Raw genomic sequence first — 144,179 nt, forward strand, 5'->3', positions numbered from 1 at the left:
CCTTTAGGCTGTGGAGGGAACCAGTGGTATAGCATAGGTAGGGGCAAGGGGCTGGATCCAGCCCGTGGGTTAAGTACCACTTGTCTTAGAACATCAATAAAGAAGACAAATACCATTTGCTCCTCCAAAATTGGTGCTTAATATCAAGCAGCTAAATCAGTGCAGCTTCATATTCTGAAAAGCTGAGTTTACTGAAAAAATCTGGAGGAAGTGTGTGCAGGATAACAAATTTCATAGCTACTATAAAGAACGTCTTGAAATTGATCTTGATGTATAAGTGGGCCAGCTGTCTTTGCAATTGGAAAGCATTGGTAATGTAGGTATCAGAAAATCTGGGAGACAGCATAAGCTTCACATAGTGAATACACATTTCTTCTCCAGGCCAACTGGTCACTGCTTGAACTGAGATTGGAATAAAGCCTCTACAGAGCATTCTAAACATTACCTAGACTGCTGTTGGTTCCAAGATACAATTCTGCTGTACTTCTGTTCTGAATGAAGGCACAGGACAATTTTGAATTTAGAGTCCTAAGCACAGCCAGAGGGATCTTTACTATAACTTGTATGCTTAACCAAAATTCTGGAGAGAAAACGTGTTCAGCAATTCGTGAGGTATTTGATAACAGGGGCTTATGACTGAACTGCTGCAGAATATACATAATGTCGTTTTCCAAAAATACGTAAATTATAACAATATGTTATTAATAGAATCCTCATAATAAAACAGGCCAAGAATTAGAAAACTTTTCACAAAAAATAATCCTCTTTCAGCAAACAGTCACAAAAGCAAGAATTCATTATGTATCCGTCAAAGTCCAGAATCTCATTCAGTATATATTTACATATTATCTATGTAAGAGCTACTGGAGAGTCCGTACAATTATTTTAGATTACCTATGGCTTTGTAAATACACAAAAGCTGTACCACTATAAATTTAAATATTAATGTTTTAATGAAGTTTTGAAAGTCCAAAAGGATGCTTGGTTCCTGGTTTTGATTTAGATGCATCTGTTTCCATTCATCTTGACCAAACTGAAATAAGCATGGCTTAAACTAAAATATAAGTTTCTACTTGGCCTTCTACATTTCAAATCAAACCCTAAATTAAAACAGTGCTATATTCTCATGTAGAAAAAAACCCTAAATTTTAAAGATTCATGAGAATAATAGTCATACTGCAATATAAACTACTGTAACTACTATAAAATACTGTAAATTGTAAAACATTAGTACTATGTTTAGCTTAGATTTTCAGTAACTTGAAAGGGACATTTCAGGGGATATATTAAAGAGTAGAAAACTATTTCAAACAAAAGTATTCCTTGGTATCTGTCCATATAAATCAAAGGAATTACATTAGCAATTAACATGGAAGATATGTTTTAAACTTACAGGATGCTTTAAATTGTGGTAATTACGAAAACCCATTTTTTCGCCAGAAATTTTAAGATCTCACTCTGCTAAGATGTGTGAAAACTATTCCCAAATTGGTTTTCTCATACTGCAAGTTATCCAAAGGGTACAGCCAGGATATTCACTAAAGACAGTAACAGGAAGTCATGCATAAAGAACTGTCTGTGTGTAGAGACTTCCACAGTGTTAAAATTCAACAGTAATACCAATTGAACAAAAATATTCCACAGTTTCAAAATAAAGTTCTTTATTTCAAAATAGTGTTTTAGAATAACATAGATCCAGTTAATATACAATAAAAAAACAAGTTACCAATTTTTTTTCCCTTTGAAATGGGGCCAGTTTCTCAGTTGTAAACTGTAACACTGAAACATGGTAATTATCCACCACAAATTTTATAAATTAGACAAGTACTGATTTTCTTATTTAAGCTACACTTTCACATTGTCTATTTCTAGTTCTGCTTGTTCTTAATGCAAAAGGTGCTTATAAGATTGCCTATAAAGTGGACATAAAGGAAAAATTTAAGAATATAAATATAAAAATTAAACTCCTTAAACTACATACTAATATATTCCCTGCTACAGAGATAAATATTACAAAAGTGCTAGTATTTCTATGACAAATAGTAGCAGAATGTGTTTAAAAGTAAAAAAATTACACAATCAACATTTTATTTTCAGATTTAAATCTAAAATAATCTGGTATTTCCCAGTCAATACAATGCTTTATAATCAAGACAGTATATTCATTTTCTACTATTTAAGAAATCAGATGGGCATAAAAGAAACATAAAAATTGGATGCATATAAATATTTTGATTTTAATTCTGAAAAAAAATAAACATATCTCTTGTATTTGGACATTAGGAAAGAAAAAGAAGTACATGTATTCCCCAGCTTATTTTTGAGTTCCAACCACCCAAAAGTGACAACATTTCCCAGTTTTTAAAGTGTTCAACAAGCAGAAAGGTCTGTATATAACAATCTACATGAATGAGCAAACTTTAAATCAGGGAAAAAGGAGTTTTCATAGGTCAGAATTGTCATTGTGCGTGCTAAAATAGCCTGTGGTCTGCTATTTTATTTCCAATAGAAATTGTGAATAATTCTTAAAATTCAATGTTTACTTAAAAGTCCCAAATGCAAATGCATAGTTTTCCAAAAACCTCAAAATCACATTGTGACTGCTCTGGCAAGAGTTCACCACAAGGAAGGTACACAGGAAGTCCTTCAACCCTACTACATAAGCACACACAAATACTAGACAGCCATAATTTAATTGTCTGTGCTACAAAATACAGAGGGCAGTACAGCTAGCATAGTCTTCAGTGCCACATGGCCCCAGAGAGCATGTCCTCACACCACTGTCATCCACTAGAGTTGCACTCAAAGTACTGTCTACACTTTTTCCAAGGTGCAGCAAATCGCAGTGTTCTCACATGGTGCCTCCAATTTCTCCAGAAGCATTATGCCTTTACAAAGGCAAAATGCCTCCAGGCACTGCCACTCAGCTAGTGGGCCTCTTCCTTTTTCCCAGGGTGGTTCAGACTCTTGTAGTTGTAACTGAGCCCCATGGGCCTGATTCTGAGCTTAGCAATTTTTATCACTTTGACCATGTAGCTCTTTATTATAGTGCCCATTACCATAATATCTGAGTGCTTCCTTAATGAAATTATAGCTGTGGAAGGTGCTGGAGATGCACCTGGCTTTTATTAGTATGAAATCAGAATCTGGCCCTATACATGTAGAGATAACTTCTGAATAAATCCACATTTAAACTGGAATATACCACAATGCTTGCTGGAGGTTTGAAAGTAGAAGGAAGCCCCTCCCTAGCTCAACAAAATCAATGAGAATAAAGCTACTTTATTATCAGTGATATCTTGCAGTAGTAAGCACTACTAGTCAGTGTTTGCCAGACCAGGCCCTAGATTAAGACTAGACAATGTGTTGACTTGGTCAATTTCACATTCCTGTGATTTTTCATTTGTCACATTTGTGTAAACTGTCTTCTATACAGTGAAAAGAATCACTTACTTTCAATTCAATATATGGAAATGTGCTATTGTCCATCAGGGACAGTTGTTATGTTACCAAAGTTAGCTGAACCAATAAACTATAAATAGGAAATCTGAAGCATACAAAGCAAAGTAAACATGTCAGATCAACATGTACAGGTGGTTCAGATAATTAGCTATGAGTACCAAGAAAAAACTAACAGATGCTAAGGTAAATGGGCACCATTATTTCCCAACATGTGGAAATTCTCTAATAGTTAGCTATGCTGGATCTTTTTTGCTCTCAATAACACAGAGAAAAAAATCAAGACTTACTGAAAAAACTGTATTTACAGGATGTTAAGATAAAACTGTGGCCATTGAATACGATGTTTTTAAAGCAATTATTTCATGTCTCCTAGTTTAAAAGGATACCAATGACCTAAAAATGTAACATTTTTGAAAACTTCCCACGCTGTTATTTGCAAGTAACACTTAAAAAAGTGACAATAATAATATACTATTGAAGTTTACCCTCAGCATTTGATGATTACACTTCGTGTTTAGTCAGGTTTACTATTTTGCTTATCAGCTATATCCTTCCTTTTGTATGGATCTTTCTTACAACAGTAGAAAGAGAAAATGTGGTTGTAAAACCACAAAAATTAGTAGGCAGATTCAAGTATAGGTTTAAAATCTGAAATATTTTTTGATGATCTCCATTTTATAGCTGTAGTTATTTTATCATCTAGTCCAACCAAGAAAAGATACATTTATCCTTACCTAAGCCTTCAAAATCTGGTGGTAAGAGTGAAGATTTCAAGTAACATTAAGAAAGATAATACAGGTCAGATATAAGAAGTTTCTTCTGTTTTGAGACATAGCAGGTGAAATCTTGCCCCTGTAAAATCACTAACTTCATATGGCAATTCTACATAAGTTAGATATGCAATAGCAAGCTTTTAATTTGATTTCAATAAACTCGTATATTTGCAAAGCCAAAAGAGGGCTGGAAAACAATTTAAATTTCACAAGCTGAATTGTAACATATTTGTTAAGAGTAGAGGTTTAATCTTTTTGTTTACACCAAGGGAGTTAAACAGTGCAAATACTAAGTTGCTGTGTGAGAATCTTACCTTGTCTTTCTTCAAAAGTATTTAAAGAAAAGCTCTCCAGTTTTTAATAGAATAAAATAAAAAGTGATAAATATTTCATGAGGGGAAACAAATCCCACAGCATTCCATACATATTTCTAAGCAATCTGATGATTCGCAGCAAGCGTCCATTATGCCACAATCCATATCACATGGGCAGTTACAGTCCTCCCCCATTTCATCCCCACAGCAACAACAGCAGGTCTCCGAAGTACAGATGCCGCAGGATGCTTGGCCCAAAACAATATTACAGAGGGTGAGAAATTCACAAAACAAGCATGCCAGGATACAGTGAACGCAGCAATCTTCGCAAGGGCCAATTTTGTAGCATGGCAAATATCAAAAAAGAAAAAGAGAAAAGAGGATCAGTTAATATGAAATGTTAAGTGCAAATATATCACATAATGATGACTAAGTAGTTGAAAGACTGCTTCATGGTGGATAAAAATCTCCTCTCCCCTAATGCAAAAACTTCTTATTTCATCTTCCAGGTCACACAAAATAATCCAACCCAAAAGCTAAACCAGTCTTGATTTTTATACTCCTGTCCCCAATGATGCCAACCTCAGTAGGATATCTCACTACTTTTGTCTTTTCTTACCTTCCTGCCATTATTGCCTTCTTTCATGCAGAACCTATGCCTCAAATGCCCACTAAAGTCCAATGTACCAATCTCTAAGTTTTTGCCTCAAACCACTTCTTCCATGAGTCCCGTATCTGATCATTTTTGTCAGTTATGAGAGAAACACAGTTATTTCCCTTGGGTCTCCCAGTGCATCTCAGACTTCAGAATCTGACTTCAAGATAGTAAGTTCCTTGTTTTTTTACAAGTGTGTTCTACATAACACCAGGAAAAGAGGTGATACTTGTCACATAGAACAAATAAAGCTAGAAGTTTGCTAGAATACTCGTTTGCAATATATTTTGCAAAAAATACCTTAATGCTCACAAAAAGACTGATCTATAACAAAAGACCTAAAGTATAAGACACTTTCTGAACTGCTTACTTTCACCGCTCTTACTATTCATGCTATAGTACTCTTAGTGTATAGTTGTCTGGAATTAACTAGCACTAACCCTACCTCAGACCATATTTCAAATCAAATCAAACTCAACTGTATTGAGAGTAACCCACTGCATGTCTTGAGGCACAATTTAAGAGAAGGGAAGTCTCAAGAGAAAGACAAAGACTAAACACTAAAAACTTTATGACATTTTGAACTGGTGAGAGTTTAGGACATCACTGGCTCCAGCAGCTGAAAATTTATGCATAAATTATGCATCTCTGTTTTGCTGCTATTTATGAACTTCTTCATGTGAGATTTTTGCTTTCTCTATGACAGACCAATATGCTGTACATACATTTTTCAACAATTAAGGGAAAAAATCTGTTCTGACTGCACATTTTATATTACTCTTCTATACAATTCTCTCAGTAGTCTTATATTTAATCAATCTTTCAAAATGTAAATTAGATGTACACCTGAACTGAAATATGCAGCTGTCAGAGGCACTAGTAAATCACACATGCTAATTGAGGAAATGGCCTAAAGTAGTACCCCACAAAATGTTAGCTGGACAGTAGGCACCCAAACAATGAATGTATGTAATTACCTCAAACACTTGCTATTGATATTTAGGTCTAATTCCACAATACAGGCTGGAGAAACACACAAACATTGAAAGTGTAACTAAACATAGAGCAATGAGAAGAAAATTATAGGACTGAGGAATATATTTAGTCGATCTTCTCAAAATCCACCCACAGCAAACCAAATTACAGGCAACGTGTTCTGAAATGATTGGCAGGAAACACACAAATAAAGTGTATCAGGTATATAAGATTTGTTGTGTGTTCATAATTAAGTAACAGATGTTATTTACTTTGAAAAAGAACCAGGAATACTTTAAATAATAAATACAAGTTTTAGACCTGCAGGATCTTTAAAACAATATGGATGCTGTAGAAGGATTCACAACGTTTATTGTAAGAAGTAAATAATTGTAGTGTTAACAGACTGATTTCTGTGGGCTGTCATTGGCGAAGTTTAAAAAGACCAAAAGCAAAATCAGATTAACAATAACATATTGAAAAAGAACCATAATAGTATTTTCATAATGGTATAACTGTACAATAGTTTTTCCTTTACCTTTTTCATTTGATTCCAAACTGTTAATTATTTATACACAGATGTAGTCAGGAAATTTTCCTACTAACCTGAAAGTAATAACCAGAGATAATGGAGTACCATTTTAGCAAACTGGTAAAATTTTATTCAGTATTAGGTGATTGATTCGAAAAAGTATGCCACAACTTGAAAGACTATGGAAAACTTTAACCAAACTACATTTATGAAGGCCAGATGCAATATAATAATAATAAATGAGCTCACCAATATAGTTACACTAAGCTCCAACTAAACTAATGTATTCGTTTGGCAGAAATCTTACTTGTTTCTGGTGATTAGGGGTGCACCGATAGAGATTTTTGGGGCCAATTTTTAAGAAGGCATATCAGCTGATACCAATCTCATTTCCAATACCAGCCTGGCAGCTTAGAGAGCTGCATGCCCTGGTAAGTCTGGTGTGGTGGGAGGGGAGGAAGAAGGAAGGGGCATGGGAGGGGGGGGCAGGTCAAGGGCCCTGTGGTGAGGGAGGAGTAGGGTTGGGGCTGAGGCAAGCACTGCCCAGTCAGGGTAGGGCGGGCACAGGATGGAGCCGCAACTCAGCCAGGGGGCACATGGAGGGGGCATGACTCCCGCTGCTGTGCGCCACTCATCTGTGAGGGCATAGGGGGGCGCCCTCGGATCTGCATGAGGTGGAGCAGGGAGGGCCAGGAAGAGCCCCACACAGCCCCGGCCCCAGCCTGCCCCACCCTGATCCAGGGGCATATGCCCCCCCCATACCCTTCCAGACAAGCATTGGGAGCCCCCCCGCATGCAGCTCTGTCCTGCGCCTGCTCCACCCCAGCTGGGCAGCGCTTGCCCCAACCCCTGCACCAGCCCCACTACTCCCCCTCACCACAGAGGCCTTGATCCGCCCCCCCCCACTCCTTCCCACCTCGCTCCCCTTGCACCACACTAGAGTTACCAGCTGCACATAGCTCTGCAAGCCGTCAGGCTGTGCTCCTCACTGTCTATGTGCTGCGCTGTGGCTGCATGCACACACAAGCATTTATCAGCCAAATTATCAGCCACATCAGGCTGATTTCCAATATGATCAATTTTCTTTATATCAGTGCCGATCCGATATCAGGCCGATATATCAGTGCACCACCTCTACTGGTTATGTCTTCACTATAGTATTAACTAGCTTGGGTGCTGGTACAAGTGTAGTTACAGTATGGAACAGGTAAGTAATTCAGATACTCAGTCTGCACAGAGATCCATGGAGCTACAGCTAGACTGTTACCAGTACACAAACTAGAAAGGCATATTTTAAGTATGTGTATATGTGCTAGTGATTGCAGCAAGCACATATCTCTGTCTACTTATTAATTTTAACTATGGTGAAGCAAAAGTAGTGATTATTTACACAAATATAATAGATTAAAAGTATAAGTGACAAACTTGGGTTTTGAGATTAATGAACAATTAGAATTTTTGGCACAAAACAGAAAATGTATCATTCTCATGTTTAAAACAGTGAATAAGGTAATTTTCAGTGAGCCAGCTAACACAGGGAAATATTGACAAGATGATCATCAGGAGCAGTAGGTAGGAACAGCGTCATCTGCATAGATAAATATCTTGGCTTAAGTAGAATACACAACCTAACGCATTTATTTATATCAATAATGGTCAGATATGGTCAAAAATAGATTATTAAAACCAGATGATTCTAGATTAAAACCAGAAAGACTGCAAGGATAACTCATTCAAAAACTCCACTGTTTTGCAGGGAAGGAGAAGTGGGAAAGGCTAGCACTGTGTATATTTACACATACTCCAGGGCTGGGGGTGAAGGGGTGGGACACTTTAATTAGAGCGGCTCTTGGGAGCCACTCTAATTAAAACACCTGCAACATCTCGTGCAATCTGCATCCCATGTTTCAAAACAGTAGTGGGAATCTTTTAGTTAAAGCTCGTTGAGCTCTCTTAACTAAATCTCTCCACCATTTTGAAGTGTGGGAACGCTGAATACATGTGACACCAAGGCTGCTGGAGCATACTAATTAGCACATTCCAGCAGACTCAATTAATTGGAGTCGGCTCCAATGCATTCTAATTAGAATGTGTCAGAGCAGGCATCAGTCACGTGTACTGATGCCCACTAAGAAGCTTCAGTTGCTTTGTAAAGAAAGTAGTGATTTGCATTAAAAAAGCTTCTATGTTATGACAAAAAACTACACCTGTATAAGTGAGCTTTACCCCAAGCTCAGAAAATATATGAAATGTATCTGGAGTGTCAGGTCACTGTAGATGACTAAAGCCACACTTATTGTAATTATTTAGCTTGCTGTCATGGAAATGTTCACAGGTGGATCTAGGATTCTGAACAGAGTGGATGCAGGTGGTGGATATTACATAACATAATATACATTTTTAATAAAGTTAAAAAGAACCTAGAAGCTTTACAAATAAGCTAGGGGCTTAGGGTTGTATTATTCAGTTTAAGATTGGAGCAAAAACAAATATAAATTTATCGGAATGTGCATCATAACAAATTAGGCAAAAATAAGCAAAATATGTTGTTTCATTAGTCCTGCAGTCATTAGAAATGAATGGACAAGTCTTTTTCAAATTTAAAACCAAAGCCTAGCCTTCTGGAGCACCTTGACAATGCAACCAATGCTCCACAGAAAGTTATTCCCACGCCTGAGTTAATGTTTTCAGAACAAATTAAAAATAGCCTCCAACTGTGAAATAGAAACTATATTACCAGGAGCAGCTAACAGGCAGCAGAATTGCAGAAGGAAGGTTAGCTTGATTAGTTGAACATCAAGACCATTAAAAAGGAGAGAGGGTGCTTAACACCGGTGTAATGAAGACTTTAGAAGGCCTCAGATAAAGTATAATGAAGCATGAAGTCAATTGGATGTGTCAGTGCTGCCTGATTAGAAGTGATGCTGCCATGCAAGCCATTTGGCTTTAAACTTTAGGTGGACCACAAATCAATCCAAGGTGCAACTGCACCTGCCTGGAAATAGTGTTCATTTTTATGTTCAAGTACAGTTTTCTCTGTTTTTTTATATGAAGGAGGTAGACAGAGTAATCAGTAGTTTGTTTTTTATTATTTAAGATGACCAGGGATCCTGGTTTTCTCTGACAAAAAAACAACCAATTTTTGGATTAAAAAAAGTAACCCAAAACCCAGTTTTCGGTGATTAAAATGAAATGCCTGAAATGCCATTCTATCTATGGTATCTCATTTTGATCATGGAAAAATGTGGATTTTTGATTACATTTTTTATCCAGAAATTGGGGTTTATTTTTTTTTTTTTTATCAGAGTAAACCAGGATCCCTGAAGATGACTTCACATTTCAGGAGTAAAGATATTTTTACAATTTTATCTCTAGGGAAGCAGCTGGACAGGAGTTAACAGTGCAAAACAACAGATGTGCAGACAAACCATTAACAAAGCCATTAATAATATTAAAATGCAGTTATTTTCAAGAAGGCCATAGAACATTTCACAAATATTATAAAGACTGATAAAGACTAAAGTACTGAAAATAAAAATACCCATCTTCATCACTGCCTCTTTTGATATGCAAATTTGCAAGTCAGAAATGAACAACCACACCAATCATAATACTAGAGTTATGCACTGATATGTGAGAGGAAGAATACACTTGTTTTAAATACAGGAGCTAGACTCATGGAAGCTACTTCTCAGTTTCCATCACAGTGAAATACCTCCCCTGAACCCTGCAATACTTTCCAGATATTTACTGAACAGACAGTCTATGTTGGTCTAAATAAAGCTACTTCACTCTTGGCTAATTATGAAAGACCAAAGCTATCCATGTATGCTCAATTACACAAAGAAATGATGCACTATTAATTTGGCTGCTGGTGCTATTATGGGCATCACTATGGATATGTTTTTCTTTCATCTCTTTTTAGCTGGAGTGTTGCAAGATCTTATGCATATACTGTTTCTTCTGATTTAAGCTATGCTTAATGCAAACATATATTTTCAATTAAAAAAAATTATATAGTATTTATTGTCTTCCATGAGATCTGCTTAACTATTCCATTCTACTATACAAAGACTTCAGAGAATGAAAGGGAATGTCCTGTGTTGCTCTCTTTAATCTTTCAGTGACCAATGACTTGTCTGTGTATTGTACAAAACCTCTGATCCATGTTTCAAGGAACAAAACTGAAACTTCAATGAATCTATTTTCTTCCTTTTATTGATTTTAAAACTGGGCTATGAATAGCTGTCTGGTTAAAAAATTATTCAACATGTTAAAATGTACACACTCTTACCATATCTACCTAGCTTTAATATTGTGTACGCTAATATGACATCTGTTATCTGAGGCATTTCTCCAGAACTTCAGTAGTTTGATTGGAGCCACAAGTACTACAGTCAAATGTAACACAGACAGGAAATTTAGATGGAATGGAACAGAATGGTAAAAGACTGGCCCCATCCATACACATCACCAAGACAGTATTTCTTAATTTCCTGTTTATGGCTGTCAGTCTTCATTTAAAAATAGAGGACATATTTCACAGTGGATTTTGTAACAGCAATAAGAAACTTCAAGGGTGTTTAACAACTTGGCAGAAACTACATACTCATCCTCCTGTGGTTCCCACAGTCAAACTTAAGCTCTTCAGTTCTAAACACATTCTACCAATGCTACATTCAAACACTGGGGCTAACAACCATCTCCCTCAGTTGTTAATGTTCTTTGAAAGACAGTCGTTTCAAAGACAGCAGCGCACAAATGACCAACATACCACATGGGATTCTCCCCGCCCCGAAAAAAAAACAAAACCAACCCCTCTTGGGTTCTTCAGTACCCTGTTGAGGACAGGTATGGTGATCTCTACTCTTTTCAGAAGATTCCCTAACAAATCTAAGGCTCTACACCCTCCTGGATCTTAAAGTTTTGTTTGTTTTTTACTTTAACTAAAACTGGATAAGCATAAGCAGTATAATAAAAATACAAGTTTGCATGGGAGATTGTTTCAAATGAAGCCCACTTGCTCTCTCCACTTGCACTGAAAATCCCAACAGGTGCTGAAGATGACTCAGCAGTGGAACATATTAACCCAACTATCTGGAACAAGAGTTTATTTTACAGCTTGGGAAAGATTTGGAAGAAGGGTGAATTCAGCAACCTTGAAGGCTTGGAGTGTCCTTTGTGCAACTTTTTAAATATTCTGCCTCTTTCTCTTGCAGGAACAGTCTTTTTCTGTATACTATAGCATAAAGTAGCCTCCAAATGTGTATAACCATCTCCAAAACTCAGCGCAGTGCATAAGGCATAAGGTAAAGCCAGATGCCAACTCTATCTAGACACCAACAGCTGTTTCATCCTTCTCCTCCCACCCCCCAAGTCAGTTGTTTTCTAACACACTGAGTGCATCTACACATGCAATTAAATATTGTTTATTGTGTAACAATTAAATGCAACACAATAAACTCCAGAGCAGATCAAGCCAGAGTCAACTAATCTTGGATGCAGCATCTACACATGCTCCTGGACAGCAACAATTTGAGCCAGAGCAGAGCAGGCTCCTGGCTGGCTGAGCTGACCAGGTGCTATGTATGCCCAGTCAGCATCTACATGTGTGTTTCAGCACACTGAAGTACTCCGTCAAAAGACAGTGCTGTCCTCGACAATACTATCCTATGGCGGAGTTAATTTAGTTTATTGCAGACTAATATCAGTGCATGTGTAGACTGTGATGCTCTACTGCGGAGCTAATTAATGCAGTAAAGTGCACATGCAGATGTATCCATTGTGTAACACAGTCACATTTCCCACTCGATTTATGTGTATAATCTATGGCTATATGTACCCCTTCCCCAAAAATCAGGGCCTGTTTGCCTTAAGGTTAATAGTGTAGCATCCGGGAAAAAAAATGTTTTCATAAATATTTGATGTGGTTGAAACCATCTCCATTAAAGACCTATTCTCTTTCCTATACTCCCCACTTACAGAACAAGCCAACCTCTGTTTCATCTTTCAGTCATACTTATGCACTGCTTCAGTGGTGCCCAAACTATTTACCCCACAGGCTGGATGGGAGGTTCCAGGTCCATCCATGGGCCAGATCCAGCTGGTCAGTTTAATTTAGGTACATGCAGCCAGCACAGCAATGCCCAATCCAGCCACTGGAAGATGTGCAGGCTAACCCTGATCCATCCACCGAGGGGAAGGCAGAAAGGGTGCACAGAGCGGCCCCAATCTGTACATGTGCAAGGGAGAAAGGATGGGGAGCAGCCCAGACTGATCCAGACTTGCAGGGGTGTAGGCTCGTCCTTTATACCACTGCATGGCGCTGGCCTACGTGGGGCTGCACCCAGGTGCACAGAGCTCCTCCGCTGCCAAATTTTCCAACCTACAGGGATCCCGTAGGCTGAATGCCATGACTCCATGGGCTGGATTTGGCCCATGGGCTGGAGTTTGGGCATCCCTGTACTATACAGTAGCATACTGGGAGCAATTTTCTTCATGAGCAATGTTTCAGTGGTTCTGATACGGTGGTTATCATAAAAGTGCTATATCCTGATATATGATTTTTGAGAACAGTTCCTGTTTTTGATATTTTTTTAAGACTAGAAGACTGGCAAATATACAATTTAAAAAATATTTGTGTTGTACATTACATCAAAGTGAAAACTTTGCCATTGTTCAGCACTTGTCAAGTAAAGTTCAACTTTAACTAGCCTTTCCAAAACACAATAGTTTGAAGAATCACAACCAAATCTGATTTATGAGAGGGTATCTAAAAAAAAAATAGAGTCCTTCATGCTGAATGAATTGTCTGAAGGTTTATTTTCTCATAAATCGTAAGTTTTACATAACATTATAAATACAAAATGCATGGTGGGGAAACAAACAAAAAATTGCAAATTTTTATAACTTGCTAACATACTATCCCATAACATCTGCTTGAGCTGAACCCTATTTTAAAGCTGTGGTTCTCAACCTTTTCAGAGTAAAGACACCCCTCAGAAAATGCTCTCTCTTAGCTTTCACTTATTTTTTACTATAGAAAAATAGTGGAGCAGTTCTGCTGTTGCAAAGAACCCAGAAACACCACAACATGTCAGAATGTTTCTGGCACTATGAATTCCTGTTTGAAATCTCTGGGTGCATCCTGTGAATTGTGTGTAGGTGTTTACATACTTAACAGATCTAACATTGCATGGCACCCTTAAAAGGATTCTTAATTAACCTGGTTGGAAATCATAGCCTTAGAAAAAGTCATCCAAACTTTATACAAGGACTTCCAAAGACAGAACAATAACCTCATCCCAAAAGTTTTCCTACTCTCTACATCCCCCACAATGGTTTATAGTCTCACTGCTAAAAATAAGTTTCCTGGTCTCTAAGCCTGATTTGTCTAGCATCGAGTTCCAGCTACTGGATCATGTTATGCCTTTGTCTGCTAGATTAAAGAGCACTCTACCATCAGAAATCTTCTCCTTAAGAAGGTACTTGTAGACCCTGATCAAAGTGACCTCTCAACCTTCTCTTGAAAAACTAAAAGCTCAATCTTATTTAGATTACTCACTGCAAGACATTTTTCAGTTTCCCAGACTTTGAATAATTCTTGTTCTTTTCTGAACCCTTTCCAATTTCTCTATTTTTTTAAAGTGCCGACACCAGAACAGTACAAAGTTTTCCAGTAATGGTCTCATTACTGCCATACACAAAGGTAATACCACCTTTCCACTTTTACTCAATATTTTTCTGCTTATACATCCAGGGACTATATTTTCTGTCCTTGCCACCAAATTGCATCAGAGATTCATATTCTCTTGGTTATCCACTATGATGCCTGCGTCCCTTAAAGGGCCACTGATCTCCAAAATAGTCACCAATCTTCTAAATGTGATTTAAATTATATATTTCTATATGTCTGAGCTTGCATTTGGCTGTCTCAAAATTGTGCATACAGAGCAGTCCAGCTCAATAACTGTTCTAGGTACAAGGTCTATACTAGTGGATTCAAAGGATCAACAGAGTCATCACAGTTGTTGGAACCTAATTCTGTAAATGTAGGAAAGACGAGAAGAAATGTAGAAGATAATGAAGCAAATTTAAAACATATAACATACAGGTACAGGGCTCTTTTAATGCATCTTTTAGCCAAAGATTTAAATACTCCAAGAATAAGGGAAAATGCTGTTGAAATTGCAAAGCGCTTCCATAACAACCGAACAACCAGTTTGCTCAGCTTCACTAAAGAATCAGCTAGGGAATCCAACCTAGTTCTCCCCCAAGATGTATGATGGAATTCAGTGGTTGACTGCTTTGAGCTATTTGAGACTAGAATAGGCTCCCAATGGGGGTGGTACAAGCACCTACCCTGCAGATCTTCAAAAGGAGACTGGACGCACACCTTGCTGTGGTTATTTGACCCCAGCAATCTTTCCTGCCTAGAGCAGGGGGGCTGGACCCGATGATCTCATAAGGTCCCTTCCAGCCCTAAAATTCTGTGAATCTGTGAATTTATTAAGAACTAGCCTATTCTGGTGACCATTTGTGAGGTAAAGAGTAAAAAAATTAATGGAAGTATCACAGCTGGAGTAGTCAGCATTGGACTAAAGAGAAATGTAGAAGATAGGGTGAATACAGAAAAACTTACTTCCATAACCTTGAACCAACCAATTAAACAAAGATCCATGGCTGTATTGCAGATACTGTTGAAATTTGGAATGAACTTGAAGAAACATTAAAACAATAAATACCCAACAGTAAAGTTAAATTGCATCCAGTAAAGATGTGGATGGATCAAGCATTTATTCCACCTCATTTTTTCACCAACATTCTCAACACAAAGTACCAGCATAGATACCTGTCACGGGGTGGAGTCCCTAGAGATGGCCAGGATGTCTTTAGGGCCCTATAGCCATGCCAGCTTCACCCTGCGGGCACCTTCTAGTCTCACCAGCCACATCTTGTTGTTTGACACTGTGTCAAAGGCTTTATTTACTTAGATTTTAAAAGGCCTTTGACACAGTGTCACACCCAATTCTCATAAATAAACTAAACAGTTGCAGTTTAGATTATTACACAATCCAGTGTGTAGAAAATTGGCTTATGGGATGCACCCAGAGAGTGGTAGTGGACAGGTTGGTTTCTACGTGGAGAAATATAGGCAGTGGAGTCCCCCAAGGCTCTGTCCTGGGACTGGTACTATTCAATATTTTCATTAGTGACTTGGACAAGGGAGTACAAAGCACCCTGTCCAAATTTGCTGATGACACCAAACTATGCGGGGAGGTACACAAACTAGACAGCAGGGAGTGAATCCAGGCTGATTTGGACAGGTGGGGGAAATGGGCCGAACAGAATAGGATGCACTTTAACGTGGATAAGTGTCATATGTTGCACCTGGGGAGGAAGAATCATCAATACTCCTACAGCCTGGGAGGTACCATTCTAAGTAGCACAACTGTGGAAAGGGATCTCGGAGTAGTAGTCAACACCAAAATGAACATGAGTCACCAGTGTGATGAGGTAATAAGTAAAGCTAGCCACATCCTTTCTTACATAAGTAGGTGCATCACAAACAGGTCGAGGAAGGTAATACTTCCCCTCTATGCAGCATTGGTCAGGCTGCAGGTGCAGTATTACATCCAGGCACCACACTTCAGAAGGGCTGTGGATGGTCTGGAGAGGGTTCAGAGGAGGGCCATTCATCTGGTTAAAGGCTTACAGAGAAAACCCTATGCGGACCAATTGGGAGACCAAAACCTCTTCAGCCTCCGCAAGAGGAGGCCAAGAGGTTCTCTCGTGGCCATCTACAAACTCATCGGGGGGGGGGGTCAGCAAGAAATAGGGGATACAATGTTTACCAGGGTGCCCAATGGGGTAACTAGAAATAATGGCCACAAACTGGAAGAGATCAAATTCAGATTGGACATCAGGAAAAAATTCTTTAAAGTGAGGGTTGCCAAAATATGGAATACACTTCCAAGGGAGGTGCTGCTGTCCCCTTCCTTGGAGGAATTTAAAAAGATATTGGATAGACACCTGGCTGGGGTCATCTGACCCCAGCACTCATTCCTGCCCAGGGCAGGAAGTCGGACTTGATGATCTAATAGGTCCCTTCTGATCCTAACATCTATGAAACTATGAAATAATAAGATGGGAAGCTTCCCACGAGATTGTGTGGCCATGGTCCTGCTGAACCCCACTAGATCCTGAGTCCCTTGGATCCCTTGCCGGGACTTACTCAAAGTCCATGCTTCTTAAGATACCCTGAGCCCTATGGGCTAGATGCATGGTTCCAAAACTTTCCCTTTACCACACCCCCATGCCTTGCAGATGGCAATTAAATGTTGTCACTTTTTATGAGGCCTCCATCTAGTTTGGCCTCCTGTTGTCACTAGGCACTGAGCTCTCCACAGCCCTGTCTGCACACCCTCACTGGCATTGGGGCTCTACACAGTAGCATGCCCCAGTGAGGCCTCCTCTTCCCAGACAGCCTCAGCCCAGTCCACTGGATTAAAAGCAACAACAAAAATATGAACCCCTGGGCTATAACAACAGCAACCATAACACTAGAGGTCACATTCTGCCCCTTTAAGATGGCCAGTTTCTCCCTCAACAATGTGTGCCTCCTAGCCCCAGATACTTTAGGAGCTCTTAAAGCTCATTAGTCTCACCAGAACAGGCACCCAGGTATCTTGGTGGAGCTTTTCCACACAAACTCCACTCCCCCTGGCAGCTACCAGGGCCCTAACTGCCTTCAGTTCCAGCCCTGGGGTTTATATATGCCCAGGGCCCTGCCTTCTTCTGGTCAGCTGACCAGGCACAGGTGCAGGCTAATTCCCTCATTATCCTGCTGCCATGGAAACCTGCACCTGTGGGGTGTTTCTGTCTGGTTCCTAGGGCCCTCTCTCTAGGCAGTTTCTACCCTTAAAGGAGCAGGCACCTTCATGCCCTGTGACAATACCTAACTGCCAAAGAGGAAAGTGCTGCTATGACATGGCATCTACTAATCAACTATTGATCATGCCAACCATACATCTGAGGGCTAGAGGTAATCTAATTCAAGCAATATATGTTTGCTGAGTATGTTTTACAGAAAGTGGTACAAGTCACTTAGCAAAACACCTGGAACCAGAGTCTGGTGAAGTGCTAAACCAGCTTTTATCAGCAGTATCCTCTTCTGCAGGCACAGAAAGAATATTTTCTTCATTTGGACTGGTTCGTTCAAAGCTGAGAAATCAATTGGGAGTTGAAAAGCAGGAAAGTTTGTTTTTCTCATTCAGTCTATGAATAAAAAGGGGGAGATGGATGAAATTTACGCATTTAAAAACTTGAAAGGAGGTAAACATTTTTTCAAAAGAACCAAGGTAAAAACACTGCTGACTGACTGACTGTCTCATTTCAAAGAGAATTAAGCAAGTAGGAACTTATGCTCAAATGACTTCCACCTGGGCATTTTAGAAAGTTTTCCCCACGGGGATCTGGAATAATTGGTTTAATTCACCAACTACAGTTCATGTTTCTAATACTATAGCAGTTAATACTAGCATTTAATAAATAAGTTAATTGTAATGTGCACTATGCTTTAATTTAAAAAAGTTTCTGTATCCAAAACATTCAAGTTTTGTTTAATAATACTGAAGTGTTGGTTTTCTGTGTTTTAATTAAATTCAAATTGCCATCTTAACGCAGCAAAAATATCATCTTGTGAATATGAAATATATATTTCACTATTTTATATCATACTAAAATGTAGGATTCTATAAAACAAATACCCAAATACGTTAAGCTAGATCTTTTTAAAATACATGTATCTAGTTTGTGTACCTGGGAAACACATGTACCAAATCTACTATAAAAACTGTATTTAGGTATAAATCAACATGTTTTAATTGTTCTATCAATCAAAGTAATTGTTAAATTGGTTGAGTACATAATCCACAGGGGATTGTTGAGCAACTCTTGCATTCTTCTAGATAAGGGTCTAAGACTTTGTTCAAAGCCAATCAATAGTTTCTTCATTTGCCTTAAGGAGTTATCACTAAATGATAAAAACCCAAGCTAAGGTAGGTCTACCTAGTTTTTGCCAAATGAGGGGCTACCCTCCCTTTTCTTTCCCTAACTTCTAGCAATCAAGAAGTGCTCAACTGAACAAAATGTCTCAGGCCAAGCAAAAAAATAACTTTAATAAATCTGGTTTAAAAGCAAGTTTCTCATAATTAGAAATACACTTTCTGAAACAAAGTATAACACATCCTTTTCCTTTTTTTTTTAAGACAGAGCTCCTTCCTAGTTTTCATACACGCCCCTCATATTCTGCATCTGGATGCTAACCCTTATTATTTGAAGAAAAAAAAATCATTAGCTACATTCAAAAGCCGAGGATCTAGGTTACAACTGGGAGCCTGAATGTCTTCACTAACATTTTACCAAATATTTTTGTGTTTTCCATTACATGTTAAATATTTCATCGTCAAAGTCACAAAAACACCATAAATAGTAACAATATTATAGCATTTTGTACCTTCACATGGTCTTCAATGTCCATATACTTAGTAAGCATTTAGTTTAATTCCCTTTATCACTCACTATTTTAACAACTGTATAGTTCTATTTAAGAAGATTTAAATAGGACTATCACATGACTACCTAAAAAGTACAAGATCAGCCAAAGTTAAACTCTATAATGTAAAAAAAACCCCACACATACAGCCTTATCTGTGCTTCTTTTGTAATATTTGACACTAACCTGTCACAAACTGACCCAACACACTTTCATACCAGGCAGGCAGGTCACATATGATAAAAGGTTTTCATGTCTGTAATGGTAAATAAGCTCACTTACAGAATGCTGACCTTGGTCAGCTTTTTAGCTAACTATATTCAGAGTTCAGACAACTCAAAACAAATCTCCAGGCACTCTGCTGTCTCACAGCAAGAATCAAAAAGGGCAAAACCACAATCAAAGTGGCAGTTGAGTTGCTCAGCAGGGGTTTACTCAAGGCCCATACAGAGAGATGAACAGAAGTCTCAGCAGGTGTTACAGGCCTCATGCAGAAAGGAGGAGCAAACCTGGAGAAGGCCAAGTAAGAACGTTGGGGCACTGACAGACCGCAGCACTCTGATACAAACAAGAGACAAGCTCAAGAGCAGCTGGCTGAGAAAAAGAGAGAGAGGGAGGGAAATAGATATGGAATACATTTGCAGTGGCCTAAAGAAGGTAACTGCCCAAGCCCCTGGTACCTATATAATTTATGTAATTGGTGTTCTACTTTTCCCCCCACCCCATGTCCTTCTTGGGGAAAAAATGTTATCACACAATAAAATGTGTGATTAGTAAAAACATTAAACACACAAAGAACAATCTGACCAGCCAAGAACTGGATCATGTTTAGCAAAACATGCAGCCAATGTAAAAATTGCAAAACAATGAGGCATGATATGTCTCTTCATCAGAAAATTAAAAAAAAACAACCAGTTATATAAAAAGCAAGCATATAATGTTGTACAGGAAATGGAAACTTTCATCAGGACCCAGAACATGAGCTCTTAAAATGGAATACATCTGATATAAAAGATGATCCAATTTTTAAATACAGTGGTGGTACAGAAAAGGTTGCCAGTATAAAATTGATGAGTGCCTCATTACCTGCACTATTCCTCCCCTTGCTCTCCATAGCAAATGCTACATATACTACAAACATTCTAGCAGCTATTACAAATCACAGACTCTAAACGTATGAAGCAATGATGTGGGCATACTCCTTGCGCAAGCACCAAACCCTACTGAGTCATTTGCAGAATACATTAAGTAGCTGTCAGGTTTATACGTAAATGCAAATATCACTGTATTAAAATCCACTACATGCCAGGAATCTCCCTTTTTAAAAATCATCATTTTGATTACATTTGGGCATTGCTTGGCTGCCAACAGCACTATGATACAGCCATTATTTAACAATGGAGCCTATTTAGCACTTCATGCTCAGGCAGTACTCCCATTGAAATCAAATTCTAAAAGATGACAATGGGAGTTTTGCCTCAGTGAGGACAGAGTTAGACAGTGCTGAATAGAGTTCTTAGGGCCTGACCAGTGGGTGGTGGGTCAGGCCCTTGAAGTCTAAAAAAAAGGGGAAAAAGCAATGACTCAAGTGACCTGCACTTTACTTGTGCAGCGCTGGGTTATACATTCTGTGTGTGCATTCTTTTTGAATGTCAGTCATTGAATCAGGGTGCCAATGCACACTCAGAGAAGCACATAAATAGCAACTGTTTTAGCAGTCACTACATTAAGTAAAAACCAAGTAAAGAATGTTTGTCCAGTACAAAAACAAACGTTGACTGGAAAATTTTGGTTTTCCAACTTATATGGAATAGTATAAAACATACTGAGCAAACACACATACTCCTGAAACACTGGATGTGTATTAGGGCTGTGCAAGCTTCAGGTGGTGATTTAATTCAGAGGTGGCCCAATTTGGTGGCCGAATCTCTGAATCCGAAGCAAATCAGGGGACCAATTAAAAGGTCCAAATCAATTCAAAGCTCTCCAAATCTTCGGAAAAGATTCAGAAAGCTTTGATGATTCAGGCAGTCCCCAGTGGCTGCAGCAGGGAGCTGCAGCTGAACTCCAAGCTCGTAAGTAGGAAACAGGCAAGCGGGGAGGGGACCATGGGGGCCCCCTACCAGCCCCCCCCATGGCTGCCCCACCTCCCCAGCTCCTAGTGCTTTAAAGAAAAGCCCTGGTGCTCACTGGGTGCTGCTGGGTGGGGGGGGGGGCTATCCCTATGGCCCCCCCACTGCCACAAGCCCCCCAACCCCCCCTCAATTGCCCCTCCTGGGCCAGCTCCGGGCCTTTAATAAAAAAAAAAAAAAAAAAAAAATGAGAAAAGCCCCAGGACTCTCCGCTGCTACCGCAGCCTCAGCACTTCAGGGGGCTCATGCAAAGCCCCACATGTGGTGCAGGGCAGCAGGGGACAGCAGGGATCATCCCCTGCCAGCAGGAATGGTGAGCCTGGGGCTTTTCTCGGGGGGGGGGGTTTCTTAAAGGGCTGGAGTTGGCTTGGGCAGGACACCCATAGGAGGGCTAGAGGAGCAGGGGGGGTTGGGGGGCTTGTGGCAGAGACCCCCATGCAGCGTGAGCCTGTGGAGGGGCAGCAGGGATCACCCCCCACACCTGGCAGCACCCAGTGAATTGGGACTTTTTTTTTTTTTTTAACAAGTGCCGAGAACTGGGGTGGGCAGGGCAGCCATTGCTGGGCTGGGAGAGCAGGCGGGGGATGGGCCTGGGTGTTTAGGAGACTCAGCAGCAGCTGAATCTCTGAATCAGATTCGGCCAAATCAATTCAGGACAGTGATTTGAATCACCGAATCAAATCACTGTCCCCTGAATCGTCCGAATCCAAATCCAAAGTGAATACTAGCTGCACTGCACAGGCCTAATGTATATATGTGCATGAATATATCATCCTTCTGATGTTTTAATGGTGTCAGTTTTCTGAATAAATAAATGCTAACCAAATTCAATGGATACAGTACACAGGTAATTTCATCATATTTGTCACAGGCAAAGTATTACATAGATGTCATTTTTTCCAATTACTTTATTGACTATAGCCAATAAATATATTTAAAAACTCTGCATGTTGTCCTGAATGAAGTCATTCTAGCACATACGGGAAAAGCAGTTTTTCGTATTTTACAAATTTCATCATAGGACAACATATTCTGTCAGTCATTCTGTTGCTATGGGTCACTCAAATAAGCCAGTTAATGTTACATGCCAAAACAGAAGAACTTTACATACTCATGAACTACTATAAAGTCTTGGTTAAACACAGCAGATGTGTAAACAAGATGCTAGAAGCACAGTAGACTAATTCTACTATGCATTAGTGTGTCACAGCAAAAGCCATGTTAATGCTTAGTAGAATTAGTCTACTGTGCATTAGCATCATGTAAAAAATGTGCGCTGATGCTACTGCATGGTAGCGCTGATTACAGCGCATTAAGTTATTACATGTTATTACAGACACTAAACTTAATGCGCCATAATTACAGTGCATTAATGCACATGTAGACATGCCCTGTAAATTTCACTTTTGTTTTTCTTCCAATTAAAGCACAGGCTGCATGCACTCATTCAAATAATCTGGGAGAATTTGTTCTCCTTATAAAGAAACTTACCCAGAGCCATGTGTACAGACATTCAAATGCTGAGGCCCTAAAGAGTAAAGAGGCTGTAGTACTGATAATGTGCTGCCCTATGCAAACACTGCAGTGTGCTCTGCAGATTTCTTTAGTCTGCCTGGCAACAGAAGTCAGAGCCAGACTGGCCATAGTCAGCCACTGTTTCCCAGAAGCACAATGTAGGGACTGTGAAGCGGATGTGATCTGTTCCCTGCTGGAGCAGAGTCGAAAGAACAACGCAGTTTCCCTTACAGGGGGTAGGATCTTGGAGGGCCGTGTTCTCTTCTGAGAAGGCACAGCATGTAGACATTCAGTCTTCCAGAAGAAACTTTCCTGAAAGTGATTTAACCCTGGTTATTCCAATGTTATTTTTATCCTGGAGCAGCCATTTCTACTGTGTGAGAAAATTGTCTGAACATCTGTACACTTATGGTTTTTCCTGGGAGAGCAGCAACTCTCCTAGGTGAAACTGAATGTCTCTAAAAGGCCACAGATTTTGAGGGAGTGGGTGGGGTTGGGTAGAAAGGTTACTGTGATAAATTAAAAATAAAAAATACATTTAAAAAAACCAAGAAAATGACTGTCATTCGGTTTAGTTTCAATATCCATGACGGATAATAAAATTAGGGGAGTTCAGTGAAAACAATTAATGAATTATCAAGTGCTGCTATTTAGGCACATCCTGGCTGAGATCTTTGTGCTGTAAGTATAGGTAGTACAACGAACAATTCACAGTCCAGGGGAAAGTGGGTAAGGTGATTTTGCACTGCCCTCCTTCCTACCCCCCACCCTCAGGTTGCTAAAGGGCCTCCAGAAGTCCTAGGCGTAACTTAGACAGTCCTGGGGACCAGTTTTAAGTTACAGCAGCCTTGTCAGGCTATCCTATGGGATACATCACTGTGAGAAATGGCTTCACCCAACTCCATCCTTCCTGCTCCCAATTTTACCATACCTAATGTCAGCCCTTGGCAAACATCTCTTAAAAGCAACTATAAGGGTCTCATCTACAATTCCAGACCAGATAACTTCTTCCCCTGCTCGGTACCCCTTTAAACTGCTTTGGTCCTTCCACCTGACCTATGGGAACTGGCACAGGAGCAAGACTCTTGTGCTACATATACAGACACACACAAAAGTATCCTTTCCCGTTCATTTTCAGATCAATAATTTTAATGATGCCATTTGCTCATAAAACAATGAAAAAGTGTTAGTTAAAATGTTGCTCTAAATCTTACTTAGCATATTATACTATTATTTCTTTGAGCAACCATAAAAAGGTACAGAAAATTCTGTAATGCTTCACTTCTCAGGGGCAAATTTACATCACTAAAAGTATGTTATTCATGTGTTTGAAAAACACAGAACAATTGTCACCATTGTAGCATGCCACTTAACCATGTCCTTTTTCAGCTAGGTTAGTTGCAACTTTCGAACAAGAAACGCTTAAACATCCCAGAATTACGTTTTAGAAAGAGAAAAATTGTCTTTCCATCTCAGAGTTTCTTTGTTTTTGTAGTAGATGGCAGGGAGCAATAACACTTCCTTCAGGGAATATATGGATTAATAATGAATACTGAGGAAATTACACTCATGTAAGCCTCGCTGGATATAAAAGTGTTTCTCAACAGTTTGTTTTTGGAATGCTGGGATCACTCAGAATATTCAGCACAGTTTTATCACACAGCAAGTTTTAAAGGTCTTCTAATATGATTACTGCAGCTTTTAATTAGATGATGCTGAAATATCTGAGAAGCGACTCCTAAAACCTACCTGGCCAGATTTAAGTCCATGCATTAAAACTGTATTTAGAGCAGTGAATCAAGGGACCACCTAGCATGAAAAAAAATCTAATATTTCATTTAATCTCATTTATTCAGAATCTAATATTTGGAATATTGTAGGCCTTGTGATCCAGCAATATTTGTTCTTTGTCTTTATATTTTAAAGAATGTTATTATAAAACTTTCAAGGAAAAAAAGGCTGCAAAGAATTTACAGTAACATTTAACTTTATTTACTCTATTGCTTTGGAAACATACGAGCCTATAAGACTAATTATACTCTTGTGATTTTTAGGGGGGAGGGGTGGGGGGGAACCTCACTTTCTTTTTCCCCATGTACTGTCAATACTTTGTCATGTAAAACCTTAATGGGACTTCCTTGGTAGTATATGGTCTTGAGTGCAGTTTCTCATTAGAAAATAAAGTGTTATGAAAGTCTAACTTTCAATTATTAGACTTATTTCCTGTCAGTTATCTCTGCATTCCTCTCAGTTGGTGGATTATTTGAATTTTTATCCAAAATTCACTTCATTTTCCCTTTTTGTTGGGATTCCACAGGCTCTTGGCTTTCTCAACTCACCTTTAGCCTTCCTCAATGCCTCTTCCATTCTAAACAGTTTTTAATTTCCCTTAATCTACCCTTGCTGAAACCAATTTCCTTTCCTTTCCACAGCCCTTCTGCATTTATAGGCTATGCTTGTCCTCTTTACTGAACCATTCTCTTTTCTGTATGCTCCACCAATCTCCATGCAATTCTTTTTGCTCACGTGCAGACATTTTTCTGGAGGCTGAAAAGGTATAACATGAACCATGTATTCAATGATACATTAGTGGTCACTTGGATTCACTTCAACAAAACCAGTTTTGTGGAGGCCTGAATACAAGAACAAACTGCCTAAGAAGTAGATCAGAATAAATAAAATCTTATTTTCATAGAGTTTTATTTTTATAACTTTACTTTTGAATGAGTACAATCTAGTCATTGAAGTGTCAAGAGTTCCTGGTTCTGCTCTTAGCTCTGCTACTGCACTGGCTTGTTGCTAACACGAGCAAGTAACTTTTAAGAGCCATTTATTTTTTACGCGTTCAAATTTGGTCTGCCCTAAATGATACAACTTGAAACTTAAAAAAAAAAAAAATATGAAGACCCCTATTCAAAGGAATTCCAGGTGCTCACCACCTCTGAAAATCATCCTGTGTCAAGCTGTGCAAGAAAAGACAGAGACATGGAGAATAAGATACTTGTAAATCATGATCTTAATCCATTGGCTTGAGTGCCACCATAGATGGTTCTTGCAACTTCATTGTTGCAAGGTGCTTTGAAATGTAGCACCGTGCAACTTCCATGGTAAATAGAAGCCCCAAAATGCAAGGGCCTTGGGTTTGTTGGTGCCCTGGGTAAGAGAGTCATTTGAGGCCCCTTATAAATTTAATATTGATACCTATAAGCAAGTCAGACATTTTTTTTTTCAATTTCACTTTGCCCTATCCATGAAAATGCAATGAAAGTATCTTAATACAATATTGATAATACAAATATTCAGTGTAACTAAATTTTATAAAGTGTGGGGCCCCGGGCAGTCACCTGGTTTGTCCTTCCCTAATGGCACTACTGCCTTGACCATGAGGAAAACAGCCCCCAGTGGCAGGAGGGCAAGTGAGGACTGATACAACCTCAGTTGCCTTGTGGCCACTTGCCCCTCCCAGCCCCCCCCCCCGGCCACTGCTGCAGCAAGTAGAACTTGCACTACTACTTCTGCTACTGGCCCTGCCACCACCCCTTACCAGAGCCACCACTCCTGCATGTCCTATGGTGGGGATGCTGCCCTGGGCCAGAGCTGGTGTGGAGTGTCTCGGACCAGAACAAATCTATGCCCTGTGGTGCATCAAACCCACAAGGGGCCCCAAAGTCCAGATCCAGCCTGAGGCATGAAGTGAGTTTAACATCCCTGGGTCACAGAGTGAGAATCCCTGTTCTGAGTACCCTTATGACCCATGTATCCCTTTCTGCCCAGGAGGTTCAGCTTTAACAGCCCATAGTCTAGTGTTTAGTGTAATTCCCTGGAAAGTGAGAGATCCAAGTTCAAACCCTTTGAAGGAGGGCCTAGAAACTGTATCTCCCAGTCCTCTGGTCAGAGCCTTAATCATCAGACTACTGGGAAAATAAAATGTGTGTACTTGATCTTAAGTCCAGAAAAAAATTAGAGGGTGGTGGGTACACACTATATTTTAAACCCAGAAGCTAAGTGAGTTAGGACAGGAAGCAGAAGATGTGTGTTCTAGGTCTCTCTCACCCAGACGGCATCTGAACCTGTACCTTTCCAACTTTCTAGCACATGGCTCTGCCACCACACCACATACCACCATTGTGTGCACTATCTAGCCCCTCTCCAGCACCTCTCGTGAAGCTGAGCCAGTGGTCCATGCATCTAGCAGTTATTAGCTAAAATGGACATAGGGTAGTGCAGTGAAGAAGGCTGTAACACACTGGCAGCAAGGGTCAAGGCTAGAGGTTTCAGGGCAGCTGCCATGTCACTAAGTTGCATACCTTCAAGCTTGTACAATTTCTTTTGTTCCTTTCTTGGCTGCTCAGGTGTAGAGAGAGCTATAAAATAAACAATGGAGAAGCATAGCACCTAGAACGGGGGTGGACAATTATTTCAGTTGGAGGGCCACTTAATGAGTTTTGGGGACCTGTCGAATGCCACATCCATCTTTCTTTCTCTCTCTTGCTCAGCATCTTTCTTCTCTTCTCTGTCTCTCTCCCCTGCTCCCTCTCCATCTGTTTCCCCTCCATCTCCATCTGTCTCTCCCCCTCCCTCCCTCCAGAACCTGGCCAGAGCTGTAGTTCTCCAGAAGCTCCAAAGCTCAGCTGTGGACCCAAACGGGGACTTCTGCTGCAGCAGGCAGGCGACAGCATCAGGTATGGACCCAGCCAGCAAGTTCCAGATCCCTATTGCAGAACCTGCCAGCGGTGTCACAGCTGATGCTGACTCCCGCCCAACAGTTCCTATAGTAAACAAGCAGAAGCAAAATCTTTCAAGTGTATTAGGGCTAATGAAAAGGCAGAGGATTGAAAATAAACTTAGAAACTCTGGGGCTATTAGAGTAACTGTGTCAAGTGGATGCACGTGCAGATGCGTGCACATAGCCAAACAAAAAAAAAAATTACTCTTGTTCATTTTAACTGTGCATATGGGGAGAGACAAAGAAAGAAGAATTATGCAAATTATTTATAGACTAAATATAGTGTAAGCCATGATAATCATTATGAGACAAGTTCAGATTTTAACTCCTGATAGTCACAGCACATGAAAATGTAGGAAATCTGCTAACAGCATATTTTCAGAAACAAATCTCAGCCTTGGAGAACTTCCCATTGCTGAAACGTAAGTATGTATTTACCAACCTTCTGAACCAATGCTCTTAATACTATTTGTGGTATATCTGTACTGATTTTGCCAACAGTCACTATACATTTAGAATAGCAACTGTTCAGTCTCAAAATATTATTAGACTGTGGTGGACAAAACGTTTGAAAGTAAGAAATCTCCTATTGCTTCGATTTCCTTCAAATACTTAATATTTTCCTTTGGGGAAGTAACTTGTGTTTTAGCATAATGATTTCTATTTGCTTCTGGAGCATGAGTCATGCTCTTCAATTACTTTTAGTTGATTGTATAATTATTGTGAAAAGGGTTTGGATAGTCTGTGCTCAGTACAGTTTTTAAGAATTTCAGCTTACCTTCTGGTGAAGAACCTGGTTTCTGAGAAAATGCAGAGCTTATTTTACTCTTCTTGCTGCTGTCACTGTTGACAGACAAGCTAGACTGAATTTTTCTGTGCATTTTTTGTGAAACAGGTGCTGAAAGTTTTCTGTTATCTGTAGATGCATGCTTCACCCCATTGTGAATTCCATTTCCATTACTCAGACCTGCGTGGCCATTTTGTATCTTGCCAGTTTCTTCTTCACTCTTTTCCAGTGATGAAGTATTTGGCTGAGGCAGGCGTTGAGGTTGTGCTTAAAATAAAAAAGAGAAAGCGTGAATTTAATTGTAAATTGGTATCTGAACAGACTGAGACTTGATTGAGAAGACAACTTTTTATTGCTTGTATTCAGTGACCAGAGACATGATGGAAAAAGAAAAGTTAATGAAAAACATCTCTAGACTAAAAATATTATATCAAACATTCATAAAATGCCATAAATGGGAAAGGCAAAGATTTCCTAGGGTATGTTTTATTGGACCAACTGTGTAGTTGGGATAACGTTAGACAGGTTTTTGAATGCAAGACGTTCTTGTGGCATTTACAAAGTCATGGAACGAGACATGCTGCCTGCCTTGAACAGCTAAGAATTTACCCTGAGTAAACAGGAGAAAGCAGGAAGGAGAACTAAAAAAGCAGAAACCACCTCTGGAACTGGAAAAAAACTAGGAAGGTGGAATACAGGATGAGCAAAGGAAAGAACAAAGAAATGGGAAAAGAGAAAGCGTTAGAATGAGAGCAACAGTAAAAAGATTAAGAAGAACATGGGGCAAAATGCATATACCAGGAAGGGTAGAAGTGGAGGGAAATGAGAAAAGAGACACGACCGCCAACAGAAATGAAATAGGAAAGTGGCACAGTTGGCCTGGAAAAAAAACAGCCCAAGTGACAAAGCAAAAGGAGGCCAAAGAGCCAAGACAAACCAATCAGGAAACAGAGGAGGATCTAACTGAGCTTACAAGAGTCTTATTTAATATTGAGAGTCATATTTTCTTGGAAAGATTGAGAGTCATATTTTCTTGGGAAAGATGTGGGATGAAGGCTTCATGGACTTGGTTGCAAGCAGCTGGTTCAACTTACAGTTGCAACATAATCAAAAAGCCATTAACTAACTGATGCAAAGAGAAAAGTAAAAAACCCATGCAAACTGAAATCTTTCAATCCATAGTCACAATTTAAAATCAGTTAAAATAAACAGATCAATAGGGTTCTAATACCTACAAGATTCAACATAGTGCATAAACTGTCCAGAATAGTATTCAGATTAAGACTGCATGGTTACTTCTCTTATCCTATTAATAGGAAATCTGCATAACTTAGTATTCTCTTGGAGTATAATATATAAAACAAACAAGAAAGGATTTTTTTTTTAAGAAATTAAAAAATGTGTTTTTCAAGGATTTTTAAATGTGTATTTCAGGAAAAATGGTTATGCTTCATATGCTCTTAATTTATAAATTGTTTTGAAACAAAAATATTGGCTTCCAATTCAGGCAACTTGTTTTACCTTGGAAAAAAAGGATCAATAAGATTTTAAAACAATATAACCCATGTTTACATTTACATAGTGATAATAGATCATATAAAATGCACTTGCTTAAGCACCTCCACTAATCTGGCATCAGACGTGGGAGTGAGATCATGTTTTGGGTAGTGAAGTCCTAAACCACTCAGAGATTTACAATATAAAAAAAAAATAAAAATCCTGAACTCCATCTGGTGATGGATCATGGAGCACCTGCAATACACACACACACGTAAGGTTCAGCCCTACCTTATAAACAAACCTTCTCACTTGCTCCAATTCCTATATAGTCTGCAAGTATAGATCTAAGATGAAGAATAAGATGTTAACCTCAATACAATAAATGGCACTGACACTTAAAGGAACAGCTGCAATTGAAGGAAAGGGCAAACTCTCGTCTCCCCAGGTGCAGAAGATGTGAACATTTGGCCTTATGTTCTGGGCATATAGGAACACTACAGCATCCAACAAGAAACCTACCTTTTAAAGACTGCCTAAGGATTTTTTTGAGTGATATCTTTTATTGGACCAGCTATATAGTTGAGATAAAGTTAGGCAAGCTTTCAAATGCAAAGATGAAAAGGGATGTTTTGCATTCAAAGTTTTTCTAACTTTATCCCAATAAAAAATATCCAATGAAAGATAATACCCCCAAAAATCCTTACCTCTCAGACAATTACTAGACCATCACAGCTACAATATCAATCTAACACTTCCAAATACTACCTAACAAACAGCAGACACGTCTCCTTTTGTCAAGAGCATGCCTATAGCCTGCCAACTGCCTTCCCTAAAATACAATAATTATCTAAATCTGGTCCTAAACTCTCATCCCAGTCACAGCTTCATTCTAGCATTAATTCACTACTTTCACATATCAGATCTAACTAAAAAGAAGTGTGTGTATATATGTGGGGGGTGGGGGGGTAATTACAGATACATGTGCACGCACACACGCACACAACAAGCAGTTTAACTGAGTCCATTTTAAAACATTTGTTCTACCTGCGTTTTGGCAAAACATACAAATTTAAAATTTGGGAATAGTGTAATGTGTACTTGAACCAGAGCCATCCTAACTGAACTGACAATGGGCAAATAAACACTTTGTAGGGATACAGAACACACATCATTTATAAACATTTTTCAGAATGCTTCTACTTATCTTGGACTTGTATGCCTCTCAATCTTTCAATGATATGAAGTGTTTTCTATTATTTCTTTCCCTCTTTGTTTCTTTAAAATTACCACACACTAAAAAGTACAAGCTGGAGGACTAGCCTCATTAATACAAAGCAGACAAAAATGCACAGGATGAAAGACAGATGGGTGCATGGTCTGGGGGGCGCTAGCCTGGTGAAAAACCTAACGTCCTGTAACCCTTGGCTCCAAGGTAATGTTAAAGTATTTTGTCTTTTTTTTAATCTTTTCTAGTGCCCTTCCAAACCTAGTAATGGGCAGTGTGTATCATACAGTGATTATGCCAGGCTCCTGGTCTGATGCAAAGGAAGGAAAGCATAGGTAGAAGAAATGACTCCACTACACTATTAGTGGTCACCCTGCCTTTATTCTTGGGTTCTTCTTCTCCTGAGGACTTAGAGTACCTGTTTCCATAGTTGACACTCAGGGTTTTGCCAAGCAATAGAAACACCATGAAACTGACATGACTCCTGATCATTTCATAGTTGCCTGCAGTCTTGAAATTAACCAGTCCTTTTAATTTTTGCTCTTCTGCTTGGCAAATCTATGAACAACAGCATAGGCACAAGAGGCTGTTCACAGATTCTGGAATTTATTTGTGTTGTTATACATTCTGCTGACATTTGTAAACAACTGTAAAGGGTCTATGCAATAATTTGCATACGTTTCACTGACATAACAGAAATTCATTGCACATTTAAAGAACATTGATTTGGGGTTCTCAAAGCATTTTCCAAAGGTGACCGTTCCACTTTACAGATGAACAGAGGGCAAGTTGGCCACAGTCATGCAAGAATCAGTAGCAGATTCAGGAAAAGAATTTGTGCATGTGGTGTGTGTGTGTGTGTGTGTGGTATCTCTCTTCCCCATCTCTAAATAAGATAAATTAAGAACATATTAGTAATCCTTTCCACATTTCAAAAGGTAACTTAAACATGCTTCACCCACTCATATTTCCAATAGATATGTATTTTTCCTAGGAGGCAAAACTACCAAATAATATAGCAGCACCAATCATCCAAACTTGCTTGGGAGGGGTTAATCTTCCACAATAAATAAAAGCAATAGAATATAGTAAGAATTCTGTGCGTCTAGTGACAAACTTGCTAAAATTGACAGTTATGACCTTTTCCAAGCCAGCTAAATTGGTGGTCGTGGCTTGCAATTGTTTGTGTATGTTTGGAGCTTTATTACAATACAATAACTTGACAAATTATCCAATCTTCAATCTTCAAAATTAGGTCTGTTTCTGTCAATTTGCAGGTGATCAGCAAGTCTTGGGGAAACTAAGCAATATTCAGTTATTTGTTTTAGCTTTCTTTTATTATTATTTTTACTAAGGATTTTTTTATAATAATTCTGTTCCCAAAGTACTCTTACTTCACCCTTTTAGTATTAACATACAACTTTTTAGCTGACTGGCTTTGCAGTATTCACATATGATATGTAGGTCAAATCAAAACTGAATAAAACCCCCAAATGGATTAGTTATCTCAATTTAAATTTATTTTAACTTTATTGATAATTTTTCACCAGGGAGACTTGAATCTTATGGTTAAAACACACTTGAAACCAATTAGGAACCATATGACTGCATTCTAGCATAGAGAACAAAAGCACTTGACAGTTCTAAGATTAAGCCGCAACCATGTGGTTTAAAACAGAAATATTTTTACCTTATTTTTAAAAGGTTGTGTATATCTTAAAAAAAAAAGGTGTAATATGGGAAACGACACAGTGCTTCTTAAAACACAGTGATACCCAGGGACTCTCACTCTGCCTTTAATGATCCACTGCTCTCATTCAGCTGTCTTTCTTTTTTCAAATCTTTACATATGTGACAGCTCTCAAAAGTAGACCATAGACCATCTGGCATTTTCAGAGGTGTAACTTGTGCAAATTCAGCTCTACTGGGAACACAATGCTATCTTCTGCCTGCGTTATAAAAGATACAATAGAATGTAGAACTTATGAGTTGTTTTGAATTATTCATTTTTGCCTGTATATTCAAGAAATTTTACAAACTCTGCATTTTGTACTACATAATCACATGCGTTAAAGGTACAAAGAAACTTTTTGACACCTCTTTTCTACAGAAAGATGGCATTTTGTTTGATATGTGAACATTCAGCGTCTGTTATATCATTCTAAACAGGCCGTGTGCTTCTACAAAAGACCCCATTTTACCGTCTATGTATGAGCAAAAATTTTATTCTTGATATTCAGTAACTAATGCAATACACATCAAAATTTCAAATACCAGTTGTATGAACATTCAGCATCTTCAAACTTACAATGGCATTGGTCATCTGCTCTATGTTAAAGATATTTTTCTGAAATCATTTCTTGCACAACATAGAAATATTGTAATTTTAAATATCCACAATGAATAGTTTCATATGTCCTAAGAAATACAGTGCTTTTTAGGTTAAAATGTTTTCAATCTGTAGCAAAACCAGTAGATTTAGGTCAATATTTTATACAGTGCTAACACTAGTGAGTTTTCAATAAGAATGATAAATATTGGATTAATGATTCAATAGAGTGAATCTCTTTTGATAGAAAACTAGCAGATAATGTAGCTCGTAATAACTATACATGAATCTGCTGCCTGTGGAAAAGTAATAAAAAAGGCAATATATTGCTATAGCATATAATCTATTAGCGTGTTTCACTGCTTCCCTGTCATTGGTCTCTTTACAAAGCGAGCTTTAATACAATAACTTCTGCTGTTATTTAACCAACTTTACACAGTAATTTAATTGTGAGGTGAATAAGTGGTGACAAAGTATTCCAGTATTTTAACATTTATCCAAAATGAGCACAATTTTAGTAAAGTAATTATGAACATCCATATGCAGACTTGAGTACACGGCAATAGTCAAAATCAGAAAAAAAAGAAGCTAGAATGTCTATGACAAGTCTCCAGCCATACTACTTATATCCATACATTCAGGCTACATTCATTTCACTGCCTAAAATAAGAATTCTGTGCTAATGTGCAGTTTTTTATACAACAGTGAGAATGCACATATATTGTACCTATTAATCATTCCAATAAGTGTATTTAAGGAGAAAACATGTCAGCATGGGAAACATCCTTTTTAACGTAAAAGGGTCAGAGTAAAGACATGTCAAACACATTAGCAAATATATATATGGGGTATATACATTTCTAAGGGTCAACAGTGAGCCAATAAAAAACAATAAAAACAAGCCACTACATGACTGCCAAAAGGACAAACACTAATTAGTAGCCTAACCACATTTCACAAACAATTTCAGGTCTGCTTAAACAAATGCCTGTAGAGTTTACCAGGCAGGCCAAGGTCGTCTCTAGAAAAGTATCTACCAGTTTACTGCCTACATAGTTTGATTATCTTTCACAAAGATGGAAGAACATAAAATGTTATTTAAAAGATTATATCATAAGCAGTCATTAGAGGACCATTTTGGTAGAAAAAAGTAAAAATATGAAAATTTAGAGACATAAAGGATTTGATTTTGTATATTTTATGCAGTCTTCTGAAAAACCCTGAGGAAATATGAAAGACTTCACTTTTAAAAATGGTTTTGCCATTTCTTTTTTTTTTCCATTTGAGTATTTGTGAGAATCAGCTTTTAAAAAACAATAACTTCTATGTCCATGCTCTGTTCTACGTTAACCTTGTGCAGTCACTTTGTTAGATTGTTAGCTGGTGTCTCCCACTTTGTGCAGGTTAAAAGGAAAAGACTAAATGCAAGGCAATGAAGTCAGACCCTTAATTTCTGGTCAGCGTACCTCTATAATACAAACCCAGATTTGGGGAAATGAAAGAACATTGCAACTAAATTGTGCACTATAGAACAAGACCTTTTCATTTTATCTATATCCTGGAGTAAAATTAACATTATAATATGTTACAAAGACATGCTACAAAGACATAATTCATAATGTATAAGTAGCAACATTTCAAAATGACTCTAGCAAATAGCTTTTATTTTTAAGTTACAAATTTTATGTACTCATATTTCCGTTAGCATATAATTTTAGTAAAGCTGGTAGACCTCAAAGATCTCAGCCGCTCTTGCCTCTCCCCTTCCCCTTTAAACTAAAACCGTGCCTACACATGAATCTTCAAACTACATCAATACTTACCTCTGCATTGCTATCTAGAATATTAACATTCAGTTTACAAGATGTACCTCTGAGTCAACCTGTGAAGTGGCTTTTGTCAGCAATTATTTTTGAATATTTTCTAGGAAATAAATAGCATATACTGCACGTTCTGTATCACAGAAAGCATACATTAACTAAATAACAAGGTACCATCAAGGTACAATCTATCTTTTAATATCAATTTTTTACACTGAATGTTTTATACCATGCTGACTTTACAAGGAAAACAAAGTACCAACTAACAGCATCAACCATCTTTTTAGAAATGTCCTCATGTTTTACAAGAGCCGTCTTCAAAACAGATACAATATATTTTTATGAAACGGGATTTCTTTGTAAAGAAAATAGAGAAATTGCTGATAGAAGTTTTGCAGGACCCACACTGAGAATAGTTTGCTAAAATGTGTCTCAAAACACATCCACAGAATGCCAAAGAAATTGCAGGCTGTGGAGAGGAGCACTTTATTTTATATCACCAGTTCTCAATCCAGAAAGGGAAGACCGACATTTGGCATCTGTATGTGTGAGTGGTGGAAGTGTCACAAGTACATAAGGATGTGCCAAGAATACTTTCAAATCTGTGCAAAGAAGCACTGTAGGACCCTGCAAATCCCTTGAAGGGCAGTGTGAAGTCATACAAAAGATTCCCGACATGACTAAAAAGAAGCAGTTATAACAACATGGCATGAAAAAAGAGCCACAAGTTTATGTAGTTAATGGGCATTCCCAATGAAATATGAAATTATGACATTTATGAATCCTGTGAAGTCCCAAATGCTGGTAGTCATAATCTAAAATGCCTAGTTAATTTTTCAATAAACACAATCGCATAGTTTAAGTTTTCCAGGACATTTTTTTAATGGCCATATCTTAATAGTGTAACTTAAAAAAAAAAGAAAAAAAGAGGATATCTCCTGCTCTTTCATTACATTCAGTTGGCCAAGATATTTCTTGGTCCTTCCTTGTCAAGTGCCAAACTTCCCATCATCAAGAACATTATGCAGCAGGGGACATCATTATCCAAGCCTTCCAATGCTCATAAGTTATGAATCCCTGGCATGTTGTTGTTTAATCAGTCTCTCTCTCTCTCTCTCTCTCTCTCTCAGTATTTGAAAGTCTCTCTACCTGGAAATGAGGAAATAACCACAGGGATTTATTCCTAGTCGATGCTTTTTTTTCCATGGGAGTCACCTATAATATGACCAACTATATCTTTTTGCAGACATTTGTACTGCCAAGGGCAAATCTGGGAGATGAGATGCAGTGGCACAGCTGTACAGCACCCTCCACATTTGGTTCCTGCTCCACCCAGAGTTTAAAACCAACTGCCTGATAGTGGCTGCAGAATTTCTATTCAGGCAACTGACTCCATGGTTCATTCTCAGGAATCTGGGTTTCTGTTTCACATGGAAAAATGCAGATTTTCTCCTTTAAAGGGGAAATTCACCATTTTTTTCTGTTTAAAGGAGAAAAATGGAGGAGCTACTTGGGGTTGGGGGGAATGAAGGAGGACAATTAGAAGCAAGGGGTGCTACATGCATGTGTACACATGCACACACACGGCCAGCGTATAGCCAAGCAGGGCAGTGGGAGCAGCCCTGGCAGCTCCATGCAAGTAAGTTGGGGAGAGGGCCAGGGCTTGGGAACCATCCGGGGGAACATAGGGAGGCATGTGTGGCAGGGGTGTGTGTGGAGGGGATGCATGCATGAAGGGGGGAGTGGAGGGGGGCAGTGTGTGCGGCTGGTGCCTGCTAGCACTGGGGGAAGGTGTCTGGGTACCGGGACTGCAGCAGGGCAGTGGGGGGTCTGAGGCAGTGCTTTGTGCCACTAGCCAATGAGGCACCTGCCGTTCCAGCAGGGAAAGGGAGTGGGGGGCCCTTGGTGGTTTCAGGGAGCTGCGTATCCAAGCTGACAGTTCCTGTGCTCTCAGGGGCAGGACAATGAGGAAATGCTGCCTGGAGAGGGGGCTGTAGCCAGGCCACCTGGCTCAGTGTGAGAGCCCCAGCTTGGGGTCAGGGGTGCCTCAGGCATCCCCTCCTCCTTCCTTGGGCTGATACTGGGGCAGAACTTGCTCTGCCGCTGCCTGCACATGGCAAAGCTGCCGTAGCCATCGTGTTCCAGCCCAGGCGGGACAGAGACCACCTGGAGCCCCTTGCCCTCCTCCAGCTGTCCATAGCACGGCCTGGGCCAGAGCCACACTTTGCTTTATGCTGCTGCTGTGAAGTGCAGTGCTGGTTGTCCACACCATGCTGCAGGCCCAGCCCCAGCCAGCAGGTGCAGGGCAGCGTATGGTGTCCCAGCTGTTGCCTGTGCTTCCACATGAGATGCGGCATGATGTGCATGCAGTGGAGGCCATCCTCACCATATCCCCACAGGCCACCATCCTGTGAGTCCATGTAGGGCTGGGTAGGGCAGGGAGCCACTGCAGGCCCCCTCTGGCAGAGCTGGGGGGGTTAGGGGAGCTGCAGGTTAGGAATGAGGGGTACCAACAGGGCTAGGAGGTGTTGGGGGCTGTAGGTTGAGAGCAAGAAGTACCAGCAGGGACAAGGGGCTGGTGTTTGGCAGTGAGAGGCACCAGCATGGCCAGAATAGGCAGGGGACTGTGGGTCAGAAGTAAGGGGCACCAGCAAAACCAGGAGGCTGGAGGTTGGGAGTGAAGGACAGTGACAGGAACAGGGGACTGTGGGTTGGGAAGGACAACAGCATGGGCATGGCACCAGCATTTAAGGGCTGCTGAACACCACAAAGCAGCAATAGATGGGGGGACAGCCACAGTTGGACCTGCATCCTGGTTAGTGAAAGGGGCAGGGGGAGCTCTGATTTTCCATGATAAAAAAAAACCAAAATCAAATACCAAAATATATATGTATTTAGAATTTATTTTACTATAATGATTGAGGCACTGGTAGGCTTCCAAACTGCTTTAAAATTGTAAATATATCAATAAAACATTGTGTTCAACTGCTACAATACTATCCATATAGTGGTGTTTCATTTTAACGGCTGAAAAAGGCCGATTCAGGGTTTTCAGACCAGAGAACCTGGGGGTTTTATGAGAGAATTTGTTATTTTTAAACAGAAAAACCAGGATCCCTGCTCACTATAATCTACCTGATTCCTTCTAAACTCTTCTTTCCACAGGTGTTAACATCCCTTTCTCCTTTTTAATTGATGTTCCATTAATCAGGCTAGCCTTTCTTTGACAATTCTGCTGTCTGTTAGCTGCTCCTTGTAACATATCTTTTCTCAGTTCTACAGGCTCTTTTTAACTCTAGCTAAAAACATTAATTTAGGTGTGGAAACATTAACTCAGGTGTGAACATAACATTCAGTGAAATACTGAATGCACTGTCAAGATGCTCAAGAAGGTTAGATTTTGGTTTATAAATCTGAAAAAATGTATATTTAATTCTAATGACTACAGGACTAAATGAAACGTCTTTTCATTTTTTTATTGATTTTTGCCTTTGTGTTTATGTTTGCCTTTGATATTGAGTTTATTAGACATACTATATGATATAGAAAGTTTATGCACATTCCAATAAAGATATATTTGCTTCCATCTTAAACCAAATAATATAGCCCTAGGCGCCTAGTATACTAGTAAAGTTTCTAGTTTCTTTTGAACTGGAGAAAACTGTGGTATGTTATATGTGATGATGCACCATACCTAATGCATCCCCTTTTTCAAAATCCTAGATCCATCTATGTGTAATGCCTTATTAATTTATGATCAGCATTCTAACATTTTGCACATTCATATTTCTAATAGAGATTTTATATATTACAGTATAACCTCATAAATCTGGTGTGCTCAGAACTGACCACATGCCAGAAATTTCAACATGCCAGATTTTTAAAACCAGTGCAGTGAAGGGGGCGGGTAGCAGCAGCCGGTCCCAAAGCAGTGGCTGCACACGGAGTGGTGGTGCAGGGTGGTGAACAGCAGCGGCAGCCGCAGCATGCAAGCTTCCCCCTCCGTGTCTGGGAGGGCCAGGTGGGGAAGCAGCGGCTGATCCTGTAGCAGCAGGAGGAAGTGCCAGATTTTTGGTATCTGGATTTATGAGGTTATACTGTATTAGTATTTTAACTTTTGGAGGTATTTTGTTTTCTGTCATTTGAATTTTTATGGGGGCCTGGTGCAAGGTTAAATAGTTTTTCTGAGCTGCTGACATAACAGTTATAACTTATGCAATATGTAATAACTTATATGTTACTTAAATTATTACATATTGCAATGTATAGTTACACCACTGCATAACTACATACCATGAAACAAAAACATACTAAATCTGGTACAATTTGTACAGTTCTGATAGATATAAATATTATATCTCCTGTTATCAACACAGGAAGAAGGGTTGAATAAGGTCACCAAAAACTGGGTACTGCTTGCTGGGAGTTGCCTGGCAAATTGTAGAATACAATGTACAAAGCAATACAAACAATTCTACCCCATTAAGACAGTGGAGTTATCATTTTCACCAGCAATTTCACTAGCTGGATTTGTGTAACTGCACACTCTTTTCCCCTAATTCCCAAAATGTTGAAAGATTAGCTGGGAAAAGCAGCTGCATGTTCCCCTACCATGAATAAATGTGGTGATGATAAAGGCAGTTGAACCATCAATCCAAAATTGTTAGTATCCCTCGCACTCACCACCACAATCTCTCTCAGAAAAAAAAAAGGTGAACAAAAGATTCAAGGGTCAGGCTTAATCAGAGCTAATCCTATGTATTCAGCTTTCATCTATGACAAGGCTTCAAGTTTGCAATGTTCAATTAAACCCACACATACAGAGACTTACTGCATTGGGTCTTAATAAAAATACAAAAGCCAACTACTTGAAACAATCAGGAAGTCAGAAGCGTCTTTAAAATTCACATCTGCCTTGATTTATAGAATCTCTCTCACTGTTGCTCCTACCAAACCCTGACCACCACTGATGTAAGCAACACAACTTCAGTAGGCTTTTAAAGAGTGGCACCATGGGGATAACTTTGGTCACATTTTTCTGTCTTTGATTGGTTCTATAAAGCTGAGTGGTACCAACATTAAACATCAAACACTTAACCATAAGAAACAGAAAGACCTAAATAGTATAAAAATGGATGGGTAAGATTAGAGGAAAGGAAATATCATCAGAAGACAGGCAAAACAGAAGCAGATCAGTGCAAAAACAGTATTATATCCTCCAATCTCTGTGTTTCTAGTACCTTTGCTACACCTATTTTCTTTCTCTTTTTCTGTCTCTTGCAGTTGATGTTATGTTCAGCATCATCTGAAAGCAAGTGGAGAACAGAAAAAGACACAGATAAAGCGCAGTGGCAAGGGAATGGAACAACAGGAGAAGCAAAGGGGTGGGAACCACAAGGAGCAAAGAAATACTTGGTATTTTGCATTATTCAGATAAGAGAACTTAGTCATAGAGGAGGCAAAAATGTCAGAAAAATAAGGATAGGCACTGACTAACCAGGAGAAAACAGCAGCAGAATAGAAAGTAGGTTGAACCACTGAGATTTTGAGGGTGGGTGGGGAAGAAGCTTTCTGATTATAGTTATGTGATTTTTCGGAATTTAAAATGCAGCAGAAGTAGCAAAGAATTAAAAGATGAAGTCCATAGATAGCACAATACTAAAATGCAAGGAAAAAAAACCAGTTTCTTAATGAACCAACACAGTGTTCTAGTATCAGTACAATATTTTCTCAGATTCAGGGGACAAAGATTGATTCTAGATCTTCAGGCAAGTCAGTCACCCTTAGTGCTAGTGAGCTGAAATAAAATGAGAGGCTAGAGCACAGCTAGGGTGAGATGGAAAGAGGAGAAAGGGTGCATTAAATTTGCACATCATGATCTTCCTCTGCTACAGGACTAATTGCTATTTTGTAAGCTGATAGGGTTGGTACCAAGAGGAAAAAAGAGTTGAAAATTGGAGAGAATGGTCTGTGAGATACCAATACGTTTTCCAGTGGTAAAAACTGGAAGTGTAAGGTGATAGAAAACAGCACATACCAGCTCCTGTTACACTGGCACACTATGGGGGATTCTCCTCATCTATGGCTCTCATGTGCCTTTAGTGCCTTTAGCTAGAAATCCTCCAAGGCAGAAACTATATATAATGGACATGCACTTGCCCCCTCACAAATCCCAATAAAGCAGATGTATCTAGGGGAATTTCCAAAGCACAGAGTGCTCTAGGTATTCTGGATTTTGAATTATTCACAGGGGCTAGGGACAGACATTCAAAAAGCCTGAGCCTGAATTGATGCAATCTTTGCAGGTTAGTCTAACCTGGCTAAGCTGAACCGGTTTCCAGCCATACAGACAATCCCTCTGGACTGAGGAAACTCAGGCACATGCCTACAGCAGCTCAGGCTGGAAGTTAGGGGGCACTAGAGCAGCCCTCCCTGCCCTTCCACAGAGCTAAGCCGAGGAGGTCGTGGCCAGGCCCCAGTAGGGCTCTGATTAGGAAGGGCTGTGAACCCCGACCCTGCCTGCTGTCTCAGGCTTTTCCCCACTCACTGCTCAAGGGGCAGGAGTGTTGCCAGCCTGCAGCCCCGGGCTAGCACCCTGAAGCAACCTGGGGGGGTGGGAGGTGTAGCGCATGCATCTGTTGCTGATACTGAGCTTTTCACTCTCCCTCCCTGCTTGTGTATACTGTCTGCAGCAAATGGAAAGGCAAACAAGGAGGGGGGAAGGGGGAAGTTGGTAACAGTGTTTATCACCCTTATCTCAGTGTTTACTGCCCCATTAAGAAAACAGAGACCTTACCAACTATCTGTTGATTCAGCACAGACCCAGCATGTGGTCTGCTGGCTAATATACAGACACCTCTCAGCAAGGCAGAGAGGGAGGGGGGAATTTCAGCTTAGCAGAGAGTGGTGAGGGGGAGGAAGGGGGAGCAAACAGCTCTTCTCAAACAGCATTTCCAATGAAGGACATTAAGTTACCTGTTGATTAGCTCCAAAAAGCCTTTGTCTCTCCCACATCAAGGACTGTAGCCAGCATGTGGTCTGCTAGCTAATGCCAAGGTGTATGTGTAAAGCAGAGGGGCAAGGGAAAATAATCCTTGCTTAGCCAGGAGAAATCAGGAAGAAGCAGAGGGGACAGGCCAGCCCTACTGTAGAGTAGAAAACCTTGCCCAGCCCAAGAGCTTGCTGGGATGCTGGAGGCCTCTGGTTTATTTTAAACCAGCAAGGCATCTAGGATAGACATTGCATAAACCGGTTTGAACTATATTCAGCCAGGTTTATCTCAAACCGGCTTCAGCCATTTTCAAACTGGTTTATGTGCACTGAACATCTGTTCTGTTACTGGTTTAAACCAATTTCTGATCGCTTAAACTAGTTTATGTCTAATGTCTGTCCCTAGCCAGGAAGTTCAGGTTGGACTGCCATGACTCAGAGCAGCTCCCTAGGTAAGCCCTATGCCAAGTGCCAAACTACCTCAATATCATGGTGGTCCAAAAGTGGCTTCCCCCTGTCATGGATGCATCCATTTGTGTCTAAATTCCTGCAGATATAGCATATGACCTCACTGAACATATTTACTTTGTGTACAAGAAGCCCAAATAAGTCACACACAAAAGACAGAATCTTAGCAGGAAAATTCCTCTCACCAGTCTTCAGAATCACTGCTCTGAAGTTTCCTACCTCTTCTCCTTGTCATCCATCATACTAGCTCTTAAAATTGCCCTATGGCAGAGAATGACAGGGACCTAGGATCCTATTGAACCTCTTAAGACATTTAAGTGGCACTTACATTGATTTTAGGCATCTATGGGCACGTCTATACATGCAATTAATGCAAAGCAATAAACTCCAGAGTTTAGTTCTGTTTGAACGTATGCCTAGGAATGCAGCATGTTGAGCTGGGTCAGAGCAGCCCTGGCTGGCAGCGGCCCAGGGTTCAGCATGCTAGCCTGGGACTGCTCCTCTCCCCCACCCCCCACAGTTCAATGTGCTGCATAGAGGCTCCCAGGGGCACAAGGATGCTTCAGCACAGAACTAGCCAGCAGGCAGACTCTACACTGAAGCACCCTTGTGCCCCAGCCAACTTGGGCAGCATCTACACATGTACTACTGCAGGGTTTTTACTGTGCAGCAGAACAGTACTTGTATTTACAAGTACTATCCTGCTTAAGGGTAAATTAGTTTACTCCAGCCTAATAGGGATGCACATGTAGAAACTAAGACATTTACTGTGTAGCTAATTACATTTCAGTGACATTTACTGCACAGCAAGCATCTCATGGAGATAAGCCCAGTCACCAAACATGATCCTATCCCACCCCAATCAGCAGCTGCAAAAACAGTTAGCTCCCTAATATCTTCAAACTGGCTGGGAAAGATTCCTGTGCAACTGGATGTGGCCTATCCCATATGCACAGAAATTATTCAGAATGACCACCTACACATGTACCTCTATCAAAGCCCTTCTGCAAAACAGTTTGACCTAGTAAGAATAGGAAGCCCACAAGTTTTTGGTGAAGAAAAACCACCAGGTGGAGCAACTATCTGACACTGAGATTGTCCCCCTTCCATCCTCATTTGCACGGTTATGACACTTGCCAGGACTTAGGAGACCTGGGTCCTAATACCCACAACACCCTAAACGGGTTTGAACCTATATATCCAACTGCCTGGGAAAGTGCCCTAATCATCAGGCTGACCATATCTTCCAACCCTCCTGTTTACATTTGACAGATGGGTGAAAAGACATACAAGCATCATGGTAGAGGGCAAGAAGAACAGGATGCAAGATGGAACCTGACTCTTTATCCTGATGAGGAGGGCACTACTTAGGACAAAAGAGAGGTTGGGTTCTGACTTCTGCTCCCAATACTATGTATGCATTTTATCCAATGACTAAACAGCATTGGAGAAGGGGTTACTGGGCAAAGGGTGGGCAGGCCCTTTTCTCTTCCTACTCAGGCCAACAGGATATTTTTTTGAGGGAAATGGATCAAGACAGACCCAGACATGATGGAACTGCATAAGGCTGCCCCACTGAAAGAATGAAAGAGCTATACCTCCCCAGGCAAGCCAGGATTACCCTCAGGATCTTCCTACTGCTAGAATGCATGCCCTCAGGATGAAGTAAGATTGACTTCACCCGGGGGGGGGGGGGGGGAGGGAGCACTCTACTGCCCATTGAGAGAATGGAAGACCTATGCATCTCTCATGGGGCTGCATTCCTCCGGCAAGATGTGTATATTTTTCAGGACTAGTGGCAACAAAGACAAAGGGAAAGTAGGATTGGGGTTTGGGTGTCTGCACAGATTTTATATAAATTTAACTATAATGGTTTTCAAAACGATGGAATTAAACAATACACGTTTCAAATGCCAAACACGGAAAAGTTAGCTTTTAGTACTTGAATATAAAAAATAATTTATCTGTCACATTTGGGATGTTCGTATGGAAGTGTTATATACAGGTAGATGATGAATCTCTGATATTCAGCACATCTGAAAGAAAGTTTTCTTGCTTCTGATTTGCTGTACTCTTCCAAAAGAAATGTAATGTTTTTGGAAGATGCCTTTTTTTAATGAACCATGGCAGTTCTTATCCATCCTGGCAAACCCTTCAAACACTATATTCTTGCATGAAGATTATACAAAAAACTGTTAACCCATTATTAAAGCAGGTTTGGGCTGTCAACCATGTACATGTTCTATACCTGACTGTAGAAGTGAGATTACTGACTGACCATGTCCTGGGGAGACTGACCTTCCTGTAAAAGTGACATACTCAGCTTCCTGAATGGAAGTAAAATGCAAGGTGCTTGACATTAATGCCAAATAATTACAAAGCAGCACTGGTATTTGAACAGCCTAACAGTTAAAACACCTTTGCTTCCAGAGCTAATGCAACAACAGTAGTGGCAATGAAGCAGAAAAACTGGGAGAAACAAAAATTACAGATTCACAGGGACAAAATGAAAACATTCACTGCAGTCAGGGGCAGACCATTACAATGGAATGAATTACCATACAACTTTTTTTTCCCCCGTGAGCAAGTTAAAATTCTGATCCTCCTCTCAGTTCATCGAACAAGATATAAATCTCTATAAATTATTATGCTCACACACTTTCAATAGAGCAGAAGCCAGTGGCATTCACAAATCCTTATCGTGTGGAACTAACTGAACAGCAGCCAAATCTTGTTTTTTTATATCTGTAACACACTAAAGGACTACAGTAGTTTCACTATATGTCAAAAAATATTCAGCAATAAAAATATTTAATTCATTATAAAAACTGATCTTTCTTTTAAAACTATATAATTTAGCCTTGCTTACTTAGTGAACCCAGTATCTAAAAATATTTCCATGCAACACCTGAAATCTGGCAACGTTCATTTTTTGAATAAACTTCAAGTGTTTTGGTTTTTTGTTTTGTTTTTGTAATAAGGATCTCTTTCTGGCAATTCTCTTTCCAGATTAAAAAAAAACAAAACAGATTTCCCATTTAAAAAAATCATTTGGTTCTTTTGCACTTTGACTGTGATTATTACATAACGTTCAGAATCAGCAATGAAATGATAGTGGTACTATGCATGTTAGAGTGTCATATTTTCCATTATAAAACTCCTATTAACAAGGCTTTATAATTCTACTGTAAGATTTCACAGCCAAAGAACACATTTTTAAGTTGAAGTGCTAAAGTTTATAGTTACACTGCATTTTTGTACTTGTCAAGTCCAAGAGGAGTTAAAAGCCACAATGGAAAAAAAAAAATTGCCTCTGACTTGTCCAACAGAACCAAGCTCCAGAGATTATTTACTCATAGCAAAGAGAGCAACTACATCACATGCATGCCGCCTTCCTACTCAGGTCTCCTACACAGGTCATCACCAGCCCAGCAGCACAACCAAACTACTGATTACCAAGCCAAATCTGTGCCTCCATCCCTTTGTCCCCAAAAGACAAAGCAGCTGCACAAGACATCTCAGCCTCTCTCCATGATTTGGCCCCAGCTACAAAAGCTCTCAGGAAACTACTCAAACTACTGCTAGAGAGCTAGAACTCTAGGGAAAGGCCTTCTGATCTTACCCTTTTCTCATCCACTATGCTTAAGCTTCAAATAGTCTGCTGTTTTGTTCCCACTGCTGTCATAGTCCAGCCACTTGTAATTAATTTCAGCGCCCGTTTTTCTAAGTATCCCATTACCACAAGCATTTAATAGCTGCCCCTTCCTTCAGTGGTACTTTGTTGTACAATATCATCTCCCTTTGCCACAGGCATTTCCCCTACTACAGTCCCTGACAAGTCTCCTTTAAATCTTTACTCCCTTTTAATCTCTCCTCCCACCCCCACCTCCATTTCCATCCCATTTCTTCCTTTGGCTGTCATCCTCACTTACGTTTATCCTCTGATCTTTTATCTTCAGCTTCACCCTTTACCACCATTCTCCCACCACTTCATCCATTCTACCAATTCTCAGTCTAGTACACATAAGCCCCTACCTCTAACTTGCTTTCTCTTCCAGCCTACCCTACTTCCTTTCCACAATTACCCTTCCTATTTTGCAATAAATCCAGGCACCTTACCATCCATTTCTACACCTTTAACCTCATCCCCTCCCAGTTCCACAATTATTTTTCCTTCCTTAACAACACCCCTAACAAGTCTGTCCTCATTCACCAAGCCATTAATCATGCATCAATCAGCATTTCTTCTGCTACTTGGATTCATATAAGCACCCCTCATATATAGCTGCACATTCCTGGGCCTCACTTAAAAAAAAAAAAGAATTGTGTTTTTGGCACTGCTGACTACATAAAATGCCGCAAAATACATAAGCCAACTGTAAACTGAAACAGTATTATAGAGGGTTTTTTGCCGGTGTTTGCAGACAAATATGAAATGATAGCTGTTGGAAACATGACATACTAATGTAATCTCAATATGGGACCCTCATAGACTCCCAAGTACGTAATTTAAGGTTGTTGGTTGTAGCCATGTTGGTCTATGAACATAGGCAGACAAGGTTCTTTGGATAGATGTGATATCTTTTATTAGAGCAACTAAATAGTTAGAAAAATTGTTCTTTGCAGGCTTTCAGGCACAAACACCCTTCCTCCAGGTATATGGAGAGTCTTCAAACAACTCAGTGAATATAGAGAGTCTCTATATGCCTGAAGAAAGGTGTCTGTGCCTGAAAGCTTGCAAAGAGCTATTTTCCAACTATTTAGTTAATCTAATAAAATATATCACACCTGCTCAAAGAATCTTGACTGCCTAAGTTCATAATTTGGAATTTTTCAAACATACCACAAAATTCATTTTGTTGAAGCCCAGCCCTGCACATTGAATGCCTATTTGTTCCATGCCCATACAACCAGGCTCTGGGGAGCAGTTTAACCTGTGCAGGTGTATAGGTCTCCTATGCTTTCAATGGGGAACGTACACCTCCTGAGGTGTATCCTCTTCCACCAGGGAGGGCTTCTCCATTCTTTCTGTGGGGAGGCTTAGCACAGACCAAAATGCCCTTGACATTACCACAAACCCATCTGTGGGGTATCTCTGGAGGCCCAAATTTCTCCCCACTCTCCTGCTGCTTGTCCCAAGAAAAGAGATGAAGGTTTGCCCTGGCTGGAAGAACTCCTAATCCCTTCAAGCCTCAGTTCCACTGCCCTTATACCAGAACTTAGAGCTGCAGGAGGCACTGTGACAGCTCCAGGTAGCTTCCATCGGCATTGTGAAAGAATTATAGGTAGCCTGTTCCATATAATGAGCTAACCTGCAATATCAGTCAGCCCAAGATCACACACTACCACAGCCAATCAGTAATGAGACAAAACAACAAAAGAACGTATTCTAACAGAGAAAAGAATCTTACAAGAAAAACTGACCATAAGATGGAATACAAAGAAAAGCAATCCACGTCCAGATGTGCATGGAGGTTTGATTTCCTGGGGACAACTAATGGCGGAGCACCTTGTGCCTCCATTAGTTGTTCACAGGGAATACCTGTGCACATGCTCTGATGTGTGGCATGTTCCCCTGGGTGGGGTAAGGGAGGCTGGGGCCAGCACTGGGATGGCCCTAGCAGCCTTACCTGGGGTCCTCCCGAGGTTGCAGCCATGTCGCTTCTGCCTTGTAGAGCCTGGCTGGGAGTGAAGTGTGGCTCTGGCTGGTCAGGCTCTGGCTTTGAGTGTTGCACACTGCTGCCAGGTGTCTCACTCTGCGTTTTATTTCAGCAGGGTTTTTTTTACCCTTGGTCAAAAAACCCTCTCTGTGTTGCTCCTTTGCATGCATACTGAATGTGCAGTATCTGGCACAGCAGACATGTCTGTGGTGCCACATACCACACGGCCATGCTTGTCTGGACACAGCCGTAAAGTTTTTACCCTCTCATCTAACTACAACTTTGTCCTTTAAGGAGCCCTGCCAGTATTTTCAGAGATCAGCCTTCCTGTTGATCCTGCCAGCACTGACTGTTGGGTCCTTGGACTCTCTCCAAGCTGGGGACAATTCAAAGACCAGGACCACCTCACCTAATAGACAGTCAAGCCAGTCCCCACCCATCAGCATTGTCCTAATTGCTCAAAATCCTCTCAAAATCTCTTTCCTGCCAGGGGCAACTGGAATTTCTCTAGCTCATGGCCCATTACTCTGAGATGTTTTTGTTCTTGAGGAGTTAAATTTTGCATTACAGGCAGACAAAACTTTGGATGCCTCTCCCATCATTAGCCCCTTCTGAATGTGGGAGTGGCATTTATTCCTGTCCTAGTAACACAAGGGAAAGAGATTAGCAATTTCACCAACTCCCTTTTCTTCAACTACGCAGCCCTCAATTCGTTTTACTAAACCAGGGGTTCTCAATCCCTGGACTGCGACCTGGTGCCAGACTGCAGTGGGTCGGCTGCTGGACCGGAAGTGGCCACGGACCGGCAAGCCACAGTCCCCGACAGCTGGGCAGAGAGCCCACGGCTCCTTCTGCAGGGTCTGCGGCAGTGCAGGGTTTGGCCCACCCGCCCACCCAGGAGGTGGGGGTATCCTTACCTGTCGTGGCCAGAATTTCCAGCTGGCAGGTCAGCTGTGACTGCTGGGCCACGGTTTGCTGGGCCACAGCATGAAAACTTGGGAACCCCTGGACTAAACCATGTCCAAAATCATAACAATACAGGCAGCCCTCAGACTTACAACACAATTGGTTCCTGAAAACCACGTCTTAAGTTGAAACGTAACTCAGAACCAATTTTTATCATAAGGAACAATGTTATAAATGGGAGATTGGTTCCTGATCCAAGGCCCGATACCCTATTTTCACCAAAAATACCCCAGAATTTTGAACTCAATCAATTATAGATGAGTAATATAGCTCCATTAATATATTTATATTGTTAATAGCAACCATATTGATTTGGAAGGACTTCTTTGAGGACTTTTTGAAGGTCTCTTGGTTGGACTTTTTGAAGGGTTCTTGGCTGGAGTCTTCTCACAAGTTTTGTCTGCTTTCTTAAAGAACGTGTCCAAGGAAGTTTGGACAGATGTTCTCCAGGGAGATGAGCAACACAGAGAACTTGTTCACTGGCATGGCACTGCATCGGATCAAGCGTTGTAAGTCAAAATTGGCGTTGTAAAGTTGAAACAGGGTGTCAATTTATAAATTATGTAAGTGTGAAACATTGCACCTCGAAACGTTGTAAGTTGAGGACTGCCTGTATATGCAGACAGCATAACAAAATCCACAGAGACAGAATTGACATCAATGAATACAGCGTAACATTGGCTTTTCAATGAAACAAAGACACCATATCAGTAAACCAAACATAAGAAATCTGGTTAACACCCCATGAGCATCACAAAATTTGGTGGGATGATAACAGTCACATTACAATATAGCTAGATCCTGAAAGCTAGAGGGAAATGTCCTATTGAGATTCAGAACCAGAGCTGTGAGATAGGCAGCAGCACTGACTTTAGGCAAAATTAAAGCCCTGCTCTCCTCATCCTCCTCCTCCAACAGAAACATTCATTTCTTCTGTTAAGGATTCTGGATGATGTCTGCAACAAGGATTATCACCAAAAAGCTTCCAAAGAAGCACAGTATGAACCTGTATTATAACCCCAATGGGAGGGATCTTTAAGCACCATGCAAAAAAGGCCATTTTCTGCTCCCAAATCAGTTTATGCATTATGACATAAATAACAATACTGGAACCAAGGGTTCCTTCCTTTCAGAGCACTGCTGACTTCACTGAGGCATAAAGTCAGGCACCCTCTTGCTTGCTCTCCTCCTGACTCCATGAATCCTCTTTTGCTGCCCAGCAAGCTAGCTTCAGCAGGAGAGGTAGAGCCTTGCCTAGCCTATGGCATGGCAGTTAGGGTTCTCCCCTGGCATAAGGGAGATGTAGATTTAAACTCCCTCAGTGGACGGATTTTCCATGTCCTGGGCAAGAGGCCTAACCACTGTGCTAATCGGTAAACCTGAGCCACATCAAACAGTCACTAGTCACGTTTTTGCTGCTGTTATCATTTTCCACCTAAGATTTCAAGAACTTTTGTAAGATTTATTCATCTCCCAAGATTAAATTAGTTCACAATGGAACATAAATGGATTTCAATATTTGAGTGGTCAGCTTGGATCGCTTCTGAGCATATACCCAAGTCCAGGTATAGAAGGACTTTTCAAATTAAGATGGAGATACAAAGAATATAAGCACCTTAATAAAATCCATACTGCTGGGCTTGTATTTAGTGACTTAGATGTACAGCTGTGTGCATTATTGTAAATACCAATGATTAAATAAAATCAACACTCAGGTACGTAAAAACTACAAGATGCAATAGTTAGCCATTTTACACTAATGTCAGCAAAAAGGTAGGACAAAGTGGCATTTTAGAAACTAACTCATTCAGAAATGCATGAGCTTTCCTGGGCAGCAGCCTACTCCATCAGATGTTATGAATTCAGAATATTTTTTTTCATAAATGTTTAAAAATAGATACATTTAAAATGTTTAATCCCAAATAATTAAACCAGTAGTTTTCAACCTGTGGTCTGTGGAGTCCTGGGGGGTCCACAAACTATGTCTAAGGTAGGGGTGGGCAATTATTTGGGCTGGAGGGCCACTTAAAAAGTTTTAGTGAACTGTTGTGGGCCAAAGTGGGGGGGGATACTGACCCAACCCAGGACCCCTGAGGGCAGGGCACACACAGCTAGGTGGATGGGATGAGGCTGCAGGCAGGCAGGGAACAGCATCCAGGAGTGGGACAGGCAGGCAGGGTCAGGATTGCAGGAAAGTGGCAGCACAGGGCCAGGACCAGGGTCTAGATCAGAGTTATGATCCACTTCTCACACATCCCTGGGATGGGCACCAATTCCACAGACAGGGATGTGCGGAGAACAGATTGCAGCTCTGCCTTGGGCCCCAGTACCCTGTTGTCATCACCCTGTGATCGCATTCCATGCCCCAGCTCTACCTGTCCATCCCAATCCCAGATGCCAGTCTCTACCTGCCTGCTGCCCCATCCCTTCTGCCCAGCCAAACATGCCCTGCCTGTGGAGGTCCTAGTTGGTCTCCATGGAGACCTCACCTGCCTACACACTCTGTCTGGTGTCCCCAGCAGTGGGTACAGGGCAGACAGATTGGGATACCTGGGAAGCAAGGCCAGGCCCAGCAGTGGCAGTGGAGACACTGGCAACACCACAGATGGGCAGCGAGCTGCTACCATGGAGAAGTTAAGTCTGGCTGTTGAGCTGCCGCCACCCCACAGTACACCTGTGGGCAGCGAGACTGGCCACATGCGCCACTGCCCAGGCCACTCCCCACACCTGGGGCCAGTGGACCGAATAGAATCCCTTGGAAGGCTAGATCTAGCCTGGGGGCCATATTTTGCCCAACCCTGGTTTCAGGGGTCCACAAAAGATGACTATAATCAATCAAAAGTATGTGAATACATACACTTATATAAATTCAAAGGGGTCTACAACTCCATTTGAAATGTAAGGGTCTGCAAATGAAAAAAAAAATGTTGAAAACCACTTGTCTAAACAATTCTTCTAACTCAGATCAACAATAAGACTTCCATGTTATTAGATTAGATTACTTTTCCTTGTTAATCTACAGAAGTGAAGTGGATCAATACAGCCTCTACTCATAAAAAGAAGACAGTTAAAAAGTAGAGTAGCAATAGCATGGGCTATGGACTAAAACGAACTAAAATTTGTCAAACTGGGATTAAGATTAATAATTCAATTGTATGAAAACTGTATTAACCACGTTACACTGGTTACACTGTTAAACTGCAACTCAGAGTCATACAGAGTCAGGTAGAAGCAGAAGTAGATAGAGTAAGATGGACTGAAAGGAAAGCTGAAGTGAGAGGGAGAGAGGAAAACTGATCATCATCATTTCCACTTTTATTTTTTCAGAATCTTATTTAAACAGAACTAGAATAATTATTTTGTGCTGCCTTTTTTCACATCTCATGAATTGGAAATACTTTCCTCTTAGTAGTAATCATTCTAAAAGTGTAAACACATGGTTTTCAAGTTTCCAAGTTTTGCTCAAGCATAACACACCTTACTAAAACTGGCCATAGTGAGGACTGTTGCTGTATATGAAAGAACCATATGGAAGGCTTGGTAATGATTTCAAACCTATGTGTACCTTGTGAAGTGAATGAACACAAGGCCCTTTTGGAAAGACTTTCAAAAATCTTTTCTGAAAAAGATGTAGAGACATATAGAAATGCTCATGTAATATAAAGCCAGCATTTACCAATTGTATCATAAAACTAAGCAGCAAATTATCTTTAAAAATTGTAAGAATATACTAGGAAGCCAGAAAATGCTAAACTGTTAAAAACTGCAAGTATGGAAGTTTATATTATAGTCATTTATATAGCTTAAAATCTGCACCATTTCACCACCATCGAATACAACCAGTATGCTACTCTGAGACTCCTACGGGGATCTCTGACTATTCATAAACTATTGTATTATTTTCATAAAGTAGTCCCTGGCTTTAAACAGCTATTTCATGACAGGTCTGGCATGATATAAAGATCTTTTATAGCTTGTCTGCTAATGTATGGGTTCACTTAATAGAACTATTTACATATTACAGAATTAGCAAAAACTTTAATAGCACCTTTTAAACACAATTTTATTTTATTCTTAATTAGGAAGGAACTGTTTGTTTTTTTTTTTTTTTACTGATTATGCTAAATATTTTTCAAAGATACTTACATAAAGTAACTTTATAAAACTCATCTTATTAAAATCTAGGCAGAGAAATTACAGATTGTATGTTACAAATTTGATATGGCACATTAGACTCTCAACATTTTTTGAGCTTCATCTTAAATAACTGAAGTCACTTACGATGTTATCCAAGATGCCCAAATTGATGAAAAAGTTATTTTAGTTTCTTACCAAAACCATTATCCACAGAATTCTACTTCCTATGCAAATCTGGTGAAAAATCAAACTACAAAAATGCTACTTCTCTGCCAGGTTTCATATTTTAGCTAACTGGAGTTCTTTGGGTAAGTAGCCATTTTAAATAATCGGAGAAGTATTTTGTCAGCCTTCAATAACATAGACATTTTAAATGTTCTTCTTTAATTTATCACAATTTTTATAAGGACTTAGAACCTGACATATTGTGTTTAAGTATACCCTTTTTCCCTGGGACCAATCACAGAAAATTTTATATGTAACCCTCAACGACACACTAGGCCAGGTGATCTGCTGGATTCCAGATCCTCAGGGTGCCAGTAGCTCTGGGAACCCCCCTCTCACGCAGATCTGCCTACTGAGGTGTCCCATGGATAGGTGTGTCCCTCACCCTCACTGCCCAAGAATTTATTTTAAGTCCAATAAACAAATGTGTTTCTTTATTATACACAACTATATACAGAAAAGAAATGATTAAATTGAAAGAAACTTTATACACACACACACACACACACACACACACACACACACACACACACACACACACACAGAAAGAGGAAGAGAGAGCTAATAATAGAACCAACAATGTGAATACTATCTACAAATGAAACATTAGGCAAATAATTCCATCATGCTGGGTGGTCCCACTTGGATCAAACAACCTCAATAATTACATTCACCTGGTTATAACCTTTTTAAACCAGTTTCCCTTAAGAATAAAAATCCACTCCCGTTGCGGTATATGTCAACACAGTTATTCCTATGATCCGCCAGTAGATGGTGGGAATGAGGTTCCTGTTGCTCCAGGGATTCTGAACTCCCATCTTCAGACTAATTACCATGACACTAGCCTCCAATGCGGTGATGTGGGCAAATGGCTCCCTCTTATTTCTCCTGAAATAAACTATGTTCAAACTCCATGGGGTTAGGTATCTCTTCACACCCCCATAAGGTTTGTGCTGCCTCAGCTGTTCCTCCTCTGAGACCATCTCCCCATCTGGCACTTACGGCCCAGCACAGGGGATTTCACCCCCTTCCCTCTCCCTCACCCAGCAGGTCTTGGTCCCTACAGCCCCAAGTCTTGCTACCTCTGACCCAGCTCTCTCCTGCAGGGTTCTGACCCAGCAGCTTCTCCCAGTTCCCAAACAGCCTACCAGCTTCAGCTAACTATCCCCTTTCCCACTTACTCTAGGGCACCTGTGTCCAGAAGCTGCGCAGCTCCATATCCAGTAGGGGGAAACCAGCTCCTTGTGGGGCAACACAGGCTCTTTCAGTTCCCATTCCAGTGGCGGGGGGCTGTGTCTCTATCCACTCTCTCTCCAGGCTGAAGTCAGATTCTCCTCCCCCTCTTTACCTGCTTTTTCAGCTATTTTATAGCAGAAGCACAGCCAGTCAGAGCCCTCAGTTTGCAGTGGAGGCTCGGGTCACAATGCTAATGGTCCAATAAAAAACATGCACAGTGCACAGCATACCTTCATGCTTGGAAAAGTCATGGTACCCGGTGCAAGCATTTTGCTGCCCTTTCTGCAAAGGTTCCTGAGCACTGCACACTCACTTAGCTTGCAGCCCAGCGAGCCATGCAGCTGTTACATATAGAATTTATGAATATGTTCAGTTATAGAATGCTCAGAAGGTTATGGCTAAAGGACAACAAACAGAGAATACACAAGACTGTTCTTCAGTTTTACCTATAATATCCCCTATCAAGCACACACTGCAATATAGACACACCCAGTTGACACAAATACACCAGAACTCCTTTTTTGTGCACTGTGCTTAAGTCTAGAGTGCTTCCAGTTGTAGAAGTTTGTATGGAATGCCATGTCACGTATCTGCAAGTTGGGCTAACATGGACAATTCAATAGAGCACAGTTCAAATTCATAAGCAACGTACATTTTGAGTTAAGAGTTAATCCTGGCATTGAAATTAAAATGTTATGCAAATGTCAAAGCTTTAATAATTTTACATTCTTTTATTGCTTTAACACCTTCCAAGACCATGTTTTCCTGAATTTGAAAATAACTTCTCTTTCCTTTTTCAGTAATTATACAGATACTAAATTAAAGAGACACTGTCAGGCTAAGAATTATTATTTAAAGCTGAATTCCCTAGTCATGTTTTCCTGACTCAAACTTCTTTATTGAACCCCAAAGACATTTTAAAATCTCATTTATTCATTACTTATGCTCTTTATTGTTCCAAGCTAACAAGAATTCAAAAGTAAAATGGAATAGTCAGTTTCCCTTTTGTTTATAAACTGTTTCCAGTCTATATGACTTCCACTCTGCTGCAAGGCTGGGTAGCAAACACTTTTTTTTAATTCACTGGATTTTCTTAATTACGGAAACATTTTTCTCGGTCTTGCATTTTATTAATTCACTTTTTCTATAAACTAATATCTGGACCAAATTAGATCAGCTAGCATATGTGTAATGACAGGCTTGGGGTTTGTTTGTTTTTTAACATGCCCTGGAGATAACTACAATCACTGTGAGAGGGGCAAGAATTTCTTAGGGTAATATCTTTTATTGGACCGACTATTTAGTTGGGATAAAGTTAGACAAGCTTTTGACCACAAGACATTCTTCATCAGGGCTCTGATCACAGGAGCCAGGCACAGCATAGTGAAACCACAGTGAAACCATCACCGCTCCAACATTACTCTTATACTACCATAACGTGGAAGATATCAAAATCCACCACTTAAAATGGAAAATCCACAACCCAAAGAAAAAAAAGCAGCCAAACTACACAACATCTTCTGTGTTTCACTATGCTGTGCCTGGTTTCCTGGAATCCATATTCAAGGATTTTCAGATGCACTGTTTTGGCTCAGCCCATCTCTATATTAATGTACATGGAGCAAATTTTTTTTTGGAGAACTAAAAAATGTGGAGCACTCAACTCCCATTTACTTTTTCTTTGTGCTTGAGGAATGCATCCTTAGGTTGCTCTGTTTGGGGCAGGTGCCTTTTTTTTCCTGTGTGTGGGCAGTCTCTCAGGCACTATTGGAAGACAAAGTAAATAGATAACTATTCAGGGACTCTTCTTTCTGCTCATCAGTCAGTATTCAAAAATTCACATAGTTACCCTTTGACTTCTGATTGGAGCTGGCTGCTGCCGCCTCTAAGGTGTTTTATGATTTATCATGAAGGATGGTATCTTTGTATTACACAAGAACAGACATGTTTATAAAAATCTAAGAAACTACTATTTTTTCCTCTCAGTTCCAATGACTAAATGAATTCTCATTCTACACATACATATACACACAATACATGAAAACTCTTCAGCTGTATAGATTTGCACATTCTTTGTCTATAAAATACAGAAGAAAAATGAATAAAATATAATTTTTTTTCTATAAAATACAGGAAAAAGATTAATAAAAGCTATAAGAGGGAAACTAACAATTTCCACATTGGTTAAAGTTATGGACATTTTTGCCAGGAAATAGTATTCTAAAAGAACAAACTTGCATGACTTTGTTTGTGGATACTATGTAATTTAGTGTTTTAAAAGGCTAAATATGGCAAATCGAATACCATTATCACTCAGAATAGCAGACTGAGGCCAGACCAACGCCACAATATCATTTCACTTAGATTATGGTCAGAGATTTAGTTCTCTTACATTTAAGGCACAAGTACATACTATATTTGTCCAACCCAGAGATCAGTCAAATTACAAAAAAAAAATTTTATCCTCCAATTCAGCAGACCAGTATTTCAAGTTAATTTTGACATAGTACAAATATAAAAGCAAGGGTAATCTGAAATTTAGATACAGAGATTTGTTCTGCTCAAAATGTAACAAACATGGTCATTATAAATGTACTTGAAAGATCCCACACATGTGGGGAAACTGCTGATTACTGCTATCCAAGCACCCTTCCCTCTAGTTATAAATTCAGGCCATTTGCCATGGAAGAAGTACAGGAAAACAGAAACAAAAGGCTTCTAATAATCTTGGCCACTAATACATTTAGTATACATATATAAAAACTTTAATTCCCCAATAAAGAGGTTTAAGTTCTTGAAGTCATGATTCCTACATACACAAGTAACAACAACAAAAGAAATGCCCGTTGTCACATTCTGTTGCTTAAGAACACACATTCCTTTTGTATAAAAAGCTAACCACTGTGATCTCTCACCTCCCAGTTAAAATTACTGCAACTCAATTTGTCTGGGTTTGACGATGAATGACAATGTAGAAACTCCATTTTAATAAGAAGCTGTTGCTTGCCAATAAGCAAAGGACTACTAAGAACACATCACTGACCACTCACTGACTTCCTGGCTTCCCATAGCAGGTTCACTTCAAAATTCTGGACCTAACTTTCAAGGACCTTAACTGGCAAGGATAAGAAAGAAACGTAACTCTCACAGCCCAGTGTGAAATTATCAGACATGAGAGAAGTAATATTCTGAACTGTGAAACTTCAGCCATGGAACTCCTTGCATCAAGATCTTAAAATCATTCCAAGATGTAAATTTTTCAGGCTCCTTCTATACATTACAGCTATTACATAATTAACTGGTTACTTGTGCAATAAACTGAGCCCAGCTACATGTATAAAGTACCTATCATGCCATAAAAAGATCCAACCAACTATAAAATTAGACATCAAAAATATGTACTAACTTCATAGATCCAGTTTTAAATTGCATGTATAGTACGGTCTGTCCCTGTGGCTGGGAGCTGTGATCTAGACAAATTGGAGGATTGAGCCAAAAGAAATCTCATGAGGTTCAACACAGAAAAGTCCAAAGTCCTTCACTTAGGACGGAACAATCCCATGCACCGGTACAGGCTGTGTTGAAAGGAACCTCAGGAGGTCATCTTAGAACCAGAAAAAAAATAAATCATACACTAAAAGTAAAACATCTACTTTAATATCTTTTAATTTTTTTTTACAAAAATATTTTTTAATTATTTTTATTTTCACAGTGTTTATAGAGGTGATTGCATAATAACTCAAAAAATAAAGTCTTAGTCATATATATACATATATATATATATATATTGTGTGTGTGGTGGGGGGACAGGGGTGTATGGACAGACACTTGCAGAGCAATAGAAAACCTGAGGTGACTAGAGGTGAACTTAGGCGTCTTTATGGGAACACCAGAAGCATGGGTAACGAACAGGAGGAACTGGCACTCCTTCTGGTAGATGAGGAATTTGTCTTAATTGGGTTGATGGAGACCTGGTGGGATGATACGTATGATTAGGCAGTGGATATTGAGGGCTATAGCCTCTATAGGAAGGATCAGGTTGGGAAGAAGGGAGGAGGTGTGGCCCTCTATGTGAAAGTGTGGTACCTCTCCCTGCAGGTCAACTTTGATAGCAGGGAGAGGTCCCTTGAGACCCTCTGGGTAAAGATACAAGGGGGTTCAGGAGGGAAAGACCTGACGGTGGGAGTCTACTACAGGCCTCTGTCCCAAGAAGAGGACAGTGATCAGGCATTCTCCAGAGATCTGACTGAGGCAGCCAGCACTAAAGACCTGATTGTCATGGGTGACTTCAACTACCCTGACATCTGTTGGGAAGACCATTCGGCCAGCTCCAGCAGGTCAGCCAACTTCCTGGCAGCTACTGATGACCTGACATAGGTTGTGGAAGGGCCACTAGGAGTAAAGCAACTCTGGACTTGGTGCTGACCAAAAGGGAAGACATGGTAGGCGACCTGAGAATTAGAGGTACTCTGGGTGACAATGATCATGACCCAATTAGGCTCACCATCCACCAAAAGGCTGGGAATTCAGTTAGTAGTGTGTGGGCCGGGAGCGGTCTGAGGCCCTCGGGGGTGCGCGGCGGGCTGTGGCCAGCAGCCCTGGCATGCGGGTCAGGGAATGCAGGCCGGCGGACTAGAATTAGGCACGGACGCTTAGCGGTTGATTAAAGATTATTTTACTTACACCGAAGATGGTCGCAGTGCAGGCAGGAAAACTTGCTTGAGTTGCAGTTACAGACAGGAAAGAAGAAAAGCGGACAAGAGTTCCTTCCACACGAACTCTAGCCCAATCCGGTTGAAGGCTCTAAAACCGCGAGCCCGTCGTGTCAACCGAAGAAAACAACTCGGAGAAGAGCTCTGGATACACTCACACGAAGTTTGCTAGGCTCCGTGGAACTTGCGCGCAGGGAAGGGGTTCGTCGAGGGATCGTTCGGCGACGGGGAGAGGCCAGAGGTTGATCAGACCCCTATAGACTTCTTAAGGTATGCGCTGGGTTCGATAGGCTCCGCAGCGCTTAGAGTTCTTCACGAGACGTGAAGACCTCCTCCTCCAGATGGTTGTGGAGTCCTCCCTTGCGGGGTTCTCCTCGGAGTTCTCCAACTTGGGCGGAAACCGCTCAAGCCTCTTATACGGCTAGCAAGCCAATCGCTAGCCGCCACGTGGGAATCATTTAGAACTGGCCAATAGTGGGACACAAATTTGCATGCGGGTGGCGGGAACTCCTTTGCACCGTGCATTTCTCTTTGCAACTGAGAAATGCACCCTGCAAAGAAAGCTCCGAGTGGCGGGAAATAATTTAGCAGTGCCGAAGCGCACACAAACAAAATCACACCCTTGGGTTGTGACAAGTAGAACAGAAGTCCTAGACTTCAGAAGGGCAGACTTTGACAAACTCAGAAGTCTAGTTAGAGAGACCCTCTGCAACCAGTGAGTGGACAATATGGGAGTTCAGGAACAGTGCTGCTTCTTCAAAGAGGCAATTCTCATTGCCCAAAAAGAGGCCATTTCCATGCAGTCAAAAACCAGGAAAAGAGCCAAAGGAGCTTGGCTCAGCAAGGATATTAGGGAACCATTGAAAAAGAAAAAGAAGCATAAAAGCAATGGAAAAATGGTTCAGCAACCAGAGAGAAGTACACTTATATAACCAAGGTCTGCAGTTATGAGATACAAAAAGCCAAGGCAGGCATGGAGATCAAGCTGGCAACCAAAATAAAGGACCACAAAAAGTCCTTCTATAGGTAGAAAGGGAGTAAGGGGGGGTGGCAGGGGTGGAGCGGGGGGGAGCGAGCTCCACTGTCAGACCCCTACTGAATATGGAGGGGTAGCCCACAGTTGTTCCCTGCAAAAAGGCAGAGCTCCTAAATACATACTTCATATCAGTATTCCTGATATCAGATGGGAGCTGTTCACCTGTCCAGAGCCCAAGGGAATATGGGGAAGACAAAAGACCACATTAAATCAGTCCCAAACAGGTGAGGGTACTCTTAGAACATTTGGACTTTTTCAAGTCTGCTGGGCCAGATGATCTGCATCTGAGATTCCTGAAAGAACTAGCTGAACTCATAGCCTCTGGTGAAGCTATTCGAAGAATTGTGGAACTCTGGAGTGGCCCCAAATGACTGGAAGAGAGCTAATATGGTACCTATCTTTAAGAATGGGAAAAGGGATGACCCTGCAAATTACAGACCAGTCAGTCTGACTTCGGTCCTGGGAAAAATCTTTGAAAAATTGGTAAGGAGGCCATCAATTATAAGCTTGTAACTGGTGGGGTATTAAGAAGCAACCAGCATGGCTTTGTCAAGGGTAGATCATGCCTGACAAACCTGGTGGCCTTTTATAACCAGGTGACTAACCAGCTGGACAAGGGACATGAGGTTGATATAATTTACTTAAACTTCAATAAAGCCTTTGACTCTGTTTCCTATGAGATTCTCTCAGTTAAATTGGAGGGTACTGGCTCCAGTCTACAGTGAGGTGGGTAGACAACTGGTCTAGGGGCCGATCCCAGAGAATTGTAATAGAAGGGATGGCCTCATCCTGGAGGGCCTTCTCCAGTGGTGTCCCCCAGGGATCGGTGCTTGGACCTGTGCTCTTTAACATATTTATCAATTACTTGGATGAGGGGGTAGAAAGCTGAATGATTAAGTTTGCAGATGATAGCAAGCTGTGGGGAAATGTGGACACATCAGAGGATAGGGTAAGGCTTCAGGATAACCTTGACAGACTGGGTCTATAGGCTGAACAGAATCAGATGAGGTTTAACAGGGAAAAGTGCCAAGTTCTTCATCTGGGTAAGAATAACCTTCACCATATCTACCCAATGGGTAGTAGACCACTGGCTGGCAAAACATCTGAACGAGACCTGGGGCTCACAGTCGACCAGAAGATGAACATGAGCCAACAGTGCAATGAAGGTGCCAGCAGGGCAAATAGAACTCTGGCATGCATCAGCCGATGTGTTGCCAATAGACCAGGGAAGTGCTTCTCCCTTTCTATTTGGCATTGGTGAGGCCACAGCTGGAGTACTGTGTTCAGTTCTGTGCATCACACTTCAGGAAGGATGTGGATAAGCTTGACCACCTGTATGATTAGGGGCCTGGAGGATAGGCCCTAAGAGAAGAGACTCTGGGAACTGGACCTGTTTAGTCCATGTAAGAGAAGACTGAGAGGTGACTTGATAGCCACCTACAAGTACATCAGGGGTGAGCACCAAGATCTAAAGGGAGCCACTCTTCAGGAAGGCACACCTTAAGAGGATGAGGACCAATGGGCACACGCTGATTGAGGGAAAAATTTAGGCTGGACCTAAAGAAAAACTTTTTTTCCATAAGGGTAACTAGAATCTGGAACACACTCCCAGCAAAGGTGTACTGTCACTATCCTTGGAGGTGTTCAAGAGGAAGCTGGATAAGCACCTCGTTAAACTCATTTGAACCCAATAACTTCCTGCCCATGGCAGGGGAATGGACTTGATCTTGCAGGTCCCTTCCAGTATTTTGATTCTATGATGGTGTGTGCGCGCGTGTGTATGGTGGGGTGTGAATATGCATGCGTGTGTATATGATGGGGTGTGGGTGTACGTATGGTGGGGGAGTGCATGTGTGTGCACGCGTGTGTGTATGGGGGTGTATAGTGGGCTGTGGGGGGTGTGGCTGTGCATGGGGGCACAATAAGCTATGGTGGGGAGGTGTGTATATGTGGGGGGGTTGTGGGTATGAGGCATTTGTGGGGTGTTAAGGAGGATGTGGGGGGTGTGGTGATCCACCCCCCACACTCCCCCATGGTGCACAAACCCTGCTGGCAGAAGCAGCAGGCAGGGACACTCAGGGTGCTCAGCACCATGCAGGTACCAGTGCCTGGCAGCACATAGCTCTGGCCAGCTCTGCACATGAAGGTGAAAAGTGCAGCCCAGCCCAGTTATCTCTATCACTGGGGCTACCTGCCATGTACATGCAACTCCCACACTTGTGCACCACTGGAGAGAAGCTCTGCACACTGGAGCAGGCTGCCTTCACTGCCACCTACTGCACAGGTCCCAGGACTCTGCAGGGAAGCAGGGGCCGGGGCTCCCCTCCATGTCCAGCAGAGTCCCAGGACCTGTGCGGCAGGGATCAGCGAAGGCAACCAGCTCCAGTGCATAGAGCTTCCCTTCAGTGGCCCATGAGTGCAGGAGTTGCATGTGTGCGGTGAGGAGCCCCGGCAATAGAGGCAGCCTGGCTAGGCTGCACAACTCACCCCGATGTGCAGCACTGGCTGGTGCCATGCACCACTGGGCACCAGCGCCTCGAGCGCCCCTGCCTGCTGCTGCTGCTACTGCACATCATTGAGGGAGTGTGGAGGTAGTGTGGGAGGGGTGTCCCCCCCGCCCTCCCTCACACCCATACCCTGCCCACCCAAGCTTCACACTGTCCCTTCTCCCCCCCTGGGTGTGGCTCCATACTACCACCAGCCCCAGCCCCATGCTGCATGCTCCCGTCCAACTGCAGTTTGCCCATCACCCCTGCCACTTGCCTATCTCCTTCCCAGAGCAAGTGGGACACCGGGGAAACCAAAGAGGTCCCACCCCCAGCAGCTGCAGCAGTGGCAGCAACAGCCCCACCCAAAAGCTGTATGCTAGGCAGGCCAGGCCTTTCCACCCACCAGGATGAGAGTGAGGCACAACAGGGTATGTTGCTGGGGGCAGGTATATAGTAGATGCCTCACTCTCACCCTCAGGGGCAGAAGGGCTGGGCAAGGTACAGTTAGTTGGTAGGTGCCACAGGCTGAATGAAAGTGCCTGGCAGACCAGATCCAGCCTACAGACTAGATTTTGTCTGCCCCTGTATAAAGCCTGATTCAGAACCAAGAACCTAATTTTCCACAGAATAAAAGGGAGGATATAACTACATAACCACAGGTCAGAGGTAGACAACCCCCAGCACACGTGCCAGAGCATGGCATGCGAAGGCATTTTGTTTGGCATGTACATTTCAGGGAAGGGGCCAGGGTTGCACTGCCACAACAAAGATGGGGCCCCTCACAGCTGTCCTGCCATCCATCTCTGGTGCTCCAACATCTTACAAGTCAAGATTGCGGGTGTTTTTGGCACTCTGCCCAAAAATGTTGTCTACCCCTGCCATAGGCAATTCATCAGAAGTAGGTAAACAGTGTCCATCATGTAGAAATTTGCAACTGAGTTATATGGGTACACGTCAAAAACTTGACAGATACAACAGAAATACTCAAAATGGTTGTGATTTCTTACTTTCATTTGACAGTTTATAAAAAGAGAACTTCCCCTCCACAGTCTCTTCTATCTTCATCCTCTAGGCTTGGTGCAGTTACAGCAGAACTAACCTCAAGAGGCTTGGAAAGGCTTTCAAGAGCCCATTCTTGAACATAAAATGCAAATAGCAATGCAATGACCTGCTTCCAAGCTGGTTAAGCCCTTGAAATGCTCATTAAATATCCAAATTCCCATAAGAGCTATGGTTATGTATAGTAGTACTACATGTAGTACAAGTTCTATATCTTTTCTAACTCTTTTACCAAATTTAATGCAGTAAAACAAAAAGTAATCTGTGTTTCCACAAAATAATCAAAATTAGTGTTTTGTACTTAATGGTGAAGACCTATCATGGTAAAAATCACATTATTCTTCTTGTTTGTAGTACTAAAAGAGCTACTTGATGCAAAAAATTTGAAATACAGTGCTTTAAAAATCTATGCTTTGTCAGCAATCATTATATTTGGCTGGTCAGCAGCCTTTTCAGTGCCAAACCCTTGCCTCCGCTTCTTTGCAATTGCTCAGTTAAACAAAGTATTAGAGATTTAATTTTAGATAAAGAATTAAACATAACTGGTTAGGAGGAACAAATTAAAATATACATGGTATTAGGTAAGTCAGTATTTTGGAGGAGACCTGAGAGGATTACTGCAAGTGAGAAAGAGAGAAAAGAAGCCTCGGACAATGACCAAAAGAAAGAAGTGAGAGAACTTCCACTGATGGGTGCAAAAGGTTAGGCTGATCTTTCTCAATGAGAAATTTCTTAGATGTCCAAGTGAATGGATAAGCTTTAAAAGGTACTCCTTAGCACAGCCCCTATTTTTGTTGTCTAGACAAATTTCCTCCAAGAACAGGTTACATAGGTCAGAGGGGATTAAACATTGAAGATCAAATGCTTTATTCACTTATTTGAATGTCTGAACTCTGTAACAAACAAAGCTGTATCTGTTTACATTCACATGCTTTTTGTCACATGCCCAATCATACACTCCATATGCCTATTTGGAATATAATATAATTATTTCTTTAAGAGAGAAAATGTACTTAGATTCTGTACTATTTTGAATCATTTCTGGGTGCGTCTATACAAGATGCTAAATGCGCAGTAGACTAATTCTACTGTGTATTAGTGCATCATGGCAAAAGCTGCGTAAATACATAGTAAAATTAGTCTACTGCACATTAGCTTCACTAAAAAGCTGTGTGCCAGCACTATTGCACACTAGCATCAGTTACTGCACATTGAGTTAGTACCTGTTAGTACAGGTACTAAACTTCGTGTGCAGTAAGTAGGGCACATTAATGTGTATATAGATGCGCCTTCCATTAATCTTTTTTTAAACTTTTAGACTTTGACAATAATTAGACCACAAAAAACTGCATGACACCTGCCAAATTGGAATCTTGAAACAGCTCATTTGAGTTGCCCAAGAACTAAAACATTAATTTCTAAACAGAGTGAATATTATCACTGTCAATCTCAAAATTAGAAATGGTGGCATACAGTGTAACAGTTCCAACAATTCATCTTTGGATTAAAACAAAGCTTAAGAGACAATTCTAAAAACTGCATACTATGCTGTTAGCTACAAAACAGTCAAAAACAAAAACAAAAAACCAACCAAAGAAACTGTATTGTCAGCATAGAGAGAGAGACTCCAGTAACTGATGTTTTAATTGACTAAATACCTGTAGAAAGTAAAACTTCTACAGAAACACAACCAATCAAAAAGATCATGAGTCTCCTAGTTCAACAAAGCACCACAACATAAATAGTTGTTTAAGCCCACTAAGAGGAGGTATCCTTTTCCCACAAGAAGAACCCTTATACAGGGGGCTGTTTCATGGATAAGAAAGAAGCAATGGAAACAGAGATGATGGATAGCACTGACCTTTCTACCTGAAAAACAGGAACATTTAGTAGGAGATTTAATCTTGAGAATTGGATTATTATTAATCAATTATTCATGGCCATTGAAATTTATGCTAGATGTTTTTTGTTTTCTTAAATATCACAAAGCTAAGGTCCTACTTGAGAAGCAGGAAGGAGATTAAATCCTCACAAGTAAATGATATTCAAAACACTAGAATGCACTCCTCTTCCCACACATTTTTCTCCTACATAAAATACATGTTACTCATAACTTTTTCTCTATGCAAGACTTAGGCCTAAATATTCTAAAAATTATCTGCATTATGATTTAAGTGTTATATTTATTGTACAATTGCTAGTCTTTATTGAATATTCTAAATGGCAGAGGACTCTGATAAGTTAACAGCACCCTACCCAGTGGTGACTGGGGAAGGGAAGCTTTGCAAGACTTTCAAGTGCTCCAAATTACACTCAAATTTGGAGAGCTTCAGGACACAGATGGACATGCAGTCTCCCACAACGACCTTACCCCCTGCCTCTAGAATGCTTCAAAAAATGCTTACTATGGCATGCAGCATCATGCTTTCCAGGCAGGGGATGCAGCATGGGCTTATAAATACACTGTAGAATATTTGGAGGAATTGCAATATTGTTACAAACTCAGACTCAAAAAATATTATCACTCACTCCTGCAGATTCACATACGTCCTCCCCACGGGAGTGTACTTGACCATCAGTCTCCCAGTTCTGGAGGTGGGGAGACATGCAAGGGATGGGGCTGGAGAGAACAATTCCTTGCATAGCTGTCTGGCTTAAAAGATTACCAAGGCTGGCTGGGTGTTACCTCAAAAGCTGTGAGCTTCCCCCAACCCCTGTCAACCAGATGCAAGAAACCCTGTGTCCCCCTGTTGAAACCAGAAGACTGAAGGCAAAGAAATAAAGTAGGAATTCTTGCTCTCTAGCTCCAAGCAGATCCAAGTGCACAAAATTGTGCTCAGTGATGGTACCCCATGCTTTCCTCCCCTCTTCCTCTACAGAGGAATACGGGGGTGCTCCTGGAACACCATGGGACACAAAGATGGAGCAATTCCCTATCACACCCTGTAGGGTATACGGACATAGATTTAAGTGCTATATACAAGAAGCACTTCTAAGAAGTTGCTGTCCCATCCATATTAATATGAGGGACATACAGGGGAGCATCTGGGCAACTGTAAATGGTTGGGTTTTTTCCCTGGCATCCAACCACTTTTTATTTTCTTCAGTGGCAAAATTTCCAGTCCCAGAGCTGTCATGTTCCATCAAGCATCTGTCCTTAAGTATGAAAGAAAGGATGCAGCACAAGTAGGGTCTCATGCAGGAGACCAAATTGCATTATGTTAAGAAACAGAAACTATCAGTTGTTATTTAAACAGACTGATGAAACCAAGAAGCCCTTCTGAAACCAATTTCTAATACAAATGCAACTTCCCAATTCATGAGGAATCCCAAAATGAAAGGAAGAGGAGAAAGTGAAGGACACTGAAATGTCTTCTAGGATTCTTCACAGCTACCAAGGGCTGCCCTTCATATGGTCCTGCCCCTAGCTGCTGATTGGCAGAAGGGAAGGAGTCACATAAATACAAGCTGATTACGATATATGATAGCTACCAGTCTGGAGAGTTCTTACATATGACCAAAAGGGTGCCAAAATTCTAAGATTCAAATATGAAAATGTGGTTGCAAAAGATTACCACATAAAGGATCACATTGAGGACTATGCCTCAAAACTAAAAATTTGGAAGGCAAGAACTATATCAATTTTATTTTTTTCTATTTGTCTATGCTAAACAATAAACTCATTTAATTCATGAACCTTATGAGCTAGCTTCCAGGACTCCAGCTGCCAAGAGCCAAATAGTCACTACACTAAAATAAAATGGACTGACTTCCATGAATGTATCCAGGCTTTTCTCCTTTTCACATACATTATAGTCTAAACTTAAACAGGCATAAAAAAGTTGCACTATTGAAATCACAGGTTTGCATCAGAACACAGCTAGAGTTAAACTAGTTCTTAAGACTCAAGCACTCTGCTTCCTGTTTAGCTAATTACTGTATTTTGATCTACTGGGATAAGTTTTGCAAATGCAACTATATCTGAGAGACTTCTTAAGGTGTATAGTTAGAGTAGGGGTGCACCGATAAAGATTTTCTTGGCTGATACCAATAGCCAGTGATTAACCAACCATATTGGCCGATGCCAATCCAATAACCAATATCCAGTAATAGTGCAAGGCATTTTAAACTACTGATATATATAAACCATTTTGTTTGTTTGTTTTGCACTTCACACACACACACACACACACACACACACACCCCTCTCCTGCATGCTGTGACCCTCAATGAGGAAGGTGGTGACCTCTGTATTCCCATGCAAGTCACCCCCTCACCCACAACTCGTGCCCACAACCTTGCTCCCTGCACAGCCTGTGCTGCCGTCCTGGGCAGGCAGGGCAGACCCTCATGCAAACAGCAACGCTGGGCATGTTTGGAGTCCCAGAACACACTACTGCCTCATTGCCAGCAGGCCCCATGCAGCTGAGCTCCCACGGCCGCTGGAGAGAAGTCACTTTTTCAAAGGTGTCAGGTGCCCAGCAGAGTGAGATGTCCCTCATGCAGTGACTTACCCCACCCACACACAGCCCAATGTCCCAGCAGCAGCCCCAGCGCTCAGGCCCCTGCTGTGCATGTGCTGTTGCCATAGCAATGTAATGGTCCCTTTCTTGCTGAGCAGTGCCCTGTGACAGCTCCCTGGCACCCCCATCTCATCCCACTACTCCCAGGACCTGTAGTCTGCCATGGGCTTAGGCCGGAGGCAGGGCACGGGGACTGGACTACACTTGCTAGAGTACTCTGGGCATGCGGCCGTAATTACCAGCTACAATGACCAAAGAAAGCCAATAGCCGATCCAATAGCCAACCGATATATCAGTGGACCCCTAAGTTAGGGATCTACTTAAAGTGCATGGAGGGGAAGTAAAAAATCACAGACTACTCACAGCACCTGGAACCATTTGCATAATCTTCTTGCAGTGAGCTCCCCTCCCCCCCCACCCCCACCAATTGGACAAGGGGCCCCAGTGGCCCTGCCCCTCACCACTGACTGTTGGAGAGGGCTGCCCTTCATGCAAACCCACCCCTCACTGCTGATTGGCAGAGAGGGGCAGGGTCACACAAAAGGCAGCCCTCTTTGCCAATCATTGGCAGGGGGAGGAGGGGGCAGCTGCCATCTTTGCTGCTCTCCTTTATGCTGGTGGCTTCCGACCCCCCACCCCAGGCAAGCTGCTAGGCCAGGCCACAGCAGCTGCTGACTCCCACTGGAGAGCCAACATTGTCTTTTTAGTAAGGTTTTTTCCCTCCCCAGTGATTCCACACAAAATTGCAGGGAAATTTTGAATGTAAATTGAATAGAACCCTAGTTGTAGGAACAGAGGAATCTGGCTAACCTTTACCCAGGGTCTATCCCCTAACTTTATATATATCCTTAAATATTGTTCATTCAAAAAGAGGATTAAAAATATTGTATATTTCTGTGCTGTAAAGACTGACTAAATACTGTATATAAACTAGATACAGAAATCTTTAATTTTCTTTAAAACTCTCATACTTGTATTTAAAAAAACTGTTCAAAAGTATGAGCAAAGCATGACAGATACAGAAGAAGATAAAACTTAAAGAATCAACTGTGGAAAATCATGTCATTCACTGTTTATCAAAGCTTCACACCCCTGGGCATCTGAGTGGCTCAGATAGGCCCACATGCCTCTTTCCAATATACAGGCCAGGGGTTTCAGACGTCTAAATCCCTTTTATGAGTACAGTTTGCATTTGCAGAATTTTCAGGCAAGTTAATATTTGTACCTGCAGTCCTTTGCTGTGCAAAAAGAGATGTGGCTAGCCAACTACCCCATTAGAAATATTAGACTACCCTATTGGTATTCACTTGTGACAACAAAACACACCCACAAAAGAGAGGCCAAGTTGATACCCTGTTTCAAACCGCTCACTCCCTGGTTATTTCCCTTAATATTTGAATATTTATCTTGATAAACTGAATAGTCTTTGGTGCAAGCACTCTGTCTTTCCATTCCCAGAAGGTATAACCCAAACAAACAAAGGGAATGCCAAACCTTCCCCTTTTTGTCAATTAAAGAGTTTTTGTCATCACTCACTACCTTCAATGCATACCAGTTAGATTCATTCTCTTGGGAATCAAAATTAAACTAATGAAACAATTCAAGAGAGAAAAAGTGCATAATGGAAAGTATTTTTTTCATTTACAAGATTAGCTAATCTTATCCAGGAAAATAAAACCTTCAAACAGGAACCATACGTAGATTATACAGCCAAGATGAACAACTGGAGTCTTTTACTATACTTTCAAATCTGTTGCTCGTTTTGTGGCTTTTAACTGAGCCCTCTTCAGTTTATCAACATTCTCAAACTGCAGACTGAAGACCTGGACACAATATTTCAGAGTAGTCTCAAATACAGAAGACTAATACAACTTCTCTTTTCTTGCTTGACACTCCCCTGTTTATCCATCCAAAGTCAGAATTAATGTTTTTAGAACAAATCAGGAATGCATCTTCTAGCATATCTAAACCAATGATAGTGGATACCAGAGAAGATATGATGGGAATGGATCATGCAAGATATGCCCATTCAAATACTCTCCCCCTCTATAGGCACAACTTGCCACTGTCAGAAACACAATACTGGGATAGATGGACCCATCGTCTGGCCTTGTATGGCACTTCTTATATTCTTATGTCTTCAGATGGTGATGGTGGATGGCTATCACATTCATTTGATTGTTTGTCAAACAGGGCTTACAAATGCAAGTAAGCAATGATAAGTAGTGAACTTACTACAGAGTCCCTACAACAGCATTTTGTTGCACAAAAGCCAGTAAAATTGGCTGATGAGTTTAGTTACATATACAGCAGAATAACAAACAGATATAAACAAGAAAAACCTGGGAAATTAACAGATGGAAATATTTATAGTGTGAAAAACTAATGGCTCCACATTACAAAAGGAACATGTATCAACCATGTGGGTGGACAAACAGGCCATATGGAAAAAAGAAATGGAATGATTGTAATAGTGGAAAATAGATGACAAATTTACGTCTTCTTTGTTTAAAATTAATTTAACACAGAAACTAATTATCTGAAGAAGCAGCTTATTAATTCTCCTTTTTAAAAAGTGACCTGTGTGCCCAAAACAATGTTTACTTCTAGTCTCTGACCTGTTTTTATATGCAATATTCTTTGAATTTTTGTCAAATGATGCAATATTCTCAGCTGAATCATTATCCTGCTGAGCTACACAACTTGCTATTTAGGATGATACATAAACAATGTGTTAAAGTGTTTCTTTATTCTACTTGTTCTGTTAAGTATCAATTATTGGGTAAAATAAAGCGCATAAAACGTTTTATATACTGCAAGACATATTTGTGTTTCAGCCAATTAAAAAAAAAAAGACTACTTTCCTTGTGTCCACAACTGGCAAACACTAAAAAAAGATGATTTAGTATCACTATTTTCAATTCCTTTTTTTTTTTTTTTTTGGGGGGGGGGGGGAAGTAGTCTGTGCAGCATTAAGAATATTAAAGAAAAATATCAGAGCAGACTAAAAACAAAAAAAAAAAATAGTATATATGGATTCAGTACTCATTTGTTTTATCATATGGCAGAACCTCAGTGCAATAGTGCAAAATGTGTGACCTGTCAGGGTAATATCAGTGGCCAAGCAACTTGGCAAGACTACACATGCACCTGGGTGGATACCTTTAAGAGCGTTATATATAAGTTGTTACACTGGCCGGAGGATCACACAAGGGAATCGGAGGGAACAGAAGATAAGTAGGCGAAGAAGGCTCTCTGAATAAACAAGCTTTATCATTCTATAAGTTTAACTCCTTGGTGTTTTGAGAGTAACACAGCACCTAGGCAGCCGTCCATTGTTAAATACAACTTGTAAGTAGCACTCAACACAGTTTGAGTTGTGCACCCTTCCCTTACAGGCATTTAGGCTTATTAAAAGCCAGTGGCAAAGTCTCCATTGACTTCAAATGGGAACTAGTTTAATCAATGGTAAATGCATATTTATCTTACGCCCTATCGTTTTTCCTATTTGTACAAAAGACAGAATACCCCTATTAGCAAGTTACAATAATGATGTCACTCTTACCGCCTCCCTGCAAAGCCTAAATCTTCTTCAAGAAAATAAATCCCATGCACTTTCTCCTACTCCAGGATTGCCTAAAACTCACTTCCTAAACACTATCCATGAGTTAAAACAGTTCTGAACTCCTGTGCCAGCCCTGTTCTCTGGATCTCCCAAGAAAGTCTGAGAGTGGTACTAAGGCTCTGGCCACTCAAAGCCTAATCAGAAGAATGAAAGCAGAGCAGGAATAAGTGAGCAGGGTGTATTTCTTCAGTGGCAATCTGGGGCCCAGCAAGGAGACAGTATAAACATGGCCTTCAACTCTGCTCACTTCCATGCACTTAAGTCCTATTGTTCATACCTATAAAAAGGAACCCTTCTCTTTTTCCTTACCTCTCTCTTCCTCCAAGCCAACTGTTAAGAACAAAGCCCATGCAGTAGTTTCTATATCTTTATTTTTGCAACATACTGCTATATTTTTCTCTCTCCATTCAGATCAGCCCATCTAAAATACTACCTGCAAAATACTTCTAGCTAGAGGCTCCTCTCCATCAACTGCTCTTACCCTACATACATACAACTCAAACTTATCTTCTCTTTCAAGCTATCCCTCAGCTTCTGGTAACAATTGTAACCTAGTCTCCCTCACTGTAACCACCTGTCCCCTTGCTCTCTCACACCTTTGTCAACTTGCTTGCCACCTATTATACTAAAAACATCACTCCTTCCCCAAATGCCTTAACATGAACCTCTCCCAAAGAACTTTTCAGTTATGCCTACTCTGCTTTTATGTTATATTTTGAACTGTACTACCTAACGCCCTTAGACAGCTTTAGTTTAAGCAACCTATTAATTGTGGCACAGCTCTTCTATTATAATCGCATAACATAAACTTATAACCATTTACAAATAACTCTTTCAAATATTTATGGATTTATCTTTAGGTAATTTAAGTTTTCGTATAAAGCACCTAAATCACCAGTACAATGAATCCAGAATATGGCAAATACTTCCTGAGAGCCAATTGTCATCTAAAAGGCAGAAGGTGAGATTTAGAGAGAGACAGTTACTCAACTGCTCACACAGAGGAAGAAAGACTTTCTTGCAGATGGGACAACACAAGTAAAGCTTAACACAAGCAAAGCTTAATGGCTCTGTACAAGTAGAACATGCAGAAACCAACTCTTAGGCTCAAGTAGAACATGCAGAAACCAACTCTTAGGCTGACCAGTTAGTCTATTCAACTTGGGTTGAAAGTTGAAACAGCTCTTCGCAGCTTGCATATTCTGCCAGGGAATACAACCTATAATTAGAGAACAGTTTCCCATGCTATCATTCTATCATGCTGTCTAAAGCTCAAATATTTGCAGTATTAAAGTAAAAGCAGTATTTGTGCTGGCAGCTGAAATAAAAACTATTTTTTAATCTTCAGGAATGTGCAACTGTGAATGAACCACTTGTTATACATCATCCATCAACTAAACATAGAAAATATGTAGTATTTTGTGTCTTTTTTGACAAATCCAACTTAATAAGGTGTGCTTGCAAAATGTTCTGAAGTTTAATCCAAGAGCAACCCTTCTTCAAAGATAAGTCTTGCAGCATTCTTCTAATTTTGTATTAGTTGTGATTATTTTGTTACACAAGGCCTTCCTGCAACAGTACTACTTTAGAGCTTGACTTTTCTTATAAATTGGTAGCATGTCAGTGTTAAATGCATCTGAATGGAAGGCCATATCCTACAAAAGCTCCTCTGAGCCTAGTTTATTCTGCCACTTATATGTATAACTTGAGAAACCAGAGGTGACAGTACACTGCAACTAGAGTATCTACCACATAAACTGTCCCCATCATGAACTTACAAGACAAATTACTTTGTATCATATATGATGTTATGTCTTTAAACGGTAAATTGTACCCAGGTTCTTTAACATTCTGCAATAAGGAGGCATTCAAATCACCAAAACATCTTGTTTATATCTTGGTTTCAACCCCTTGCTGATAAATACTGACAGGAATCATTCCAGAAAATAAATTCTGTTGACATGCATTATAGTTGCAACACAATTGCATTTGACACACATTTAACTGAGTCAACAGGCAGTAACCCATTACACTACTAAAGCAAGTCTAAATGACAGCAATTTGTTCTGGAAATACTTACTTCTGACGAGGTCACCATCAGTGCGATTTCCCCAGACAGACTGGTCTTGTATCTCTGGTTGTATGCTTCGGCTATTGGAAGGCTGTATTATGTCTCTCTCTCCTACAGCTATATTCGCTTTCCCAGATTTTTCTAAATCAAAGAAAAATGTTTTAATTTCAAGTCACTAATACAGGTAGAAATTTTACAAGTTACTTACTTACTTGATTTTTAAGTAAGACTTGCCTGTTGAAGATAAAATCTAACATTTGAATAATAAGACATTTGTATTTTCCTTTAAAATAATTCCTAATGTCAATTGTTGACCAGCTTTACCATCATTTTTCCTCCCCTAATCAAAAGAGTTCTTTAAATAAAATCTTCCAGTAGCCTGACACTTGGTATGTCCATATGAAAAAATCCTTAAAATATTGCCTTTTCATGGTAAACTGCAGTTGTTTGGCAAAGTTTAATTGCCTTCCAAACAAAAGCATTCTAAATGAAAATTTTAATTGAACTGACACACAAAATCTGGTAGTTTTGCCCATGCAGATGTGCTTCTCACATATAAACAACTTACTCTGTGGGAATTTCACAAAAGCTACAGGAATTCTGCCAAGTGTCTGTTTCAAATTGTTTATGATTCAACACATGACTAAGGACTAATACTGACAAGTAGCCAAAACTGACTGAAACAAAAATCTAGGTTAACAGCACTTTAAAATAAAAATGACCTGCTAACCAAGTTTAGAAAATGCTTTTACTTCTATAAATATGCTCCAAATGTAAAAAACCTTGCTTCAGTGTTGTCCACAAAGTCCATAAAAGTTCTAAATTATTCAATTGCAAATGTTTACATAGTTTCCCCCTATGAACAAATACTGATCTCATTCTTCACTCACAAAGTTGGTAAGTGACAGCTTTCACCAGTATGTTCTATAGGAACATCATTAGTATTTACATATTAGAAGTGATTTTTTTTCCCCCATAGCAAACTTCATCTTCTTGATTGGCTGAAAGTTGTCCCAACTACTACTGAAGATAATGTTTTCTATACCTGGCCTTATTTTTAAATTTCATTAATAGAAGAAAGCATTTTTTTTAGATTTGAAGTTAAAAAAATTTCCAACTACATAAAATATTTTTGAATGTTTCTATTATGTATACTATTTTAAACATATCATAAAGATAAGGTGAAATACCAACTGTTGAAAGGTTTGAGGGAAAACTAAGTAAAAAAAACAGGCTAGAATATAAAATGTATTTAGACTGCCTCAAAATCATACAATAACTGTGAGATGAGAACATGTTAAGGCAAAGAGTTGTGCTCAAACTCAAATACAGGTAAGTCATTAATTGTTTGTAGTTTAAAACTACACAAACAGCAGCAAGCTATTTTGTTCAAATTCAAATAACTTTCTAACTTTACTTCTCACCTGTTTTCTCTCTACATTAAACTGAAGCCATAGATCACACAGACCATGGGTGTTGAATTTCTAAACAGCTGGGGGCCTCATGCCCTGCAAGCTGCACAGACATCAGGGTTGCCATCACTGCATCATGGCTTGCACCGCAGCTCACCACACCATAACCACACTGCCCCTGGCACAGGCCCAAAACAGGGAAGCAGGAAGAGGGAGGTGGAAGGGGAGCCTGGAGATTCTAGATGCTATTGCAGCTGGAGCAAAAACAGGAGTCTTGGCCAGGCAAGAGCTAAGGCCTCAACTGACCCTCAACTTAACCATTCGCAGGGCACATGAACCCCCACAGGTTACCAGTTACACAGCCCTGACCCAGAGGAATATGAACTGCCTGGTGTGTACTGTAAATTTTACCATGCTCCATAACTAGCAATGCCCATTCTATGAAATTCTCAAAGCATAGCAACTGGTTACTCACTCCATCTCTTTGTGCACCTTCTCTCTAACAAAGATTCAATATTTCTCCAGTCTCAAAGAAACTTTCTTAGCAGTCTGGGCTTTGTGTCAGGCCCCTAAATAATTCAACCCAATCTGAATTCTCTACCCATGGAGCAAAACACCCCATATCTTTCCAAATAATATGGCAGAAACCCCAGACAAACTATTTTCATTGTAGGCACAAGGATTCTGTTTCAGAATGAAAACAGGTTAAAAACATACTAGTTTCATCAATTAGATGCCACTGTTAAACAAGCTGAATTTTGGAGAATTGGGAGAAGGTAGAGAAAAAACAGAGAATGTATTTTAAGAAAAAATAACCAAAAATGAAATAGTTGCTGTGGGGCAACTAATGTATAAGGATTTCAGGCATATCATGAAGATAAAGATTAAAATGATCAATTTTAAAACATTTACTCTTAAATTAAGATCAGAATGACACACCCTGAACATATGCTGAACTGCCAGTATATACTTGTAGTTACGCTGTGCTGCAATAAATGTCTCATACAGGATGGGGTTGTACCTGGCCCCACTTTATCTCACAATAATAAAGAGTGGTCACACACAAAAAAGATTATAGTGTGTTGAGACAATCAAACCACACAAAATTATAGCCAGGTAAACTCAAATTTTAAAAGCAGAAGAGACAAATTTCCTCGCAAGTGATCAAATCTTCCTCAGATGTCCTTTCTAAGCCAGTAGTTCTCAACCTTTTTGTGGACTCAAGGCACCCCTTGAAAAATGTTAGCTCTTACATCTCACTTGATTTTTTAACTAGAGAAAAATAAAGCAATTCTTCTGTTGCGACGAAATCAAAAACATTTCGACTGGTTTTCCTCTTTCTAACATTGTGGATTCATTGAAATCTCTGGGTTTGTCTAGTGAATCATGTTTGCACACATAACAGTACTAGCATTACATGATATTCTATGGCACCCCTGTAAGGAACTCAAGGCACCCCAGAGTACAGCACCACCTTGGTTGAGAATCCCTGTCCTAAACCTACATCTTTCCAGCCTTTGAAGTCTACTAGAGACTCTGAAATACATTCATGAATTAATGTTACTATTTTATTAGTTTTATATTCACTACTCAACATCTTTTCATACTTTAGGAATAAGCAATACCTCCATTTTCTCATTTTTATTTCTATTCTTTAAAAAAAAATCTGGCTGGGCATGAGATGTGACAATAGTACATGATTGCCTATTCTATGAACCAATCCTGAAATTATGATTGGTTAAACAGTAGAGGAATGAAGATGTAATGTTTAAAAACAGAGTATGGTCATTTGAAATTGCTTTAAGGCAATCAAGAAGCAAATTCTCCATTGGTGCCACATCATAGCTGCACTGATTTCACCAGCTGAAGATCTACCCTGAGATGTTTATATATGAAGTCTCTACCTGTACTGTCAAATTTTATGCAGTGAAAAGAAGCATTGTTTTCTCATTCTGCACCCCAGCTCCCATGACAGGAGAACACAAAATATCTGAAACATTCTACATTGTTTTGCTGTATTTCAAATGAGCTCTTGAGCTTCATGGATTCCAGAGCTAGGCTTTAGAAAGCTTCTTTATATAAATTGAGTTTTGCCATACATGAAACTTTGAGACTACCCCTGCTCCCTCCCACCCATACGTTAGACACCTCTTGTTCTGTTTCATCCTTCTGTTCAGCGGTTATTAACTAGGGCTATGTGAAGCTTCAGTAGCCAATTTGATTTGGAGGAGATTCGGCTCAATTCAGCGGCTGAATCTCCGAGTCGAATCAGAAGCCTCCGAATTGATTCAGAGAGATTCAGCCATAGACTGTACAAGCAGGCACTGGGCAGTACCAGCGGGAGCAGCTGGGGAAACAGCCGAATGAGCCTTGAGCCGGCAGCCCCGGGAGAAGCCGCAGCTCGTCTGGCTGCTCCCCTGCTGGGGTGAGGCAGCAAGTGCTGGCAGCCCCAGGAGAAGCTGTGGGGGCTGGGGGGAATGATTGGGAGCTGGGGGAATCTAGCCAGGAGCTGGGGGAAGGAACAGGGGCTTCCTCCCAGCTCCCAGTTCAATTTCCCAGCTCCCAATCATTCCCCCTAGCCCCTGCAGCCTCTCCCAGGGTTGCTGGCTCAAGCCATGGCTCATCAACTGCTCCCCTGGTTGGCCCCCACCGGGGCGAGGCAGGCAGTGCTGGTGGCTCTGGGAGAAGCTGTGGGGGCTGGGGGAATGATCGGAAGCTGAGGAATCAAACCGGGAACTGCGGGGAATGATTGGGGGCTGCGGGAACCATCAGGGGCTTCCCCCCAGCTCCCAGTTCAGTTCCTCAGTTCCCAGTTCAATTCCCCACCTCCCCAATCATCCCCCGCCCCCAGCTCCTAATCATTCCCCCCAGTTCCCAAGGCTTCTTCCAGGGCTGCCAGCACTGCCTGCCTTGCCCTGGCAGGGGGGCAGCCAGTTGAGCAGCCGGACAAGCCATAGCTTCTCCTGGGGCTGCTGGCTCGAGCCAGGGCTCATCCGGCTGCTCCCCCAGGTACTCCTGCCCGCACCACCTGCCTGTATAGTCTATGGCCGGATTTTGATTCGGCCAAATCAAATCACCAATTCAAATCACTGTCCCACCGAATCCAAAACAAATACTTTCTGCTTCACACAGGCCTATTATTAACCCCCCAAATAATACATTCAGCAATTAAAAGATAGTTAACATAGAAAAGGAAGCACTGAGGGAGGATTTGATAACAGTCTTCAACTACCTGAAGGGTGATTATAAAGAAGGTGGGGAGAGACTCTTCTCTTCAGCTATGGAGGACAGGACAAGAATTGTAACAAGTGAAATTAGGCTGGCTGTTAGGAAGAAGTATTCACTATAAGAGTGGCTAAGGATTGGAACAGGCTAACCAAAAAGATGGTGAAATCTCCACCCTGAAAGAGTAGGTTAGACAGACACTTGACTAAGATGGTTTAGGCAGAGATCCCAAGGTCCTCAAGGTCTAGTTTTCTGTGATTTTATTCTGTGATCTCCTCTTCTGCAACTGAGGAAGCCAGTCTGTCAAATGATACTAATGCAAATAAACCTCTTAGAAAACACTTATATATGCTTTTCCATCTGCAAGTTGCTTTAGCAATTTTGGATTTACTAGAGATTTACCTGGACTGACCCGTATTTTTACCTTACATTCAAGGGATAGCAGTCAACTTTAGTATTAATTTTAAAAAATCCAGTAGATATCTGAACTAAGTTACCATTGTGCCTCTTCAAGATTTTGGCTAGTATTTGAAAAGTAAGAAATTCAAAAGCAAAATTAGTATCTGAGATAGAATGAAGTAAATTCAAAATGGAAGCAATAATGTTATCCTCAACTTCAGGAAGAGTAGATGCATCACACCCATGAGGACATGACTCGTTTTACTGGAACTATAAGCACACAAAACTGAAAGCAGAAGTAGGTTAATATGATGAGTTACAGTTAGGCTTTTATGGAAGTTGCTGGTTTCTTTCAGGTGGTGCCACTCAGAAAATACTTCAGGACTGACACCAACAACTATAAAACAAAAACCTTTAATCAGATAATTTTATATATGGGAACACAAATATAGAAGAAGTATTTTAAAAGTCTGAGCAATTTTAGTAAGTTGTGAAACTGTTTGGATAAAAAATCCCATTACTCATAATACTAAGGTGCTGCTGGTAAAGAGGGATTGTTAAAATTAGAAAAGTAACTGTAATCTTAAGACTTCTAGAATTCTTGCTTAGAGTAAACCATCAAATTCTGGTCTGCATCCAATGCTGTATTATGCCATTTATTATGAGAATGATCCCTATTCATGAGTACTTAAGTATGTAAAGTCTATAAGTCTTTAAACACATGCTTGAAGATGAGCATGTGCTTTAGTGCTTTACTGAAATAAGGCCTTGAACATCAAATAGTCTTTCTTGAGACACTAAATTAGCATCATGTTTTCATCATTAGATCACATGTCACTTGCACATGAGAAAGCACCAGATGCCACCTTCAGAATTTCACTCTAAATTTCTTCTAGTTTTTTCAAACACAATATTCTCATTCTAGAGGGTAAAGTAGGTATAGGCTGTTGCCCTACACAGCTTAATTATTTATCTCCCTTTCATAAGTAAACCTTTTCCTTTCTCTAAATTGCAAGACTTAAGAATTTTTCACCAATACCTACGCTGGGTTATTTTTAGTTAATACTCCTAGACAGGCCTACATTGATATTTAGGGGCAACTGTGAGGTCACTCCACCAGCCAAAGACCTTCCTTTTTTGTTTAAATCATCCCTTGCAGCCCACATCAAAACTATTAGCAGCGTGTTTCTATTCTGACCACAGCCCTTCTATGAATCAGTGCACAGACTAGTTGTCTTAACTTATGGTGAAGAAAGAGAGGAATTAATGGGCAGAAGGGCTTGGAAGTCTGAAACAAGGAATTGTAGGGTTGTACCTGGTGGACTCCTGTGCTCAACACCTGCCCAGATAAGTCCATGACAAACTGTAAGCAGGGGGAAGTTAGAAGACATGAAGAGGTGGGATCAACCTCACAGCCAGAAGTTCAGAATTCCAAGGGTCCAGCTGAACCAGTACAGAGAACCAAGAGGTTTACAGCATACATAGGCTTCAGAGTACTCTTAAGCCAAGCCTTAACTAACTGTGTAGAGATAACAATAGGTCATGCTTCAAAAAAACTGGCTTAAAAAAAGCAGTCTTATTCTTCAACTGTAGTTCTGAGCACAGAGTGGTGGTAGACTCCAACCATATTATATGGTTATATGGTTAGCATAAATGCAAAGGACTTAATATGAGGGATATGGGCATAAGTAACTGTCACCAACACATCACCTCTTAGTACAGAGCTCTTAGTGATCAGAAATAAGTATTCACATAAAAGCTAAATTATACATTAGTCCAGAAGTACACAGCAAAACACTGGAGCTTTTTACTTCACAGCACAAAAGTAGAAACCTTAATTTAGCTCTAAGGAACTGAAAAGGATCGGGGGGGGGGGGGGTAGGCGTGAAGATAAAAAAAAAAAAAAAAAAATGTGCTACTCTCTCCGGCATGCCTATGGTTCCACCTAACCCTGAAAAAGTATATCTATTCTTTTTGGAAGGGAGGGGAAAAAAACCTAGCAACCCTTTGCAGGGGTGACACCAGCCTCTACCTGGTGGGCGGGAGGAGAGGGGGACAGGACTAAGGTGGCCTAGACAAGGTGGCCTAGACAGAAATTTGGGGGGGTTGCGCAAACAAAGGTAAGACATGGATCCCATGGGCTGCAGGATAGGCTCAGTTGCATGGGGTGGGCAGCAGGGGCCCAGGCAGGAGGGTTGAATAAGGACAGCGCCAGGAGGGTTAGCTATGGGGGGGGCTAAGGTTAATTTAGGGGTGGCTATAACCCCCACAACCTCCTCCTCCCCCCAGCACCACCCCTGCCCCTTTGCAATGATATATACAGCTTTAACCCTTGGGTTCTCTCAGATTCCAGAGCAGCGCATTTCCTTGGCACATATGGACCCTCCAAAATCAAAACTGAGCACTAAAATGGCACTATTTCACACAGATCACAGCCCAGCAATTATGAAGAGCCAAATTCTGATTACTGGGTAAATATTTGTGTGAATAAAGTCATTTTAAAATGGACTAATGAAACAGAGAGAGAGAGGCAGAGAGAAAGATGTTCATCTGTTATGCTGGCAAGCACAGCACAAGCACAAGCACACACACACACACACATATAATAAACTTAGATGTAGTCCATATGCTTTTTTGCAGCTTCTGCTGCCCTCACCATCTTTCTCCCAAATCTGTCATGATAGTATCTGCTTAACACACTTGTTAGTTGTGTGCTATACAGTGGTGTATTTTTTAATTCACTTAGCTGGTCTGTGCATGTGTGTGCACATGCATTGTAATGGAAGAGGACATTTAGGCTCGGTAGTGCAATTGTGAGACTACATGAAGTGAAATGAAGGAAATACCTTCATCTACTTTTCTTGAGATACATTGCAGAATTATGGAAGAGAGGAAGAAGTGGATGTCCTCAAGAAGCAAGTTATTTAAACAATTATATAAACTTGTTTTTGTTTGCCAAAAACAATGCTGTTAAACTGAAATCATGGACTCAGGCTCCAAAAAGAGCTTTATTCATATATGAGTGCCCAACTGTCCATTTAAATGAGTAGTTGGCACCTATATAGTTTGGAGAATCTGGAGCAAAACCCAGCCTATTAAACTAAGTACCTACACTGCAAAAATTAGTCCAGATTACCTGCTTCAGTAGCGTTAAACTTACTAGGTACTCACATTTACATCTCCGATTGCAAAGATTTCTAGACATTAAAACTTAAGCTAAGGATTATTTCTGGGTTTTATCCAATGACTGTGTAATGTAAAATACAGAACATACAATACTGCAAAATGTCTTCCTAGGAGCCAGATCCAAAACCCAGGATATGCCCCACTGCTCCCCAGACACATCGACCCAGCTTACTGCCCTCACCAATGAGCTGTAGCAGTCATACTCCCTCTTGCTTGTTCTCATAGCTCAATCATTTTTGCAGGTCTTGGCTATAAGGTAGCCCAGCTTTACTGTGAAAGGTGCAATGCACTTCCACTCAGACTCTTCTGTAGTCTAGTGGTAGGAAATATGGGTTTGAATCTCCTGAGGCTATGGAGGGACTAGAATTCAGTGACTCACTGGGTGTGTGGTATTATGTAAAAAATGGGCTCCACCACTACTACCACTAGGCTACCCTCTGAAAGGTCTTTACGCTCTGGATCCTGAAGGTAGGCACCAAATGTGCAGCCTTAATTTAAGCGCCTAAAATTCCAGATATTCAAGAACAACTCTCTGCATTGTTTCCTTTCTAGGCGACTCCCTGCAACACCCTTCAGAGACACCAACCTTCCCACTGATTATATACAGAGTCTGAATCCCTAACCTCCTCTCTTTGAATCACATTCTTATGACCAGAGACTTAATTGTTAAGTATCCTGAAGCCTAAATGAAAGCAACTAAATTGAAGGTGTCAAGGGCTAACAAACTTTGTTTCAGATAATTGTAATGGAATTTATGCATTCAAAACAGAAGTTAGGTACATAATGGTTTTGTGACCATGGGCCTCATTTTTCTCATCCTGAGATTCAATACAGCGTATTCCACTTACATGCATACCAGATAAGTGCATCAGGACAACTCTGGTCCCAGTTGATTTCCTAACGGTTTGTACAGTAACAAACTCAAGTTGTGTGCATATGTCTTAAGTGCATACACTTTTCAAGTTTATAAACATTTTAGCATCTTATTGTATTCCCATTAACTGTACATTACCTCTAGCTGCCTTAGTAACTAATCCTATTCCCTCTATATGCACCAGAATCAGTGAAGGGGAAGCAGCTATCAAGGTACTGCTATTAGAAGCCTTGAAAACCAGGGGACCTAAGTAGCCATGAAACCAACTAGCTCCCCTTATTTTCAAGGCTTCTAATAACAGTCTTGAAACTAATTATTAGAAGTCTTGAAAGTGATGGAACTAGCCAGTTTCTGTGCTGCGACTACCAGAGCACTGACAGTGATATAAGTGATGCTTATTAACTGCACAGCGCTGTCAAGACTGTGGTAATAGCAGCCCCAAAAGTGACTACGCTCTCACTTTGCTCATAGTCACTGTCATGTCTGCTATTAGAAGCCTTGAAAAATGAGGGGAGCCAGTGTGGGGACTGTTAATTCTACAATACTGGCAAAGCTATGTATTCCATGAGTATTCTTTACAGTTTGGATAAGTGGGTCCCGAGCCTATGCATGTACATGGAACATGCTGTAATAAGTTTCTGTACAATAGAACAATAACATTTGTAAAGGTGAAAGTTCTGAACACTTTTTCTAAGTTTTCTGTTCTAGAATATCTGGACTACCTTGCATTGTAACCACATACTGAAAAATTGACAGATGAAGTTCTGGAATAATGACTGGAAATGTTATGAACTCACCTCTTCCTCTTTCCAAACTTCCTCCCTTCACCACCCCCCTCCACAGATTTAGGCTATAGGAAAGTAACAAACATTCACAAGTACTAATGAAGTTGATATTCATTTAGAACAAAAATATACCATATATGTTAAAGTTGAAGACAGACAAACAGCTATGCTTCAACTGAATTTTTCATATTTGTAATGTTGGCCAAGTATTTAAGTTTTTGCAGGGACCTAGCTAGTGATCAAACCCAAGCCAATATCTTACCAACTGCTTGGAAAACCATTGTTTCTTTATAATATGATCCTGTATCTCTGTATTTCAGAGCGATACATGCATGTATGTGCCTCCACATTAAAGTAGATGCCATGACAATTTCTGAAACATAATTTGTTTTCTTGTCATGGAAAAAACTAATTTATTTCATACTTAAAAACCCAATTCAAAGCAATACATTTTAAAATTAAAGCTATTTTCCCAAAAAAATGAATGTACTTAATAAAACTTCAGTAATTTTCTTATGCATGGCCTACATGCAAAGTTTAACAAGAATGGGCATTCGATTGTGTACCACTTTATATGCAACAGAAATAAGCATGTTGAAAATGAATATGTATTATAGATTCTGGTTGTTCTGGCAAAAACAAGGTTCTAACTTTGCAGTTCTGCGTGCTTGATCTTCTGTATCTAATCATTTTTATTTTTTGCTGTTTAGAAGTTATGAGTCACTCTCTAGGACAAGAAAACAATAAGATGAGTATAAGCCAATGTAACATTTCTCCATGCCAGAACATTTTTATTTAGCTACGGACACTTTCTGGTTTCTCAAATGAGGCTTCAACTTTGATTTCATGGAGCTATGGATTCAAAGAAGTTGCCAAAAAAAGAGACTGTAGCCTCATTATACAATTGTGCAACTGTGTTACCATGCTGTGTTTCAGTTACCAGCTATGTATAAAGTTACAACTTGAAATTAGTTTCTTCTTTCTATTCTTCAGAGACTTATTTCTTTTTATATCACTATCAGAATTCTTGAGATAGAAACTGCCAGCTGTAAAAGAAAAAGATATTACCTGATTGCCACACACCATAACTATGTACAGTAAGTAACACATGCACTGTATGTTCATCTCAAGAGAGACAGATAAGGGTGGTGCCTTATCAAACTTTTTTGTCCAGAACTTGGGGGGGGAGGGGAGGGGGGTTCTCTCTGAAAACCAACGTATTTGGTGCTAAATTAAACATCTGTTCAGAGACTTTTGCCCTCAGTGAAAGTAATTGCTAAAATCCACTTAAAGAATGGATGCAAAGCTAGCCAGTAAAGACCAGAAACTGGATCAGACAAACACAGCAAAACTGACCTCCAACCTAAGCAAAGTCCGTGCTCCTGCATTCCTCAATGTACTGTAAGGACACATTAGGAATTTGAGGGGCGCTGCAGAAGTGCTTACAAAACAGAGAAAAAAGAACAAACCAAAACACAGGCTTGAGCAGTCAGGGTGGGGAGTCCTGTTCAAGGAGTAGTATGCATCTCTCCCAATGCCCCCTGATTTCACTGGGGGTGGGATCTTTCTGCTTTGCTGCAGAGGAAAGCATTTACAGAAGGAAGTGGCAGCGACTGTGTTCACCAACCATGGCAGGGAGGAGAGTTTAAAAAAAACAAAACAAAACAAAACCCCACACCCAATAAATCAGTAAACGCATCATTTAAATAAAAAGGCGCAACCGCTACAGAGAAACTCTACAGGAACTTACCTCGAGGGAGGGAGATCAAAAAGCTGCTTGCAGCCGGAGCTGCTCGCGCCGGCCCTTCAGGCCCTGAAGGAAGAAGCTCTCTCACTTGGGACATCTGCCAGCTCTCTCCCGGAGGACTCCAGAGCTCGCACCCCCCTAGCACGCGACCCTAGAGGAACAAACAAATGAAAGGACTCTTCTTTTAATGTGTTTTATGCAGAACCCCCCCGCCCGGGGCGTGAGGGAGAGGAGCTGGGGAGGGGACAGCAAGGAGGAAGCAACAACTTGGCGACTGTGCGACAGCCCCCCCGCGAGCACGCGGGGCCCGGGCGCCGGCACCCCGGAGCGCGGGCTCCCTCTCCTCCCTCCCGCGGAGTCCCCGGGGCAGGAGGTGGGGGGAGCCCCTGGTGCTGCAGCCAAAGCAACTGCTCGCCATTACCTCAGCATATCCCCGACCGCGGCCACTGCCCCGCTCCCTCCTCCTCCTCCCGGCACCGCGGGGTCCCCTCCTGCTTGGGAGGGGGAAGCTCACAGCGGCAGGAGCAGGAGGGGCTGCGGTGGCATCTTCTCTGCTGCTGCCGCCGCCTCCTTTCCTCCCCTCGTTGCCACCTCCCCCGCGCAGCTCGGCGGGCCACAGCCCCCTCCCCTCCGGCGGCGCGGGCTCCGGCTCCGGCTCCGGCTCCTGCCCCTGCCCCTGCGCGGCCGGGTGCGCGGACTTTTTTCCTCCCCGCAGCCGCGACTCACTTTATTTTTTTCATCATTTCCGGATCATGAAAACATCCCGCTGGAGCTGGGAGCGGCTCCGGGGCGGTGGTTCCCCCGACCCCGCTGCCCTCGGGGCTGGGGCAGGGCGAGGAGGTGTTTAGGGCCCCCCCCCCCCAAAGCCCGGGCCATCCTCGTGCCCATGCGGCTGAGCGGTGCCAAACACCTCCCCAGACGCGAGGGGGTGGCAGGGTTAGATGTGCCATGACTGTCTCCAGGACCCCACCGCCCCTCCCGCAGCTGGGACTCAAGCCATGCACACTCCCTGTGGAAACGGCTCCAGGAGCAGAAATTGGGGGAGAAATTTATATAAAAGAAGGCAGCTTTCATGCCTGAGGAGGGTTTGCAGCTGTAGCCTTTGGCAGGGATACAGTGGCACTTTTAAGAGGCCCAACCCCTGGCGTGGAAGTTGTTGGCTTGGGTTTGAAAAAACAGAAGTTCTTTTTCAGGTTCAACCAGTTGGACCTAGCCAGGAAAGGTGACTCTCTCTGTGGAAGTTAAAAAGGCGCCTAGGCCTCCTCCGCAAGCCAGAAACCCCAAACCTTCCAGCGACCTCAAAGGCATCGACATTTGAAAGCAAACTTCTTGTTTTGCAGAGAGGATGCCGATGTGCACACACGTCTTTGCTGGTTTCTAAAACTTTGCAAGAACAACAAAACAAAAACAAATGAAGATTAGAAGGGAAGAACCAGGCAAGAAACAAAAAATATATAGAAACACAGCCCTAGAAGCACTTCCTTCCTTCCCCAGCACCTTTCAGAAGCCAAAAGTACACACGTGTTTTCCTCCGTATCAGGAAGAGTTTCATCACACAAAATTCTAATTGTCAGACATAGGCCCTGATCCTGCAAATACGCATGTGGTTATCTTTACCACTGGGAGTGTCTCATTGCTTACCACTTCACTGGAGAAGTTCAGGCTCATAAAAGTATTTTAAAGAAATTGCTGTATATAAAAATATAGCAAGTTATTTTTTGTAAGAATAAAAAAATCTCAACAGTGACTTTTGTCATTTAAAGCCACAGTTTTCTTTAAAAGTCACTAGCAAGTCTTAGTCCAATACACCCGGCACTCATTTGTCATCAAAGCACTCTTTCAGTTTTTCAAGGATTAAAAAAAAAAAATCACTAAGAGCACAACAATCTAAGGTAAGACACAATTTTAAGTGTTTTGATGACTAGGAAAGGACACAATGAAGGTATTGCTGGCATGACACTTCTTTGTAATGCTTAAAACCCAAACACTGTAGGTCACAAACTGCTGGGGTTAGGAACCATCCTTATTACCCCAGCAAAGCACCATGCATTCTGGGGCTGAATCATATTCTAACTGACATCTAAGTTTTGCAACTGACCTACAATAGAATTTCTGTGGTGCATCAGTCACCATTAAAATAGTATTTGCATTTGACATACTACAGTTTCTCTCTCCTTACATTAGGAAATAACTGGAATGTCTCCTTGCAGACACTTTAATGACAACTACTGTCAATTAATAGTGCTAGTGCATAAGAATCTGAAAGTGAATTTACTTACGTGAAACTGATCAAACTAAAAATGAAAATAAAAAATAAAAAGATCATTTACATTCAATTTTTTTTAAATTATTTTAATAATCTAAAGTGGATTACAAACACAACAAAATGACAATATCTCTTTAAAACTTCACAGTACGATATAGCTGAATTGGAAAAGTTATATATGCAAGAAGTTAAGTAACAAACATACAATTACTTTTGGTGGCATGACACTATTTATCATTTTTTCTATAAACATTTGCATAAGTATTTATGGAACTATGTGTATACATTTAACAAAACAATCTAGATAATATTTTAAAGGTGTGGAAAATGTTTTTGCCTGTAGCATCCCAAAGCACTTCATAAACTGTTTTTAATACTTCCTAAACATTTGGAAGGAAAGATACCAGCAACTAGGGAAGAAAAGAACTAATAATAGATAACACTTCATATCTGAAAATCACTGTGCAAACATTAAACAGTTATTTATTCTGACATTTCCATGAATTTGACTGTAAAACAGAACATCATGCTTTCCTGAAAATAAGACTGTAAGATCAAGTGACTTACTTAAGGCCACTTAATGAGTTAGTGACAGAACCAGGGTTAAACCTAAGGGCTTTTTGCATCTAAATTTGCACTTACTCTGTACTATGTAGCATATTACAAAACAGTGGGAGGATCAAAATTTTAGCCAACAAAAAGTTTAGCCAACACAAACTCCTGTTTCTAAAAAAAGGTATCGCCATGCAGAGCAAACAGATCTCATTTTTAAAAGTTATCTTATCTGTAAGACGCACACAGCAAACTTCACAGTATTCAGATTATCTTCCTCAGAAGATGTTGGAATAAGTCCACTCTGCCAAGGTTCTAACATATGGCTGCAGGGAGCCTGCATTTTCTAGATCTGATGCATGGACCAGTAATCTATTATAACAGATTAAAATAAATGAATGAAAGCAAGAAAATTCTCAGTTGAGACTGCTATATTGTGATTAATTCAGCCTCGAGATAGCTCTAGGAAACTTCCCTGATGAGCAAGATAAGTTAAAAGAAAACCAAAAGGTGAGAAAAAAGTCAAAATCAGTTCAATGATATATTTAATAGAGTGTGTAGCAAGTAATATGTGAAGAAGAAAAATCCAATATCTTGAAGCCAGATGGTCCAGTCGTTGTCATCATTGATGGGATGTGCCAAGACTAGTGACCAGGATCAAAGATAACAAGAAGTCCTTTTTTAAATACATAGGGAGTAAAAAGAAGGCACCGGGTAACATGGGGACCCTGAGGACACGCTTGGCAATCTGGTGGTTGCACCAGACCAAAAAGCTGGCCTCTTTAACAAATTCTTTGCCTCTATTTTTCTGAGCAGAGACCAGGACATCTCCCCCACTGGGATTCCAGACGGATTAGGGTCAGGAAGGACCTAGTTAGGGAACTTCTGGTGGGGCTGGACGTGTTCAAATCAGCAGGTCCAGATGATCTCCACCCCAGGGTGCTGGAGGAATTGGCAGGGGTCATTGCGGGACCCCTGGCACAGCTTTATGAGCACCCGTGGTGCACTGGCCAGGTGCCAGGGGACTGGAAAAAGGTCAATGTGGTCCATTTTCAAAAAAGGGAGGAAGGAGGACCCAGGTAACTATAGGCCCATTAGTCTTACCTTGGCCCTGAGGAAGCTCTTTGAGAAAATTATCCAGGAGCACATCTGCAAGGGACAAGCAGGACAGATTATGGTCAGGGGCAACCAACATGGGTTCATTAGAGGCAGGTCCTTTTAGACCAGGCTTGTCCAACCTGCGGCCCACCAAGGCATTTTCTGAGGCCCGCAGTGCTGCAACAGGAAACAAAAGTAAACACTCTTTACTTTCATTCCCACCTCTTGTCCCTTCCCCAGCCCCTCAGCAGATTCCCAATGGCTGCTGAAGGACCGGGGAAGGGACAAGGTTCCCACACGCACCGCATCAGCCTGACATTGCTGACGCAGCGCGTGTGGGAAGAGGAGTAGCCATGTGCCACTCGGGACAGGATAAGCCCAGCTGGAGCAGCAGGGGCTCAGCTGTACTTTCCCCCTACCTGCGCTGGTCAGTCCCGAGTGGCAAATGGCTCCACCGCCGCTTCTGGTGGCTGGTGCTGACCCGGGCAGGTCTGTCCCATTGGGAGCAGCATGCGGCTAAAGCCAGATTCTCAGATGCTGCTGGGGAAAGGAAGAGCCCGGCCAGGTCAGCACCAGCCAGCAGAAGTGGTGGTGGAGCTGTGTGCTGCTCAGGATGGGACGAGCCTGGCTGGAGTGGCAGAGGCTCAGCTGCATTTTTCCCCTGCCTGCACTGGTCAGTCCTGAGTGGCATATGGCTCCACTGCTGCTTCTGCTGGCCGGTGCAGACCTGGCCGGATTCCTCCTGTCCCCAGCAGCTCGTGAGAAGCCAGCTTCAGCCACATGCTGCTCCAGATGGAATGAACCCAGCTGGGTCAGCACCAGCCAGGAAAAGCAGCATGCAGCTGAAACTGGCTTCCCACATGCTTCTGGGGATGGGAGGAGCCTGACCGGGTCTGCACTGGCCAGCAGATTGGTGTAACGTAACCAGCCTATGGCTGGGGAGGGGTCAGGCTCCCTAGATCTGAGACCTGATGTAGGCTATGGCACAGAGACTCACTCTGGAACAACATGCTAATAAACTTGTATCTGTACCTGCCAGGATCCCAAGTAGCAGGTGGTTGATACCTGGTAAACTCATGTGAGTAAAAACTGCTTATGGCTTTCTGTGTGGCCTTCAAAAATGTTTTTATCCTACTAAAAGATGTCATATTTTGTGAGAGTCATTGCCTCTGCATGAGAAAGCAGAATCATAGCCGCTGAACTAAATTCATGCCCCGTGGGAATAATCACAATTCAACAAAATGGGCAGGAAGGAAAAGCCGGAGTTCTAAGTGTGCACCCTAAAAGAGGCCACAAGAGTCAGAAGCACAACCTTAGAACCAGGACAGCTATCTGGTGACTGCAGTCCAGTAGGCATGAAGGGAATCCTCTACTCTCATGAGATTTAGGAAAGCAAGAGGACATGAGAGCAACATGTAGGCAGAGACAGTGCAGGGCCTTGGAGCCATGTTAATAAGTGAGGACAACTGTGTTCCCACTCTGGTCAGTGACTAATTGTGGGTACATCTTCACTAGCTTCAAGCCACTCAAACCTGCTGCCAAAAAATAAGCACTTACACTTTTACCTTCTGTGAACTGGAAATGAGGCAGTAAGGGCCTTTCTAGGGTGGTCCAAGGACAGTAGAAACAGATCACACACAGCGCGAGAGATGTTCCCAGAATTTCCTCACCACCACATTTCTTCTGAAAAGCAGGGATATCCTGAGTTTCATTGAATGTTTGTAAAATGCTTGGAGAGCCCCACATAGATGCACTGCATAGAAATGCAAAATATATTTTGACTTATTTGGTTGGCACCTTGGCCTGAGATTTTCAAAGCTGAATCAAAAGGCCAACTTCCATTAAAATGAATGGGATTTAGAGGGCTCCAAATCCTTTATGACAACTTTGTAACATGCCCTTTTTGCAAATCTCAGACATAGTTTGGAAGCTCAGCCAAAGAACATAAGAGCATAAAAAGTGCCATGGTTGGTCATCCCAATAGTCCATCTAGCTCAGTATCCTGTTCTGAACAGTGGCAGAGGTGGATGCTATAGAGGGAGAGTTTTGAACTGGTTAGACCCATTTCATTGTCACTTCCTGCAACTTCATTGGTGTCAAAGGTCTCATGACATCACTTCCTGATGTGATACCGCTTCCTGTGAGGTCTTTGAATATGGCTCGCCAGCCCACTGGGTGATAAAAAGTTCATGATCCGGCACCACATTCAAAAAGGTTGGACACCCCTGTTTTAGACCAACCTGGTTGCCATTTACAATCAAGTCACAAAAACCTTGGACGCAGGTGTAGAGGTGGACGTTGTCTTTCTGGACCTTAGGAAAGCCTTCAACACTGTCTCTCACCCCATTCTCATTACAAAATTAAGCGACTGTGGCATTGATGCCTACACAGTCAGATGGGTTGCAAATTGGCTAGAGGGCTGCACCCGGAGAGTGGTGGTGGACAGGTCATTTTCGACCTGGAGGGATGTGGGCAGTGGAGTCCCCCAGGGCTCGGTCCTCAGGCCCGTAGTATTCAACATTTTTATCAGCGAGTTGGACAAGGGGGTGAAAAGCACCTTGTTCAAATTCGTGGATGACACTAACATGTGGGGAGAGGTGAGCACGCTAGAAGAGAGGGACAGGCTACAACTAGATCTGTACAGGTTACAGGGGTGGGCAGATGAGACTAGGGTGGGATTCAATACTGACAAGTGCAAGGTACTGCAACTAGGGAGAAAGAACCAGCAGCATACCTATAGGCTGGGGAGCTCCCTTCTCATCAGCACAGAGGCAGAAAAGGATCTTGGAGTCATTATTGATTCCAAGATGAATATGGGCTGCCAATGTGGGGATGCAGTCAGGAAGGCTAACTGCACCTTGTCATGCATCCACAGATGCATCACAAGCCAGTCCAAGGAGGTGATCCTCCCCTACTATGCGGCACTAGTCAGGCCGCAGTTGGAGTACTGCATCCAGTTCTGGTTGACGCACTTCAGGAGGGATGTGGACAGCATTATAGTTTCATAGTAGCTAGGGTCAGGAGAGACCTGAGCAGATCATCTAGCCTGACCCCCTGCCACAGGCAGGAATGAATGCTGGGTTCACAAGACCCCAGACAGGTGATCATCCAACCTCCTCTTGAATTTGCCCAAGGTAGGGGCAAGGACCACTTCCCTGGGAAGTTGGTTCCAGATTTTGGCCACCCTAACTGTAAAATATTGCCTTCTGATCTCTAACCTAAACCTATTCTCCATCAACTTATTACCATTGTTCCTTGTCACCCCAGGTGGTGCTGGGGAGAAAAGGGCTCTACCTATTTGCTGTTGAGAGGGTCCAAAGGAGGGCCACTCACATGGTCAGGGGGCAGCAAGGCATGCCCGATGAGGAGAGGCTACAGGACCTGAACCTGTTCAGCCTCCACAAGAGAAGGCTGATAAGGGATCTGGTGGCTGCCTATAAACTTACCAGGGGGACTAGCAGGGAGTGGGAGAGGCCCTGTTCCCCCAAGCACTACTTGGAGTAACTAGGAATAATGGCCACAAGTTGATTGAGAGTAGGTTCAGGCTAGACATCAGGAGGCATTACTTCACAGTCAGGGCAGCTAGGATCTGGAACCAACTTCCAAGGGAAGTCGTGCTCACTCCTACACAGGGGGTCTTCAACAGGAGGCTAGATAATCACCTGGCCGGGGTCATTTGATTCCAGCATTCTTTCCTGCCCATGGCAGGGGGTCAGACTTGATGATCAAGTCTGACCCGGCTTCTGATCTGGCTTCTCTGCCGGTGCGTGAGTTAGCGCGGAGTTCACGCGGGAGGGTGTGCGGGAGGGCTCCGGACCCTGCCTGCGCACCCCCCAGGGTAGTCAGCCCCAGCTGTAGCCAGCCTACCAGAGGCATGACATGGATGGGCATGCACCGCACCCCGAGGATCCCCTCGGGCTCCGCGGCCCCCCCCGGCACCTCAGAGACGGCCACCCAGACGGAGCCCCTGGCTCTCATCTGCGGGGGCTGCCTGTCCCTTTTTCAGGCTCTGGGGCCTGGGAGCATGGTGACCTCCCCTTGCAGGGTCTGCTCCATTTTGGGGTCTCTGGTGCGCCAGCTGGAGGAGCTCCAGGCCACAGTCCAGAGACTGCGTGCCATCAGGGACTGCGAGCAGGAGATAGACTCCTACTGCCAGGCCCTTCTCCCCCGGGAGGCAGAGGGTAGATCACAGTCTCCCTCCACGCTAAAGGAGGACTCTGGGACCTCCTGCTGTGTCCAGCCAGGGGCATGGACCAAGGTGGTCAAGGGCCCTAAGGCCCGCCGCACCAAGGCCCCTCCCCCACCAGAACTGAGCAACAGGTATGCACCTCTTGCTGCCCCAGCAGAGCCTGCTAAGTTGCCGGCCCCCACAGGCAACATGGGCCTAACTGCAGCTCCTGCCCCTGCTCTCCCCAAGACAAAACGTAAGGTGTTTGTTGTGGGAGACTCCCTCCTGAGGGGGACGGAGGGGCCAATCTGCCACCCCGACCCCTTAGCCCGGCAAGTCTGCTGTTTCCCAGGGGCCCGCATCCGGGACATTGCGGAGAGGATCCCCAAGCTCCTCAAACCCACAGACCACTATCCCATGCTCCTTATTCATGTGGGCACCAATGACACGGCTCGGAGCACTCCCAGCCAGGTCATGAGGCGCTACAGGGATTTGGGAGCGGGGCTTAAGGGTCTGGGGGCACAGGTGGTGTTCTCATCGATCCTCCCAGTCTCAGGCTATGGGCTGAGAAGGGACAGGAGGATCTATGTGGTCAACCAAAGACTGCGGCGCTGGTGTCGTCAGGAAGGCTTTGGCTTTCATGACCGCAGCCCGCTCTTTGGCGAGAGAGGCAGCGAGCTGCTGGGAAGAGATGGCCTCCACCTCTCTCCCCTAGGGAGGAGGCTCTTCTCAGCCAGACTGGCTGACCTGCTCCGCCGGACTTTAAACTAAGCCCATTGAGGGACGGGGGGACTACCGCCACTGCTGGCCCGCTGAGCAATCCTTGCAAAGCCAGCGGATCATGGCACTCAAGGGAGCCCACCCTGGCAAAATCTGTGGGCAAGGAAGGAGCCCCCCAGGGGGCACTTGCCTGCCTGTACACTAATGCCAGGAGCTTGGGGAATAAGCAGGAGGAGCTCATCCTTCTGCTCAGTGCAAACAATTACGATGTCATAGGGATAACGGAGACCTGGTGGGACTCCACCCATGACTGAACCACGGGTATAGATGGCTATACCCTGTACAGGAGGGATCGTGTAGAGAAAAGGGGCGGGGGTGTAGCTCTCTATGTTAAGGAAAGCTACGCATCCCTGCAAGCCGATATTGGCGACCAGGGTGGATGGCTGGAGACCCTCTGGGTTAAAATCCGTGGGGAACAAGGCACAGGGGACACAATGTTGGGAGTCTACTACAGACCTCCCACCCAAAGTCCTGAGCTTGACCAGGATCTTGCCCAGGAACTGGCTGAGGCAGCTTGCTCCAGGACCATGGTTGTCATGGGTGACTTCAATTACCCAGACATCTCGTGGGAGGATCGCTCAGCAAAATCTGAGCGGTTGCAGAGCCTCCTCTCGTGCGTGGATGAACTCTACCTGACTCAAGAAGTCTATGGGCCAACGAGAGGCAAAGCGCTGCTCGACCTGGTGCTGGCTACTGGGGATGACCTAGTCGGCGACCTAGTGATCGATGGGAAGCTGGGTGACCACGAGCTCATCACCTTCACCATCCGCTGAAAAGCTGGCAAGTCAGTCAGCAACACAGAAGTCCTTGGCTTCAGGAAAGCCGACTTTGACAAGCTCAGGAGGCTTGTCAGTGAGGCCCTAAGGGACTGTGACCACAGGGTGAGGGGAGTTCAAGAAGAGTGGTTGCTCCTCAAGGGAGCGATCCTCAATGCACAAACTAAGTCTATTCCATCTCGAAGGAAAGGCAGGAAGAGGGCACAGCAGCCCCCCTGGCTCTCCAGGGACCTAGCAGACCTCCTGAGGCTAAAAAGAAAGGCCTAGAAAGGATGGAGGACGGGAGTCACCTCCAAGGAGGATTATTCTGCACTGGTCCGGTCCTGTAGGGAGCTAACCAGGAAAGCCAAGGCTGCAACTGAACTCCAGCTAGCTTTGAGCATCAAGGACAATAAAAAGTCCTTTTTCAGATATGTGGGGAGCCGGAGGAAAAGCAGGGGCAACGTTGGACCCCTGCTGAACCAGATGGGGCAACTGACAACTGACGCCCAGGAAAAAGCCAACCTATTAAATAGGTACTTTGCGTCAGTCTTTCATCAGCCCCATGGGACGCCTGTGCCCACTACAGGGCCGGAAAGTCCAGGTGAGGGTGATCCCCTGCCCTCCATTAATGCTGACTTCGTGAAGGAACATCTTGAGAAGCTGGATACCTTCAAGTCAGCCGGCCCTGACAATCTTCACCGCAGGGTACTCAAGGAGCTGGCAAGCATCATAGCCCAGCTTCTAGCGCGGATCTTTGAAAACTCTTGGCGCTCTGGTGTAGTGCCCAAAGACTGGAAGAAGGCCAATGTGGTGCCCATCTTCAAGAAAGGGAGGAAAGTGGATCCGGCTAACTATAGGCCCATCAGCCTGACTTCTATCCCAGGGAAGGTCTTAGAAAAGTTTATTAAGGAGGCCATCCTTAATGGACTGGCCAACGCCAACATCTTAAGGGATAGCCAGCACAGGTTTGTTGTGGGTAGGTCTTGCTTGACCAATCTCATTTCCTTCTATGTCCAGGTGACCTATCACCTGGACAAGGGAGAAGAGATCGATGTCATATATCTTGACTTCAAAAAAGCCTTCGATCTGGTGTCCCATGATCGTCTCTTGGAGAAACTGGCCAATTGTCGCCTTGGGTCCTCCACGATCCACTGGCTGGAAAATTGGCTCCGGGGTCGGACCCAGAGGGTAGTAATTGATGGAAGTCACTCATCGTGGTGTCCTGTGACCAGTGGGGTCCCCCAGGTCTCTGTCCTTGGACCCATACTGTTCAACATCTTCATTAATGATGTGGACACTGGAGTCAGAAGCGGACTGGCCAAGTTCGCAGATGACACCAAACTTTGGGGCAAAGCATCCACACCAGAAGACAGGTGGGTGATCCAGGCTGACCTGGACAGGCTCAGCAAGTGGGTGGACGAGAATCTGATGGTGTTCAACACCGATAAATGCAAGTTTCTCCACCTTGGGAAAAAAACCCGCAGCATCCTTATAGGCTCGGCAGTGCTATGTTGGCTAGCACTATGGAAGAAAGAGACTTGGGGGTCATCATTGACCACAAGATGAACATGAGCCTGCAATGCGATGCTGCAGCTAGTAAAGCGACCAAAACGCTGGCTTGCATCCACAGATGCTTCTCAAGCAAATCTCGGGACGTCATTCTCCCCCTGTACTCGGCCTTAGTGAGGCGGCACCTGGAGTACTGTGTCCAGTTTTGGACTCCACAATTCAAAAAGGATGTGGAGAAGCTTGAGAGAGTCCAGAGAAAAGCCACGCACATGATCAGAGGTCAGGGAAGCAGACCCTACGATGACAGGCTGAGAGCCCTGGGGCTCTTTAGCCTGGAAAAGTGCAGGCTCAGGGGTGATCTGATGGCCACCTACAAGTTTATCAGGGGTGACCACCAGTATCTGGGGGAACATTTGTTCACCAGAGCGCCCCAAGGGATGACGAGGTCGAATGGTCACAAACTACTACAAGATCGTTTCAGGCTAGACATAAGGAAGAATTTCTTTACTGTCCGAGCCCCCAAGGTCTGGAACAGCCTGCCACCGGAGGTTGTTCAAGCGCCTACATTGAACACCTTCAAGATGAAACTGGATGCTTATCTTGCTGGGATCCTATGACCCCAGCTGACTTCCTGCCCTTTGGGCGGGGGGCTGGACTCGATGATCTTCCGAGGTCCCTTCCAGCCCTAATGTCTATGAAATCTATGAAATCTGCTCAGGTCCCTTCCGACCCTATCAACTATGAAACTATGAAGAATAAGTCAAGTCACTGAAATGAGGCAACATAAGAGGAATTCTTTTAACTATCATGTGGAAAAGACTTACCTCAGCCAGGCAAAGAGCGAAGCTAAGCTTGTCTCCTCATAAGGCCTGTTCTCTTGGCCTCTGATCATGCATGTGGCTCTCCTGTGGACTCTTTCAAGCTTCTCCACATCCTTCCCAAATTGTAGAACCCAAAATTTGATGCAGTACTCCAGCTGCAACCTCACCAAGGCTGAGTACAGCGGGAGGATGACATCCTAGGTCTTGCTTGAGATGCATCAGTAAATGCAAGCCAGAATTTTGTTCACTTTGCTGGCTGCGGTATTGCATTGACGACTCATGTTCATCTTGTGGTCTGTCATGACCCCCAAGTCTCTTTCAGTCGTGGTGCTAGTGAGTGTAGCACTGCTGAGCCTATAAGTGTGATGTGGCGGGTTTTTCCCTGAGGTGGAGCGCCTTGTATTTCTACATATTGAATGCCATCAGGCTTTCATTCACCCACCTTGCAAGCCAGTCCAGGTTGGCCTGGATCACCAGACTATCCTCAAGTGTGAATACTCTTCCCCAAAGTTTGGTGTCATCAGCAAACTTGGCCAGTACACTTCTGACACCAGTATCCAGGTTGTTTATAAAGACATTAAAGAATACAGGTCCGAGAATGGAGTCTTGGGGAACACCACTGGTCACTGAGTGCAATGTTGATTTGGTTCCATCAACTACCTGTCTCGGTCCAACCTTTGAGCCAATTCCCCAGCCATTGGACTGTAGTGTAGTCGAGGCCACAGTTGCCCAATTTTTCCATGAGGACATCAGGGGAAACCAGGTCAAAGGCTTTTTTTAAAGTCCAAATATATGATATCAACTTCTTCCCTTTTGTCCAGGTGATATGTTACCTGGTCATAGAAGGAAATGAGATTGGTCAGGCAAGACCTACCCGCAACAAACCCATGCTGGCTATCCCTCGGAATGTTGCCTTCTGTTAGCCTGTCAAGAATGGTTTCTTTGCTAATTTTTTCCAAGATCTTTCCAGGGATTAAGGTCAAACTGATTGGCCTGTAGTTTCCTGGATCTTCTTTCCTCCCTTTCTTGAAGATAGGCACCACATTGGCCCTCTTACAATCTTCAGGTACTTTGCCCAAGCACCACACGTTCTTGAATATCCTTACCAGTGGCTGCACTATGATGTCTGCCAGTTCCTTTAGCACTTTTGGGTGCAATCTATTTGGACCAGCTGATTTGTGGGTATCCAGCCTCTCAAGGTGCTCCCTCATAAGATCTATGCTAATGAGGGGCATATATTCACCCTCACCCTGGTCATTCCTCATCATGTTAGGCAGGGTGGTCCCTTTTGGCTGGTGAAAAACCAACAATCTGTTAAACAGATTGGCTTTTCCCTGGGTGTCAGTTATCAGTTGCGCCAATTGATTTAGCAGGGGTCCAATGTTGCCCTTGTTTTTCTTCTGACTCCCCACATATCTAAAGAAGGACTTTTTATTGTCCTTGATTCATGTAGCCAGTTGGAATTTAGTTGCAGCCTTGGCTTTCCTAGTTTGCTCCCTACAGGTGTGGACCAATGCAGGATACTCCTCCTTAGTGGTGTTTCCTGTCTTCCATCCTTTAGGCCTCTCTTTTTAGACACAGGAGGTCCATGAGTTCCCTGTTGAGCCAAGGGGGTTGTTGAGCCCTTTTACCACCTTTTCTATGGGTTGAGATGGACTTCCCTTATGCTTCTAGGATTGCTTCCTTAAGGAGCAACCACTCATGATTAACTCCCTTCCCTGTCAAATCATGGCCTCTCAGGGCCTCAACAACAAGCCTCCTGAGCTTATGAAAACCGGCTTTCCTAAATTTGAGGACTACTGAATTGCTGACTGACTTACCAGCTTTGTCATGGATAGTGAAAGTGATCAACTCATGGTCACTGTCACTCAGCTTCCCTTTGATTCTTAGGTCGCTGATTAGATCATCCCCTTTGGCCAGTACCAGGTCCAGCAGTGCCTTACCTCTTGTTGGCCCATAAAATTCTTGACAGGTAGAACTCATCGACGCATGTGAAGAAGCTTTGAGACTGATCAGATTTGGCTGAGTGCTCTTCTCATGAGATGTCTAGGTAGTTGAAGTCTCCCATGACAGCCATGTACCAAGAACATACAGCATCAGCCAGTTCCCTGGCAAATTGATGGTCAAGTTCTGGTTCCTGATTTCGAGGTCTGTAGTAGACTCCTACCATTGTATCCCCCTCACCACTTCCCCTCATATTCTAAAGGGTCTCCAGTCATCCTTAGGTGCCAATCTCAGCTTGTAGAGACGTGTAGCTCTCCCTCACCTAGTGAGCTAGACCCCTGCCCCTTTTTTCAGCATGATACCTCCTGTACAGTGTATAACCATTTATACCCATAGTCCAGTCATAGGAGGAGTCCCACCCAGTCTCCATTATCCCTATGAGATTGTAGTCATTTTTGTTTAGCAGAAGGACTAGTTCCTCCTGTTTATTCCCCAAACTCCTGGCATTAGTGTACAGGCAAGTAAGTATGCCATTGGAGGCCCTAGGCTTCCTTGCACTCATGGAGAACATTTCTTCCTGGGCTGGGTAGGAGTGGGTTCCCTTGAGCATCCTAACCTGCTGATTTTGCAATTCATGCTTGGTGAGCTTGCTCTGGTAGTTGTCCGCCCATCCCCCAGCAAGCTTAGATTAAAGCCTGATCAAACAGGTCAGCCATTCTGGCTGAGAAGAGCTTCTTCCATAGTGGAGTGAGGTGGAGGCCATCTCTTCCCAAACTCATTTTGGGCCCAGCTCTGGAGTGAGACACAGACAGAAGCCCGTTGTGCCCCCAGGAACCCCAGAACCCCAACAGGACCCCAGTGGAACCCAACCCAGAGCAGCTGGGAGGTAGGTGGGGCCTGCGGTGGATGGGTGTTAGTTCATTTGCAGGGCAGCTGAGAAGAGCTGAACAGGATCATACCACCCCCCCTGCCCCGACTCCTACTTGGCCTAGCCCACCAGGGAGCCACATGACCGGTGCTGCCCAGTGCATGAGCTGGGAAGGGGGAGCACTCACCTGTCCCCTCCTCTGGTGGGGGAGTGGCGTGGAGTTTGCACAACTCCTTAGGGGGCTGGGCTAAGTAGGAGCCAGGGGGAATGTGACCCTCCTTGGCTCCACTCAGCTGCATCCTGCCCCTAAGTAGTGACCTCCCGCCATGGGCCCCAGCTACATCCTGGCTCTGTGCTGGGAGTGAACTTGGGGTCCACCAGTGTCTTTGGCTCTTGGGGGTGCAATGGGCTTGTACTGATGCATCTCTATCAGAGAGCTGTCCCAACTGTATAAGCATAACTATGAAAGCATAAGCATAATATAAGCATAACTATCATCCTTGGCAAATGCCTGTTCAACCTTGAACACTTCCAACAGTGAAGATTCTACAACTTCCCTGGACAGTCTACTCCACTGCCTCACTGTTCCAACAGTGAAGTTGTTCCTGATATCCAATTTAAATCTATGTAGCTGCAACTTCAAGCCATTGCTCCATGTAACAGGTTGTCCTCCCCAGCGCCATCTTCCCTGTTAATCCGCGCTTACGTGGGGCGCTCTTGGAGTCTTCTTTAAGGTTCTTATGTCCCACTCTCTCCTCATCTGCCATGTCTTGATGGAAATTATTATGCTGATGTTCTTGTAAGTAGGACACTGCCTATTGTACTTTGTATGTTGGGGCCTTTTGCCTCCACGGGCCTTGACCCCAGTCTTTCTCTAGCTAGGCCTCCCCATCTAAACCCACCAAACAGGGTTTGACTCAGAGGCTCTAGCCTTTTTCGGTGTCTTGGGGCTCATGGCCCTGTTTTCTGCTCCGTTCTGTAGCCAGGCTTTCCTGGCCCAGAGACCCAGCCCCATAACTAGGGGGTTGCAAGTTCAAAGCTGGGGAATGGCCCTGAACTCATGTCATTTCAGTCCAAAGAAATAAATAAAATTGTACCTCAGGTGCACCAGACCACCCCTGCCTTTTAAGATCATGCCTTCTGATGCCGGGGTCAGTGCACCCCAAAATCCTACACCCACACTGGTGCTGGGGCTTATGTATCCTTAAAGCCTGCACCCTCGCTGGTGCCAGGGTCTGAGCCCCCCAAAAAGCCATGGCCTCACTGGTGCTAGAGTCTGAGCCCCCAAAAAGCTGCAACCTCATTGGCGCCAGGGTCTGAGCCCCAAAATAAGGCCTCCTCCTTCCCCTGATAGCCTCACCCAAACCACCAGTATTATTAAAAAAAAAAAAAGAAAGAAATATGAACAGTCCTGTCCATGAGCAATAACTGCCACCCAAAAATGTCATTAAAGAAGGCAGCATGCCAGCTTACATTTATGCAGGGTTCGTGCTTTGACTCCCCACCGTTTCCTACAGTCTTTCTTCTGAGGTTGCTACCATCCCTCCAGGGTCCTTCATAGTTCCCGTCTTCCAGCCTTTGGACTGCTCACCAAGCCTCTCTGTGGTGCTCTGGGACACACTCCTTCCCCTTTGGCTGCTGGCCCCTACTGCCGCTCTGCCCAGGGATTTTAGAGCCCTGGCCTGTCCCTTCCGGTCAGCTGACTAGCTGGCCAAGCTCAGTATTTAACCCCCTCCTTACTGGCACTCTGTGCTCAGCAAGTTCTGGCCTTAAAGGAGCTGACCTGTCTTCTGTTCCCTGTTACAGTCCACATTCTGTTCTTTGAAGCAAGACAGAAAAGGTGTTTTCCCTGTAAAACTGCTGCTGTGGATGCATCCCAAAACTGCATTCACCTTTTGTGCAGCTGTATCACATCGCAGACTCATATTGACACCTTAACCCTTCTCCGTGCTGCCATCCAGCCAGGTATCACCCATTTTGCATTTGTATTTTTTATTATTCTTTTTGAGTTATAGCACCTTGCATTTGTCAGCTTTGAACTTCATCCTGTTAGTGCCAGTCCAGCTTTCCAATCTGCCAAGATCCTTCTGAATTGTACACCTGTCTTTCAGTATATTCATAATCCTTCCTAGTTTTGTGTCATCTGCAGATTTGCTCAAGAAGCTCTCAAAATCAGTACCAAAATCATTGATAAACACATTGAACAGCACTGTGCCTAGGTAAGACACCTGTGGGAGTCCACATGAAACCTCCTGCAATTCTGATATGGATCCATTTATAATAACGCTTTGTTTGTGGCTACTGAGACAATTGTCTATTCATCTAATAGTAGTTTTGCCTAGCCCACATTTCTTCATGTTGTTTATGAGAATGTCATGTAGGACCTTGTCAAAAGCCTTGCTGAAGTCCAGGTACACTATATTCACAGCATTCCCTTCATCCACCCAAGTAGTTCCTTTGTCAAAGGAGATGAAGTTTTTTTTGACAAAATTTGTTCTAATAAATCCATGCTGGCTGCTTGTGATCAGCCTTTCCTCCTCCAGGTGTTTGGAAATGGGCTTCCTTATGATATGCTCCAGTACCTTCCCCAGTACTGAGGTGAAGCTAACTGGCCTGTAGCTCCCCAGGTCCATCTTGAACTCAATCATGTTGTGGTCACTATCACTGAAGTTACCTTTCACCTTCATATTCTCAACCAATTCCTGCCTATTTGTGAGCAGCAAGTCTAAAAGTGCTTCCCCCCTAGTTGGCCTTTCTACCACCTATACCAGGGGTTTTCAGCCTTTTTTAATAAGTGTACCCCTGGCAGCCCCCTTTTAGTAAGTGTACTCCCTGGGGGGCCAGATGCAGAGTGGGAGTGTGGCGAGCAGCGGCAACACAGCATCTGTGCAGCCCTGCTCTCACCCCGCACCAGCCCTGCTCCTGTGAGGCAGTGGTGCAGGGTGGTGGTACTCCATCCCTGCCTGCCCTCATGTACCTCCTGGGACTTTTCAAAGTACCCCCAGGGGTATGCACAGCTCCAGTTGTTTCTTGTGAATTGCCTTGTTTCCTTCCAAGCAGATATCCTGATAATTAAAGTCCCCCATGAGAACAAGGTCCTGCAATTTGGAAATTCTGTCATCTGTTTAAAGAAGGCCTCATCCACCTCTTCCAACTAGTTTGGTGGCCTACAACAGATATTCACTATAAGGGGCAGTGAGGAAATTTACACTTGAAAAGAAAAGGCCAGCAGTGAAAATTAAGACAAGTGAAGTGGGTACTGAAGAGGAATTTGAAGGATAGCAGAGATACCTGGTATACTAAGAGAGGAATGCATCTGGATTTCAGTATCCAAGGCCTAGTTCACCCTCAAACTGTTTCTAAAATGGTCTGAAATTCCCCTAAGGCTTGACTAAAAAGCCCTTTGCCTAAAATTTCTATACCCCAGAATGAAGCAAAGAGAGTGATAGGTGCTTGAACAGAGGGCAGACAGCAGTGCCATAGCAAGGTGGAGGGTGAGGGGATGAGTGCGACAACTGCACCAGACAACAAAGTGAAGGGGTGCCAACAGGTCTTGCCCAGCCAGGGCACAGCACGGGACAGAGCTGCAAGCAGCATATTTGTGGGGTGGGGGCAAGATATGGGAAGGGTGGCTCTCACTGCTGTGTACACTCCTAGGCAAGCATAGAGGGGCATGTGTCCTCTGGATCTGTGTGTGGGATGAGGGCAGGCTGCTTCTGCGGGTTTTGCCTCAGGCACCAAACTTCATTGCTGCAACACTGGCAGGCATGGTGGCTTCTCAGGGCATTTATACACATGCTCCAAGAAGTGGGGGTGTGGAGAAGGTGGTACTTTAATTAGAGTGGCTCCAGCAAACTTGATTACCATGCATCTGTTGCAATGCGCTGTAATTACAGCACATTGGAGCAGCCTCAATGCATGTGTCCACACTCAGAGACTAACTGGTTCATAGAGGCATGAACTTTCATAGGCAACAACCTTTTGGCAACTATGATGAAAGGTGTCTTATGTAGGGGATCCCCGAGTGACACACTATCCATCTGGTGCAGGGGACCCTCCCCTCAACTCTCCTGCCATGACTTGGTGTTATTAGATAAAGGGAGGGGGTTCAGTGGAGATCTTCTTCCTGGGGGGTCCACGGGGAAGGCAGTATTCACTGTTCGGGTGCGATGTTCCGCAGGGCTCCACCTTCCCTACACCCCGTCCACTCGCCAACCGAATGGGCGCCAATGATGTGGTTTGGTCATGCTCGATCGACCCCTGCTTGCCTAGAGGGGAAACCCACATTTGTATGGGTTCTGTTGGACTTGCCAGGCTGCCTTGACGAGTAGCCTTTCCATTGTGGAGACTGGCAAGCTGAACTTGAGTTGGCTGGTGCCCTCTTCAGCACCTCTGGGTCGGGCGCTTCTGGTCTTACACTTATTCTCTCCTTTTTTTTTTGTCAGAAGAAATAGGCCCCTGGGGAGGAGAGGGGTGTGGAGTTGCCTCCTTCCTCCCAGCCTCCTACAGGGGCCTGAAATGCATCCCCTGTTCTGCCTGCCAGCATCAAGCCGGCTGCGCTGCTCCTGTCTGCTGTAAGAGCCTGTGCACATCTGGTGCACTCCTCGCCAGCATGCTCCCTCTCTCTCCCTGCCCCCGGGTTCTGGTGGGGCTTTTAAATCTTCCCGCAACAGCTGGAACGGCTGCCATGATTGACTCAGCTTTTCCCTGCCCATGGAACAGCTGATTAAACAGCCAGCGTAACGCTGACTCATGCGGCTGCAGGTGCGGCTGCGGTTCCTGCTCTGGCTCCGGCTGCACCCCTGGAGGTAAGTCCCCCCTAGGGGGCGCTGTTTGTGGGGTTTGGGGCCTGCAGGGATTTCAGTCTCCCCTTCGGGAGCTTGTGGGGGCGTCTCACCACCACAGCAACCTATTCACAATGTAGGTTGTTACCTACAAAAGCTCATATCCTTCTGAATCAGTTAGTGTATAAGGTGACACCCAACCTTGCATTCTGCCTCACTTCAAACTAGCATAGCTAATAGGGCTGTGTGAAGCTTTGGTCCCTGATTTGATTCGGTGGAGATTCAGCCTGATTCGGTGGCCAAATATCCAAATCCAAATCGAATCAGAGGACCCTTTAATCTCTCTGAATCGAATTGGAACCCTCCAAATCAATTCGGAGAGATTCAGAGATTCAGACATAAAGAGAGGTTTAAATGTTTTTTCTACATACCTCTAGGTAGCAGGGGCTCATAAATACTGAGATGCTGGGGCTCATGGAGCATCCCACAGAAGTGCGGGGGCTCCCCAGTGCGCTCGTCAGCAGATCTGGAAGTGGGTCAGAAGTACTTCTGGTCCACTTCTGGGTCCACCAGAGAGCTTACTGTGGGGGGGGGGGCTCCATCTCGGTGACTGGTGCCTCCTGGGTCTGAGGGGGGGCACCTGGGGTCCCCCTTTGGCTGATCTCCGAGCCACGGGGGCAGGTGGAGGGGGGGCAGTGCGCACCTCAGCAGTCCCTAAAGTGGACTGGAACTACTTCTGGTCCACTTCCGGGTTCACCATCAAGCACATGGAGGGCCCCCCCCCCCCCCCCACTCCTATGGGATGCTTCATGCACCCCAGCATTGCAGTGATCACAAGCTGTGCTGGTACCTCGAGGTATATAGAAAAAACTTTTCAAGCTGTGCCTATGTTCGAATCGGCATTGAATCTTCAGATTTGGACTCTGCCGAATTGAACCAGGGACAGTGATCCAATTCAATGAATCGAATCACTGTCCTTGATTCGAGCTGAATCTGAATTGAATAGGGCCCATTTTGCACACACCTAATAGCTCTGAACAGGTCAGGGGCAGGCATTTATTTTGGGTGGAGGGCCGCTTACTGAGTTTTGGCAAGCCATTGAGGGCCGTATGATAGGCAGCCAAGGCAGATAAATATTCATTTTCTAAATTTTTTAGGGGCCCCGCAGGCTGGATAGAATGGCCTGGCGGGCCCCATCTGGCCCGTGGGCTACATTTTGCCCACCCCTGGAATAGGTGCTCAAACAAGTAGATGAGGAACTTGAACAGGAAGAACTATTCTCACTGTGGTTGGTAGAACATGAAGGACAGGGTTGCAATACTGCAAAGCAGATTCAGATTGAATTGTAGGGGGAAAAAAATCTTACTGTAAGAGCAGTAGGACAGTGGAACAAGCTACACAGTCAAGTTGAGGAATCTCCATTGAAAATTTTACAATAGAGGCTGGATAAAGATTTGTTTGGAATAGGTTAGAAATAACACATCCTGCATTAATTCAGAGGTTGGACTAGATGGCCTTGAAGTCCCTTCTGGCCCTATTATTCTAAGGAGAAAAGAATTTTACTCAGAACCATAGCCAAGCATTTTGGTGTCTAATGCAGGTTACATCCAGAATGCCTCATGCGCTGTTATAAAACATTACATAACATTACTTCCATCTGATTTAGTGCCCCCCATGAGAAGGCACCCATTGCCCTTGGTACAATACTGATATTATTCCATCATGCTACATGCTAATCTTGGTCAAGAAACTGCATGTGTCTGTCATTCTCATTCCCAACCTCTCCCCCTTATTTTTTTTACACTCTCCTTTGCTATGTCAATGGAGTAGTGAGACTGTAGCACCTCTGAAAGTAAAGACCTATTGTTTTTATGTGATTCATAGATTTTTGTTCTTAGATTTTAAAGGCCAGATGGGACCACTAAAACTTCTCATCTGGCATTGTATACAGGGATGGAAAGAAGGGGCATACCACTATAAGTCCTGTACTAAAATTATGTCTTTAATGCTTATATAGCATTGTTATTTTATGATTAACATCATTTTTGTATGAGCTGATTCTCCACTCCTTACTTATGCTGAGTTGTGCACACATACACACAAACTTTTGGCTCAAGCCTAACCTGGATTTCATTTTTCAACTACATTGAAGTTATACTTGGTGCAGCTGCAAAGAACTGAAAAGGGCCTAAGCAACTTTTCCATGGCTTATATATGGTTAAAATAACCATTGGCACAACCTGAAGCTACCTAGGGGCTCCTGTAATTATACTAACCATAGCAGTCCACAGGAATCTTTACACTGATTGAGCATCAGGGAGAGATTTGTGTACTACATACCATCCATTCCCATGAACGTTTGGCCATTTCCCACCCCCAGCATGCACCCCATGAGGATGGAAAAATAAGTGGTATAACACAGACTAATGACAGTGCTTTTCCACCTGAGGAATGTTTTCTGATAAGATTTGTCCACCACTTCCAGGTGCTGCCTTCAGACAGTGACTGAGGACTACATTCAAATTGTTTTGTGAAAGGTAGAAATATTTCCAAGACATTATTTATTTTCTAACATGCTCAGCAAAGGTTTAATTTAAGAAACGGTGACTTATGATGTAAAGGAAAATAAAATATTATGAGATGAATTAATAGTAGATGTAACTCCAGTGAAGTCACAGGAGTTGTGCGTGAGATTAATTTAACTCAACAAGCTTTACTCTACTTAGAACAAAACAGATCACATGGCATGGTTTATGGAAGTTTCAACTATTTCTTAGCAAGCTCAAGCAAGTAGTTCACTCAAGCAAGTAATAGATCTCATGTGAAAAGGGAATAGATCATATACTGAAGCATGCAAACTGACATTTCATCACAACAAAATGTCAACTAGTAATTCATTATATTCCCACAAACAAATGAAGAAGAATTATTCAAGAATCAAGTAAAAATGAGTTGGGTTGCAAAAATTTGACCTCTACTTTCCTCAGCTCTCAGGTATTCGTTTTACATTACAGCTTTTAGAGGTTGTCAAGTAGAATCTTTCATTTCAATAACAGTCATGTTTTAGACATTTTAAAAATCCTTTTAAAACATTTTGAGGATTTTTTCTGATCCCTTCTAGATTATTTTAGGAACTTTAATATAAAAGATTATTGAATTTGCTAGTGACTGGGACAGGAACTGCAAGTAATCAGTAGCAAAATCATGCACATGACTACATACGAAGTACTGTTACCAGTAGAAAGTAAACAAATGGACTAAACTAGAAAAAAAAATCCTTACCTGTATGTTTCAGTTACTGTAACACAAGATGTTGCCTCTATAACAGTCAGAAGAAAATTGAGACAGAAGTGTTATTTTTAAGTTTATGGCATTCCTTTCACTTTTGTAACTCAAAACAAAATTTGGATATAGTGTCATTTAACATATGTATATTATACACATGCATATGCAATTGCAAATACACATAACAATTACATTGCATTTTCTCCTCAGTATCATACTAATAATTTGTTAATATCAAATAAAGCTAGAAAAGTACTATACACAGAATTCCACAAAAAATATTTCCATATAAAAAGACTACCTATTCAACCCTTCCCAAAATATTAAAATGCAAAATATCTAAAATATGCCTGTTTTACAAATAGAATGAATAATGCATTGGAACAGAATACTATGTGGTATATTACTATGTTACATCAGAATATCACATCAGAATATCACAAGGGACCCATAAAGGTTTAGTTAAGTTTTTTGTGTGTTATTCTTAATATGCATTCATGACATGCACCATAATATCTCCTTCTGAACAGTTATAGTGTATGCTATGAATGGGTATTAACAATACTATGCATTCTGTATTATGGATTCATAATATAGAATGCTCTTAGTTACATATTGTGTATTATTCCTAATACATATTCAGAACATATCTTGTAACAGCTCCTTTGGAACCATTAATGTGTATGCTGTGAATGCGTATTAACAGCAGAATTCATTTGCATATTATGAGTCCATAATATTCAATGCATAGTAAAATCTTTGATAAAAAGTAGTTGCTATACATACACAGAGATGTTCACTCATGCTTCTCTCTCATACCTCTGCCACTTTGCCAGGCTGCTTCTCACTTCTGTGCAATTCGTGAGGGAACCAGTTCTTAAATATCATAAAAGAATGTACTACATTAATGAAATACATTTCATAAAGTTATTTACTTTCTTTCATTCACCCTTTTACAGTCATGCCCAAGCTTCTAAAAATGTTGGCCTCTCATTCTGCTGCTGAATGTATATTTAGCCATATGAAAGTCATATATAAATAGAGGTCATTAAAACACTTTTCAAACAAAAAAAAATGCTTTTTGACAAAATGAAACATCCTATGACAAATTTTGAATGTAATGATTTTTTTCATTCATCCCATAATTGTTTGCCTAAATTTCTTCTTTTCTTTCCCTTCAACCATCCATACACATAGATCTTCCAAATTCAGAGGATGGAACTCATGGCACAAAATTGTATTTGTAAGTCAGGTGTGGTGGTAGGATGATTAAACCGTCTCATTATAGATCCAGAGTTACAAATTCACACTCTGCTCCTATCTTGTGCTAAAAGCTGTCCACAGTCAACCAAGCTGAAAAGGGGTACCTGGTCATTCAAGTTATGTCAAAGGCTGTCAAAAGCAATTTCACATATACAATCCTAGCTCGATGGGTTGTTTAGCTAAATCTCTTTCAATATAACAATATTATTATCAATAAGGTGGCATTAATACCATGCTAACACCAGTCTGGTGAACATATGCAAATTGCATGTGGCAATTGCACTGTTCCCTTTACAAAGCAATATGGGCTACATTGTAGGCTTGTGCAAAGCGGCTAGTATTCACTTCAGATTTGGATTCAGCCAATTTGGGGGACGGTGACTTGATTCGGTGATTCGAATCACTGCCCTGATTTGATTTGGCTGGATCTGATTCGGAGATTCGGCAGCAGTTGAATCTCCTAATCATCCAGGCCAGGCCCATCCCCCACCCCTCTCCCAGCCCAGCAATGGCTGCCACACCCACCCCAGCTCCCAGCACTTGGGGGAAAAAAAGCCCCAGCTCAGCAGGTGCTGCCAGGCAGGAGGCAATCTCCACTGTTCCACGCTGCATGGGGGGCTCTGTATGAGCCCCCAACTCCACCCCAACCCCCACACGGGTGCCCCGTATGGGCCAGCTGTGGCCTTTTAAGGAAAAAAAAACCTGAAGAAACCCTGGGACTTACTGCTTCTGCTGGCGGGGGCAATCCCCACTGCCCCCTGCTGCCCTGTGTCATGTGGGGTGCTCTGCAGGAGCCCCCGAAGACCCAAGGCTGCACCAGGAGTGGTGGGTCCCGGGGTTTTCTTTGGCTTTTTTTTTTGAAAGGGCAAGAACCCTGGCAGGCAGGGCAGCCATGGGGGAGCTGGGAGAGCAGAGGGGGTGGGGCTTATGCAGAGCCCCCATGCAGCGTGGGGCAGTGGGGATCGCCCCTGCCCAGAAGCACCAGGTGAGCACCGTGCTTTTTTTAAAAGCACTGAGCTGGGACGAGCAGGGGCAGCCATGGGGGAGCTGGGGGAGTGGGCAGGGGTCGGGGGGGCTGACAGGGGTCCCCCCATGGTCCTCTCCCCCAGCCCTGCCTCCCCAGCCCCTAGTACTTACCAGCTCAGTGGCTGCAGCTCCCTGCTGCAGCTACCGGGGACTGTCCAAATCATCAAAGCTCTCCAAATCTTTGCTGAAGATTCGGAGAGCTTTGAATTAATTCAGACCTTTAAATTGGTCTCCTAATTAAATTCAGATTCAGAGATTCAGCCACTGAATTGGGCTGAATCTCCTCCGAATTGAGTCACCACCCAAAGCTTCACACAGCCCTACTACATTGTACTTTTGTTTTACTTGCCCAAACAAAGGGATAAAAAACAAGTGTTCTGCCTCATCCTTTTGCTCAGCTGATTATGATCTTCCTACTTGGATCTTGGGTATAGGTCTGATACAGGACACAGCTCCCAGGATACACTAAAAATAAACACATAGACAGTGAAGAGGACCCTGGCTCTTTTCCCTAAATACTGGCCACAAGCCAGACATGAGAGGGCTGGGATGCACCATTTCAAGAACTATAGCTATGGTACTAGTTTAGTTCCAGGTTTCCAGTTTGGTCATTTGTGCACTTATATGCAGGTATTAGAATGATTAAACTTGTGCATCTTGCCTTAGAATGGCAATACAATCTACTGTATCTGGCCCTCATTGCTTCAATGTGTTCAATAGGAGTGCAGATAGTAAAAGGTGGCAGTTAGGGCATTCTGGTTATAGAGCACTCTTCTGGGAGATAGGAAATGAGTTTGAATTTCCTCAAGCTGAGCCTGGAACCTAGGCTTTTTACTTCCTGGGTAAGTGCTATAACCACTACTTCATTATGCAAGAGGGAAGAAACACCAACAATTCTGTTTTGAAATTAATTCAGTTCTGTTGGTATGAGTTAGGCATGCTTGGTGTGCACCTAAGTTCTTCCAGGTATTTAAGGCACTGTCTGAGGACCGAGCTGAATTACAATTAATTTTTGGTAGGAATTGACTATATAGGTCATATCTGATTTCTTTGGAATGTGCCTGGAAGGCCAAGTGTAAGTCCTAGAAAACAACATAGTCCAAAGGCTGTGGTACAGAAATATTTATCTGTTGGATTAGGTTGTGTCCTAATTGCACTGTAAGAATGGCAGGAATGGTTTATAGCAGGTTGAAGGATCAAGATTATTTTACTCCAATTGTTTGCCTCCAGTGGTAGTACTCAAAGGAAGATATTCAATACAATGAGTGAAGATGGAAATATCTGTTTTTCAGTGACTATGGAATGTAGGCAAGAGCAACCATTTTTGGAAATGTACAGCACTCAGTTATCTAGTAATGTAATGCAACCTAATAATGAAGTAAGATAAATAATCAATATAGTAATCATAAGTGCCCATTATACACAGCAGGCTCAAAATTTATTCATTTGTATCACTTTAATAAGTATTACTAAAGAATATTTCATAATTTTCAGAGAGGTTCTTCCAAAATGTTCCAAAAACACACATACGTAATTAATGGCCAGCATTAGATATGATATATGACAGGCTGAAGAGTTGGGTGGACCAGAACCAGATGAAGTTTAACACTCAGAAGGGTAAGGTGTTCCATCTGGGGGCAAACAACCCCCAACATACCTACAGGATTGGTCGTGGCAATTTGACTTGCACCACAGCCAAAAGGGACCTAGGGGTAGTGATCAACCATTGCATGAATGTCAGCTGGCAGTGTGATGGTGTGGCCAGCAGGGCAAACAACACCCTGGCATGTATTAACCATTACATCTTATGCAAAACTAAGGAAGTGATACTCCCACTGTACTCTGCACTGATGAGACCATAGCTGGAGTTCTGCTTCCAGTTCTGGGCACCACACTTCAACAAGGATGTGGAAAAACTTGAAAGGGTCCAGAGAAGAGCCACCCATATGATCAGAGACTTGCAAAACAAGCCGTATGAGAAGAGGCAGAGGGACCTGGGCCTCTTCAGCCTACAGAAGAGAAGGCTGAGAGGGGACTTGGTAGCGGCTTACATCAATAACTCAGTGAACAGCTGTTCACCAGGGCACCCCTGGGGAAGACCAGGAGCAACAGATACAAACTCCTGGAATGCCATTTTAGGCTCAATTCCAGGAAAAACTTCACAGTTAGGGTGTCCAGACTATGTAATAAACTCCTTCCAGTGGTGGTGTAGTCACCTACCTGGGAAATCTTCAAAAGGAAACTGGACAGTAACCTTGCTGGGGTCAATTGACCCCAGTCATCTTTTCCTGCCTAGTGCAGGGGGACTGGACCCAATGATCCCTTCCAGCCCCTAACAACCTATGAATCTATTCCAAGGACTAAATGTTTATATACTTATAACCAAATATAATATTGCATCAACTGGAGAATTAAAAATTCATAACTGAGAAATTAGACTCTGAAAGTCTCCCAAATACAGCAGGAACATTTGAATCACAATCCTGGGGAGGCTATGCCCAATAGTATGATCAGGTTATTATCTGTAACATCATTATTTATCAAAGTTAGAAGGAAGAAAAAAATATTCACTGAAATTTTAGTGTTTTCTCCTTATAAAAGAAATGGTTATCATTACATTTTAGTGGGTAAGGTTATTACATTGTACAAATTCCTTCATTTCTCATTTCCTCAATTTCTAATATATTTTACTCCTACCATATTTAAAGTATTAATGAAAATGCTGTAAAAGTAGTAAAGTATAATTTTATTTAACATTATCTTATATTATAAAGCCTTATAAACAGCATTATGTAAAGTTACATAAGCATCTATTTAGGGAGCTGAGATAGACATTTTTAACAGGCAAAAGATAATGTTACTAATAAGAAAATTACATTTGATAATTTCATAACCATCTAGCACAGTAGCCATTTTCAGGTTTTGTTAAAGAATATATATTTTAAAATGTAACTGGCTGGCAAATTATCTTATTCATGACTGACCAACTGAAAGAATAGAATCCTTTTTGTGGCTTTCTATAATGTATCTAGCAAGGTCTCTCTTTACAAAAGCATGAAGATCTCCTTTGTTTGTTTTGATTTTGAATTGATCATTATTGGTTAATTTGATAACAGTAAATGTAAGCATTTGAAAAACAGAAGCTAAAGCCAAGCACCATTTGGACAGTTACAGTATCTGCTGCAGTATCTAGTGTTTCAGTCTTGGATCTCTCATTATTTTACTGACTTTTCCAAATTGTGTTGTTTTAGTGACAGAGAAAATAGGACATTATGAATTTCACAGACTTAGACCTATGCTGACATTGGCCTGATATTCACTACAGAGTAGTGAAACCATTAAGCTCATTTTGACCTGAGGCTTGAAAAAGATCGGAGCCCTGATTTTTGTGTGTAAAGCTAGAAAATTAATCCGTACTCTCACCTGAATGCTATGTTTAAATCTGTACTTTTTGTCATTTCTATGCACATATCTAGACTGAATAAGTGGGAAATGTAATTTTTAATTAACCTTCATAAAGCAGCCAGTCCTGACCTCACTGTGCTATGCATTGTACAGATGGCTGGATCTCCGTTACTCAATCCTGTTCTCCTAGTGTAATCGCTGAAAAAGTTCTAACCCCAGAAGTCCTTTTTCATAGCATTTGATGGAGTAAGCTTTTGCTTACAAAAGCTTATGCATCTCTGATTTACTTACTCTATAAGGTGTAACTCTATTCTGCCTTCTGCCCAGAGGTACTTTCATGGTATGGTTCCCATGAAAAGCAAATCTAGGATTTTGAAAATTGCCACTGGCTGCCCACGCAGCTTGGGAAAAGGCGCCAGGCAGCCTGACTGCAATAGGACTGGGTCCTCGACTCCTACAGAGCAAGAAGGGAGGAGAAATCAAAGGAGAGTGCAACTGCACCACTGCATTCCCCCTAAATCTGCTCCTGGTCCCTACCTGCTCCTCAGGAAATGGAATCCATAATTTTGCATCCTTGAGCCATTGAAGATGACATTGAAAAGCCTTTGAATTTTTGCTCAACGTACCTGTCTATATAACTTTTGAGGCTAAGAGCTGTGAAAAAAGAAATAACTTGGCTCAAAAACCAAAAGATGTCTGAAGCCCCCAGAATTAACCCTTATTTATTCCTCAGAGAATTGGGGAAAAGGGAGACTGTAGAGCATGGACATTATAGCCAGTCCTCTGATTTAATTTCCTAATATTTGAAGGTTCTTATCCCACAGTGATGTGAAAAGGATAGGAGCTACAGTACAATGGAATAGATTTGGTACTTTTAATTATTTTAGTTTATGCTATGAATCCAATAGGGAAGAAATCAGTTGGAGATTTTTGTGTACAAGGATTTCAGCCTACATTTCATTAAAATCATTTAGAGGAGAATGTCAGCAGCACTTGGGGTGCCTTCAAGTCCAGTGTCATCAGTGCCGGTAAAGAGACAGTTGGATTCTCTACCAGGAAACATCAAGACTGATTTGAAAACAATGACCAGGAGATCCAAGAGTTGATTGACTGCAAGCACAAGGCCTTGTGTGCTTGGCAGAATGACATTAACGCCAAGCAAAATAAATTTTGCTTTCTTTTGGATCAGTAGACCTGATCAAGGAAAAGGGAGCCATCAATACCCACCAGAAGGAGCATTTTGAAGACCTTATCAAATTGGGATTCTGTTGTTGATGAAAGTGCTCTTAAGTCCATCCCACAACATCCAGTCAGAGATGGTGTTGAAATCTCCCCAACCTTTGATGAGGTGAGGAAAGCTATCAAACTGATGAAGAGCAAGTCATATGAAGTTCATGGATTCCCCACTGAAATCTTCAGGCAGGAAGAAGAGGAGCTCATATCACAGCTCCATGCCCTCATGTTAAGGATCCGGATAGTTGAGGAAATCTCAGATGACATTAGGGATGCCATGATCATAACAGTCTTCAAAAAGGGAGACTGGTCTGACTGTGGAATTACAGAGGGATCACCTTGCTGTCCACTACAGGAAAGATAATTGCAAGAACTCTCCTTCAAAGACCATTGCGAGAACAGGAAATGGAAAAGTGGGATTGTTTCCTTCCACTTGCTGAAGCGCTCCTCCCAGAATCTCAGTGTGGGTTTAGGGCATCAAAAGGCACAACTGACATATTCATTGCTCACCACCTGCAGGACAAATACCATGAACAACATAAACCTCCCTACATGGCTTTCTTTGACCTTATGAAAGCCTTTGACTCTGTCAACCAAGAAGTACCATGGAGGATACTTCTGAAGTACAGATACCCACCAAATTCATCACCATTCTTTGCCAGCTCCATGACATTATGCAAGCAGTGGTTCTTAGTAACAGATCTATTATAGATCTCTTTGAGTATACGATGGGAGTTAAGCAAGGTTCCGTGATTGCTCCAACACTCTTTTCAATATTCCTACTGTGATGCTACCTCTGGCCACCACTAACTTCCAGTTGAAATGGAGCTAAACTACCAAATGGATGGTAAGCTATTTAATCTCAACCAACTTCAAGTCAAAATCAAGAACACCCTGACCTCAATCATTTACCTCCAGTATGCTGATGATGCTGTAGTTTGTGCTCACTAAGAAGCAGACCTTCAAGTAATCGTCAATGTCTTAACTGAGGCATACGTGAAAACGGGCCTGATGCTTAACTTTCAGAAGACTAAGATCCTCTATCAATGAGCTCTTAATGAGCAGTTCCCAGGTCCTGTAATTCCCTCATGGTAAGACTCTGGAGAATGTTGAGTATTTCATGCACCTTAGAAGCTATTCCTCATGAAAGACTGACCTAGACAGGGAAATTCAACATTGCCTTAAAAGTACAAGTGCAGCCTTCAGATGCCTGAGGAAACAGGTGTTCAAAGACTGCAACACCAGATCCAAAACCAAGCTTTTGGCTTATCAAGCAGTTGTGATCCCCACCTTACTGTGTAAAGCTGAGATGTGGAAAACATTCAGGCGGCACCTCAAATTGCTGGAGAAGTACTATCAACACTGCCTGCAGATGAGCCTTTGAATCCAGTGGGAAGACAGTTGCACCAACATTAGAAACCTCTCGCAAGCAAACACCATGAGCACTGAGGTGATGATTCTCTAACATCAACTTCACTGGACTGGCCACATCATCCAGATATCCAACTCCAGACTCCTAGAGAAAATTTTATTCTCCCAGCTCAGCTAAGGCATACAATCAAGAGGAGGGCAGAGAAAGGATGTTCTCAAAGCCAACTTGAAAAAATGTAACATCAACATTAACTTGTAGGGGAATAGTACTCCAAAGAGAGGAAGAGTCTGCTGCAAGGATCTCAGTACTTTGAAACCTTATGATCAGGACCAACCCTAGGGGGATGCGGGGCCTGGGGCAAATCAGCCTGTGAGGGACCCACTTAAGAGAACCTGGTGACATGGGCTGCAGAACAGGATGAAGGCAGCAGCCCTGGACCTGGCTTTGAAGGTAGATGCATAGAACACATGAATGGCAAAAGATGTAATATAAAAGTATTTTATTCTAATCTATTTAGAAGGACAGACATGGTAACAGTAAGGCAAACCTATAACGCTAAAACAACTTTGAAAGGAAAGCTGCCGGTGTTATTAGGGAATAGTTAATAAAGTTCTGGGTTTTTCAACCCAAAGTTAACTCAAAATATTTCTTGCATTACAATTTGGAAGTAGTGCAGTTGTAACCTAACTTCATCAGATATGACAGGTCACAGATTACAGTCCTGAAGACAGCAAATATGTAAACATTGTAAATTAAAGTTGAAAGAATGATAATACCATAGTAGCAAACTTACACTGAAATCTGTAATATTCATGGTATTATTTGTTGTTGCAATATAATTAGTTTGCAGGTAAGGTCTATTCTTAATTTAAATGTATTAATATATTCTTTATAATTAGTTTGCAGGTAAGATCTATTCTTAATTTAAAATGTATTAATATATTCTTTTTACTTTTTCATATTAACAATGACTGTAATGGTAATGATAATAAAGTTAATTTTGTTTTCTTGGCCTTTGACTGTATTTTATTTATTTATGCATGCAAAAATAGCTACTAGTATTTGGACAAAAAATGTCCAGGGCTTGCGTGGTTGAAGAGACTGATAATAGGACACAATTAGTTAAAGGAACTTGGCCATGTAGTGTGCAAAAATTTGCATTGCTGTATTGTCCTGCTATCTTACTATATTGCACAGATATATACTGTGCAATATCAGATTTCAGTTCCTAGCACTGTCTCCTCATGTTTCGGAAACATTGCATATGCTTACAACATTTCAAACAAAATAAAGCTTTTGTTTCTATTTTTGAGCAGAATTTGCTTATGCTGACAACACTATTTAAAAGTTGCCTGGCCTGTACTATATTGTCACAGCTGTGATCAGCAGAAACTTCTGAATTGGAACCATTGTAGCGTAAAAAGAGAGGCTTCTGCTCATAAGACACTCTGTACAGACCCTTCAAGTTTGGAATTTACATACACACTCACTAGGTGCATCTACATGTGATGCTATGGCAAGGTGCTATGGCAACATAGCATCCACAGGTGTCTACATGTGGCCAGCAGCTACTTTGCCATAGTGGTGCACTCCCCTGTAATAGTGCGCCACTATGGCAAAGTAGCTACTAAAAATAACTGCACCACACATACAGTGCAGTACAGGTGGTTACTAAAGCACAGCACAGTAACAACGCCACCATAGGGCAACATGTAAACATGCCCACTGTGTGGTACTAAATCATGGTAAATTTTGTTAGTAAATGGCAGCTGCACCTTGAGCCAAGGACAGGCACCTGGTTTTGTTATAGAAATTTTACTAAACAAACAAAGCACACTGGCAAAAATTATTAGAAATTTAAAGGCCAGAAGGACACATTTGATCATTTAGTCAAACCTATAGCTTCTGGCAGGACTAAGACACATCTTACTGAAAGGCTTGATGTGCAGGATGAGCTCCTATAATATTGTACAAAGAAATGCCAAATACAAATAAAATCCTTAGCCATTATTTGAGGCAAGAAATAATCTGAAATCTTGTGTGCTAAATTTAAATGGGGAGTTTAGCATGAACATATTTTGTACAATCCTAGTGATAGCTTTTCCTACTAAGCCATAACTCTTTGCACTCTCCACATAAGTTACACCTAATTCAATTCATTATTTGATGTGATACTCGCACTACTTTTCTGAATCCCTACATCTGGCTCATCACTCTCATGACCCACCAAATTCATATATAAATGTGTAATGTCTCTAAAACTTATTAATCCAGTTTGATTAAGGGAAAATGTTCTTGGTGGAGGAGTATATGAGGCAATTTATGGCTTTTGAGGATGATTAAATGCTGAAGTGAAGCTGAGGCATTTGATAATCACAGAAGCTATTTATTGCTGGAATATTCCAAGCCCATGAACATTACTCATATCAAACAACCACTTAAATACATTTTTTTCTTATGTTGTTTGCTGAATCTGCTTCTATCTACATATGTGAAAGTCTAAAATCTCTTGGACTAGATAACTTCATAAGGTCTCTTCCAGCCCTACTTTTCTATGACTCTATGATGCAACCACTGCTTGACACTTCCCACTGACCATGTCTCATGAGGAACAAGCTTAAGTAAATATATGCAGTAACTCAAAGAAAATGCCAGTTTATTGAAAAACTGGTCTACAAATAAATAATTGTGAGAGGGAGTTACCTGGCTAGAAATGGATAAGACTAGATAATTCAATGTATCGTTTCTGATTTACACTCATATTGCCATTATAAATGAATGGCAAGGGAAATTTTCTACTCACCCCTTTAGTAGGCATTTGAAACTTGTATTAAGCGGCTGAAATCCTGCTTTCCAGACTGTCAGATCTTCCTCTTAAACTCTAAAATGTTAATATTGCAAAAAAGTAAGGGATATGACATCATTGTGAGAATAATACATCTTCCACAAGTATATGGCACATTTCTCTTTTACCTAAGCTAGTGTTACTTAGCCTTGTATCAACCTGCAAACTTGTATCATGTTACTTCCCTCTCTAATAGCAGCACTGGGAACACAGGAAATGCCATTTACTGGGTCAGATGGTAGGTTCATTTAGCCCCGTATGCTGTCTACTACATTGGCAGAGTATGGATGTTGAGGGGGAAGGTAAAGAGATCATATCCAGAATCTTCCATCCCATGCTTCTTTCTCATTACCGCTTCCAGGAATAAGAGGTTTAGGAAGGTCAGATTTCAAGGCTACCATATTCAGAACCCTCTGTTAGACCTTTTCTCCAAGAAATTACTTAATTCCCTTTTGAACTAGGTTAAGCTACAAGCATCCAAAAGCTCTTGTAGCAATGAGTTCCACTAGTATATGGTATACAAAAAAATCCCTTTTTTCAGTTTTAACCATACTACCTAATAGTTTCATTTTATGTCCGCTAGTATTTTCAGAGATGGTAAATAATAAACTATTTTCTCTGCACCATTTAATATTTTGTAGAATTCTATCATGTCCTCAAGCATCTATTTTCTAAGCTGAAAAGCACTAGCCTACTTAGTCTCTTTTCATATGGAAGTTCCTCCATACCTCTGATCATCCTAGTTACCCTTCTCTGTTTCTTTTCCTGTTTTTCTATGCCTTTTTGATGTATAAGAACGAAAGCTGCACCCAGTATTCAAGGTGTGGATGCACAACAGACTTATAGAGGTATAGTGATACTTTCTGTTTGTTTACAATTCCCTTCTTTATAACTCCTAATAATTTATTTGTCTTTTCAGTGTTGCTGAACAATGAGCTGCCATTTTTTTCGTGAACTGTCTCATTGAGTCCAAAATCTCCTTTTTGTGTGATAACATTGTGACAGGAGGCAAGTGGCAGCCTGCAGGTGTGGTTAAGGCTGATTATGGAGTCATCTAACCCTGTAGGAAGGCTGGGCTTAGGCAGGACATAAGCCCAGACCTGAATAGGGCCAGCAGTGAGATTTTGGAGGCTTCTGAGGGAACGTCGGCTCAGCAGGGTGGCTGCAGCTCCTGAAGGCTGGCAGGGAGAATCCAGCCACCTGTTCGGAGATTTAAGAAGAAACTAAGGGGTGGAGGAGGTTCCTGGGATCAAGGGAGGGGTCCAGAACCCACAGAAAGGTACTGAGTGTGTGGGACCTAGCGAGGGGTCTGGAGTCCAGAGAAAGGCTGAGTATATGGGACCTAATTTGGGGTCCAGGAGCCCAGAATGGGACTGAGGGTATTGAGGGACTGAGTGTGTTGTGGAACCCAGGGAAGGGCTGAGTGTATTGAGGGATTAAGAGTGTGGATGAACAGGTGCGAGTGATTACACCTGCAATGCATGGGGCATGGTGGACAGGCAGAATGGAGCTACACAATATGCCCTTAAAGCAGAGATCATAGACACCTGGTAGTCATGTGAGAGATCAGATTGGGAAGCCCTGGGGCAGCCTCCTTTATATAAAAAACAATTACAAAAAGGCATGGCAGGAAAGAGAAGGGATAACTGCTCAATGAGAGTGTGGGTTGCAGGGACCCCAGGGGTTTCATGGCCACCCCTGAAGAGATGCTCTGCCACAAACAGCTAATGCAGAGCTCATCATTTTCTGTATATATTTTGGAATAATGTTTCCCCATATGCATCATTTTGCATTTATCAACATCAAATTCCATCCACCATTCTGTTGTCCATTCACTCAATTTTGCAAGATACTTCAGTAGTTCTTTGCAGGCTGCCTTGTTCTTTACCATTCTGAATAATTTTGTGTCATCAGCAAACGTGGCAACCTTCCTATATACCTCTGCTTGAATATATTCAACAGCATCAGTCCCAACACAGAACCCTGATGCACTATTTATACCCACTCTGTTTTGTACCCTTAAGCCAATTTCTAATCCACATGTGAACATTTCTTCTAATTCAATGGCAAGCTAATTTCATTAAGAGCTTTTGGCATGGGACTTTGCTGAAGGCTTTTTGGAATTGCAGATTTACTCTGTCAACTAGATCAGCCTGATCCACATTCTTGTTGACACCCTAGAAGAACTTTAATATTCTGAGGTGGGATGCCCTCCCTTTGGAACAGTCGTGCTGATTTCCTGCCAGCATGTCCTATTTATCAATGTGCTGAACAGTCTTTTTTCATTATTGTGTCTAATATAATTTCCAGAAACAGGAGTTAAATTCACAGACCTGTATTTCCCTCTGGAGCCAGTAGCATAACTAGACAGTGCAACAAGGGCAGCTGCCCCAGCTGCTGAATTGGGGGAAGAGAGTCCGGGGGGGTGGGGCATGGGAAAACAAAAAAATTTCTGCTGCAGTGGCAACCAGAAACTGCTGCTGTCCCTATGTATGGCAACTGCCCAGGCAATAGCCACCTCTGTCCAGAGTCCTTTTTTAAAAGTTGGAGTTACATTGGCAGGCTTCCAGTCCAAGGCTGTTTTTAACAACAGGCTGCATACTACAGAAAGTATGGGAAAGGTTATCATCACTTAATTGTTCTTACCATTTGAAATGGTCACCATTGAGGTAACAGTGGGTGCACCTAAATGTGCATATTAATGTGATGCAATAAACTCTGGTGCTTATCACACCAGAATTTATTGCTCCCAGGGACAGTGTTTACATGTGCGCCTGGGACTGCAGCACATTGAGCCGAGTTGCATTAGCCCTGTCTGGCAGGGAGCCCTGAAGGTCATCCTGCCAGCTTAGGGCTACTTCCCCTGACTCAACATGTTGTGGAGGGGTTCGCTAGGGTACAAGGGTGCTTCAGTGTGGGGTTAGGCACTAGGCAGCTCCTGCATTGAAGCATACTTGTGCCTGAGCCAGTTGGGGCAGTGTCTACATGTGCACTGCTGCAGAGTTAAAACCTCCATAGCAGGATAGTACTTGTATTTACAAGTGTAATTAATTCACTTCGACTAATAGAGGTGCATGTGTTGATGTGTGACATTTACTGCAGAGCTAATTAGTCTACTCTACAGTAAATGTCTCATGTAACTGCACCCAGTCTTAATCATTCTGCAACATAACCAGCTAGCATAGTAATTTGTTACATAAGATTATGTCCAGACTCAAATTTCATCCCTATCTATGGGTGCTCCTAAATCATGCCAGCTACCAAAGCCATATAAGGTTAGTCCAATGTGATTGCTTTTCAGCTCAAAAGTTCATACAGAAGCCATCATGTGACAACCCCTATTTATGTATTACTTCCCAGTTCCCTAGATAGTTCAGAGTCTAGGTCCTGATTCTCCATGGTGTAGCATCTTCTATAATCATTTACATTAATGAAAAACAGGTGTAAAACACTATAATTTGAATTTGTTTTAAATGAAATAAAAAAATACAAGCCAGTGCAGAATGGGGCCATGTGATTCCAGCATTTGTAAAGAGATTGTTTTTTGGCTGTAAGCTCCGTTTTCCTGACAGCTCAGGAGCAAAAAATGCCTCATTTTCAGTCTTTTTTGCTATCTTGCACTTTGTTCCCACAACCAATGAATACAGTGCCTGGAAGAAAAAAAGATGTGACTATTAACTTTGCCTTTTTATCACTGCCACTGGGGACGGGATCTTCCACCAGTTCAAAACAGATGAACATAGCTAATAGTCTTCTCAAGAGCTCTTTACCACAGATGGGGAAACATATCCAGCATCACACCAAACAACTTGAATATTTTAAATATATAGTTACTACATGTCTAGAATCACAGTAATTCCTACTTCCTGGGTATCCAAGTAGAGGGAGAGAGAGGCAAGCATAGCAAGTAATACTGTTCCACCACAGGAAGCAGATTTACATGCATTTCTCATTACCCATGACTGTTCTGTTATTCCAGTTGGCAGAGGAGCATAGGAATTGCTATGCTGGATCACAACTGAGGTTCCCTAAGATCAGCATCTTGTTTCACACAGTGGTCAACACTACATATTTCAGGGCAAGGTGCAAGAACCCCATTATAGGCAGATGTAAAATAACTTGACTACATGTTAGGTTTCATTTTAATCTGAAATACATTTTTTCCTTTTGCTTTACACACTGATTTTGTCCTTTCAGTAGGTTACCATAGTTTATGGCTTGCACAGTTTAATTGCTTCTTAGTCTCCTCAAGCCTCACCCAAAGTGTATACTAAGTGCAGCTAAGGATTAAGCCCCACATGTGCTTTAACTTCTATACTTACCCTTATGTATTGATTCTGGAATCTTTGGTTCTTGACTTTACTCCAAACTTCATTTACCAATTTACTTAATCCATTGGCATCTCTTTTTTCTAATTTGTAACATGGAGATGATAATATCCTCCTTGCAGGCATGGTGTGTGCTGTGCTGCTTGCAAAATACCACAACATTCTTGGATAGACGACACTATTGAATTCCAAAGTATAGTTATTTATTAAAAATCCTAAGGTAAGAATTCAGGAAATCAGCAAACGTGCCTACCTGTCACCTCTAGTTGGAGGGGTTAGGTGGCTCCATTGCAGAACATTTTCATTTATGTTTGACTGTCAATGATAAAATCTGAACCATTTCACCTGAGGTATTATTGTCAAAGGTCACATTTGAGACACTTTCCTCAAAGATTTTGGAAGGATGTAATAACAAAGTAAGAGCTACCACTGAGATGGCAGGGTAGTTATTTCTGAAAGCATACTGGGCCACAGCTACAGAACAATCCCACAACACTATTTAGAAGTCGACTGGCTTCTTGTTAAGGACACGGTAAATCAGTTTGTCCATTCTTGGGATAGCAATGTCATTTCACTGATGTATAACGTAGTTCTTTTTACATTTCTGTGCGCCACATAAAAACACATAACAATACTGTTGAGCCTTCTGAAAAGAATACCTCTTGAAGCAATAAACTTGTTAAAGGAAAAATGGTTCCTGGGCACCAAGGCTATGTGTTTAAGGATTTGAACTTTCTTAATGCCTAAAACCTGAAAAAAGTCCAAAAAGGACACCCAATTAGAAAGATATTGACTCATCCTGACAAAGGAGGTGGGGGGAGAGAGATCAAGGCCCACAACAAAAGATCTATTCATTTATGGCTGCTTGCCTGTGAAACCATTTCAGCATGCTTAAAAATATTTTATCCATTAGCTTGGGAACTATTTTCTAAAAAACCCTCTGCCCACATTTGACCAGCTCACATCTCGTGCTATACATGGTACAGTTCCTATGGTCAAAAGCAGCTTATAGCCTTGTCAGCAGACAACGAAGGAGTGATGAAATGTGACTGACACAGAAGTGCACTGTGAAGGTATCTGACTTCCAACATTTATATGGAAGAATTAGAAGATATGTCAGTTCCTCACAGGCCGTTTTAAGAAGAAAAGATGACAAATGTATGAAATATTTAGCCCATCAAATACAGCTCAGGAAAAACAGTTTAGGTATATCGAATGTTATCAAAAATAATTACCAAAATAAGGTCACTTAATAGCCTCAATAATTTTAACTCAGTAATAATATAATAATCCATTTTATTATGATAGTAACAACTTTATGTTAGACTTCAATCACACAACTAAAAAAATCCATAATTATAAAGCATGCAGTACAAGAATATTTTGCATATATGCTACCAAATACACATTTCTAATGATAAAATATTACTATATTGAGTGGATTCTGTTGGACTTTATATCAAATAACCAACTATGAATGGCATTTTTTCACAGCTATAGTATATCACTAGTATTATTATTATTTTATGCAAAAACTCAGTGGATGAAACTTCATGAGTCTCCTTTAAAGTCTGCATTCAAATCTTTTTACAGTAGTTTGTTGAATTGTGTTTTTAGTGCTGTCTTGATAAGATGAAACCAGTTTTAATGAGTGCTTACTTCTCTGAACCAACCTGTTGAATGTTTCAGCACTATGTGTTAGTTTACTCATGTTAGTAATACTATTAACACCAGAATCTATAAAAATACATAAAAGCTATATGCGTATCTATAATTCCTGCATAAAATAAGAATGTAATGATCACATATTATTGCATTCAAAACAAAAAAGTCAGTATTGTGCATTTGGATTTTAGCATGTGGAAGGTTTATGTTATTTCTCTTATTAATTTTAGTTGGTTATTTTCAAGATAAATAAAAAGTGAAAAGAACATGTCATGGCGTGGGGTCCCCAGGGATGGCTGTGATGACCCTAGGGTTCCATGACTGTGTCTGTTCTGCCTTGTGGGCACCTTCTAATCTCACCCACCATTTCTTGTTGGTTGAAATAGTAAGTTGGGAGACTGCCCATGAGTTTGTGTGATCATGGTCCTGTTGAACCCCACTAGATCCTGCCGATCTTGGATCCCTTTCTGGGTCTCACTCAAAGTCAGTGCCTCTCAAGACACACTAAGCCTTAGGGGCTAGACGCATGGCTCCAAAACTGTCCCTTTACCACGCCCCATGCCTCGCAGGTAGTATTCAAACATTGAACCTCTGAGGCCTTGATCTAGCTCAGCCTCCTGTCATCACTGTGCCCTTGACCCCTGTCTGCGCTCCCTCACTGGTGCTGGGCTCTCCACACTGTAGTGTGCCCCCCAATGAGGTCTTCTCCTCCCCAGTAGCCTCATCCAAGTCCACCGGATTCAAATAACAACATATTTGTAACCGGGGGTTACAAGAAATAATGGCCACAAGCTAACAGAGAGCAGATTTAGACTGGACATTAGGAAGAACTTCTTCACAGTTCGAGTGGCCAAGGTCTGGAATGGGCTCCCAAGGGAGGTGGTGCTCTCCCCTACCCTGGGGGTCTTCAAGAGGAGGTTGGGGTCATCTAGACCCAGCACTCTTTCCTGCCTATGCAGGGGGTCAGATTCAATGATCTATTGAGGTCCCTTCCAACCCTAATATCTATGAATCTATGAATAAATACAAGCCCCTGGGCTATAACATAACAACAGCAATAACATTGGAGGTCACACCCTGCCCCTTTAAGGAGACAAGCTTCTCCCTCAACAATGTGTGCTTCCTAGCTCCAGATAGTTTAAGAGCTCCTAGAGCCCTTTAGTCTTACCAGCGGCAGAATAGGCAACCAAGTGTCTCTGAGTAGCATTTCTACAAGAGCTCCTTCCCCCTGGCTGCTGACAGAGAACTGTCCTCCTGCCAGCCCCAGCCCTGGGGCTTATATATGCCCAGGGTCCTGTTTTCTTCTGGTCAGCTGACCAGGTGCAGGTGCCAGCTAATACCATGATTAGCTTACTGCCAAGGCAACCTGCAGCTGTGGAGCTGTGCCTAGCTCTCAGGGCTCCATAGCTAAGCTGACTATCCTCTTGAAGGAGCTGGCACACCTTAGTGCCCTGTGACAGAAGGCATTGAACAAAACATTAAAATATGCACAGTATATGAATGTATTTACACAACTTAACTCAGTATGTACACAATAACCACATTTTTAGTTCTCCCAAACATGATAACCATTAATCCAGGTTTGCAGACACATTGAAATGATTTATGCCCAATGCAATACAGCTTCTAAAATATACATTTCTTTTATGAATTCTGGCACACAACAACCCATCTCTGCAAAAGATCTAAGAAAAATTACAGGGCAACATCAAACATTTGTTTACATCTGACCTCCAGCAAAATCTCATTTTACTTTGGCTGACCTTTAAGTAGATGCAATAATTTTGCAACAAAGTAAACAAAATAAAAATCAGAGGTGAGGTCACATAGCCTAGAAGGTACTGAAAACAAACCCACTGATCAGCACATGACTTCTACCGGTGTAATAGGATGCTGTCAAAATTTCATGTGCAGGGCTGGACCTGCCTTAAATGTTGTTAATCTAATGGAGACATCAACCCAGATCTTAATAGCTAATTTCATAAAGTAAGTCAGAGACAGGAGTCATCAAAGTACAGTATTGGGAAAAAGAGACCCCTCAGTTTTAACCCCACTTCAAAACCTCAAGTCACTCAGTCTTTCCTAGCTATTATAGTATTATCCTAAATGAGGATAATAATAGTTACCCACCTTAATATTAGTTTGTATAGCACTAGGAACATAAAGGCTAAGTACAGACATTTGAGGGTGTTAGGAGGAGGTTAAATCAATTCAGAATGGCTGCCCAATATCAGGTAAGCCATCCTGGCTAGCCAAGAGGTTGGAGGTTCAGCAGGCTGGAGAGGATTGGGGGTTCACTGGGGGATGAGGGGAAGGTGCAACACATGGGTGGAGTGGGAGGAGCAGGTATCACCCACAAGAGGTAGGGGAACAGGCATAACCTGTGGGTGGGGTGGGGTTCCCCCCCAGCAAACTTACACCCCCATCCCTCCAACCACCAAGACTTACTTGTTTGGCTCTGGCAGCAGCAAATGCTGATAAAAGTGGCTGCATGCAGAGCAGCTTGTGGGATGGGCGTTGAGAGCACAGGCTGTGGGGGAGTAAGGTGCCGGGGGTGGGGGTTGGAAATTGATCAGTGTCGGGGAAGAGAGGAATAAAAAGAGAAGCCCGAGGACTGGGGCCAGTGGCTGAGTTTTCCCAGCTCTGGGGCTACACAGAGGAAGAGGACAGAAGTTCCCTGCACTAGTTTGACCTAAATCAAATGAGTCTGATACTACATAGATCAAGATTTATCTTAAACTGGGTTCTGCAATTTTTAGACCTGTTGTGTACATGGAACTTCTGTTCAGTTACAGGTTTAGACTGATTGCCTGTCACTGAGACCAGGTCTGTAAGTGTAAAGTTGGCACCAAGATGAGCTAAGTTTAAATCGGGTGGCTATTTTGAACTGATTTAACCTCCTGAATGTCTGTACTTAGCCAGAAAGTGCTAGAAAAAGGCTAAAGGTTTTTTAAAGTTGTTTTATGAATGTTTTCAAGTCTGGGTCCATTTCCACAGAGGTCACACTTGCCACTGGTTTTGATGCTTGGTTTTCCTGGACTGTAAGAACTTTTTCCTGAGCAATGGTGATGCCCTGTAACAGCTTGATCAATGCTAGGAATCAAATCTTTGCCCCAGAATTGCAAACGACACTCTGTTTACCCTTAACAAGTAGTCCAGATTTTTTCATTGGTTGAGTCTGGTTGCTTTATAGCACATGCCCCCTCAATATAAGGCAGTATGTCACAAAAGAGAGGGAACACCTTACTCTTAGCTCCTGTATTGATTCTTAGCTCTTCATTCTTAGCAAACAGATCCTTGGCTCCTGAACTGTGTGATTAGGCTGCTCTAAGTTACTGAAGTAACTTAGAGCAGCCCCTTCAAACCAAAGATAGGGGGCATGCATATCGGCCAGGCATACAGCCTGGCAGCATGAAGAGCAGCATCTGGCCAGTAAGTCTGTGGGATGGAAAGGGCATGGGGGAGGGGAGGGGCATGGGAGGCAGATTGAAGCCCCCACAATTAGGGAGGGTGTAGGGCTGGGCCAGGAGCAGGAGCTGCCCAGCCAGGGTGGTGAATGGGTCCCTGGGGCAGGTTGTAAGGCACAGCTACAGGCAGTTTGTGTGGACAGCACAGGTGGGTGGGGAGGGGGGCAGCTCCCCACCACTGTACAGACTCCTGGGGGAGGCATGGGGGGCATGTGGCTCCCAGTTTTGTATGCAGGGTGAGGGGCAGGCTGCCTGCTGTAGGCTCAGAGCCAGGGGCTGTGCCAGCCTTTTCCCAGAGTGGGGTTGGCCAGGGCTGTGCTTAAGGCGGGTGGAGGCAGCGTAGGCAGTGGTGGCACTGGGAAGGTGGGCTATGGGGGTGGGTGACATCCACCCCAAAATTCTCTGTAGCCCCCACTCACAGTGCTGCCACCTGCCCCTGCCTGCCCTGAGTGCAGCCACAGCCCAGTCCCCCCACTGGGAAGAGACTGATGCAGCCGCTGGCCCCAAGCCCACAGCGGGCAGCCCACTCTCGTCCCATGGACAAATCCAGGGGGCATATGTCCCCCATGCCTCCCCTGGGAATGTGTGCAGCAGCAGGGAACCACCCTCCATTCCCACGCCCTCTGGATGAGTTGCCTGCAGCTCCACGCCAAGATCACCTTGGAGGCCTATTCACCATACTGGCCAGGCAGCACCTGCCTCTGCTCCTCTCCCTCCCTTACTGTAGGGACCTCAATCAGTCTCCTTACTCCCCTTCCCTCCCCTACACCTCATCCCCCCACACAGACTTACTGTCCAGATGCTGCTTTCCAAGCTGCGAAGCTCCATATTGGCTATCGAATCAGTATAGGCTGATATGGCTGGTTAATAATTGGCCATCAACCAAAAAAATCTTATTGGTGTACCCCTAATTTTTACCAATCCAAATCATTCCATAACAAGCAACTATCTGCAAAAAAACAGTATTCCAAATAGAGAAAAATGAAAATAGATACATATATGAAGGGAGTGATAAATACATTAGATACAAGAGGAATTGTATGCATTTAATAGTGTGGAGCTATTTCAGAAGATTTGATTATGGATCTAGATGAAGGGTTGTACAATGAACAGTGATGCAGTTAAGATCACACTTTACATTAGACAGGGAAATACTAGGCATTTTAAAAAGGAAAAGCTTCATTAGGACTGACCCTGTAAACTGCTGGAGTAGCTTCAACTCCAATCGACTTGAAAGGGAATTAAACTCTCTCTGAACCTCACAGATGCCAGTTTTAGACTATCAGAGAGAAATTAGATGTGATACAGGGCATAATATTCAGTGAAGTATAATGGGACACTGAAAGAAAAACTAGTTGGGATTGCACTATGGGACACAATTATGTTAAACAGAAGAGGAGAGCAGATATTAGGGAAGATTTTAAACAGAATGCTAAGATAGGTATAAAGGAACACTTTGGTTTGCTTGGTAGTTGGCAATATACAGACATTCTTTATACATTTAATTGGGTAAAGTATTAGAGTTTGAATGCAGAAGTTTGGATAATACGATGGCTTCAAGCACTCACAGCGGTAAAGGCTCTCTATATTTAGGATGACTGCCAGAGAGCAGTTTAGTGTTTAGTCATTCATTTAGAGTACATTTAACATTTGGCTTATAATCTGAAGAATCCCAGCCAAACCTGAAATACTATACTCTCAATGACTGATCGTCGTTCCTGTTACCTGCGGCACTTGGAGTCTCAATCAGCTGTTAGTGCTTCTCTTGTAGGATTATAAAGGAATTGCAAATTGCACAGACTAGGAAATGGGCTGTTACTTAAAGCTTACTGATGTTTCATGTGCTTTTCAATATTTTCTGTAAAAAAGTAGATGATGGTCTTTGGGGGGAAGGGTGGCAGAGGAATAGGAGCTGTTATATAACAATATAATAATAAATAACAACAGCAACATTAATCAGAGAATCCTAATTTTTTTAGTCATTCTACTATTCATAGGTAGCCAGTAGCCACTAATATTGATATAGCCAGAAGTACACTGCAAATATACTTCATGTTTCTAGTCCATCATCTCAAGCAGGATAAGCAAGTTCTCATAAAGCACCAGAAATGCACAAAATAAATCAAAGGATGGGCTTTTAGTTAAGTACTAGACTGGCTTTTGGGAAATCTGCTCTCAGCTATTTTACAGCTTTCCATCATGCTTTTTGAACAAGTCATTTAGACCCTGCAAAGAGAAAGAACAATACAATTTATTCATAGAATCAGATAAGGCAGCAGCAGGAAAAAATGAATATGCTCAGAAACATCCATGGACATAAGGCCTTCATTAACTCAATGCATAAAAAAACTTCCCACATCCTGGAAGAGGGAAGCCAGAGGAGGCATTTGAAGACACAGAAGACATACTCAGGAAGGCAGAAGCTGGCAGCTTATCACCTTTGGTGACAGACAGCACTCCTCTTCTTCAGCTGTCCAGCTGGAAAACAGGCATGAAGCCCTGGCATCAGGCAAAAAGGTACCTGCTCCAGCAGCAGGAGAAGCCAAGCCATGAACCCCAAGGGGTGGGAAGATGGAGACCACTGCTTCCATGCTCATGAGCTTCCTCTTGACTAACACTTGCCTTGGGATGATTTAGTCAGGGATGATCCTGCCTTTAGCACAGGGACCTTTTACTTTCCTCTGATCCTATGTTCTTTTCTCCTAACTTTTGACTATCTGATCTGTTTAACCTGTTCACTTTTGAGGGGTGGAGGTACCACTTACAATGTATTTGACCAACTCTGTTTTTCAGTAAAAATTGGGGCATCTATGTATTTTGGTCTTCTGTAGGACTGAAAGCGGCAATGGTGGATGGCAAACTTCAAGGACTGGAGCATGTCAGTAGGTGTAGAGGAAATATAGAATCATAGACAATTAGAGTTGGAAGGGACCTCAGAAGGTCATCTACTACAAAACCCTGCTCAAAGCAGGACCATCTCCAACTAGATTATTCCAGTCAGGGCTTTGTCAAGCTGGGCCTTAAAAACCTCCAAAGATGGAGATTCCACCACCTCTCTAGGTAACTTGTTCCAGAGCTTCAACACCCTCCTAGTGAGAAAGTTTTTCCTAATATCCAACCTAAATGTCCCTTGCCACAACTTGAGATCATTGCTCCTTGTTCTGTCATCTGCCATCACTGAGAACAGTCTAGGTCCATCCTTTTTGGAACCACGCTTCAGGTTGTTAAAGGCTCCTGTCAAATCCCCCCTCAGTCTTCCATTCTGCAGACTAAATAAGACCAGTTCTATTAGCCTCTCCTCAGAAGGCATGTGTCCCAACCCCCTAAACATTTTCATTGCCCTCTGCTGGACTCTGTCCAGTTTGTCCATATCCTTTCTGTAGTGGAGCATACAAAACTGGGCACAGTACTCCAGATGTGGCCTCACCAGTGCAGAGTAGAGGGGAATAATTACTTCCCTCGATCTACTTGCAACCAAGGTTTCCTCTAAGGTGTGCACATGTGTGGCCACACACAAGTAAAAATCTTGCCACGCACAAACTTTTTGAGGCTGCGCACCCACCCAGGGAGGAGCTGGGAGTGGAGTGTAGTGGAGGCACTGGGGCCAGCGTGGGATACTTACCGAAAGTAAGCTCCTCACTCCAGGGCAGGCAGTGGTTCCTCCCCGAGGCAGGACAGGGGCTGAGGCTGGGGGCTGGCGTGGGCTTTGCTGGCTCTGGGAAACTACTCCGCACTCCCGTATCACCTCAGGGAGTGAGGAGGCACATGGCATCAGGGCTGGGGAGCAGAGCAGTTCCCCGGAGCTGATGCAGCCTGCAGAGCAGTTCCCAGCCCCTGTCCCCACCTCGCCATGCCTCTGGGAGTGAGGAAGCACATGGCATTGGGGCTGGAAAGCAGACCAGTTCCATGGAGCCCATGCCAGCCCCCAGCCCCAGCCCTCAGCTAGGATGACATCTAGGATCGCACTCGTGAACTGACCCCAAGTGCCGAAGGTTGGGTACATCCATCCTCAATGAATACATCATCTACTAATGGAGGTAGTAAGAACCTATAATTAATGCTGATGAAGTGGTTGGAGATTCCAAAATAAAGATGCTAAAAACCTGCAAGTATTATTTCTATTATTTTTTGTTAGGGCAGAGAGGACCCTCTCACACCCCACTCCCCTCCCCAGACATTTTTCTCACACTCTTAAAAAGCTGCAAGACCAGATGAATTTTGTGCTGAAATAAAACACCAATACAGTGCTTACTCAGCCCCCAATGCTAACTTAGTGGCTCAACTGGTGATATTGTTATACAATAACATGAGAAGCACTGTGCAACTTAAAGGAAAGGAAGATAAATGTTAAATGTGCAACTGGAGATGAATTTGGAGCCTATGTAAAATATATATAAATTTGCATTTGTAAAAGGTATCTAACCAGAAAAGCTCTACTTTTCTGCACCATGTTTCAATGGCAAACAATATAATTACACTCTCCTTAGGGACTCTTACCGACGGGCTGCGCTGAAAGGGAGAGGTGGGACCAAAGTGGCACGCTCACAGACTGAAGTGGCATGCTCATGGACCACTACTCCTTAGAGGAAATATTGCTTGCAATGCTCCTACTAACACACCCCAGTATGCTGTTAGCCTTCATGGCAACAAGGGCACACTATTGACTCATATCCAGCTTATTGCCCACTGTAAACCCCATGTCTTTTTCTGTAGAGCTGCTACTTAGCCAGTTGGTCCCAAGCCTGTAGTGATGCATGGGATTCTTCTGTCCTAAGTGCAGGACATTGTACTTGTCCTTGTTGAACCTCATGAGATTTCTTTTGGCCCACACTGCTGCAAGCCCTTAAACAATGCATGGAAATAAATTTACGTTTTAGCATGGGATCCATTAAAAGCCAGCACACTGAGTCAGCAGACAATGCCAAGGACAGGAGTTTGATTTAACCAAATACAGAAATACCACTGGGGACATGAGTAGGGGCTGGAGTAGTCCCCATGTCACTTTCGCTTTCTCCCCTTCAGGTTCTACCCATCTTCCCCACTTGGACGCACCATCAGTCATTTTCAGTAGGAGGGGCAGAAGACATTCTTAGCCCTACCTCACAATAGGCAGGGCACCATGACATTGTTTAGGAAGTAGGTAGGACATTGAATTAAGAGGTGGGAGGGACCTCTATCCTCTATTAAAGAGCTGGCCTGCTTGGTTTTACCTTCAATATACTCTTCCTATGCACTTTCCTAAGTGAAACAGAATCACTGAAGAACAACTATGTATAGAGGAGCTTCCTTCCTATTTCCATGCCAGCTATAAAAATCTGTGTAATGGCAAAAATGTGTCTTATATCTCCACATTTAGGTGCATAAGTAGCAATTAGGCTTCTTCAGATGAAATAGGATTGTACCCTAAGTTTCTAGAGAACTTCACTGTTGGAAATTTGACTGCTTAGGAAAATGGTACTACCTTGATTAGGTGGTACCTGAGTAGGTTTTATAAGAATCTAATTTGTGGAGTAAGGCACTTAAAGTGCAGGTTATTCACCAAAGTCCTGTGGATCTAACCTTCAAGATCTACTTCCACTTCCCCATTTATAAAGATGTCCCCCACAATGGGGTAGGAGATTTTGCATTTTTTAATATTTGTAAAGTACTCTGAGATCCTTGAATAAAAAACATTATAGAAGAGTAAATTATTTATTTTGGTATAGCATGTACAAAAGGGAAGCAGACAAAGGGAATGTATTTTATTGAGCACTAAGAAGATTCTTTCACATTCCTGGAATGCCTGGATAAAATCTAAGATGAATGACAGAAAAAGCATTACTAAGTCCCCATGTAGATAAAACACTACTTTTCAGCTTGTACAGACAGCAAGTAAAGTTTCAGTTTTCTGTGTATTTATGCACCAAAAAAATCTCTCAACCACCTGAAAGAATATTTTGTGCTTGAAGAATTTTTGTATCTATAATATCACGCCAATAAAATAAACACATTTCTCACAGAAATTTTAACTTTTGATTAGAATAGAACTTAGTGCTGTGGCTAAGATACAGATATAGTAATAATGAACTTTAGAAAGCAGGAAGCAGTATCCATTAAAATGTTCATAGCTAATACCATCTCCCACCACAATCTTTGCCATTTATGTACATGATAATTAAAAGACTAGAGATTTTTAGTCTTGAAAAATTACTGTCAGCAATAATGTTAGTAAGTGGATAGTGATACACAAATACAGTGTCAAAATCAGCAATATCATTAAATGATTAAGTTGGTATTATTATTATTACTATTATTATATCTCAATGCATAAAAAAGACAATCATATTTTTTCCACTGAAGACAGCGTTGAATTGTGAGCAAAGCTCAGAGGAAAAGTATATAGTAGATTTGATATCATAGAGTGTTTGATTAAATCAAGGGATGATATCACAACCTCTAATTTCATTTTGAATCTGTACTTTTCTGACACATCTTGGTTACTAAATGAGAAATCAGTCTACAGGACTTTGGTCCCATACAACTCAATGGAAGTTCTGCCTTTGGTTTCACTGGAGTGAGGTTTTACCCTAAAATTTTATCTAGAGAATTTGAGTGGCTATGGAAATGTTTATAAGTTCACAAAAACTGTTACCGTTGAACTAATTTAATTTTCTATTCTTGCTGGTGGAATACATTAGAAATACCTTATTTTAATTTCTGGCAAAGTAACTTGCAAATATTATAGTGTTATTGCCAGTAATTAGTTACACCTGTGCTTGTTATATCTTCCACACATTTAACATGACAAGATATAGATATACAACAGATACAGATAAGAGGTAGTTGACACAACTATACACATATATAAAAGCTGCCTGTCACTACCTTAAAAATAAATACATGACCAGTTATTTATTCTGTTAAAAATCCATTAATCTTCATTATAAAATATATACAGCAGTTATAATTCCAGCAATAATTACCAAAACAGAAGTCTAAGTCACAATGAAGACACAGGGAAAGTGCATTAGTTATTGTGACAGGTCTCTATGAAGAAACACTTGACTAGTGTTTAAAAAGAAACATGAGTGATGAAATTCATCTGGTCTAATGACCAGTTAGCATAGCAAATGAATGGACACATTAAAATACTTCGGAGGCAAATGCCAAATAAAAATTCATATGTTGTTTTTGGTTATCTATGAATTTTTACCATACTACTGGATCATACAGAACTGATGCTGTCAAAGCAGCCATCAAGGACAGAAGTAATTGGAACTGCTAGGTAAAAAGACAAGCCCCATTCAGGTACTCCCTGCCACTCCACCAGTCGTGACAGAAAAGCTCTAAGAACTGCAGGTAGAGATTTAGAATGATGAATAGATGCTACACGGTTAGTAAGGAAAAAAAAAAACAACCTTGCAAATTTAGTTTTACTTTTCTGGAAAAAGAGATAAAGTGTTATCAAAGAAGGTTTGGAATGTGTGACTTTGAGCCTAGGCCCCAAAGATGACCACTGAAAACCAACAGATTTAGGTTTGCTTAATTTCTAGGGGAGAGAGGGTCTTTTTTTTTGTATTTTTTTAATTACATATATGAGGTAGGACTAATTGATAGCCTCATTTCTCTAAAGAGTTTAAAAATAGTTTCTCAATTTGTTGTCTTCAAATATTTAAAGACCAATTCCCTTATTTGCCTTCACTTGTACTTGATATTGAAGTAAATATTGATTAGTTTGCCTGGCATTCTCCTGATAACCTTTTTGAAAACTGTTACAGTATTAACTTTCTCCATTCTCTTGACAGTGATGCCAAGCTATAAACCACTTTAAAAGCTAGATCCACAAAGGCTGCTTGGGCATGGCAAAGCCAGGCCTAACTCTAAAGTGATATCCACAACCTTGAATTAGGCTTGTGCCCCATGTGCATTGTATGGGAGACATTTAAGAATGGGTTCCACTGAGACAAGAAAGCCAAAGAGTTAAATGTGACCTGGCCAGTAGGGAATACTAAAGAGAAGAATTGGTCTTACACTTTTCTCAAGGAGTTTGTGCGTCTAATTCCAGGTTGGAGAAAGATACCTCCTTCTACTTAGTATTCATGGACATGAATCCTTTCCTAGTATCAGGCATCTAAGCCAGGTCAGTCCTTGCTCTAACAAAATACAGCTGAGAGAGAAGTTGGTCATCCAATATCCACTGGCTAGGACATGCATTTGAGGTGTGGGGGATTCAGGTTTAAATTTGCTCCTTTGCCTCATTTCGAGAAGCTGTTTAAACCCAGGCACCTTGTAGGAAAGTGCTCTAACCACTGGATAGTCTACTTCAATAGTGAAAACTCAGAGGCATCCACAGAGAGGGGGCAGTTAAGCAGAGGTTTGGTGTACCTAAATTTTAGGCTTAGTCATTATTAGGCACCTAAATAAATCACTAAGGATCCATTTCCTTTGTTTCTTCAGAACCAGTCTACTGGTTTCTTCACCTTATATCTTTTTAGTTTTAGTTTAGTTGATATGAATGGGCCTGTACCTGATTTCACCCATCTAGATCTAATTACAGGGTCTGGCACTTAATTAATTTTCTACAAAAGTGGGTTCCTGAGACATTAAAGTATAATTCTGGTGAAAAATCTATTTTTAATGAAAGAGCCTATCAAGAGTCTGTTAGAGAATCAAATAAAACTCATACGCACTATGCATCCTAAAACAATCTTATTTAGTATATGATGTTCTAGACAGCTACAAAACCCTGCATGCAGCACACAGAATGACAGTAATCATCTTAACACCATATCCTTTCCCTTTGTGAGGTGAGCCATAAACTGCAAGCAAAAAGAAGAGAACTTTTCATTAAATAAATAGCTTTCATAGAGACTGAGGCTGAAGTTACCCTCTTATGTTCTGCTAAATCAATATGAGGCACTAGAATAAGTTACTTTTGGGGGATGGATGCTCACTACAAAAGGAGATAAACAAACAAACAGAAACAAAAAACATATTACATGGAAGATTTGGACTTAGTTATATATTTGAGCTTTAGTGATTTCATAATTTATTTATGAGGATACACTTCTTAAAAACAAAGTAGCACTAAATGCAAATACATGCACTTGATTATATTACAAAAATATGGAGACTCTCACTATATTTCCAATGTGTTTATTTTACCACTGAGAGTTAATTTAAGAAAACTTCTAGGTTAGCTTAAGGAAGATTTACAGTGTCCATTAAATGGTTAATAATGAGCTTTCAGATCCCTAAAATAGCTGATGCTCTGTTTTCTCTATTCACCTGCGCTTCCTTAGACAACTAAAAGAAAAAAAATTCCTTCAACATCTGCTTCTGCAAAATAACTTTTGAGAGGTTTGGCCATAAAAGAATAGAAGTCAATGAGGTGCCAAATAGACACAACCATCTACTTGCATGCATCCAGTTACTGGATTGGTATCATTATTATATAGATCGTCTTCAATATTACATAACAAATAAGCACAGTGATTGCATTTTATGGGCTGGACTGGAAACATTTCTTAGTCCTTAATATTCATTCAGCCAGTAAGGCGCTGATGCAAACCCTTCACTGAGTTTCTGATCAAACCCTAAGAGGAATACAAAAATACCAACAGTATTTTTAACTGCACTGTTTCAAGACAGTATTTAATTAGATTAATTAAATAGAATTAGGCATTCCACTATCATGAATTATGGGCATTTCCCATTAAATTTATTTTAACTGTATCCTGGTCCGATAAGGATTTTATCTTCAAGTCCCAAATGCTGCTCTATAAATAAAAATTCACCTCTTTCATCAATTTAAACATGATTAACATGTCTTTATGTATAGTAGGTGCCCAATCAGCCAGTCAATATAACTCTTGAGGTTTTGCCCACCGTTAAAATCACATATAGTCCAATGTTCACAATCAAAAGAAATAAGGATGAAAAAGGAAAAAGAAACAGTTAAATTGGAAGCCTTATTTTACAAAAAAATCCTTTATGAATTAGCGTTGTGATGGACAGTGAGAAAATGCAAGATGAAAAAGTGGGCTGACAGCTGTTGCCAAAACACCTTAAACCTACTGAAATATTCCATGCAGGAACTCCTTTATATTACATGTTTGGAAGCATGGCAGCGGGTCAGGAAGTAGCCTAATAGTCTCACTTCGAGCCAGAGTCTGATAAAATTACTTTCACTGAACAGCATTAACCCTTGTGAGTAGTTGCACTCACATCAAACAAATCCTGTAGAATCAGTCTGAGGCCATGGTCATCTCTGCTGGTCTTTGACAACCCTTTCATATTCTCTCAGCACCGTGGAACAGTTTGTGTTGTCAGAACCTTCTTCTGGAGAGGAACCCACTGAAGCAGTGTAGACTTTTATTTTTTTTAAATAAGTTCTTTTTAAACTATAGGTATATTTCCAGCCTGCTCACATAGCTGATGCCAGTCATTTAAAATATTCTGGGACTAGGTGTCTTGAAACAAGTGTTGATGTAAATGATATGATATGATATAGATTTTTAAAGTATGCTCACAGAATATTCATGTTGAGAAGTCAAGCCCTCAAAAATTAGGAAATGTTAGAATTAAGGTTATCTGTCTAACCTTAATTCTTCCTCCTTGCATGTATGCATCTGTAATCTTTAATTACTTGATAGTAGGCTATTTTTCACTTCACAGGTCAGCAATAGAATCAAATATTATGAAAATGAAAAGAGCCTTTAAAAATATCACACTGCACATGTTGTTCAGTTTTAAACAGTTAAAGTGAGGGAAATGAGATATTCATATGATATGAAGCTTCCCAGGATGGAAATTAGGTTTTTCTTGCCAAAGGAAGCAAGCAACTTCTATAGAATATTTTGCTTGCCAGAAATATGGAATAAGCATTACCTGACTTTTTAAAATTGCCCTTTCATTTGATTTTTTACCAGGTTGAAGTGAAATGTGAACTGTAGCTTTAAGGCCTCTCCAGAATTAATAAGCTCCAGGTGTATTGCAACCACCTAATTGCTTCTGAAGCGGGGTGGGGGTAAGTGAATACTAGTCCAAAAGCCTGCTATTTCTAAGGCTGCTGACAGACATTCCTTTAAATGCATGATGGGATCTGATCCCCAATCCCAAACAGTTGTGCCTCCTCCCGTGACACATGTGCATGGCAGGACATGCAATTTTGGGATCAGGGATCAGATACTGATGCACTGTGTTGTGATTCTGATGCACTGTGCTTGCCAATGCATGGGGGAGTCCAGAATCCCGACAAAGACATGTTAACCATGTTTAAATTGATGAAAAAGGTGGAGATCATGTTCTCGGCCTCCTCCTGCACTTGCAAGTTGAAAGCCAGGTACCAGCAATCAGCTGATCATTGGCTGGCTCTGGGGACCCCCCAGGGCCAGTTCAGGTCCCAGTGAGGAACTTCATTGTATCATTAAAATGAAACTTTGTTAACAATAGTTTGAAGAACATACTTTACCAAGCCCTTGTAAATTCCAGTCCATTACAGGCAGCAAGCATCATAATACTTTTTTCTGATTACTCTCAACAATACTTACTTGGATAGGATGATGTTAAGTGTTAAAAGTGTATTAGAGTTTGATTGCAAAGCAACAGGCTTGAGAAATGAACTCTCCCTCCCACCCCAGTGTGCCACATTTAAATCAAGCCATACCCACCCCTTTGTCTTACTTGAAAAAGGATGGTCTTTGATTAAGACTGAGATTCCTGGCTCTTTCTCAAGTCTATTCATCCTGAATAGCTTTGAGCAAGTCACTTAATCTCTCTTTTTTTAAACCTTGTTTTTGGAAAAGGCAGGACTTTTGGTTCCAAAAAGTTCAACCTAACACAGACAGCTGACAGAAAATTAAGCACAAATAGTAAAGGTCTGGCAAATTTCTAGGGCCAGATGAGTAGTGCTTAGCCAGTCTGAGTGCTGGATCAGGTCTTCAAACCCAGGACCACTTCTTCCCTGCCCCAAACACCAGAATTGGAACATAGGTGACTGGCACCATGCCCTTCTGTCCACCATGTGCTGGAATTGGATCCTGGGTGGGAGCAGTGCCACCTCCTCCCACTGGAATTGGGTCCTGGGGGCCCAGCAGTGTCCCCTCCCAGACCTTCACACTGAGATTTAGCCCTGTGGATTGGCAGTGCCCCAATTCAGACCTGCATGCTGGGATTGGGCTCCAGATATAGGGCCCAGGGCTCCTCATGAGTATAAAGATTGGGCAGCAGGAGAGCTGTGCCACTACTCTCCCATCACCCAATTTCTGGACCTGCAAGGAGCCCCCGGGTTGGATGACATGGTGCCATGACTGAAGGTTGAGTACTTTTCTTCTAAGCAACAGGAATCAAGTCTCACAACAAGAAGCATTAAGCAACCCTAACAATAAATATAACAAGTTCTGTATTTCATGACATGTTTCTAGGGTGTAGTATTTATAAAAAGATAGCTGTGTGACATTTCTTCCCTACTCTTCCTCTTTAAATTATCAATTGAACCCCATTTTGATTTCTCACATATTTATCCTCAATCTGTTTTTTTTCTATGCTTCATTCTCCATTTATGGCTTCAAGATCTTTAAGACTTTCAGCAAACAAGAAAATGTTATCTGCAAACCTGGAGTGATTTCACTGCTCTAATATTTGTGCCATTTTCTTCTTATTTAAACTTTCTTCAGACCTTTTTCAAGCACAAGGTGAAGAATTTCAATGAGACAGTATCTCCTTATCTAACTGTGCTTCAACTTGATTTCTTCACTCTCCTTGTCAAGACAAGCTTAAACATTTCTGTCCTAATAACGTGTTTCTAGATTATTATATACAGCCCTTCTGCACCTTCCTTTGCTATAGCTCTCAACACTACTTCCATTTCCATCAAGTCAAAGGCCTGTTCATAATTCCAGGAAGGTATAAACAATGGCTTGTTGTTTCTGGCAGTCTCTCTCAAAAGGTAATTCATTGTTTGCAGGTGATTGGTAGTTGAGGCACTACTTCTAAATCCAACTACACTCTCAGCATGATTTAAATGTAATTAACATTCTTTTTTAAAATTTAAATGAAATGCTGGCTATAAAACCCAACCATCTGGCATTGCTATGTCCGGGTGGTGGGTGAGACGGTAAAAGAACACATTCAACCATTTTTGGCCCTTAAATGAGAAAAACCTTAGAACTACTATAATCAATTGAGTGCAAATGTGTTTGCCAAAGAAATACTTTAGTAGTGGTGAGGTGAAAAAAAATTAATTAGTAAGCAGTCCAAATAAAACTGTTTTTGAAGGGCTGGATACCAAGATTTTTATGGGAAACTGTACCATACAGTACCATTCATACTGGTCTTAGGTGAGACATGCACTCGACACTGATCAAGTGCTATTACTGCTAAAATTCTAAACGGCTTTTCAGTAAATTTCTAAAGTAGCTGCATTACATTATTTAATTAGTTTTACAACTGAAAGAATGGTGGACATGTCTGTCCTGGGGCTCCACATATGTATCTTTTGAAGTTCAGCACAAAACAAAACAAAACAACTCCAAACCAGAAAGTAACAAAACCACTGATAGCCAATCCTTTTCACTGCTCCACTGCACCAATAAGCACCATCCTGTGTTTCACCCCATATTCTTACAGCTTTAGAGAGAGATGAATCTTGCTGCATGACTGCCACCCAGTAGGTTCAGGTTATTTCAGACCAAGGCAAAAGAAAGATTCCAAGACACGAAGAACCCTCCTGAAGAACATCATCCCACCTTCATCTTCCTCTTTGGTTAGAAGTGGCTCCAGCTTAAGCACCTCTGAAGCAACTTCAGCATGATGTAACAGGAAGAGACATCCTCATAGATAGGCAAATATCAAGCATTTTAAGATTTTGACCTATAAAATCCTTATTTTCAACTATTTTTTCTATCAGCTAAAACCACAGCTCAGTTATATATTCCTCTTCAGTTTTCATTTAAAGGTCCACTATTTGTATCTCCCCATTAAATGCAAATTGCTATAATCAAACATCAGGGCTCCATACAAGAAGGAACAAAGGTATGGATTATAGTCAGCATCAGAAAGATAATAGGCTATTTTGCACTTTGGGAAACCTGATACAGCTGCATTTTCCCAAACTGTAGATAACTATCATTGTCCCCAGCCTCTCCACTTCCCCAACCTTTTTTCTTCTTTTTTTTTGTTGTTGTTGTTGTTGTTAAATTTTGTGCCCCTTTCTCTAGCTTTCTAAACCCCTTATCATAATTGCATACAAGAAGGATGCAGCAAGTCCCTACCAGTTGCGTGGTTCCCTAAATGCATCTAAAATTATACCATCTCAAATTAGTCATGAAGCTGTGATCATGCCAGGCAGGAGTCTTTTTAACTAGTCATCTCAGTTTACCAAGGTAGCTTAAGCCCTCCAGCAAATTATTCAAAATCTCATTGCCCTTCCACTCTGCCGGGTCTGTATTTAAATATAAGCAACTGAACTGAAGCGAAATGGTGTGCCCAGTGGAGTGAGGCTATGAGTTTTGCAGAATTCACTACCCACATGTGTTACAGGCATTTTACAATATAATGGGTGAAACGTGTGTGCTACAATTCAACCTGCCCTGTCAGCTCTTCAGTCCTGCTGAACAGTGTCTGCTCCAATCATGA

At 41.9% G+C, this 144,179-nt stretch overlaps 1 protein-coding gene and 2 long non-coding RNA genes across 5 annotated transcripts; all 3 read right to left on the reverse strand.

Moving 5' to 3' along the window:
- Positions 1–1,644: 1,644 nt before the first annotated feature.
- MDFIC (MyoD family inhibitor domain containing) lies at positions 1,645–86,941 on the reverse strand. 3 transcript variants are annotated; one of them, XM_059725955.1, is made up of 6 exons: positions 86,853–86,941; positions 86,130–86,277; positions 74,508–74,639; positions 28,419–28,694; positions 27,222–27,278; positions 1,645–4,872 (listed from the first exon to the last, which is right to left on the reverse strand). In XM_059725955.1, the coding sequence occupies exons 2-6, from the start codon at positions 86,221–86,223 to the stop codon at positions 4,625–4,627; spliced, it is 807 nt and encodes a 268-aa protein (XP_059581938.1). In that variant the 5' UTR covers positions 86,224–86,277; positions 86,853–86,941; the 3' UTR covers positions 1,645–4,624. The 3 variants fall into 3 exon arrangements, with proteins under 3 accessions (XP_059581938.1, XP_019347814.1, XP_059581937.1); XM_019492269.2 differs by lacking the exons at positions 27,222–27,278; positions 86,853–86,941 and adding an exon at positions 86,548–86,769; XM_059725954.1 differs by lacking the exon at positions 86,853–86,941 and having other exon boundaries at positions 86,130–86,489.
- A 1,562-nt stretch (positions 86,942–88,503) lies between these two features.
- Positions 88,504–91,933, reverse strand: LOC132249999 (uncharacterized). The gene is made up of 3 exons (XR_009461570.1): positions 91,608–91,933; positions 90,049–90,093; positions 88,504–89,588 (listed from the first exon to the last, which is right to left on the reverse strand). It is a non-coding gene; the product is annotated as an uncharacterized LOC132249999 (long non-coding RNA).
- Positions 91,934–122,942: 31,009 nt separating this feature from the next.
- On the reverse strand, positions 122,943–127,337 carry LOC132249818 (uncharacterized). The gene is made up of 3 exons (XR_009461321.1): positions 127,265–127,337; positions 124,426–124,609; positions 122,943–123,753 (listed from the first exon to the last, which is right to left on the reverse strand). It is a non-coding gene; the product is annotated as an uncharacterized LOC132249818 (long non-coding RNA).
- Between the last annotated feature and the right edge of the window lie 16,842 nt (positions 127,338–144,179).

Source organism: Alligator mississippiensis, chromosome 4 (genome assembly GCF_030867095.1).
Source record: "Alligator mississippiensis isolate rAllMis1 chromosome 4, rAllMis1, whole genome shotgun sequence".
Lineage (NCBI taxonomy): Eukaryota > Metazoa > Chordata > Crocodylia > Alligatoridae > Alligator > Alligator mississippiensis.

What these genes read in the sequence shown, in the direction of transcription:
- MDFIC (XM_059725955.1), bottom strand. Translation starts at nt 86,223, where the DNA reads ATGTCCCAAGTGAGAGAGCTTCTTCCTTCAGGGCCTGAAGGGCCGGCG. An exon ending in TTTGATCTCCCTCCCTCGAG is followed by an intron (nt 74,640 to 86,129) that starts GTAAGTTCCTGT and finishes TCTTTGATTTAG; the next exon opens with AAAAATCTGGGAAAGCGAAT. An exon ending in ACCAGGTTCTTCACCAGAAG is followed by an intron (nt 27,279 to 28,418) that starts GTAAGCTGAAAT and finishes TTTATTTTATAG; the next exon opens with CTCTCTCTACACCTGAGCAG.